General features: G+C 47.5%; 2 protein-coding genes across 2 annotated transcripts; both read left to right on the top strand.

Moving 5' to 3' along the window:
- Positions 1–27,533: 27,533 nt before the first annotated feature.
- VPS53 (VPS53 subunit of GARP complex) lies at positions 27,534–84,519 on the top strand. The gene is made up of 22 exons (XM_056865093.1): positions 27,534–27,636; positions 31,464–31,544; positions 37,576–37,625; positions 39,170–39,236; positions 53,841–53,927; positions 55,667–55,782; positions 57,517–57,636; positions 59,356–59,434; positions 60,703–60,846; positions 62,859–63,001; positions 64,064–64,205; positions 65,010–65,108; positions 67,224–67,318; positions 68,394–68,636; positions 70,715–70,862; positions 72,766–72,848; positions 74,459–74,537; positions 77,598–77,746; positions 78,285–78,354; positions 80,707–80,844; positions 83,092–83,196; positions 84,342–84,519. The coding sequence occupies exons 1-22, from the start codon at positions 27,553–27,555 to the stop codon at positions 84,510–84,512; spliced, it is 2,493 nt and encodes an 830-aa protein (XP_056721071.1). The 5' UTR covers positions 27,534–27,552; the 3' UTR covers positions 84,513–84,519.
- Positions 84,520–98,103: 13,584 nt separating this feature from the next.
- On the top strand, positions 98,104–109,028 carry RFLNB (refilin B). Its single transcript, XM_056865398.1, has 3 exons — positions 98,104–98,280; positions 104,440–104,546; positions 108,688–109,028. The coding sequence occupies exons 1-3, from the start codon at positions 98,104–98,106 to the stop codon at positions 109,016–109,018; spliced, it is 615 nt and encodes a 204-aa protein (XP_056721376.1). The 3' UTR covers positions 109,019–109,028.
- The last annotated feature ends 34,266 nt before the right edge of the window (positions 109,029–143,294 follow it).

Raw genomic sequence — 143,294 nt, 5'->3', positions numbered from 1 at the left:
TTGTCTAAACTGAAAAGTCCCGGACTCAACTTTTCTTCGAAAGAAAGGGGCTCCAATCTATTAATCATCTTGGTTGCCCGCTTCTGTGCTTTTTCTAGCTCTGCAGTGTCTTTTTTGAGATATGGCTACCAGAACAGTATTCCAAATAAAGATAACACCATAGATCTATAAGGTAAAGGTCCCCTGTGCAAGCACAGGGTCATTCCTGACCCATGGGGTGATGTCACATCCCGCAATATTTCCTAGGCAGACTTTGTTTACAGGGTGGTTTGCCAGTACCTTTCCCAGTCATCTTCCCTTTACCCCCAGCAAGCTGGGTACTCATTTTACCGACCTCGTAAGGATGGAAGGCTGAGTCAACCTTGAGCCGGCTACCTGAAACCGACTTCCGTCAGGATTGAACTCAAGTTGTGAGCAGAGCTTGGACTGCAGTTTACCACTCTGTGCCATGGGGCTCCTAGATAGATAGATGTATACTGGCATATAATACAGGCTGTTTTATTTTCACTCCCTTCCTAATAATTCCCAGCAAGAGGTTTGCTTTTTTCACCACTGCTGCATACCGAGATGCTGTTTTGATAGCGCTGTCCATTATACCCTAGGATCTCTTTGCTCTCATCTTTGCTAGTGCAAACCCCCACCAACATGAATGGAAAAATCAGGATTGGTTTTTACCAGCATGAATAATTTGGTATCATCTGCAAACTTGGCTTCTGTACTGCAGACCCCCAATTCCAGATCATTTATGGACAAATTAAATAACGCCATACCCAATATTGATTCTTGTGGGTACCCACTGACAACTTCCCTTCATTGTGGAAACTGTCCACCTAATACTACTCTTTCTTGTTGTTCAACCAGTTATTAATCCATAAGAGAACCTGTCTTGTTATTCTATGATTGCTATATTTCCTCAGGAGTCTTTGATGTCAAAAGCCTTTTGGAATCCAGAATATATAATACCTGTTGGATCACCCTCATCTCCATGTTTGTTAACTCTCTCAAAGAACTCCAAACTTTTGGTGAGGCGGGTCTTCCCTCAGCAGTGCTTAATAATCCTAACTTTAATAATAATTTCTGCCAGTTTATACAAAATGGATATTAGGCTAACTGACAATAATTTCATGGATCCCCTCTCTGTATGTGTGGACCATCAAGTCACAGCTGTCTTATGGCAACGTTGTAAGGTTTTCAAGGCAATCCCCTCCAGACCCCTTTATATATACCGATTGGACCAGGGGTGTCAAACATAAGGCCCACGGGCCAAATCCGGCCCCTTGAGAGCTTTTATCTGGCCCGCAAGCCAGCCAAGGCAGCCACCTCCCCCCAGTCCCGATCTGGGCTGGCGACGCGTGGACTGGCCTGACCAAGTGACATTTAAGTCATATCCGGCCCTTGTAACAATTGAGTTCGACACCCCTGGGTTAGACGATCAACAGTTTCACATTTGAGTTGCATAAGAAATTGTGTTGCATAGTTAAATTGTGGAACTCCCTGCCCCAGGATGTGGTGATGGCTGCCAAATTGAAAGGCTTTAAGAGGGGAGTGGACATGTTCATGGAGGAGAGGGCTATTCATGGCTACTAGTCAAAATGGATACTAGTCATGCTGCATACCTATTCTCTCCAGGATCAGAGGAGCATGCCTAATAGATTAGGTGCTTTGGAACACAGCCAGGATAATGCTGCTGCCGTCGTCTTGTTTGGGGGCTTCCTAGAGGCACCTGGTTGACCACTGTGTGAACAGACTGCTGGACTTGATGGACCTTGGTCTGATCCAGCATGGCCTTTCTTTTGTTCTTAAGAACCCTTGGGTGTATACCATCTGGACCTGGAGACTTATTTTATTTTAATTTGACTAGTAGCCCTAGAATTTGGACTAATTTCTCCTGACATCCTTCCCAAAAACACCTGTGGTTTGGGTGTCTCACATTTTCCACAATGAAAATGGATGCAAAGAATTTGTTCAGTTATTTGTAAGCAGAATCATAGCTCAAAAGAGCTCTATAGTAACCACACACAGACTCCGAGCACTAATCTGCCCACCTAATGATATTTCTCAAAATTAATTTTAACTTGTGGCATGACAGCTTCCATTTAAAGAATTGAGAGGAGGGTTTTAAAATAGAAAAATAGGTGATTAAAACCAACAACAATCTCCAAAGTAATTTTGCTCCAAACATCCACCTGACTGGTTCAGCTCTGCCTATACAAAATTCATCTTGGCTCAGGGTAGGGTTTTGAAGGTTGTCATGCTTCAGTCATCCTGAAACAGATCTCCTTTTAGATATTTGAACTATGAGCAAGGCAGAGCACTTTAAGGTGGAAAACGGTAATTGTTTTTGTAACTGAAGATATTTTTAGTGAAGAAAGGTGCTTATTAGAATTAGACAGGGACTTGGCTCAGCCGGAGAGCATCTGCTTGGCATGCAGAGGGTCCCAGGTTCCATCCCTGGCATCTCCAATTAAAGGGACCAGGCAAGTAGGTGGTATGAAAGACCCCAGCCTGAGCCCCTGGAGAGCTGCTGCGGGTTTGAGTAGACAATACTGATTTTGATGGACCAAGGGTCTGATTCAGTATAAGGCAGCTTCATGTGTAGACAGCAACTGCCTTTTAAATAACAAAGCTAAATTAATAAAGGGACAAAAAAAACCAACCTATTCTTTTTCATCTAGGATTTTTAATGTTAACAATTCATAGACATGAACTTTAAATGTTTATTTGTTTAACATATATGCCAGCTCTCTGGAGACTTACTCAAGGCTTACTTGTAGATTGTTACAGAGCTTGAAGCTGCACCCTTTGCCATTGAAGCTATCCAAGGCACACAAGCAGAACCATTATCTTAGTCCCAAATAGGTGAGGGGACAGTCTTGTCACACTGTTAAATGGCACTACATGGCATGGAGGAGACCTAGGGTTGCCAACTTCCAGGTGGAGGCTGGTGATCTCCTGCTATTACAACTGATCTCCAGCCGATAGAGATCAGTTCACCTGGAGAAAATGGCCGCTTCTGCAATTGGACTCTATGGCATTGAAGTCCTTCCCCTCCCAAACCCCACCCTCCCCAAAAACCTCCCGCCGGTGGCAAAGAGGGATCTGGCAACCCTAAGGAGACCTGTGCCAACAGCTGTGCCAGGATCCAGCAGCACCTCCAAGCTACGAACCAGCTTCTTCAGACAATTGGACTTGGCAAGATTGTTATAACAGTTTCAGTTGATTCTCAGGGAACCACTGGTTTTCACTTTCTGTAAAAAAAATAAAGCCTTGCCTGGTAATACAACAGCCCCATCTAGTGAGGCTATGACTCTGCTGTGTTAAAAGCTCTGGCAGTGATTGGCTGAGTTGCTGTGATGTCAGAGAAAGGCAGTAGAAGCCTCTCTACTTCTGTTTGGAATTGCTTGGGTCCTAGAGAGAGAAGCAAAGAGGACCAAAATCCTTGAAAAGATGGGATGGAAGCAGCAGAAGGAGGCATTGTGCAGGGAGAGGAGGTGAGAAAGTGGAAAGTCAAGAGAAGGAGTCTGAGGGACTAAAACTAATTGGGAAAGAGAGTAGGCAGAGAGGTGAGATGCATGTGGCTGGTGTCTGCAGAAGTTAAGAGCCACATTTTGATTCGAACGAAGCCAGTTTTGCCCCCCTTAATGTAACTTATAAATGTCATACATGTATTGAAACAATATCTTAAAACCAAGATGACCCTGGGCAAGCCTTGTACTGTAATTTCCTAATGATGTTACAGATGAAGTCTCGGTGCATTTATAACACCTCCTTGCAAACTCAAATTACTGGTCCCTAAGATCTATTTCCTAACCTACTGCCCACACATGTTAGTAATTTGGAGCCTGACAGAGGAGAGGAGAACCAACTTTTGCAACTCTTTCTTGTTTCTTTGCCTGGAGGTGCTCCTCTTAACCACAGGTAGCTAGGTGCTACTCCTACTACTACTACTACTACAAATTTAACTGCCCACTTTAACAGCTTGCAACAGCAGGCAGAAATTCACAGGAGAACCTTTTCCTTGCATAGAGGGGCACTGTAGTATTAGAAAAACTCTTTTTACCTGTGGATTTCTGCTTGTCATACAATTAAAGCAGGGGTTTTTTTTCATACTTCTACTAACAGAAGTTGTCTTATTTTCAGAAAGAACACTCTAGGTATGCTTTGTTCTCACCCCACTCCCCCAAATTGTTTTTTAAGAGTATGCAGGAGTAACAATTACGTGCCCTTCACAGAGCTTGTTCCTGTGTTGCTGTGTACGTCACCAAACTGGGCATGCCTCCTGAATGGAAGGAAGAGCGATTGAGTGTTCAACAGGCAATCCTGTGTGAGCAGGTGAAATATGCTGTGTCTTTGCCTCAGGGAGAACAAGCTACTTTGGGTTCATGGGAGCCTTTAATTCTAATTTCTTGATTCCTTTCCTTTCCCTTTTATCCCTTAGAAGCTCCTTGATCAATTGATCTTGAGCAGCACATATCTAGTGTTGGAGGGATATAAGGACTGAAACAAATCTTGCCACTGACAATGGAGCCTTGGGGTCCCTATCGCTTAGTAAAAAAGGCATTATGTCAGTCACAGAGGCATTGGATTTGTATATTAAAAGGGGGGAAATATAGTGCGATCGAAGTTCCTCGTAAAAGCGGCATTACAAAAGGGCATGGGCTAATGAGTCAATAGAGCCAGAAGAGCAAGGGCAGATCCTGTCTGAGTATGGTATATTCAGAATTCTGCCCTGCATTACCATAGAAGGGTTAGCATTCAATCTAGCCAAGCGAAAAGCTCTACAGAGACGAGGAGTTGTCAGATAATATGTACAGGCAGGCAGACCACGTGGAGGGGGTATTCCGAAGAACTGGGATGAACAGACGCGACGAGCACGAAAAGTAGTGCTGTTATAACCGAGCTCTTTAATGCGCTTTTTAATTTTGGCAAAAGCTTCAGTTTTCCCAAGATCTGATAACATATCCTGCGAGAAGCCCAACAACGCCAGTTTCTCATCTAAGATTTTTTGCCATGAGGATTTAAAAGGGTCATGCTTCAGAGAAGCTAGGAACCCCTCAGTGCTAAAGCACAGTTTAAGGTGTAGTTTAAAGGCGGCCAACCACGCCCTAGCTTCAAGTGACATTTGGCCAAACTCGGAACGAAGAGTAACGCCAGCAACACATCGAGGGGCATTTAGGAGTTTTCGTAAGAACTGAAGCAGTAGACGATCTATAGATTCATTGATGACTGTAATCCAAATGGCAACACCAAAGAGGATAATTGGGGTAATTTTCAGGTTACTTTTCAGGTAATTTTCTAGTAAACACCTCCTTGTCCCTGTGGTCTCCTTCCTGTTGTTCTCCTCACATGCTTTGAAGCGATCTATACAAAGATAAAATGTTATAATTAGCCAAGGCCCTGATTAAAATGCTACTGGGAACACAAACAAGGTGTTCTGAATATTTGGCATATCAGTGCTGATCCAATCTCACCTAGATCTGACTTTATAAGGTTGCCAACCTACAGGTGGGCCCTGGGGATCTCCCAGAATTACAGTAATTATTTATTATGGTCCTAGACCAGAATGCTGTTATATCCATAGAATTAAAAGAGTAACATAGGTTATAGATATAAATATCATATCATCAATCAGACTCCATATGATTGATCATCGTCACCACTCAAATATAGAATAAATACTAAAACAAATGAAAATGAGTAGAAGAGGATATATAATGAGGATATAAGAGGATATAAATATCATATCATCAATCAGACTCCATATGATCGATAATCATTAATCACCACTAAAATAGAGAATAAAATAATGTGTGTGTGTTAAGTGCCGTCAAGTCGCTTCCGACTCATGGCGACCCTATGAATGAAAGTCCTCCAAAATGTCCTATCTTTGACAGCCTTGCTCAGATCTTGCAAATTGAAGGCTGTGGCTTCCTTTATTGAGTCAATCCATCTCTTGTTGGGTCTTCCTCTTTTCCTGCTGCCCTCAACTTTTCCTATCATGACTGTCTTTTCCAGTGACTCTTGTCGTCTCATGACGTGACCAAAATACGACAGCCTCAGTTTAGTCATTTTAGCTTCTAGGGTCAGTTCAGGCTTGATTTGATCTATAACCCACTGACTTGTTTTTTTGTCGGTCCAGGGTATCCGTAACCCTCTCCTCCAACACCACATTTCAGAGGAATCTATTTTCTTCCTATCAGCTTTCTTCAGTGTCCAGCTTTCACACCCATACATAGTAATAGGGAATATGATGGCATGAATTAATCTAGTCTTGGTGGCCAGAGTCGCATCCTTACACTTCAAAATCTTTTCTAGCTCCTTCATGGCTGCCCTTCCCAGTCTCAATCTCCTTCTGATTTCTTGGCTGCAGTCTCCCTTTTGGTTGATGGTGGAGCCAAGGAATAGAAAGTCTTGAACAATTTCAATTTCCTCATTGTCAACCTTAAAGTAAAAATAAAATAATACTAAAATAAATTAAAATGAGTAAAAGAGGATCTATAATAATAACTAGTTATGATCCTTCCTTGCTTATGATCCTTTCCTGATCTTTAAGACCAGCCAGCCAAATTTTGCCACCTAGATCTTTGCCACGAGATTTTTGGTCGCTGTTTCCAGAAGTGGCAAAGTGGGTTTGTCCGTTGCCATTCTTCGAGGGAGGCGGTTGCTGTTGTGGCATTGACTTGCCAAACCGATTATAACGAGGTCCTCCTGCCCTCCCTGGCTCAAGAGGCCTGTGATGGAAGCCTTCTTGGAAGCCTCCTCTTTCTCTTCGTGCCATTCTCAATTGTGTTGGGCTGAATTTCCCCCCGCTACATTTTTGCAGTTGCTGACATATTTTTTGCATGAGTGACATAAAAATTGTACCAAACATGGTCATTCTTTAATGATAGGGTTGCCAATCTCCAGGTATTAGCTGGAGATCTCCTGCTATTACAACTGATCTCCAGCCGATAGAGATCAGTTCACCTGGAGAAAATGGCCACTTTGGCAATTGGACTCTATGGCATTGAAGTCCCTCCCCTCCCCAAACCCCGCCCTCCTCAGCCTCCGGCCCAAAAAACTCCTGCCGGTGGCGAAGAGGGACCTTGCAAGTGGCAACCCTATTTCATGATGAAGTTGCATTTGTCACTGGAGTTTAGTTTCTCCTTTTGTTTCCCAAAATAAAAATTGTGTTTTTCGTAATATGAAAAAAAAATTCAAATGAAACAAAAATTAGCCAAACTACAAAGCTCACAACAGCAACATCTGAAAACAAGAAGAAATTTAAAAGGGGCTGTTCTAATGAAGCCTAAAAATGTTTCTCTGCATAAGCTTGCAGCCCTCTTACATTAACTTTGCCTCTCCCTCCCTTCCCTTACTAACTAATTTAAATTATAAGCTCCTTGGTGCATAGATTGGCCTGTTTTTGCTTATGGCACTCTGTAAAACTTGAAGTATGCTTATCGTAGTCTGCCAAAGTGCTCCTTTTCCCTGGAATTAAAACTGAAAGCAAGCTTCATTTCTAGACCTGAAAAAGTTTGTGTGGAGTATGCGAGGTAAGAATTATACATACTCAGAAGAGTGTCTGCATCCCTTTGAGTGGACCTCCTGTTGAACAGTGACTCATGCAGAGATGCAACGAGGATCCTCCTCTGTAGGTCCATTATTTTCTTATGCACTGGGAGTCGTTCTCTGCATTGGGAGCGATCGGCCTGTAACCTACTAGTCTGCTCAACAAAGTGAAGCTTTCCTTCAATTTCCTCTGGCAGAAGATCACTTAAACTAGAGAAAGGCTGAGCAGAGTGCGAGGATACACTGAACATATCATACTTGAAGCAGAAATGTGACAATTCCCCCACCTGAGGCATAGTAGAGCATGGACTCTTGCAGTGATGCAGAAGGCAGCCTCCTATGAGAGTGATTGCTTTCTATTAGAAAATTAAATGAAGTCCTTGGAAATGAACGGAAAGCAGGTTTCTTTTTCTGGGGTTGTCTGTCCCCCCACCCCCCAGCTTTGGCATCTCTCCTCCACCCTGAGCTCCTTGGAGGAAGTGCAGGATAAAAACATGATTGACAGGTCAGACCCCCCATGGAGCTCAAGGCAGCATGTATATGCAAACATTCAGATTTTTTCCCCTCTTCTTTTTAAATTTTCAAAGTTGATCCAGTGTGGTATAGTGGTTAAGAGTGGTGGTTTGGAGCGGATCGGCGGAGGCTAATCTGGTGAACCGGGTTGGTTTCCCCACTCCCACACATTAAGCCAGCTGGGTGACTTTGGGCTAGTCACAGTACTCTCAGAACTCTCTCAGCCCCACCTACCCCTGACAGGGTGTCTGTTGTGGGGAGGGGAAGGATATTGTAAGCCGTTTTGATTCTTCCTTAAGTGGTAGAGAAAGTTGGCATATAAAAACCAACTCTTCTTCCTCCTCTTCTTCCTCTGCCCTATGAGGGCTGTTTAGCTTAGAAAGAAGGCGGCTAAGGGGAAAAATGATAGAGGTCTATAAAATTATGCATGGTTTGGAGAGCATGGACAGGGAGAAGCTTTTCTCCCTCTCTCATAATACTAGAACGCGGGGTCATCTGATGAAGCTGGAGGGAGAGAGATTCAAAACTGACAAAAGGAAGTATTTCTTCACTCAACACATAGTTAAATTGTGGAACTCCCTGCCCCATGATGTGGTGATGGCTACCAACTTGGAAGGCTTTAAGAGGAAAGTGGACATGTTCATGGAGGAGAGGGGTATTCATGGCTACTAGTCAAAATGGCTACTAGCCATGATGCATACCTATTCTCTCCAGGATCAGAGGAGCATGCCTATTATATTAGGTGCTTTGGAACACAGGCAGGATGGTGCTGCTGCAGTCATCTTGCTTGTGGGCTTCCTGGAGGCACCTGGTTGGCCATTGTGTGAACAGACTGCTGGACTCGATGGGCCTTGGTCTGATCCAGCAGGGCCTTTCTTATGTTCTTCTTTCCTGTGCGCCTTAGGAACTACCCAATGGTGCTGCAACTCCTCTCTGAGGGTGGCCCCATTTCTCTGCCCTGCCGACACACGTGGGAAGGTGCCTGTAAATAAAACAACAGAACAATGATCATTAGGGATTAACAACAGCACCCACCACTGCCCTGGGGTTCCTCTGTGCATTGCTGGAGGGCACCTGACACATCCCTGGCCATGTGACGATGGATTTATGGCTCCCTCGGAACTCATCTTGAGGACCAAAGGGTGACTCCGGGTTGCTTTGAGGCTTGATAGCGATCTGCTTAGCTCAGCCAGAAATTCCATGTTGCAATTTGGACAGAAAATTCCAAGCCGACTCTGTCATTCTAACCCAGCAACAGGCTCAGGGCATGTCCACGAAGGAACACATCCTACACAAACGAAACCTTCTTCCCTTACCTCTCTGCCCTTAAATCCTGACTGTTGGCCAAATTGCTCGGTTATGAATATTTATATGGGGAAGTTCGCGAGTCAGTAACCGGCAATGGGCATAACCTGCAGGATCTAATCTATGTTTACGGGAGTCCAAACCATGATTCAAATAATAAAGCGGAGTCAATGGATTTAGTTTCAACGGTTTACTTATTAAAGATGTGTGCACGACCACTCAAATCACATGTACACAACAACACAGAGATCCTAGGAAATAAAGATTGGCAACCCGTTTAGTTACATGACACAGCTCTGACCTTCCCTTCTCCAATTCAGCCATCCGAAGGTCTTCTGCTTCCTCAAATGACTTCATGTTTTCTCCCTTGCTGCCCTCAACACCTGGAACTAAGGTTGCCAGGTCCCTCTTCGCCATTGGTGGGAGGTTTTGGGGGCGGAGCCTGAGGAGGGTGGGGTTTGGGGAGGGGAGGGACTTCAGTGCCATAGAAGCCAATTGCCAAAGCGGCCCTTTTCTCCAGGTGAACTGATCTCTATCAACTGGAGATTAGTTGTAATAGCAGGAGATCTCCAGCTATTACCTGGAGGTTGGCAACCCTACCTGGAACACCCTCTCAAAATGCCTGTCCAGCACTACCTCTTTCTCTTATTTCAGATCCTTCCTCAATTGCAGCTCTTAGATGTAGTCTTTGGCTTACCCATCACTTTCCTGCAGGCTCATTAAAAAAAAAAAAACATTCAGTGATCAAACCTGGAAGTCTTTTTTTCTTTTTTGGTGCCATTTTATGATTTCTTGTGCCAAATCTTTCCCCATTAAAATTAACACATTTTTCAGTGTTAGTTTTTGCATTGGTGGCATAAAAAATGGCATAAAGGTCTCTTAAGTAGGTAGCACCTCAGAACCCACCCCCCATGAAGGGGGCATTGGCTTAGCTATAGGCAGCAGTAGTTAAGAGCACCAAGGCTAGGGTTGTCAACCTCCAGGTGGTGGCTGGAGACCTCCCGCTATTACAACTGATCTCCAGCCGATAGAGATCAGTTCCTTTGGAGAAAATGGCCGCTTTGGCAATTGGACTCTACGGTATTGAAGCCCCTCCCCAAACCCCCTCCCTTCTCTGGCTCCACCCCTCGAATCTCCAAGTATTTCCCAACACGGCTGCTGCAAATTACACAGTGAAGATCCTTGTGCTGTGGCCATTGCTGCCAAAGCAACATTTAAAAAAAGCTGCACAGCCAATCAAATCTACAACGGCCAACCAGAAGCCTTGCTAGGCAAAGCCCCACCTGACTCTACCCAGGAAAGGTGTCAGTGAGCACCATGGGCCCCACGTTGATTGGGTTGCCAGCTCTGGGTTGGGAATCACCTGGAGATTCTGGGAATGGAGCCTGAGTAGGGTGGGGTTTGGGGACTAGGGTTGCCAACCTCCAGGTACTGGCTGGAGATCTCCTGCTATTACAACTGATCTCCAGCCGATAGAGATCAGTTAACCTGGAGAAAATGGCCGCTTTGGCAATTGGATTCTATGGCATTGAAGTCCCTCCCCTCCCTCAACCCCGCCCTCCTCAGGCTCCACCCCAAAAACCTCCCTCTGATGGCAAAGAGGGACCTGGCAACCCTCGTCCAAGCCAAGCCTCCATTTGCCCAGGGGCAAGGCTTGGACCTGGCCGGTAGCTGTTCAGGAGCTGGGTACCCAAGGTTGGGTAGAAATACACACACACACACACACACACACACACACACACACACACACACACACAATATATGTATATATACATACACACACATATATATACATACGTGTGTGTATATATATATATGTATATAGTGTATATATTGTATATATATGATATATATAATATATATATATTATTGTGTGTGTGTGTATAATGAAAATATGATTTATTAGAAGCGCTATGTCAAGTTTTAAATTATTTAAAAACAGTTTAAATCAAACCAGCAACATTGCTTTACTAGGTTGATAACTACACACATCGTATATGGGAGACATATGTAAACCAGTATTACAACTAGAGTCAATCTTACCAGATGTTTGAGTAATTGGTAATATAGTACACAACCTATATACATGCCTGGTTTGATTTAAACTGTTTGTATATGTATATATTTTTGTAAATGTGTGCAGGTTTTACATGGGTTTCAATTGACCACTGATGAAGGCCACATAGGCCGAAACGCGTCTGGCATGGGGTTATAGATATCAACCACAGGACATGCCATTGTGCTATTTTTACGTTTTTTATATCTTCCAGTACGGTAGCTGTTCAGGCTCAGGAGGTGGTGCTGGTTACCGCCCATGTTCCCTGCCATCTGGGAGTGAGCAGAACCTCTGCTTTGTCCCGCCCCAAGGAGTCATTTCGGTTGTTGGGCCACCAGCTGCAAAAAGAACATTTGTCCTACTACAGGCCAAATATCAACACAACTGGCCAACTTCTTGTGTTTATGGGGCGTCTCCAGACCCCGCCCTTCCTCCTCCTCCAGGGGTGAGAAAAGTTTTCTTCTGAGTAGGCAGCTGTTATTTGCTCCAGACTGTTTCTCCTGCTCACACCTATCTGCAAGCTGTCCTCCTTTTAAGGATACCTGAGCAAATGACAGCACATTCCTTTTTTATGAATGGGAGCTCTCCTGATGGGATGTGTCTGGTGTGTGACCCAGATCTTTCTCTCTCTTTGCTGGGAGGGAGGCTCTTATTCCCAGTTGCCGCCCCAAGGCCTTGAATTGCCTCCCAGAACTCCTGCAGAAGGTCACCTCTCTCACGGCCTTCCGATCCCTGCCCTGGGATGTGGGGATAGCTGCCAACTTGGAAGGCTTTAAGAAGGGAGTGGACAGGTTCATGGAGGATACGGCTATCCATGGCTATTAGTCAAAATGAATACTAGTAATGATGCATACCTATTCTCTACAGTCTCAGAGGAGCATGCCTATTATATTAGGTGCTTTGGCAATTGGACTCTATGGCATTGAAGTCTCTCCCCTTTCCAAACCCCACCCTCCTCAGGCTCCATCCCCCAAATATCCAGGTATTTCCAGACCTGCAGCTTGCCACGCTATTGGTAGAGCAAGGGGGAGATATTTCATGCATCTTCTGCCACAATCCTATGCACCATAAAACTCCTTTTATATCTTACTGAATCTAAGTACATGGGGTAGCAGCCCCGACTAGCTTGACGTTAGACTTTGGAAGCTAAGGAGGGCTGGTACTTGAATGGGAGCCCAAGTGAGGCTGGGGCTGCTATGCAGAGGAAGGCAAACCATCTCTGCTCATCTCTTGCCATGGAAACCCCAGAAGGTGGGACTTCAAGGGGTCCCCATGAATCCGTTGTGACTTGATGGCACACATTACCTTTAAATACACTGGGGCTGAATGGAACTGAATGGCACATGCACAGATGCCCCAACTAGGATTGCCAACCTCCAGGTGCTAGCTGGAGATCTCCTGCTATTACAACTGATCTCCAGCCGATAGAGATCAATTCACCTGGAGAAAATGGCCACCTTGTCGACTGGACTCTACGGCATTTAAGTCCCTCCCCTCCCCAAACTCCACCCTCCTCAGGCTCCGCCCCAAAAAACTCCCGGCGGTGGTGAAGAGGGACCTGGCAGCCCTAGCCCCAACTTTCCTGTTGCATCCACTTTCTTCCTGTTTCTATTTCTTGACTCCCAAGTTTCCAAGTTTACATTGTAAACTTGGGGTGGGGGGAGGTTTTTTGTTGTTGTTGCCTTGTAAAGCATCATGCTTGTTAATAATAATAACATAAATAACAAATAATAAGACCAAGAACAAGCCATAGGCTTGGATAGTTAGGATGTTCTTAGAGGATGTCTCAATACCTGCTTTGCCAGTGGGTGGCCCAGCGCTGAATTTTTTCATTGTGAGAACGTGGGACAGGCCTTCTGTTATTAGAAGCAGCAAAGAGAACCACAACAAATAATAATGGCACCGTGTGGCCGGACACCTCTCACATGCGCGAAATGGGTCACAGGCACTCCTTGGAATGTGGCTAGGGTTGCCAACCTCCAGGCAGTAGCTGGAGATCTCCCGCTATTACAACTGATCTCCAGCTAGGGTTGCCATGTCCCTCTTCTCAACCGGCGACAATAGAGATCATTTCACCTGGAGAAAATGGCCACTTTGGCAATTGGACTCTATGGCATTGGAGTCCCTCCCCTCCCCAAACCCCGCCCTCCTCAGGCTCCACCCCAAAAACCTCCAGGTATTTCCCAACAGAGCTGGCAACCCTAAATGTGGCGAATCCCAATGCTGTCATGGTGGCGGTGGGGGTTGGGGTGGGCAATTGGACCTTTATGATACAGCTCCTTTACAGAAGCAAAGCAGGGCCGAGGCTGACAAGTGACCTCCCAGGAAGCCTTCCATGTAACCAACCCAGATCTCCACAATGGAAGAAACATGGGAGGTAAATTACATTAATTAAAAGTGTAGATCATTCGGGTGTCAAAACTTGGGTTGCCAACCTCCAGGTAGTAGCTAGAGATCTGCTATTACAACTGATCTCCTGCCGATAGAGATGAGTTCACTTGGAGAAAATGGCTGTTTTGGCAATTGGACTCTATGGCATTGAAGTCCCCTCCCCTCTCCAAACCCCACCCTCCTCAGGCTTCGCCCCCAAAACTCCTGTCGGTGGCAAAGTGGGACCTGGCAACCCTAGTCAAAACTGTATCCAAAACATGGTCTCTCTATCACACCTCTCTCTACAGAAAACTCTGAATTGAATTAGGGTTGCCAGCTCCAGGTCGGGAAATACCTGGAGATTTCTGGGGTGGAGCCTGACGAGGGCTGGGTTTGTGGAGGAGAAGGACTTCATTGCAATACAGTCCATTTGCCAAAGCGGCCATATTCTCCAGGTGATCCCTATTGGCTGGAGATCAGTCGTAATAACAGGAGTTCTCCAGCTAGTACCTGGAAGTTGGCATTCCTAATTTTAATGTAGCATGACATCTGTCTTCCCAAAGGAATTCTGGGTGCTGCACTCCTTTCAGATGGCCCAGAAACTGGCACCTGGAACTTCCTGCCCCAGGATGTGGTGATGGCTGCCAACTTCATCCAATCCTCCTCTTTGAGCCAGGAATCACTACATCCTGGGGGAAGTGAGTTCCACAGGTTGATTTGTGCACTGAGTGAAGAAGTACCTTCCTTTTTGTTGTTGTTGCGAATCAATTTCCCATCAGCTTCATTAGGCTGGCCTAGGGAGAAAAGGTTCTGTCTATATATCCTATGCATAATTTTAGATGTCTCTCCCACGCTCTCCTGGCCTTGACATCTTTGTTCTCAACTGACAGGCCCCAAGCTGTTTACTTTTAACTTGGGGGAAACGTGCTCCAACTCTTGGATCATCCAAATGGCCCTTTTCTGGATCTACAGTATTATTTTGGAGACAGGGCGACCCAGAACCATACATGTTAGTCCTTTTTCTCCAAAACTGTGCCAATGGTTAGTGGTGAGAGCACAACAGGTGGGTAGAAAGTCCATGTCCTTCCCACAATTCATAGTTAAATTGTGGAACTCCCTGCCCCAGGATGTGGTGATGGCTGCTAACTTGGAAGGCTTTAAGAGGGGAATGGACATGTTCATGGAGGAGAGGGCTATTCATGGCTACTAGTCAAAATGGCTACTAGTCATGATGCATGCCTATTTTCTCCAGCCTCAGAGGAGCATGCCTATTATATTAGGTGCTGTGAAACACAGGCAGGTTACTGCTGTAGTTGTCTTGCTTGTGGGCTTCCTAGAGGCACCTGGTTGGCCACTGTGTGAACAGACTGCTAGACCTGATGGGCCTCGGTCTGATCCAGCATGGCTTTTCTTGTGTTCTTATGCTTTTATGACCCTACCAGTGCACAGATTTGAAGGCTCTGCTAATACTGAAGCCAGATTGGAAAGCACAGGAAAGTTTGCATGGGAGAAAATGCTTCTGAAGGTACAGCAATGTTTCGGATGTTTTATTGTGGGGCTTGCAATGACATGCCCAGGTACATGGGAGTGTTTGAAAAACCCCAGAGCAATCTACAGCACGTGGAGTTTTCTAAACAAGAGCCAATTAAATGCCAGAACAAGCCGTCGGGAGCCAGTCTGGCCCAGCACTAGGGCAGATCTGGGTTTCAATTGCCTCTTGGCTATGCTGTTCACAGAGCAGCCTTCAGCATCCCCTTCCCTCTCTAGCTATCCTACCCCACAGAGTTGTTTTTATTGACAGTGCTGAAATTTGTAACCATCTATTTTGTTATATGCATCTGTTCCACTCATAAAACTATGTCACAAATTAAGTGTAATTTCCCCTGGTACATTCGTCTCCTTCTCAGAATGTGAAATCTACTTAGAGAGGCGCATCCAGAATTTTCACGCTCAACTATCTAATTTATTGAGATTAACTAGGTAATCAGACCAACCGATCGGACAGGATTTTGTTCAGGAAGTACCTTCTGCATTTGGGTTAATTGTTGTTCCCCTTGCATGTAAGGTATGTGGTCTTGGTCACCCATCCAGACTTAAAATCCTTCCTTATGACTGGGTGTGATTTTTGTAGAGGGGTAGTGGTATTGCTCTACCATAGCAAAACAAAACAAAAGTCCAGCGGCATCTTTAAAAATAACATTTATTTCATCATGAGCTCTCGTGAATTGCAGCTGACTTCTTTTTGGGCAGCTGATTTCCCGGCTTGCTCTTTCTCGTGGTTGGTAGTGTGGGGTGAGTGCAGAGTGGAGGAAACCCAGCTGCAGTCCAAAGAGGGTACTACAATGATGTGCCCGAGTACAGCACCATCAGAGCGCATGAGCAGAGTCTATAAGCCAGGAGAATTTCAAACACACGTTTTGAGAGTTATTGCTTTACTGGGCCCAAGTAACATCACAAAACAGCGTGCAAGCTTTCATGTTTCCGGGAACTTTTCATCAGGCCAGATGTTCATTACAAAACAGCAAAGTGGGTGACAGAGGAAGAGAAAATGATGCTTCAGGGCATGATGGAGGAGCCCCCAGCCTGCTGCTGGCAGAGTTTTCAAGCAGAATACAGGGTGTGTTGCAGGCAAAATTGGATTACATAAAGCTTGGAGCAAACAGATGCACCAAAAGCTGCTGGGACAGAGCAAGGGGGGCGGGGGAAACACACTCCAGCTGCTAATCAGATGCCTCTCTGGCAAGAAACAGAGCCCTTGTAAGGTGAGAGCAAAGAAACATGTGGTAGCACAAGGTATGTAAAGCAAGGAGAGAATTCTTGGAGAACAGATGAGATTTTTCTGAATGCTCACCAAGAAAGCTCCTAAATGCTGAGCCAATTCTGGGGTGAATAGTGGGGAGTTCTCCCACCACTGGTTGTTATGAGGATAAAATGGGACAACTTCCATGTACAGATGGGGCTGGATTAAGACATGCTGAGGTCCAAATCTGCCCCACAGCATTACCAAAAATGGGCAATTGGGGGGGGGGCTCAAAACCTGAGGCTCTAAAAACTGTCACTTATTTAGTTGGTGCATAAATGTGTGTACAACGCCCTGGGCTACTAACTGTCTTGCAGGCAGAGAATATATATGCTCCTAAATTTGGCTGTGAAAGAACTTCTGCGCTATTATATGCAGATGATATAATTATCTAATTCACAAAGGTTGGACTAAAGCGAGCCAGTGTGGATATGATTTAGGTAATGTTCTGAAAATAAAATGTCTATAAATATCGATAAAACAACAATAATTTCCTTTTGAACTGCCTCTCACTGAATAGATGAGTGATAGAAGAATATAAAATTGAACACGTTAGGAGAATATAAAATTGAACACGTTCGGTCATATAGATATGTAGGGGTGTTTTTCCATGAAAAAAATTATATTGGAATTTTGCATATTGAATCAATTATAGCTGAGGACAAAAAGGAGGTTGGAGCAACTGTAAAAAATTTTTGACGGCAGGAATGTAGTCTATAGCTGCAGCACTCCTGTTATGTACCACTAAGATTACAAATCAGCTTCTATATGCTGCGGTGGTTTGGGTGCAGATGGTTACTCCTTCATTTGAATTAATACAATTTACATTTTTGAGAACAATCCTTAAAGTGTCTCGGTATGCACCTTCTATGGCTCTCAAATTAGAAACTGGTCTTATATAAATTTGGCCTGGCTAAGCAGCGTATAGATTCAGAACCTGACCATCAGTGATCAGAACAATTTTCTTTGTAGCATAGTGACTGAACTTTATACTCCAGTTTGGCTTAACCCCAGTAGAGAGCCAGCGTGGTGTAGTTGTTAAGAGTGGTAGACTCTAATCTGAAGAACCGGGTTTGATTCCCCACTCCTCCACATGAGTGGCAGAGGCTAATCTGGTGAACCGGGTTGGTTTCCCCACTCCTCCACATGAAGCCAACCGGGTGACCTTGGGCTAGTCACAGTTCTCTCTGAACTCTCTCAGCCTCACCTACCTCACAAGGTGTCTGTTTTGGGGAGAGGAAGGGAAGGTGATTGTAAGCAGGTCTGATTCTTCTTTAAGTGGTAGAGAAAGTTGGCATATAAAAACTGTTGTGCCTGAGTAATCATACCTGCATCACATTCAGGCATACACGCAAGCTACACGCATAAGCTGCTTGCAAGCAAAACCACAGAAGCCACTTCCCAATGGCCCCCCTTTCCTTTCTCTTGCATACACTTCAAGTCAGCACCAAGCACGCATGCACACACATTCCAATGTCTGATAAGGAACGCTCTGGTGTTTCCCCTCCTCCCCTTCAGTAACTTTTGCTTCGCTCTGCAAAAGGACACTGTGAGCTTTCTCAAGGAAACAGGCTCCATTCATTAATGTAGCAAGGCTCACGCAGGTGCCGTAGAAACTAATGACGTTGCATTGACAAGCTAAAATCGGATGTTAAGAAAATGTATCATTGTTGTATTGGAATGTCAAACGTCTATAAAACCTCTTGCATTTGCCCTGCCTCGGTGTGACAGGACCGCAGAGCTGTTTGTCTGTATCCTGGCTCACCCCAGTTATGACTTCTTGGCCAAAAAGGCAAGCGGTAATCAAACCAACCTCCTGCCCTCATTGCTCTCATTGGACTCTACGAGAATGGGGGGAGCACAGCAAAACCAACTCAGATTCTAACCCTTAAACTGTTAGATAGGATGGATGATGAATGCTGAGATTCTGGGCACTTTCAATCCACTTACAATGTACTTTAACGATAGTTTGTAAGTGGATTTTGCCATTTCACTCAGTAAAATCCATCTGCAAAGTGCATTGAAGGCAGATTGAAAGCGTATTCACCATGTGTGAAAGCACCTTCTGTGTAAATAATTAACTTTATAATAGTGGGTTTTTTCCTGCTTCTACATGGCTTGTGTGCCGTAATAAAGACTGACTGACTGACCAACTACCTCCGGGCCCATATCTGAGCTCCGACTCTATGGCAGATGCTTTGGAGGCTCTGGTCTCGACTCTGGCGACTGCATGGATCCCCAAGCCCCCTTGAATTCAGTGATGCCTCCTGCCAAGGGGCCTAAAAGTCAACCATGCGCTTCTCATAGGGTTGCCAGGTCTCTCTTCGCCACCAGTGGGAGATTTTTGGGGGGTGGAGCCTGAGGAGGGCGGGGTTTGGGGAGGGGAGGGACTTCAATGCCATAGAGTCCAATTGCCAAAGCGTCAATTTTTCTCCAGGTGATCGGATCTCTGTCGGCTGGAGATCAGTTGAATTAGCAGGAGATCTCCTGCTACTACCTGGCAGTTGGCAACCCTAGCTTCTCAACTCCAAAGTATGTCCCACTGTGTTCCCAGGCTGGCTAAACATATGACGGATTGCAAGCCTGTGAGGAGTTCCCAGACACCAGGATGTGAGTAAGGCGAGGGAGCAGTGCCAAAAATGGTAGCCACTCCCAGCACTACTGTCTTTGCGAGTCTGGGTTGCCAACTGACTTGGGAAAACAAAATTGGCCCTGGCACTTTACACGCCAGATGACTCTTCACGAATCAGCAGGTGAAACTCTACCAACTCTCCCTGCAAGGAAGGATTGAGCTGTTCTTAAAGTCCCAGTAGCAGGGGCTGGTAGAAAGCACTGGCAATCCCTATTGCCCACCACTGTTAAAAGCTGCAGATTATTCATGTATTTCATTTATAGCCCACCTATTACCCCAAAGGGGGCTCAAAGGGGCTTACATAATTCTCTTCCTTCTTATGCATACAACCCTGTGAGGTAGGTTAGTCTGAGACTGTGTGACTGCCACCCAGCAAGCTCCCACGGCAGAGCAGGGATTCGAACCTGCATCTCCCAGATCTTAGTTTGACACACTAACCACTTTAGGAAAACAAGAGGGCTCCACCAGTCGCCAAGAAGAAAGAAAGAAAGCAAGGCCAAATGACGGTGGTGTAGCGGGACAGTGAACATGTATTACGGTATATGGATACTAATAAAAACCTTGTGCAGACCTGTTTTATATTTTCTGTGAATTCAGCAGCTGTTGGAAAAACACTGGAGATAAACATATTTGGAGATTCCCTGATGAAGCTGCATGTGAAATGTGTGTGGGCTTTTTAAAACTATCTATAAATATTCACTTTAACCACTGCTCCATGCCTAGGCTTGCCAACTTCCAGGTACTAAACAAAATACCAAGCAAGCACTGATGGCTGTAACAGAATTATATTATTTCAATTATAATTGCCATTTGAAAAGATTCCCGACGGACAAAGTTTCGGCAAAATGGGAAGTTATACTGGAATCCTATCTCAGGTTATAAAGTATTACTGAGGGGACTTTAACCCCAATAGGCGAAAGAATAAAGACCTGGCTTTAACTACTGAGGCCCATATTTTTAAAATTGTTAAACAGCGTTTCTTGGATATGGAGCGTCAGACGTTACTCCCCACTCAACCCTTGGTCTGCTCCCCAGCAATGTTGGGTCTCAAGAATTTAACCAACAATATTCTCCATTATTTTCACACTCTGGACATCCCACCCCTCCGCAGAGCCTTCTCTCTCGCGAGGGTTAATGCCTTTCCTTCAAGGATGCTATATGGAAGGTATCAACAAATACCGATCCAGGAAAGGACTTGTCCCTGTGATACCTATTCCCTGGACTCAATTGATCATATTCTGTTGGTCTGCCCTCTATATGAAACACCCCGTGGGAAATGGTTAAAAAATTGGCTTCTTTCCAAATATCACCTATCTACCCAAGCAAAATGTCAATTTTTATTAAATGATTCCGATCCGGAGGTTACTGCAGATGTTGCCAATTTTCTAGTGGATGTGATAAAAGTTCAAAAAGCCCAAAGTTTGTAATTTCTACTTTTGGGATTTACTGGCCTGTTTGTATCTTAATGACTGCATATTTTATGTACCTTCTGTAACAATTGTAATATTACTTATGCCATTAAAGGTTTTTCATTCATTCATTCATAGGAGAAAGAATCAGCCTGTATAAATATCAGGGGCTTTAAGAAATAGTCCGTACAGCTGTCAGCCTGAATATCGGCTCACGGCTTCAAGAAATAATCCGCACGGCTTTCAGCCTGAATATCGGCTCGCGGCTTTTTAGCCTTACAACCTACGAGCATCGGATCAGCTCGCCGCTCTTTTAGCCTTGCAACCTACGAGCATCGGGGCACAATTCTCTCCCGGTTTCAATCTTCCTTGAATTTGTTTCGGGACTTATGCAATGAGAGTTATGTTGAATGATCCAGTGAATGTTAACTGGTTTATAAGTGAATTATAATTGAAATAATATAATTCCGTTACAGCCATCAGTGCTTGCTTGGTATTTTGGTTAACACTGTTAATTAAGCACAAGGTAATGTTTTGAACTTTCAGGTACTAGCTGGAGATCTCCTGTTATTACAACTGATCTCCAGCCGATAGAGATCAGTTCACCTGGAGAAAACAGCCGCCTTGGCAATTGGACTCGATGGCGCTGAAGTCCCTCCCCAAACCCTGCACTCTTCAGGCTCCGCCCCCAAAACCTCCCGCCGGTGGCGAAGAGGGACCTGGCAACCCCATCTATGCCTTGTCTCACGCTGGTTGCAGTGGAGCATTGATTCACTGGTTGCAGTGGAGCATTGATTCACTGTTGCAGCGCATCTGAGCACCATCAGCGAAACCCCAAGTATTCACCAGTGTTCTCGTTCCTGGCCTTCTCCGTGCACCTCGTCTCTCCTTCCCGCCCCCCTCTACCTGATCGGTTGCATGCTAAGCAACAGAGACTTCTCTGAGACGAGCCAGGGCGCCTGCCCTCGAACACAGCCAAGCCTGGTAGTTAAAGAGACAAGACGTGGCAAGAATCCATGGCCTGATGGGGTCAGGGGTGGAGCCTCCCTGCCTCAGGCTGGGGTTTCACAATGCAGCCATCATCTCATCAGGTATAATTAGGAATTACATTTTGATCCTATCATTCTTTATGGAATTCGGCGCTCTACATAGCGTTTCTGGGAGGGTCCCCCCCGGAGGAGGGTCCGCGTCTTAACATCTGCTTAGTATGGTCCCAGTTCCAATCCCTGGCATCTCCAGTTAAAGGGTCTTGGGTAGCAGGGGCTGAGAAATGCCCTTCTCTGTCCGAGACCCTGGAGAGCAGCTGCCGGGCAGACTGGGCAAATCAGATCCGTTCATTTGATCTGTAAGTTCAGCACTTGAGTAGATCCAGCGTTTAGCCAAGTGGCTGAGTCAGGTACACTTGGACTGTCCCCTGGGACCCAAGGGTCTAGCGCCCCCCTACCTTTCCTTAGAAACCCAGGGTGGTGTAGTGGTTAAGAGTGGTGGTTTGAAGCGGTGGACTCTAATCTGGAGAACTGGGTTGGTTTCTCCACTCCTGCACACAAGGCCAGCTGGGTGACCTTGGGCTAATCACAGCTCTCTTAGAGCTCTTTCAGCCCCACCTACCTCACAAGGTGTCTGTTGTGGGGAGAGGAAGGGAAGGTGATTGTAAGCGGGTTTCATTCTTCCTTAAGTGGTAGAGTAAGCCAGTATATAAAAACCAGCTCTTCTTCTTCTTCTTCTTCTCCCTTGTGATTTCTCTTCCTCATTATTAATCAGAAGCTTTGTACAATAAAACAAACCTTTGAACATTTATAGAACGACACTGCTCGAGGCGGGTGCTTTCCAAAGTTCGGTTCTCCCCCTCTAAAATTAAAGTGGGAGATTTACTGTGCTCTTACAGACAAAATGGGATACTTTTAGAGTAAAAGGATAACCCCCTCGGAGGAGTCCCTCTGCGCTCCTGGGTGAGTCGCAATGGGAAAGAAGTTGTCATGCGGAGCGGAGATACAACAGGCAGCCTCCTTCGAGAATAGCTTATCCTGCTGTCATGCAGATGGAGCATTCCGACTGCATCTGATGCAAAGCGGAGATGGATTCATCTGGCCCCAAAGGAAGAGGGGGGCTTGTGCAAGAGACGGTTTTAGAAAAGGGATCTGTGGCAAGCGGAGGAGCATGTGGAGATGCGGAAGTCCTTTAATTGTGTCAAAGTTCACACATTCCATGGAATCTGTGCGGGTGACTCATCTGCCAGGAGTGGGAGCAACAGGCTGTGCGGAACATAATGGGGAAACATAATGAGTTTCTAGAAGACCTGGGTTCCATTGGCCTGTCTAGCCAGCCAGGACAGCCCCCACCCCAACATGTTAAAAAAAAGAAAGCTGTTTCCTTTTCTTTACAACAAAACCTTTTCATTTTGATCAGGGCAAAAGCACTCGGCACGTGGTTAGAAGGGCACAGCCAAAAGGGACAGAACTCTGGGCAACAAACAAAGGCAATGCTAAAAGTAGGGTTGCCAACCTCCAGGTAACAGCAGAAGATCTCCTGCTATTACAACTGATCTCCAGCCGATAGAGATCAGTTCACCTGGAGAAAATGGCCGCTTTGGCCATTGGACTCTATGGCATTGAAGTCCCTCCCATCCCCAAACCCTGCCCTCCTCAGGCTCCACCCCAAAAACCAGTGGCGAAGAGGGACCTGGCAACCCTAGCTAAAAGGAAGGTCAGGCCCTCTAACATACATTGCTTGCACTTACCTACAAATGTCGGAATTATTTAATTAAGATTGTAGGAAGAAAACTACATGTTGTGGTTGCCAACTAGGATTGCCAGCTCCATTTTGGGAAATACCTGGAGATTTTGGGGGTGGAGCCTGAGGAGGGCAGGGTTTGGGGAGGGGAGGGACTTCAGCGGGGTATAATGCAATAGAGTCCACCTTCCAAAGCAATCATTTTCTCCAGGTGAACTCAACTCTATTGCCTGGAGATCACTTGTAATAGCAGGCGATCTCCAGCCACCTCCTGGAAGATGGCAACTCTGTTGCCAACCAACAAGTGAGGCCTGGAGATTTCCTGGAATTAGAACTATCTCCAGACCATAGAGATCACTTCCTCTGGAGGAAAGGCTTCTTTGGAGGATACCCTGCTGAGGTCCCTCCCCAAACCTCATGCTCCTAAGCCTCTGCCCCAGATCTCCAGGAATTTTCCAACCCGGTTAGCAACTCTGCTACATGTATGTGCACACATTTGTGCATACACACATACAGTAATAATAATGACATCTACATTTGCAAAATGCCATACAGTAGTAATACACACATACAGTAGTAATAATGACATATAACTTTGCAAAATGCCATATGTGCACGTGCTGCATTATGTATTTATTTCAAACTATTTACTTAAAACTTTTCTGCCCTGCTTGTCTGTCAAGGAGAGCCAGCATGGTGTAGTGGTTAAGAGTGGTGGGGTGGAGCCGTGGTCTCTGATCTGGAGAACCGGGTTTGATTCCCCACTCCACGAGCGGCGGACGCTAACCTGGTGAACCGGATTGGTTTCCCCGCTCCTCCACATGAAGCCAGCTGGGTGACCTTGGGCTAGTCACAGCTCTCTTAGAACTCTCTCAGCCCCACCTACCTCACAGGGTGTCTGTTGTGGGGAGGGGAAGGGAAGGTGACTGTAAGCCGGTTTGATTCTTCCTTAAGTGGTAGAGAAAGTCAGCATACAAAAAACAACTCTTCTTCTTCAACTCAAACTGGTTTTGTAATAAAGCATCGATGGCGCAAAACAAAACAAAACAATTCTAATTATAACGACAACCCAAAGAACAAATACCGAAAGTCTCCAGTATGGGACTGTGGAAAGGGGCGAGTCTTTGGAAAATGGGCCAGATTTGCACCCTTTCTGGAGGTTGCTTTCTCCACACTCCCCAGAAGAATGTCTGTTGCTAAGGTGCCTGTGCTGAAAGAAGCGTGTCCCCGGCTGCCCTTCGCCTCCCAAGGCACAGCAGTGGCATAAGCAGGGCTGGATGCCCGGACTTTATTTGGCACTGGGGTTCAGACACCAAGAAGAGGTTCCTTCTGGGATGTGGGTCACTCAGGCCATTGTTGGCTTGCAAAGTTAAAACTAACCCCTTGAATTGTACCTGGGGCAAACTGGTAGCCAAGGATGAAGACAGTAGTAGTAGTAGTAGTAGTACGAGTCGGTTTTTATATGCTGACTTTCTCTACCACGTAAGGATCAAACCAGCTTACAATCACCTTCCCTTCCTCTCCCCACAACAGACACTCTGTGAGGTAGGTGGGGCTGAGACAGAGTGACTAGCCCAAGGTCACCCAACTGGCTTCATGTGGAGGAGTGGGGAATCAAACCCGGTTCTCCAGATCAAAGTCTACCGCTCCAAACCACCGCTCTTAACCACTACACCACAAATGATACTTGGGTGTCAGACTTCAGTACCTCGTCGCATCTCAGTAATGATAAACTTCGCTCCAGACGTTGCAGAGAGTTTAAAAGTTTTATTAAGAAAGCAAACGGGTCAGTACATCTATACAGACTTAAGGTCGGAATAAAGGCGGGGAAACTGCAGGTCATCTTTATAGGGGACGCACACTAGAATTGATGACACGTAACGGCTTTGAAATGCAAAACATCGGAGTTCTTTTGAGCTTCAAGCAATAACACCTTGAGAACAGAGAGCAGATTTACAATAGGCAGGCTTGCTTTGAAGTAGAAGCATCCATGCCTCCGGCCTTAACACCTTCCTCCCAAACTGAAGAGACTTTCCTACGAGACCGGGAGGGGGGGGAAAGAACACGGAGCTTGCTACCCGGGGCTCGAGTGGGCGCCCTTGCTGACATTGGGGGAGTGGGGGGTCACGTTCTGCCTAGATACAGAGGGGAACTTCTGACGACTTAAACAACTGGTTCCCCAACTATTAGTTGACCTTTTGTTTGCTTGCTTCAACGAAAACCTGTCGGTTCATTATCATTCTGTGTATTCCAAAAGTAACTGTCCATAAAATCCATGCTTTACCCACAAACAAACTTGTGGGATGGTATAGCCTGGCTGACTGCAATGGGAAACTTAACTCACTATTAATTTTCTTCCCCCTAGAACAGTGGTTCCCAACCTTTTTTTGACCAGGGACCACAAGGACATTTTAGTTCGGTGCAGGGACCCCAAGGTTCAAAATAAAAATTCCGAGAATTCGAAAATAAACTTTAATCATAACTGTTAGTTAAACATTAAACTTAGAATAAGATTTGAATATATATATTTTTATAATAGAGAACTTTTAATTGAAAATATTAACTTATTATGGGTTTATAACTTTGTTTCGCGGACCTTAATTTAGCTCTCGCGGACCCCTGGGGGTCCACGGACCCCTGGTTGGGAACCAGTGCCCTAGAACAAATGGGACATTATAAGTTTTTCTGAGTGCTGGGGAAAGGGCACTTTTCCTATGCTCAGAGATACTCATAATGAAGGAAGGTAAGCTATACGCAGAGGCACCCACCCAAGTGGTGAGGGAAAGCAGGCTCAGAGGATACCCATCTCTCAGAGAAAGCCCTCTGCCTATGCTCAGAGACACCAATCTCCAGGTGAGGGCACTCTTCCCAGCTCAGTGGCACTCATAGTGGGGTGTACATGTAGGAACTCCATATACAGATGCACCCATCATGCCCGTGTGGTGGGGAAAAGGAGGCTCAGAAGATACCATACCCATCTCCAACAGAAATCCCTCCGCTAAGGTTGTCAGTACTGCAGTCCAAGCTCTGCTCACGACCTGAGTTGGATCCCAACGGAAGTCGGTTTCAGGTAGCCGTCTCAAGGTTGACTCAGCCTTCCATCCTTGCGAGGTTGGTGAAATGAGGACTTAGCTTGCTGGGGGTAAAGTGTAGACCACTGGGGAAGGCAATGGCAAACAACCCCTTAAACATAGTCTGCCTAGTAAACGTTGGAATGTGACGTCACCCCATGGGTCAGGAATGACCTGGTGCTTGCACAGGGGACTACCTTTACCTTTAAGGTTGCCAACCTCCAGGTGGTGGCTGGAGATTTCCTGCTATTACAACTGATCGTCAGCTGATCGAGATCAGTTCCCCTGGAGAAAATGGCAGCTTTGGCCATTGGACTCTATGGCATTGAAATCCCTCCCCTCCCCAAATCCCTCCCTCCTCAGGTTTCGCCCCAAAAACCTCCTGCCTGTGCTCAGAGGCACCTATCTCCAGGGGAAGGCACTCTGCCCTGCTCAGTGATAGTCATAGCATACGCATGTGTGTGTGTGTGTGTAGATACTCCATGCACAGAGGTACTCATCATTCCTGTGTATTGGGAAAAAAGAGGCTCAGAGGATACCCATTTCTCCGGGAAAGCACTTTGCCCACGCTCAGAGGCACGCTCTTCCAGCGAAGAGACCACACCTCCAGCTCCGCCTCTTCTCTCTCGTTCCTTTCGCCAGCCTCTGATAGCCCCGCCCCTCTCGCTAGCTGGGCGTGGCTTCGGAGGTTTTCCCGCCCCATTAGCTCCGCCCCTCTCGCCAGCTGGGCGTGGCCTCGGAGGTCCCCGCCCCATTAGCCCCGCCCCTCTCACGAGCTGGGCGTGGCCTCGGAGGTTTTCCCTGCTCCATTAGCCCCGCCCCTCTCGCCAGCTGGGCGTGGCCTCGGAGGTCTTCCCCGCTCCATTAGCCCCGCCCCTCTCGCGAGCTGGGCGTGGCCTCGGAGGTTTTCCCCGCTCCATTAGCCCCGCCCCTCTCGCGAGGTGGGCATGGCCTCGGAGGTCTTCCCCGCTCCATTAGCCCCGCCCCTCTCTCCAGCTGGGCGTGGCCTCGGAGGTCCCCCCCCGCTCCATTAGCCCCGTCCTCGAGTCCTCCAGGCTCCCAGAATGCCGCCGCCGCCGCTCCCGGAAGTGGAGCCCGGCGCGGGGCAGGCCGGGATGGAGGAGGAAGAGCTGGACTTGGCCTGCGAGCTGGAGGCGGCTTTGCAGCTGGCGCCGGAGGTGCAGCTGGCCATCGAGCAGGTGAGCGGGGCGGCGGGCAGGGCCTCGCCCGGGGGGGCCCCGGCGCGGAACCCGCGTCCCCTCCCCACAAGGCCGCTCGCTGCTCAAAAAACACCAGCCCAAGCGGGAAGCGAGGCGCGCTGCAAAAACGCCCCGCCGCCGCGACCGCAGGCAAAGAAGCCCAAGGCCCTTTTCAGTCGCAGCGGGCTGCACCCCGGGCCTCCTCTCCCGACAGGCCGGTCAGGCCTCAAAGTCTAGGGGGGCCTCGGGGTGGGGAATCATAACAATTGTTGGCGTAGCAATATTAGATGATATTGTGACAGTACCCCAGAGATCTCCCGGTAATAATTGGCTTCCAGACTGCCAGGGAAGGCGTTTCTGCCTAGCTACAAGCCTGCCCTGTGCGCTGGGTCACTGGGCTAAGAGTCATGGAGTGTCAGAGGGAACGATAAACAATGATTGGAGAAACTGGATGAAACTGCAACTGTCCTGAGTCGCCTTTCTGTCTGGAATACAATCAGTCCAGGAGCACCTAAAAGACTAACAAAAATATGTTCTGGTAGGGTATGAGCTTTCGTGAGCCACAGCTCACTTCTTCAGATACCAGTAGTAGAAAAGGGCAAGTGTCCAGGAGCACCTTCAAGACAAACAAGAATATTTTCTGGCAGGGTGTGAGCTTTCGTGAGCCACAGCTCTGAAGAAGTCAGCTGTGGCTCACGAAAGCTCCTACCCTACCAGAAAATATTCTTGTTAGTTGGTTCTTGTAGGTCATCCGGGCTGTGTAACCGTGGTCTTGGTATACCAAGACCACGGTTACACAGCCCGGATAACCTACAAGAACCAATGTACTCTGACCGTGAAAGCCTTCGACAATATTCTTGTTAGTCTTGAAGGTGCTACTGGACTCTTGCCCTTTTCTACTACTGGTATCTGAAGAAGTGAGCTGTGGCTCACGAAAGCTCCTACCCTGCCAGAAAATATTCTTGTTAGTCTTGAAGGTGCTACTGGACTCTTGCCCTTTTCTACTCCTGCAGACAGACTAACACGGCTACCCACTGTGTAATACAATCAGATATGCATAACTTGTTGATGTATCGTCATAACTTGAATTTGGATAAATATCTCTTCCCCAGTATAATCGGGACTCAGAGATTTCTGCCCATTAGGGCCTCTGAGTCAGCAGCTGCAAAGAAACTGTTTTCTTGATAACGATCTTGGGTCTCCCTCTCCCCCTGTTTTACTGCAATATTACATCCAAAGTATAGAAGGATACCAACGGATATGTGTGTATTAAGTGCCGTCAAGTCACTTCCAACTCATGGCAACCCTATGAATCAGAGTCCTCCAAAATGTCCTATCTTTGACAGCCTTGCTCAGATCTTGCAAATTGAGGGCTGTGGCTTCCTGTACTGAGTCAATCCATCTCTTGTTGGGTCTTCCTCTTTTCCTGCTGCCCTCCACTTTTCCTATCATGACTGTCTTTTCCAGTGACTCTTGTGGTCTCATGATGTGACCAAAATACGAGTATCATCAGCACATTAATGACAAACAAACCCAAAACTACAAATGATTTGTCCTAAGGGCTTTCCATAGAGTTTGAAAAGCATGGGGGGTAGAAGTGTGCCTTGTGGAATCCCACAAGATAGGTCCCACGCTGAGAAAACTGGTTTCCAGCGGCAACCCTTAGAGTCTGATCCATTAGGAATGATTTGAACCAGTTTGATGCACATTCCCTGATACCTCCTTCTGCCTCCCGATGCCTCAACAAGATGATTTGAAAGACATCTGCATCTGAAGCTCCCCTGCACTGCGTTTGTGTAACTCAGGATTGTCTGCTGTGCCTGACATCAGCAGATTTCTGGGGCAAGAAAGTGCCCGGGAACCTTTGAAGTCAGTGATGCTCACACAGTGGCTTGGCAGCCAGCTGTGGTTCTCCTGAGCACTGTGCCCCAGCATGGCAACCTGACCCATGTTCCAGGAAAGCAGGCCATTTCTTTCAAAATTGAAAATGTCATTGTTACTATGCTCCCAAAATAAAAAGTGTAATTTTTACATTGCAACACAATTTGCCTGTGATAATTATAGCAAGATTGTGTAGATGCAGGGGTTTTATGTTTGAGGCTTGGTCAACATGTACAGCTGAATAAGGTGGTGAATGCAGGGGCATAATGTTGTTGAATGCCAGCCCATGAAACAAAGCTCCCAGTAGAAGAAGAATTGGTTTTTATATGCCGACTTTCTCCACCACTTAAGGAAGAATCAAACCGGCTTACAATAATCTTCCCCTCCCCACAACAGGCACCCTGTGAAGTGGATGGGGCTGAGAGAGCTGTGACTAGCCTAAGGTCACCCAGCTGGCTTCATGTGTAGGAGTGGGGAAACCAACCCAGTTCACCAGATTAGCATCTGCCGCTCATGTGGAGGAGTGGGGAATCAAACCTGGTTCTCCAGATCGGAGTCCACCACTCCAAACCACAGCTCTTAACCACTACACTACTCTGGCTCTCAGTAGTGGGAGGAGAGACAACCTTAGTTGCTCAGAAGTACTCTGGCAATTGAAAGGGTTATCTTATATATCACTGATACTCAGTGTCTGCGAAGCCATACGTGGCTTTGCAGAGCACTGTTTCCCAATGGGCCACCTGCCCTACGTATCAGGACAGGGAGCAAGGCCCTTGCCCAATGGGACTTGTGGTTGGTGGGTGGGGTTTCACCTTGAACCAATTGCTACTGCAGCAACAGATAAGCTGAGAGCCTCCTTGAGGTGTAGGCCTCATGCCAGGAATGGGAGTAAGTGTGGCTCTTTTGGTCGATGAGAATTGGGGAAGTGGCTCTCTGCAAGCCATGGAGTGAGTAGTAGAAGAAGAGTTGGGTTTTATATGCTGACTTTCTCTTACCACTTAAGGAAGAATCAAACTGGCTTACCAGTCACCTTCCCCTCCCCACAACAGACATCCAGTGAGGTAGGTGGGGCTGAGAGAGCTCTAAGAAGACTGTGACTCGCCCAAGGTCACCCAGCTGGCTTCATGTGGAGGAGTGGGGAAACAAATCCAGTTCACCAGATTAGCCTCCACCACTCATGTGGAGGAGTGAGGAATGAAACCTGGTTCTCTGTAATTAACGTTTCCTTTATATACCTACTGGTCCTGGACTGTAATAATAAAGACTGACTGACTGAAACCCAGTTCTCCAGATCAGAGTCCACCGCTCCAAACCACCGCTCTTAACCTCTACACTATGCTGGGTCTCCATGATTTGCAGGTGTTAAGAGACTGAATGTGGGGTCTTCTGCATGCAGGCCAGGTGCTTGGCCTCTAGGCGGTGGTCCTCTTGTTGAAACTGGGAGCCTCCCTGTAGAAGAGCAGAAAAACGTGCCTCGTGCCAAGTGGTTTGACTAGCTCAGGGTCGGCTGTTCTAGTTGGCAGCAGCTCTCCAGGGTCTTGGGCCAAGAAAGGTCTTTCCAAGCATGGCTCCCAAGGTCCTTTAATCCACAATTCGAGGGGCTGAACGTGGGCTTTTTCACCATCCAAAGCTCTACCACTGAGCTGTGGTTCCTCCCCATGGTTGGATTGCTGATGCTCACGTGGAGTTTGTTTGCACATAGGTGCTAAAGATTGGATTAGTTGTGTTAATTGCTAAAAATCTGTTAAACAAATGGTATATTGTTAGCAAAACCATCCGCGAGGCTAAGGCTGATTGCCACTCCGCCTCGCTTCCTCCTTGGGTGTTAACAGAATTGCACCAACTGATTGGAAGTGGGGTGTGCTTCATGTGGCTTGATGTAACAGATGTTATGAGACATTACAGTCTGTAAACCTGTAACGCCCTCTTGTTTTCTTTGCCTGTAGGTTTTCCCTAGTCAAGATCCTCTTGACAGAGCTGATTTTAATGCTGTGGAATATATTAATACGCTCTTCCCGACAGAACAAGTGAGTAACGTTCTTGGTGTTTTGTGCATGGGCTAACATGCTCATAAATAAAGAAGATGACTTTTGAGCATGTGCAGAATTCTCTTTGCCCAGTCCCATGTCCATACCTGGAATGCAGGTTCACAAGCATTGGCACCTCTCTTTTAAAAAATAACTTGAAAAGCTTGCCGCAAAATGTCTTTCTGCCTCAAACTTTGCATAGCTGAAGGGTCATTAACTTGTGATTTGGAGATATAGTTTGATTTTATCTGTAATATTTATTCTGCCTTTTGCATAGAAACTCAAGGCCTATTACCCAATGTAAGTCAATGCAATCAGCAGGATGAGATATATGGCAGACGGTGTAATAGGACCCGGATTGCAGAAATCTGAAACAAAGCATATGTGTTAAATGTGACCCGTGAGAAAAGCAAAAAACGGTGTTACATAAGTAGAAACACAGTGCAGGGGAGGGTAAGATAATATGTTCAGCGACAGACAGTACGCACTGCACGCAGTATCTCTGCCACAGATGCTATGCATGTCTGCGGTCCTCTCTCTTTTCCAGAACCTTTACTTGATTCTGTGGGCTTGAAATCTTTTCAAGCTGTAGGGTGGAAGTTTATTTATGTTGTGATTTGTAGCCCGTCCTCCCCAGCCAAGGCCAACTCAGGGTGGGTTACATAATTTAAAATTTGTACCAACAGTATTAAAACTTATAGTAAAACCCAATTAATATCAAACTAAATCCAGAGATGGTGCAACAGTCCCGTCCTATTGGCCAAGCAGACAGGCAGGCATCCTTTCAGGTTGATCTTATATACACATGGAAGGAGGGAGGGGGAGTAGGGAAGAGTTAGAAACATAAGCCATTTATGCTTGATTACTTAGCCTCACAGGGCTTCGGGGCTTCCTTTGGATTATTCATTATTTTTCCAAACTTCAGAAGTAACTTCTTAGCTGCTGTGCACTTGTCCTTTTTTATCACAATTTAAAATGTCTCGATCCCAAGACGAAGCTGATTGAGGCAATATCTGTGAAGAGTCTTTGTGTTTCTCTTCCCCTGCCCTTGCTCGTTTGTCCCTTCCTCATCCAACCTCTCCCAGAGAAGCCATTTTGGTCGGTTTCGGCAGCAAATGTAAAGCTCTGGGAATGGAGCCTGCTGTCCCCCGCCCCCCTTAGGAGTCCTCTCTGGTCAGTTTCACAATTGTAATGATCTCTGAATGAAGCCCGCTGTCTCCCCCCTCCCTTCATAGGCTTCATCTCTGGTCAGTTTCAGCAGCATTTGTAATGCTCTCCAACTGAGTTGGCTGTGTCCCCCATCCCACCCACCCCCACACGCCTCATAGGCTCCCTCTCTGGTCAGTTTCAGTAGCGATTGTAATAATCCCCCCCCCCCCCCGCTTCATTTCTGTAAACTATTTTAGTGGGTTTTTTTCCCTAAAATAATGCTTTAAAACAACAACAACAAAAGTCTTTGGGGCAAAAAGCCCCCATGCATACAGCTTTGAAAATTCAGATCAGAAAACTGTGTCTGCAGAGCTACAAACCCAGCACAAATTTCCCCTGCGTAAACGGCCCTAAAGAGTTGCTTTTGTTTCCAAGAAGGGTCAACCAGATGCCCCTGGGAAGCTCAGAAGCATCGTGGAGCTGGCTTCCCGTATGTCTCTGGTAATATGAGGCATGCTGACTCTGTATCAAAGGTTTAGTCAGCGTCTGTCACGGCTAATGCACATATCCTCGGTACATTTGTCTAGTCCTTTTTGAAAGCTGTATAAGCTTCTTCCTCAAAAAAACCTCTGAAGTCAACTCATGAGATACGAGGATGGATCCTCTCATGAGTAAGTAGCAGGTTAAAGCAGAGGACACAGAAGGTAGGAGTGCCTAGACAGTTTTTGCAGTGGAGGGAAGTAAGCAGTGGGGTCCCACTGGATTGTTGTTATGTGCTGCTTAACATATTTATACGTAATCTGCATTCAGGGCTGAGTAGTGAAGCGTCCCAAGTTTGCAGATGGTATTGAAATTTTCAGGAGAACCGAAGCAGATTGTGAAGGGCTTACATGGCTACATGAAGCTGCCTTCTACTGAATCAGAGACTTGGTCCATCCAAGTTGTATTGTCTACTCAGACCGGCAGCAGCTCTCCAGGGTCTCAGGGAGAAGGTCTTTTAGATCACTTACTTGCGTAGTCCCTTTAACTGGAGATGCCGGGGATTGAACCTGGGACCTTCTGCATGCCAAGCAGACGCTCTACCACTGAGCCATGGCCCCTCCTAAAGGATCTCTCCAAGTTGGGAGTGTGTAGTAATGTGGCAAATGAGGTTAAGTTTGGGAACTGTTAAGCAATGCCTTGTAGAGACAAACAGTCCTCTTTGCTCAGCATATGGACTGATGGAGCCTCAACTGGCAGAGAAATCCAGTCTAGTAAAAATGTCAGTGTGCAGCAGCAGCAGTGAAAAAGGCAAATCTCGTGCTAGGGATTACTCGGAAGGAGATTAAGAATAAAACTGCCAACATCATAACGCCTGTATAGGAATTTGTGTTGTGGCGGAATTGGGAATATGGTTTATAATCCTGTTTGCCTCATCGCAAAACAGACATTGCATAATTGGATGGTGGAGAAAGACTAAAAAGTTCTTTTTCAGTTCAGGAAAAGATCTCTAAGGTGAGGCATGATAGAGGTTTATAACATTATGTGTGGGGTGGAGAAAGTTGGGAGACAGAAGGTTTTCTACCTCTTGCAAAATATGAAAACTCGGGGACAACCAGTGACATTGATGGGCAGGACAGATGACAGGAAGCGTGCATCTTCATGCCGTACATTATTAACTTGTGGAACTCACTGTCACAGCCTGTCACAAAAGGGGGTTCGACAAATTCGTGCAGTGGCCTATTGACGGTCTAAATGGAACCTCCATGTTCCAAGGCAGCCAACCTCTGAATATTAGTTGTCAGAGGGCAGCACAGATTTGTGCCCTGCTTGCTGTCCTCTTAGAAGCGTTTGATCGGCTGCTGCAGAAAACAAAACGGTGGAGTTGGTGGGCTTTGGGGCTGTTCAAGCTGAGCTGTTCTTATGTGGTAGTGACCACTATAAGCTTGTGCGTAGCGTAGTGTCAAAGAGGCTGCCAGTGTAACCCCTGGTTCAAATACCACCTCTGCCCTGACACAGCCTCCCTCCCCCTCCCGGCAGTATTGATATAAATGCAGCTTGTCTAGCAGGTTCCTAAAGACTTCTCAGATGTGCTGGACTGCCCATCTTGGCATGGGCCCAAATAGCTTTGGAGAAGGTACCCCATGGATCAGATCCTGCAAACATCCTAGCACAGGTACACAAAGGCATCTCTGCGTTTATTTATGTTAAAGATTTCCCCCCTTTTGTCTCTGAACTTCAAAATGGCATCCATGTTTCAGTTAAGCTGGCGTGGTGTAGTGATTGAGAGTGGTGGTTTGGAGCAGTGGACTCTAATCTGGAGAAGCGGGTTTGATTCCCCACTCCTTCACATGAAGTCTGCTGGGTGACCTTGGGCCAGTCACAGTTTTCTCAGAACTCCCTCAGCCCGCGCAGAGCCAGGGACAGGTGGAGTCGTCTTTCTGTCTGGCAGCGAAATGCAGAAAGCCTTCGCCTTTCTATGAAGCCAGCAGACGAAGGCTGGAAGAGCACTTTCTTGCAACTTTCTGTGAGATCTAATCAGCGAAGGTGTTTTATGCCATGGGGGTGGGGGAGCTGCCACCCTCACTGCGACCAGGAGGATCTTCAGGAAAGCCCCCCCCCCCTGACAGCAGCTGTTCGACTGAACAAAGCTGGTGGGCATTTGAGTATTGCTCAGTGTCCTGTCGAGGACGGCTGCGTTTTTGTGGTTTCTGTGTATCCAATATGTTCGCACACCCATGCTTCTTTTTTTTAAAGATATTTTATTAGAATTTTCAAAAAAAAGATAACAAACAAACATACATACACTTCCATCCATACAGTTTGCGCTTCCTCCTGGAGTCAATCTTAAGCATTACTCTATTATTATATTTACTTGATATATTCTATCTATAGTAGATATTTTGCTTTAAATTAAACATTATTTAATTTGTCTGTGATCATACTCTAGCTTTATCTTGATCTCTATCTTATTTATCTATCTCTCTTGATTATTAAACTGGATTTTCCATTTAGCATTTTCAAAACAACATCCCCGTTTCTTCTGTGAATCTTCAATCTTTCTTTCTTTCAACATGCACACCCATGCTTCCGTGTCACATTGAATGTGGGTGTTTGTGATGTTTTATGCTCCTCTATGCTTTTCACTGCTCCATCTTCGAGGTCTCCTTCCCCCCCCCCCCACTCACTCTGTGCAGTTTCCTCCGATTTCTGGGAACGGCGGGTTCAAGGTTTTGTGCTCAATGGCTTTTTGTAATGAAATTTCGCACTGCCTCATTCGCCCACCAGAGGTCACTGCTGCCCTCTGGCTGAGTGAATAATGGACCTCCCAAAAAGCTTCCTGTGCTTCAAATGCTGCCCAGAAAGCAAAACACCTCTATACCAAATATACAAGTCACAAAGTCAGTATAGATAAGCACACTAATACATCATATTCTTAAATAGAAATTTTATAATTCTCAAATACATACTCCAAAAGGTGTTAAATATCAATCATAGACATACTCGCAGTCCAAAGTCCCTACAACAAGTTCAAAAATAAAACTTACTGTTAACCCAGTGGTTGTTGACTTGACAGTAAATTCCACAAGCTCACGGTGGCCTTTTTCACTAGCATAATTATAGCTTCACAAAAGTTGTTCACAAGCACAGACGGTCATCTAGAGAATTCACCGTTTCATAAGTTATCTTCTTCAGTGTGCCATTAAAGAGCTTGTCACATAGCAAAACAAAAATAAATGCATGTCAATATATATCAAAAATATATCACTGTGTTAACAGCAAGTTTTATTTTTGAACTTGTAGGAACTTTGGACTGCATGTATGTCTATGATTGATATTTAACACCTTTTGGATTATGTATTTGAGGATTATAACATTTATATTGTCATTTAAGAATATGATGTATTAGTGTGGTTATCTGTACTGACTTTGTGACTCAAATGCTGCAAAGCCAGGCGTCCCAACAACCCATGACTTGGCAATCTGCAGCTTAAAGGGAGACCCGTGTTGAACACATGAAGCTGCCTTCTACTGAGTCAGACCCTTGGTCCATCCAAGTCAGTACTGTCTACTCAAGCCGGCAGCAGCTCTCCGGGGTCTCAGGCAGAGGTCTTCCACATCACCTACTTGCCTAGTCCCTTTAACTGAAGATGCCAGGGATTGAACCTGGGACCTTCTGCATGCCGAGCAGATGCTCTACCACTGAGCCATGGCCCCTCCCCAAGGTATCTTTCTTGGATACCCGAATCTCCAGAGTTGGGTAGGTTGCAGGATATGAAGATAAGAGGATTGTGCCCTGCCCGACTGAGCTTACAAAATAAATGTGGGCAGTTGGGTGGGGAGGGCAGCCAAGTTCAATGGGACTTATTGCTTTGTAAATGTGGTTTAAGATTGCTGCAATGTGCTGGTTTCATAATCTTTTCCTCTCCCGGGCGGCTGTAATTTTGCAAGGAAGCTTAGGAATCTGCAGCAGGGAAAGCCTGACATCCTGTCCAAACTACAGTGCCCAGGATTCCTTGGGAGGGGGTAAGGTTGCCCAGTCCCTCTTCACCACCAACGGGAGGTTTCTGGGGCGGAGCCTGACGAGGGCAGGGTTTGGGGAGGGGAGGGACTTCAATGCCATAGAGTCCAATTGCCAAAGCAGCCATTTTCTCCAGGTGAACTGATCTCTATCGGCTGGAGGAAGGGGTTGATGCAGAACACTTATGGTACCTTAAACCAAATCAGGTTTGCAACACAGATGCTTGCATTTGGGGAGTGAGGATTAAAGGGGCAACCACCCCTTCTTATTTTTCTATGGGCACTTCACACCACATCTGTTAAACTCTGGTGGATCTACTGAGCGCGTCTTCAGATTTTGCGTGGACAGTGAAACGATCGTGTCTCCCTTTTTGTCTTGCAGTCTTTGGCGAACATTGATGATGTGGTGAATAAAATCAAGCTGAAAATAAGGCAAGTGGCCGGTGGCTCTGCCCCGTCAGGCCGATGAGCACAGGAAGCCTTCTGCTGAGCCACATCTATTGCTCCATCTAACGCGAGGGCCTTAGAAGAGCCCTGCTGGGTCAGACCAACAGGCCATCGAGTCCAGTGCTCTGTTTCCCAATGCCCTGGAAGGACCCACAGAAAGGACACAGAGGCCTCTCTGAAGTACTCCCAGCAACTCATTTGTAGATAGACTGCCTCCAAACCTGGAGGCTCCAATTAACTGCCATGCCAGATAGCTATTCATAGAATCATTGAGTTGGAAAGGACCACCACGGTCATCTAGTCCAACCCCCTTCACAATGCAGGAAATTCCGAACTACCTCCCCCCCGCACACACACCCAGTGACCCCTACTCCATGCCCAGAAGATGGACAAGGTGCCCTCCCTCTCATGATCCGCCTAAGGTTATAGAATCAGCATTGCTGACAGATGGCCACCTAGCCTCTGCTTAAAAACCTCCAGGGAAGGAGAGCTCACCACCTCCCGAGGAAGCCTGTTCCACTGAGAAACCGCTCTAACTGTTAGAAAATTCTTCCTAATGTCTAGCTGGAAACTTTTGATTTAATTTCAACCCGTTGGTTCTCATCTGACCTTCTGAAGCAAACAGAAAACCACTCGGCACCCTCCTCTCTATGACAGCCCTTCAAGTGCTTGAGCATGGTTATCATATTCCCTCTCAGTCTTCTCCTCTTCAGGCTAAACATACCCAGCTCCTTCAACCTTTCCTCATAGAACTGTGTCATATTGACACAGCGGGCCTGGTGTTGTCTGCTGGAACTGGCAGCAGCTGTCCATGATCTTTTTTGCAGCCCTAGTATTTGAAGAGACCCAGCGTGGTGTAGCGGTTAAGGTGCCGTACTAGGACCTGGGAAACCCAGGTTCAAATCCCTATTGGTGCCATGGAAACTTGTAGGGTGGCCTTGGGCCAGTCACACACTCTCAGCCCTGACCCTGGCTGGTGTTTGGATGGGAGACCTTCAAGGAATACCAGGGGCGTGACGCAGAGGCAGGCAATGGCAAACCACCTCGGAACGTCTCTTGCCTTGAGAACCCTTTGGGGTTGCCATAAGTCAGCTGTGACTTGGTAGGAGAAAAAAAGTACATCTTAGACAGGGATAAGATGGAGAGACCATGGATTTAATTTGGAACTTTCTGTCCGCAAAGGGCTGTGCTCTTCTGATAAGTGAGGGGTTCTTTCCCTGGGGAGGGGTCAGCGTTTGGGCCCAGAACCCAAGGGAATTTACTACACCTCACCCACTGCATCATGCCAGCATGTCCAAATTTCAGTATCTGTTATAAAGATAATTGGATTCTTTCTGATATTTTTGGGAAAGTGGAAACAAGAATCTCCCTTTGCAGGTGAGATTGATTAAACTTTCCTTGTACACAGCAGTGGAACGTGGCTTAAATGGGGGCTGCTGTGGCTGGTCTTCGCTTTCCCAAAAGCATTCTGACTCAATGGCACATTTGATGCTGGTGTGGCCCATTACTGTCCCGTCTTTTCTTTGTAGGCGCTTGGACGATAACATCCGGACCGTGGTGAGAGGGCAGACCAACGTGGGACAAGATGGCCGGCAGGTAGGTTTTTCTCCTTTGGCCAAATAAAGACTGGGGGAAGGAGGCAATTTTTAAAATGGCATGTGTGCGTGTTTCGCTGATCCATCTCCTCCTCTGGGAAACTGTGTGGACTGTGCAAGACACCGGATTATTTTTCATTGGCAAGAGAGCAGCTGGCTTTGAGTCGTCAGAGAGTTTCTGCGCCGTATTGGCTTAGAAAGTAGAAAGTCCCCCGTTCGAATCATGCCCTTGATCTAAAACCACTTGCAGAGGCCACTTTGTCACCACATGTGTGGCTAGCTAGTGAGATGTGTGAGGGTAAATGTTTATCTGTTCCCAAATAGAGTGCTCTTCTCCAAGGCCAGATTAAATGCACTGCCGTTGGGCTTTGCTACGCCTGTGAGCGGTGAAGTCTTCGTCTTAGCCTGCTTGTCTTTGAATAAAGCGTTTTTCTTCCGACCACACGTGTTTGAGTGAGTCCTTTACATGGATCGAGAGGTGGACACCTGAGCTTGACAGGGAGTTAGCAGGCAGATTTCCAGGGGTCCCCTTTTCCAAGCGACTTTGTGATTGTGAATCAGGGAGTTTGGACACTGTTTGGCGTTTTTTTGTAGATTGTAAAAAGCATGATCTCACCAGAGACAAATGGTCACAATACACATTCAGAGGTTGGGACCTGCCCTAAAGCAAAATATAGTTGCAAATTTATTGGCTGATACTGATCCAAATGTTACCCTTGCTGTGGCAAAAATTTTATCTATGGTTTTTAATGATAACTGTACTTTTAACTGTACTGTTTATATATTATATTTTTGTATGTTTGGTTATTTATGTATTACAGAATGTATTGAATTTGTTTTGCTCATGACCTGTTGGTCCACGAGGATAAAGAATGGAATAAAGGAAATAAAGGAGGGTGCTATTAATCCAGTGGGGCAGCAGCAACAGCTGGTGGTCAGATATAGAATGTGGGTTGCTAGTATAGCATAAGAGCCCTGTGGCGCCGAGGGGTAAGCTGCAGTACTGCAGTCCAGGCTCTGCTCACAACCTGGGTTCGATCCTGACGGAAGTTGGTTTCAGGTAGCCGGCTCAAGGTTGGCTCCGCCTTCCATCCTTCCAAATTCAGTAAAATGAGTACCCAGCTTGCTGGGGGTAAAGTGTAGATCAGTGTTTCCCAAACTTTTTGAGTCATGGAGCATTTTCAGGAGAGAAATTCGTTATGGAGCACTAATTTTCAAATAGCGCTTATATACTCAACTGAATGACAGTAGTGTTTTTCTTTCCAATCTCTTCACGGAGCACTGGGAGATGTTTCGCAGAGCACCAAGTGTTCCTTGGAGCACAGTTTGGGAACCTCTGGTTTAGACGACTGGGGAAGGCACTGGCAAACCACCCCATAGACATAGTCTGCCTAGTAAACGTCGGGATGTGACATCACCCTATGGGTCATGAATGACCTGTTGCTTGCACAGGGGACCTTTACTTTTAGTATAGCATAGTATTAGAGAGGAGACAGACAGAAAAGCTTTCATGTAAAATGCTGTGTAAATTATACTTTGGAATTGTGGGCAGACTTTCTCTTGCATCTTTATCTCACCCTTTCTCCAAGGAGCTCAGGGTGGTGCGAATGAATCTCACCTCTTCATTTTATCCTCACAACGGCCTCGTGAGGTAGGTCAGTGACTGACCCGGCAAGCTTTGTGGCAGAGCAGGGATTCAGATCCAGGTCTCGTTGCTCTCTAACTGCTGTACCACGCAGGCTCTGGATGTTCACAAGGGATGTAGCAGTGTGACTCTGTCACATTTAAGCAAGGATTGAAAAGCTGCTTCCTGTTGGGCCGAGCTCTCTTAAGCTGGGTCATATACCCTTAACCTCTTCCGCCTTCTGAAACAAAATAAGCTGGGAGCACAGTGTAATTATCGTCAGAGTATTATGTACTTTGGTCCCAGCTTATTTTGTTTCTGGTGGGTGTAGCCATGTTAGTTAGTTAGTAGTAGAACAAAATTCAAGTCCAGCAGCACCTTAACATTTTAGTGAGTCAAAGCACACTGCGTCAGATATGCCATTAGATGTGATGAATCATAATGGGTAGCTGTGTTAGTCTGTCTGTAGCAGTAGAAAAGAGCAAGAGTCCAGTAGCACCTTGAAGACTAACATTTCTGGCAGGGTATGAGCTTTTGTGAGCTACAGCTCACTTTTTCAGATACAGCTAGAATGTGAGTCCATCTATCCTTAAGTAGAGAAGATTGAATTTATCCTTAAGTAGAGAAGAGTGAATTCATCTATCCTAAAGCAGAGAAGATTCAATTTCATCTATCCTGAATTCACTCTTCTCTACTTAAGGATAGTTGGGCTCATATTCTAGCTGTATCTGAGGAAGTGAGCTGTAGCTCACGAAAGCTCATACCCTGCCAGGAATTTTGTTAGTCTTTAAGGTGCTACTCTGGACTCTTGCTCTTTTCTAGGTCCGATGAAGTGAGCTTTGACTCATGACAGCTGTCAGTCTTAAAGCGCTGAAAACCCCAAAAGGGGTCGCCATAAGTCGGCTGTGACTTGACGGCACTTTACACACACAATCCTCGGGTAGCCCGGCTGCTTGCGGAGCGTGAGAGCTCGCTGTGAATAAAATGCTATCCTCTTGGTCATTTTGCGCGAACAAATCCCAGCAACCTATTTCTGCTTGCATGAAGATATTTATTAGTGCCGGTAATATTTGTGTTTGCTGTAACGTTAGCTTGCTGCGGCATGATAAAAGCATTGCTATAGAAATGCTAGGGGAGCTGAACCGGCTAATGCTTTGAAAGGCCTGTGTGTCATGGGGGGGGGGTCGGTGCAGCAGGGGTAGTTGTGGGGGTGGGCAGAGCCTTGACTCTCAGCTCTCCTCATCGCAGCTTCGTTGAAATGGAAGCCGTGTTTGTTAGCACAAAGCCAACAAAAATGTCAAGAATTTCTCAGCTTCAGCAGGTCAGAGTGCGGACGGCCAGAGCCGGTCAAATTACACAGGCGAGGCTGTTGAATAAGCGTTTCAGTCTGCGGTGGACGTATGCCCTCTTTTTCTCTCTCTCTCCAACCCCCCACAAGCCAGACGAAAAAGAAACATCACAAATGATCGCTATTCCTTTCTTTTCCTCGGTTGCTCTTACCTGGGGGAGAGGAGAGGCCAGATTGTCTGAGATAATAGCCTAATGAACATTTCTTGTAGGGCTGAAAGACACCCCCCCCCTTTCTCTGGCATACTTTGGCCTCCTGCTCCCCCCCTTTTGAACACCACTGTGCCTTCAGAAGAATGACAGTAACTTAGAAATCTTCTATAAGGGAAAGCAGACCTAAGGGGTTACCACATTATGTATTCCCAGCGATGTATTAAGAGTTTGAAAACGTTATAAAAAATACTGTTCGCACGTTGTTTGGCCCCTTTAGCTGTGAAGACGTCTTCCAACCATTTATAAGCCGTGGTATCCAAAAACCCTTTTAAAGCGATGTTTTTTATAACATTTTCAAACTCTTAATACATCGCTGGGAATACAAAGTGCGGTAACCCCCCTGTTTTATTTTCCTTTTCCGAAGGCCAAAAGGGAGACTTGAAAAGGCCTTTAGTGGGCCGCACGTTCGGATGGATTGCTTTGTATCTCTGCAAATATCGGCTTAGCCCAAGAATTTCTCTTGTCTGTCTGGATTTTGGTTTATTTCAAAGTTAAGGTCATGGAATTTATAATTGGGGGAGAGAGCGGGGATACAGTATCAGGGCAAACACAGAAGTCGCAGCTTAGTCTGTGTGGGCAGGCAGGCTCGTGATGCTTCCTTGAGGGCTAGTGACTTTCCGGCGGAGCCGGATTCCTGTTGGCAGCCCCAGGCTGACGGTATTCTTGCATACGGAAAGGTCATGTGAATTACCTTGGAACACCCCCACACACACATCTGGGACAAAAGATTCTTTAACTGTATTTACCCCTTGCCTTTGCGGTAACCATGGGGTACAGGAGCCAGCAGGGGTCCGACTATTCCTTTAGTGGGGAAGAGTTCTGCAGGGCCTGCAAGACAGAGCCATTCCGCCAGGCCCGGCAGAACTCTTCCCCACTAAAGGAATAGTCGGATCCCTGTTGAGGACAGCCGGGAATATCATCATCTGCTGGCCTCCCCGTCCCCCTCCCTCTGGGTCTACTATTGATGTCAACTGAGGGGTAACTTGCTGCGTATATTTGGCAACATGAGCAGTGTTTAGGCGCCATCCGTATTTTTGTATTTTGTAGTTTTAAGATTTTCATTTGGATTTTATTGTTTAAATTCAGTTTTTTGGCTAATTTTATTGTTGATTACATTATGGTATTTGTATGATGTTACCCGCCCTGAGCTAGCTTCGGCTGGGGAGGGCAGGCTATAAATCACAAAATAAATAAATAAAATACAATAAATAAAATGTAACCCCCTACCCCATGGCTTACAGTAACCTGCCTCACTATAAAGCATCCACCCCAACAGTTTAACAGGGGTGTCGAACTCAATTGTTACGGGGGCCAGAGATGACATAAATGTCTCTTGCTCGGGCTGAGCCATGGCTCGCCAGCCCAGATTTAGAGTGGTGGTGGGTGGGGATGGTCGCCTCAGCTGGCTCGCGGGCCGGATAAGAGCGCTCAAGGGGCCGGATCCGGCCCATGGGCCTTATGTTCGACACCACTAGTTTACTGCGAGCACATACAGAGTCCCAACGTATTTTAGCTTCCTTACTTTCTGGTAAGCTTGTGTTTTGTTTTGTTTTTAAATCTGTTTTGTCCCTTTTGTAACATTAGTAGACAGTGCTTTTAAAAAGCATGTTTTGTTGATGACCCTCTTGTGGAAGGGAAGGGGGGTGGCAGCGGAACATTCCTGGGCAGGGTGAAACACAAGTGTCACGACTCCCCCAGTCTCAGACATCGGTTATTTGCAGTGCCTTGGCAGAGACCTAGGAAGTGGATCTTGCTGCCACCGGCTTGCCCTGGTGTCTGCAGAGAGCTTTTGCTGCAGATGTTCTCCAACCCACCTGCCCCTCTCCTTACGTTTAGGGTTTCTCAGACTTGGCGTGGGGACGCTGTCGAGTTTGCGGAACGCTCAACATCTGGAAGACTGCCCTTCAGCAGAATTGGCGGGGTGGCTTCCTCGTCTCTCTGCTACTCTCCCCCTCCCGTGGCTTTTCTCAGAAGCCCAAAATAGACTATTGAAGCCTTTTAAAAATTATTTTTACCCCAGTTTTCCCACCCTATGTGGCCTTCAAGGCAGCATACAAAATCCATCTAAAAGTGACTAATAATATCCATCTGAAATCCATCTAAAAGTGGGTTAATAATGCATTCCCCCACAAAACTATAAAGCGGTGGTTCTCAACCTGAGGTACATGTATCCCCAGGGGTATGAACCAGGAAGTTTAGGGGTACACAAAAAAAATTGAATAATGGCGGGAAAAGGCATGTGCAATAACAGCAACGACATTAATTACAAACATTTTGGTAATATGAGATGTACAATGTATGGAAACGGGCTGCCAAGGGGTACACAGGTGAAAAAAGGTTGGCAACCACTGCTGTCAAGGTAGCCCCGGCCCTCAGTTTGCAAGACCTGAGCAAGGCTGTTAACAAGAGGACGTTTTGGAGGCCGTTGATTCATAGGGATGCCATAAGTCGGAATAGCCTTGATGGCACTTCACGCAGACATACACACCCCATACAGATATACCTGTGTTAGGCAACTTTGGCAAATGGAAAGCTTGGGGAGAGAGAAGGAACTGTTTCCCAATCACTAGTCATGATGCATACCTATTTTCTCCAGGATCAGGGGTCCACGCCCATCATATTAGGTGATGTGGAATGCAGGCAGGATGGTGCTGCTGCAGTCGTCTTGCTTGTGGGCTTCCTAGAGGCACCTGGTTGGCCACTGTGGGAACAGACTGCTAGACTTGATGGGCCTTGGTCCGATCCAGCGGGGCTTTTCTTGTGTTCTTATGTTCTAGTAATATTCCCCACATAACTCTATAAAGGAAGCTGCGGCTCTCAATCTGCAAAACCTGAGCAAGGCTGTTAATGATAGGAGGCTTTGGAGGACATTGATTCATAGGGTCGCCATGAGTCGGAGGCGACTTGACGGCACTTAACACAACACAGCTGGCAAGCAGATGTGGTCCGAGCATTTCCCTCCCCTTGCCTTTTCGAGGTTGTTCCACTTTGGTGTAAGCATACTGGCTGCCTATACTCCCGGACTGGACCTGGCAACCCGATATGCAGGCACACGACTACTGCTCCAGCCGCGCGCCCGCTCCAAATGCTACTGGACAGCCGCTGTGCGTTCCGTTGAAACTGACACGGCCGCTCCTGCGAGCTCCGTGCAGCCGGCAGCTAGGAAGCAGAAGCAAGGGCAACTTCCAGTGAACCTTAGAGACTCCATGTTCCTGTGCAAACTCTGTTCCTCCCGGATTGCAAAAGCCATTGGAATCAGCATAGATTTCCAAATTCTCACTACCCCACCCCGGCAGCCACAGATTAATCCTTTTGTCACCTGGGAACCTAGGAGGGGTAAATCCCCGCCCCCAGAAAAACGGTATATCTGGGGTGCCCCCTGCCCATAGTATTACCTTAGGTCTTTCCTGGCATCTTTGCCGTTACTCTGTTGGTTTGGTTTTGCGCAGCCTGACCATGCTCTCTCCCGCCTTGCTGGCCAAGTCTATGGGAACCCCTTGCCCCCGCCTTTGCTCTTAATTTCTTCTATATTAGTCTACGTGAACTTGGACAACTCCTCTTCAAGAACGGTAAATATCACCCCATCAATGATCCCTGCCACGTTGGCAACTGTGCTTGTACTACTCTCTTTGCATTTCTTAGATTTCTCTGTATGTGTGTATGCATCACTGATTTGAAAGAAAACAACATAAATTCTCTTAATTCGGAATCCTTTGCTTCTGTCTTTATTTAAAGGTCACAGTTACCGGCTGTGGTATACAAAGGTTGCTCTCGCTATATAAATATTGTAGTTTGCCATCTTGCTTGCTAATTCCCCAAGTAAAAGAGCAATTTGGCTAACATTGGGCCGTGGCAGCTATAAGGGGACCCCCACAAACACACCCATGTACCCAGGTGTATCAGTCTCTGCAGGGGTGGTGCTTCTTCCTCTGTGGTGCTCCCACTCTGTCGTAGTCCCCCTCTCCTCCTCAGTGGTAGCATTGGCCAGAGTGGTACCAATGGGCAGGTAATGTTGCTGCTGTGTGTTCTCCCCAGACTTCCAGCCCCTGTTTTTCAGAGCACACAAGAATGATCTTCAGTAACGATGCTGATTTCAGGCATGATATGGGCGGGGGTGCATGTCTGGCTGGTTCCTGCCCTCCCTCAAGTCCCACTGATGACAGGCAGAAACCCGGGGGGGGGGGCTGTCAAATGTGGCTATGGCTCAGCGGCAAAGCGTATGCAGAAGGCCCCAGGTTCAATCCCCCACTGTCATGGCCCAGACTTCAACAGGTGAAGCATCATCAGAGGAAGAGCCTGAGCAGGGAGAAATAACACCCATTGCACCTCAGGCAGCTGAGAATGCAGGGCAGGATGAAGGACAACAGGTAGGAGTAAACACCAGCCCTGCTGAGGAATTGGAAGTAAACGCAGAATCACCTCCTTCGACACAACCAGGTGCACCTGTAACTCCACAGAAGCAGGACCCACCCAGCTCACCTGAAGTCCCTCAACAACAGCACAGGCAAAAAGGAAGAATGGAGTTGTAAAGTAAAAGGAGAAGTGTGAGTTGTCTGAGGATGAGAACTAAGGCAAAGAGAAACAGCTTAAAACCAGGCTTGGAACAGACAAACGTTGCGAAAGCAATTGTTGCAAAAGGATCTCTGACTTTTGTTGCTGACGCTCCTAGACTTTGATAAACGGACTTCTGACCCTTGGACCGGACTTCTGACTTCGCCTCCCCACGCCGACTTTATTTTGGTTGCCAGCTCCTGGCGGGACTCACCCGGATTCCTGCATTCCTGAGATAACAGCCTGCTCTCAAGACCAGTAGCCGTCAGTAACCTGAGGCGACCTGGCCTAGTACACCCACACCTCTAGTGATGGGATTCTTAGAGGATGCTGAGAAAGACCCATTTTTGCAAGACACTCCTGGTCATAGTAGATGGTGCTGAGATGGATTGGTGAATCTGTATAAGGCAGCTTCAGATACATGCATTTGACTGTGTGATAACTAAATGGAACCTCCATATTCAGAGGCAGTGCACCTCTGAATACCATTTGCTGAGTGGGAGGCAATACAGAGTGTGGAGGCTCTGGCTTCCCGAGACCCATGGCTGGCTGCTGGGGACATGTGGTAGATTAGATAGACTTGTGGTGTCATTTGGCAATATTCTTCCGGTGTTCCTGTATTTTGGCAGAACCTGCGGGCTGCCTTGGGCCACATCTTTTGCCCTACCAAAAATGTCATCTGTGTATCTACCTGCAAAGTTGAAACCTGCTTTTAAAAAATCATTTGAGGATCCCACTGTGGCTATAGATATCTAAACAAACAAATTCATTACCACGCAGAAACAATAATGCTTTTTAACAATTCTGAAAGTATCGAGTCTGGGAGAGGGTAAAACACAAGCTCTCACTGAGGCCTGGACAAGTCTGTAGCTCTTGGCAATGGCAGCTCAGGGCTTTGATATTATAAAAGGAGCCCTCTTTGGCTGTTGACTCAGCTGTATTCCACTTTCCTGCATGCCCACCTGGGAATGAAATAGGGGGAATTGCTACCTCTTTTCCCTGGTCTCCTGGAGGCAACTGTGGTTCTCCAAGGGCGATCAGGCAAGCGGCTGTTTACAGGCCTGATGCAGTATACACACAGTATGGGGATTCTGAAGCATCCTTTAAACAAGATCAGGCAGTCCTCTCTCCCTCCCCTCTGCTTTTGTAAATCAAGAATAAGAAACAGCTGCCAAGCTAAATTTAACTGGAAATTTGGTTTTTTGCTTTAAATTATTATTCACTCAGTCTCCCCATCTGGTGAAAAGGAGCTGCTGGGCTTCTTTTTCCTCCCAGGCCTTCAACACAATAACTCCTTTCAGTTGAAAACATACTTATGGAGGGAGACCAAGCGCTGGAGCTGGACGCCATGCCAAGAAACAGCACTGGGGTGTGTTTGTTCTCTGGGACATTGTTTTTTTTAATGGCATATATGCAACTGCAGAAAAAGTTGGATTCTGCTCTGAAGGCCAAAGACTCCACGAGCCAGGATGTTGTTGTTGGCAGAGACCGAACTTTCAGGGTACCATGGATTTATGACAAGAGCGTAAACCGTTGGGTGGCAAAAACGTGTTGCCAGGCTTAATCAGAAGGGGCAGGGAAAGGGCGTTCCATAAAAGGCTGAACGTAGGAGGAAAGGGAGGCAGATCTGGCCTTAGCACATGATTTATACTATTTATTCTTGAAAAAAAGTGTCTTAGCTATACAGGTAGAGTATCCCTTGTCCGGACATCCCATATCCGGACTGATCTGAAAACGGGACCCTTCGAGCCGACATCCATGCTGCCTGCTTCCTCTCTCCTAAAAAAAATAAAATACAATGTACCCTGCATTGGAAAAGACAGTCATGCTAGGAAAAGTTGAGGGCAGCAGGAAAAGAGGAAGACCCAACAAGAGATGGATTGACTCAATAAAGGAAGCCACAGCCTTCAGTTTGCAAGATCTGAGCAAGGCTGTCAAAGATAGGACATTTTGGAGGACTTTCATTCATAGGGTCGCCATAAGTCGGAAGCGACTTAACGGCACTTAACACACACACCCTGCATTGTAGGTGGAGATCTAACTTCCTCATAAAAACGGCATTCTAGAAGGGCATGAGCTAATGAATCAATAGAGCCAGAAGAGCAAGGTCCTGTCTGGGTATGGTATATTAAAAATCCTGCCCTGCATAACCATAGAGGGGTTAGCATTCAGTCTAGCTAAACAGAAGGCCCTAGAAAGACGAGGAGTTGTCAAATAATAAGCATAAGCGGGCAAACTGCTTGGTGGTGGTATTCCAAAAAACTGAGATGAACAAACTTGGCGAGCACAAATCTTCAAAGATCCTGCCCACTTTGGGGCCATTTTTCATTCCATCAACTCCTTGCAGCCGCGGTTTTCCCTACCATAGTACCAGGCAGCTTTTGGAGGCCTTTAAAACTGGCCATCACTATTTTGCTATAGCACAATAACTTTACAGCAACCTATCAGTGGTTGCTGTTCCATAGAATTCCCGGTTGGTTTGTTTTTTAAGACGCTGGTTTTTTTCTGTTGCGGAGATCTGTAAAGAAAAGGGCTGCATCTTTTGGGGTTTTTTAAATGAAAGCCAGGAGTTCAAGAGAACCAGAAGATTGTGATAGTAGAGTTTCTGATGTTATTATGCCACAGCCCAGTAGTGATTGCAAGTTTTTAAAAAGCCCTTTGGTGGCAGACTGCAGGGAAAATAGCACCTGGCGGAAGAAAGCGCAGGTAAAACTCCTGTGTGGAAGCGCTCTTGCTAGCGTGAATGCCTCTGCATTCATGGCACTGATAACAGGGGAAGTGGAGAATCCTCACTGAGTGGATGCAGCCAGAAAAGGGCTTTCTCCCTCGAGCCCCTCCTCTTTGGAACTCCCTGCTCAATGAGGTCTGCCTGGTTTATCCCTGTTTCTTATTGTGGATTTTGGACACATTTAGATACATTTGCCCATTCAGGGCATTTAAAGCTGGTTTGTTAGGGTTATTGTTATGCTGTTATTGTTATGTTTTCAGTAACCTTGTTTGAATTTGTTATTATTACATTTATCAGAGAATAGCCAGCGTGCTGTTGTGTTTTGCAGCGGTTTATGCGAACGGGCACAGGATTTTTACATCCCAGGACCATCCCTGGATACTGATGCCGGGAAGAATTTGTGCCTGGTGTGACGAGGGTGAATTTGTACAAGGGAGGGGGAGACAACTAGCAATTTGCAGGAGGCCAGGCGCGTCAGTGGGGAGCACTCCTTGCGCCTTTATTGAGGACATGTTTGCCGAGTGGGACAAACGCCAGACACTGCCCCTTTGGCAGCGTCACCTGACAGAATGACCTGTTGTAGTGTGACTGAAGTAGCATCAGGCTACGAGAACAGGCTGTGATTTGGCAGGAACCTGCCTCGCAGGGCCCAAGGGCCCCATCGGCCAGAGGGTCTCCTCGATCCTCTTGCCTGGGCCCCCACGCTCTCCCTGGGCAGGTCACCCAGGGCCCCCAAATTCAACATCCTGGCTGTGTGCAGATCTTGGCCCCAAAATGATAGCGGCAAATCAAAATATTGTTTTCAGCCTTGCCTGCCCAGTGGCTTGGGGGGGACGGGACTCTCAAAGGCAGCAGAGCAAACCTCCGACTGGCCGCGTCCCTGAGGAGCATGGTCTCGCTTTGGGGCGGGGTCCAGTGGCATTTCAGAAAGATGCCGAGGCATTGCTGACAACTTGGGCTTGGAGATGGCAGACCAAAGGATCGTGGGCCATTCCATGCTTTGGAGATGTTGTCATGCCCCCATCTCGAGTTTCTTGCAATACACTTAGTGAAGGCACCCCTTTTTGGGCACCGCAGCCCTACGTGGGGCAGGAGGGCAAAGAAGCTATTTAAATATAAACCAGCTTAATCTTTCAGCTCCTCTCTCAACTGGGCAACCAGATCGGGGGCGCTACAGATGACAGGGAGCCAGCGTGGTGTAGTTGTTAAGAGTGGTGGTTTGGAGCGGTGGACTCTAATCTGGAGAACTGGGTTTGATTCCCCACTCCTCCACATGAGCGGCGGAGGCTAATCTGGTGAACTGGATTCGTTTCCCCACTCCTACACACGAAGCCAGCTGGGTGACCTTGGGCAAGTCACTCTCAGCCCCACCTACCTCACATGGTGTCTGTTGTGGGGAGGGGAAGGGAAGGTGATTGTAAGCCGGTTTGATTCTTCCTTAAGTGGTAGAGAAAGTCGGCATCTAAAAACCAACTCTTCTTCTTCATGCCCACCTTTTCCCAAGTTCTGTTTCCTACTCTGTGTTCAGTTTGCCTTGTGAATCTAGCAAGCGAAAGGCAGTTTGTGCTGCGGCCAAACAGAAGGAATTGCGGCGGGTGATTCTACTTGGTGGGAAGGCTTTGGGTCAACTTCTTCGCTGGACCATTCCACGGCTTGACGTCTACAACAGCTTTACTTTGGCTATTTTCAGCTTGAATAACTGTCAAGTGACACATAGCAGCTGCCATAGGCTGCGGTTGGATAAACTGGAGACAGGCGTCCTGGGCCCAATTAATTGTGTATGCAAGAGAGAGAAGCCTCTGGAACAGAATATATAGTTTGTTTTGTTTAAAGGGGTTGGCTATGACTGCCAAGGCCTTCGCCCTCCCGTGAGAAGATAAATTTTAGCAGAAAAGAAAGGAATCACCATTAATCTGTAATGGAAAATCTCTCTGGTTTGGGCTTTATTTTCACTGGCAACGGGAAGCAAAAGTCCCCTGTTGATAGAGGCTGCTACTATTTCTTCTGGTATCTGACTCTGCAGTCCTACACACCTCAGGAGGGGGTTGGAATTGCACCGGGAGATCTGGGTTCGAGCCCCTACATGGTCATGAAACTTGGGCCAGTTGGCTCCCTTCTCCTCCCAGTCAAGCTACCACAGAAGACTATTTGCTGGGGTTGAATAATGGAAACAAGTATCGCTCTGCCTGGTGAGGTTTGTTTGCTGTGGACCCAGAATCTCACCTGTATCATAAGCTTTTGCTCAGTGGCTTTAGACAAGCCTCCAGCTCAGTTCAGACATCACGCAAAACCCTGGTTTGGTTAAAACTTGCTATGGTTTTTAAAGAACAACAACAATTTTTTATTAACAAAAAAGAAAGGAAGAAAATACAAAACACAACATTCTTACATACCCACACATACAATACAACAATCCTTCCAAAAGGTACAGTCTATTAACAGCCTTCATATCAGCTAGGCAAAACCTATATCAGTCTTGAAAAACTTCTGTAAAGTCCCTGAATTGGAGTATAATGTAGTGCCTAATAATTTATAAAAATTGATCCGTCTTGTTTCGCTGCAGCTCATCTAATCTGCCATTTACTTTAGATAACCAACTATCATCCTTAACATATTAGGCTACTTATTAAATCTTGATTATTGCTATATAACCATCTACCATGCATATAAAATTGGTCAAATTATATATTGCTGATTCCTGCTTCTAATACACCACCTATATAGTCTGCTACATTATTCTTGCTATGGTTTTGTGTGATTATTTGAGTGCAGATCGCTCTTGATGGTTAGGCCAAATCAAGCCAGGACTGAAAGTGGCGACACGAAACCACAGTTAGTCTTGACTGTGGTTTTTGCATGGTGTAGAGATGGGGCATCCTGGCTGAATCCCTGCTTGTTTCCTGATTTGTTTATTGGATTTTTGGGCCTCTTTTCCAGACAAGGTCCAGCTCAGAGCGGCTTCCAGCTATTTAAAACAGTTAAAACAGTCATCGTTACAATAAAATTATCAGCAGCAATAAAACCGTGCACCTTCAATTTTGGCAGCAGTGGTAACGTACTACCAAACGGTAGAACAGCAACAATATAAGACAATACTGTGGCGGGAGGCACAGCAGCGGCGGATAGGAGGAGAAGGGGGGAAGGCCGGCCAGATGGAAACCATCGCGGTTCTCAACCATATGCCTGTCGGAACAGCTCATTTTTTTTACAGGCCCTGCAGAACTGTTTCAAATCCTGCAGGGCCTGAACCTTGCTGGGCATAGCATTTCACCAGGCTGGGGCCAGAGCCAAAAAGGCCCTGGCCGTAGTCGAGGTCAGCCTCCGTCTCCATGGTGTGGGCTGAGATTTCAGGGGGCCTCTGTGAGGGAGGCGATGGAAAGAGGGGAGGCGATAAAAACCAGCGTCTGCGTGAGTGTGAGCCATGCCCTGGTTTTCCAAATGAAGAAACGTAATCTTGCGTTATGTCTGAACTGAGTTGCTGAAAAAAAAGAAGGGGGAGAAACCTCTGAAAGAAGACAGGAAAAAAATGTGCAAAGCACCAGAGGTTACAAGGCATTTATCTAATAACTTGTAGCTACTCCAAAAATTTACGGAATAGTAGTAACAACGAAGGTTCAAATGAATTGCAAAACATGTATTACAGTATATGAATAATGAGCAAATGCAAAAATAATATAACACAGAACCACAACAGTGACAGGTCTGCTGGCTAGTATCCCATTTTGATATCCTTTTTTGGACTGTAACCTTGAAATTCAACAACAAGCAGAAGTATAACTGATAGAAATATCACACAATAATTACATATAACTTGTGAATTGAGCTGCTCCCAGTCTGCAATTTGGAGGTTGTTAATCTACCTCACAGGGTTGTTGTAAAGGCTGCGAGGTGCTTTGAACACTTGAAAGCACTACTTAACTGGGGGGTGGTTATAATGCCTCGAGTTCCAGTTGTTGTGAGAAGAACACCTCTTCCCTTGGGCTTATTTTCGGTCTAGGAAATGCTTTGTCCTCTACGAGGACTAGATGCCTGTTGATTCAGAAAAGGCTGGAGTTCATATCACTTCGTTTTGTTCCTTGAAAAGGAAAGAGAAATTAGTCACAGTGGGAAGCCAATTTAGTCTTCTTTTCTCCTTGCTGTAGGCTCTCGAGGAGGCCCAGAAAGCCATTCAGCAGCTCTTTGGTAAGATTAAGGACATCAAGGATAAAGCTGAAAAATCCGAGCAGATGGTGAGTGATGAGTTTTCTCATTTTCCTCCTGGTGCTTTAAAAAGTACTCTTTTATTTTATTGTATTTTATTTTGGCTTGCTGGGTTGTTTGCATGGCCTGAAGCAAGGACACCAACTGCCAGCTCAGTGTGGTCCCCGAAGTGACTTACCTAACTCATGGTAGGCCTGGCCTGCCAAATGCTTGGCATTTTTTTTAACTTGTAAGGGAAAGAAGCCACGAGGTGTGTTTTGCATCTGTCTGCCTCTTCGAGGAAGAAGAAGAGTTGGTTTTTATATGCCAACTTTCTCTATCACCTAAGAAAGAATCAAACCTGCTTACAATCACCTTCCCTTCCCCTCCCCACAACAGACACCCTGTGAGGTAGGTGGGGCTGAGAGCTGTGACTAGCCCAAGGTCACCCAGCTGGCTTCATGTGGAGGAGTGGGGAAACCAACCCAGTTCACCAGATTAGAGTCCGCAGCTCATGTGAAGGAGTGGGGAATAGAATCCGGTTCTCCAGATCAGAGTCCACCGCTCCAAACCACAGCTCTTAACCACTACACCACACTAGGTCCACGAGAGAAGCACAGAGGCTGAAAGCCTCCCCGTTGCTGCTCAGCAACAGAAGTGCATGCTGCCTCTGAACCGGGTTGGATTCCCCTCCACATGAGCGGCAGAGGCTAATCTGGTGATTGTTTCCCCACTCCTCCACTTGAAGCCAGCTGGGTGACCTTGGGCAAGTGACAGCTCTGTTAGAGCTCTCTCAGTCCCGCCTACCTCACAGGGTGTCTGCTTGGAGAGGGGAAGGGAAGGTGATTGTAAGCCGGTTTGAGTCTTCCTTAAGTGGCAGAGGAAATTGGCATATAAAAACCAACTCTTCCTCCTCCTTGTCTGGGCATCTGGCTGGATGCTGGACAGTTGTATGATTAAACAGGGAGCTTCTGATATTGTTTTCACTTGGCTTCCCTTTCCTGCTAGGTGATGGCAGCCTCCTTACAGAGTCCTCAGGGGGGTCAGGTTGAACTAGCAACCAGTGAAGGCTGTGGACCCTGATAGTAACAGGGCCTGGGTACCACCCCTCCAGGGTCTCAGGCAGAGAAAGGTCTTCCCCAGCACCTGAGATTTCTTAACTGGAGATACTGGGACTGAACTCAGGACCTTTGGCACACCACTGGCACTCTGCTGCTGAACCATGGCCCCTGTTATAAGTAATAAATTATTTTTATTAAATGTTGTGCCCAGTTGTATTTAAAAACACAAGGGCTAAAATACAGGCTTCCTGACCAGATGCATTTCAACCTTTTACAGGCCTTCCTCAGTGGTCATACACAATTTTACAATACACATCCTGACATATACACAAACGTTGCACAAGGTAAAAAAAAATAATAAAAGCCTCTTATTCTGTGTGGCTTTATGTTAAAATAGTTAGTCCCTGTGCCTTAAAACATGGCTCACAGCTCACACCCTGTATACGGTGTCCAGCATTTCCAGATGTGCACAAACAACAAACTTGAATGCCGAAACGCATCTGGTCAGATTCTGATCATTTTATGTACTAACATCAACTCTTACATGTTGGTAATATTTGTAACTATGTTTATGCTTTTCAGGAAGCCTGCATCAGTTGTTATATTAGGTAGTGTTTAGCTCAACCCCTTTGGTGTCCCCTGACTTTTAGGCTGAATTTCTATGTTCCCCTTTTTCTTCAGTTGTGCCCCTGTTACAAGTACGCATGTCTCTTGATTGAACCCAACAGGTTAAAGAAATTACCCGTGATATCAAGCAGTTGGATCACGCCAAGCGCCACTTGACCACCTCCATTACGACGCTGAACCATCTCCACATGCTGGCTGGCGGGGTGGATTCCCTTGAGTAAGCCTTGCATTGGGTGGAGTGGATTGCTGTGATTTGCAGGAATCTTGCTGAAGTAGACAATGAGGTTACGGTGCTGAATTCAACGTCCTGAGAAGCTTGGGGGAAGCTCCTAAGTCCCTACGGCTCTGAAGATGTGTTTGCAAGTCTTGCTCAAACCTCAGAAGCCAGAGAGGGGGCTGCGGAAAATTTCCAGTAACTAGGGAAGGGGCTTCAATGTCTTTACCCCTCCCCATAACCAACCAAACCAGAATAAAATGCACATTTGGTTAAGGTGCATAATTCTAGCTGGAGAATTCAGCTTTTGAGTTCACTTGCATGCAAAATTTTAATGCTCTTATGCAAAATGGGCACTGCCCTGACAATATACAATTATTTTAGTAGGTTTGAAACTAAAATACTTCTTGATGGGTATGAAAAGAATTCTAGTTCTAGAAGTCTCTGCAATGGTTTTCCTGTTTTCCTTTGTCCTGCCCAAGCATTATTAGGCATTTGCTGATTGTGTTTGCTTAAGCAAAAAGCTAAATTAAATAGTTCCCTGGTAGAATGTAAATTACTGGCCTCCCACACCCATTTTTAAGGGTTCTGAGAGCCAGTGTGGTGTAGTGGTTAAGGTGTAGGACTGGGATATGGGAAGGCCGAGTTCAAATCCCCACACTGCCGGGAAGCTTGCTGGGTGACCTTGGGCAAGTCACACACGCTCAGCCCCGACCATGGCTAGTATTTGGATGGGAGACCTCCAAGTAATGCCAGGGTCATGATGCTGAGTCAGGCAATGGCAAACCACCTCGAAAGGTCTCTTGCCTTGAAAACCTTTCGGGGTTGCCATAAGTCAGCTGTGGCTTAGAGGAGGGCAGGGAGCTGTTCCTATTGGCAGCAGAGGATAGGACTTGCAATAATGGGTTTAAATTGTGGGCGGAAAAGTACCGGCTGGATATTAAGGAAAAAAATTAACAGTAAGAGTTGCAGCTGCCTTGGGCGATGGTGAGTTCCCCCTCATTCTGGCACACTTTAAGCAAAGGCTGGACAAACACTTCTCAGGGATGCAGTAGGCTGATCCTGCGTTGAGCAGGGGGTTGGACTAGATGGCCTGTCTGGCCCCTTCCAACTCTATGATTCTTTGACTTGTCAGCCAAAAAAAAAGTTTAAGAACAAGAAACAAACACAGACTCTTGGGAAATTCTCTGGCTCCAACCAGCCCTTGTTCTTGTGGAGAGGGGCTGTGGCTCAGTGGTAGAGCATCTGCTTGGCATGCAGAAGGTTCCAGGTTCAATTCCCGGCATCTCCAGTTAAAGGGACCAGGCAAGTAGGTGATGTGAAAGTCATCTGCCTGAGACCCTGGAAAGCCGCTACCGGTCTGAGTAGACAATACTGACTTTGATGGACCAAGGGTCTGATTCAGTATAAGGCAGCTTCATGCGTTCCAGGCAACAGAGATCAATTCCCCTGGAGAAAATGGCCGCTTTGGCAATTGGACTCTATGGCATTGTTCATGTGTTCATTTTCAAAAGCCGTTTTGTGCCAGAAAAATTCCTGGTGCATTGTGCCAGTTGTCAGTTAAGGAGAGGTCAGTTAAAGGGGGTCCCTTTTGGTGGTGGGGCTGGATTTCCTTTAACTGGCTGGAGGGTTCTCTTAAAGCAGATTGCCTTGCAGGCCAATGGCCACCTTGCTGTGTCCCCTGGAACTTGCCTCATTGTCTCCCCCACCCCAACCTGTTCCCCGCTTCTCTTGCAGGGCCATGACCCGGAGGAGGCAGTATGGAGAGGTGGCCAATCTCCTCCAAGGCGTTGTGAACGTGCTGGAGCACTTCAGCAAGTACACAGGGATCCCGCAGATCCGGCAGCTTTCTGAAAGGTAATGAGGGGCGCCTCTGCCACTGAGGGTCTCCCTATTCATCTGCGAACCTCACTGGGCTGGGCTTTGTAATTGTAATTTATTGTTACAGCCATTGGCCAGCATAAAATAACAAAGCAGTACAAGTACCTATATAACATTAAATAAAAATAAAAGGAAAAATGGAAAGTAAAGTAACATAGCCTAAAATAAACTGACCAAATACATTATCAGCATAATAGAGTACCAAATAAACATTGCACATTACTTCACCCGTCACTCATCATCTGATGTATCACTAATAATATAACCCCTTTTATTTTGAACACATTCCTTTTAGTAATGGCCTTCCAGCAAAATTTAGCTACATCATAGGAAATAGCAGGGGTTTTTTAATCTTCAAGCAGAAATTGGATAATTGAACTTTCTTCAATTATAGATTGATGCAAATGACCAAATCGTTGTAACCAAGGATCAATTGCAGATCTTCTAAATTCCGCATAAAATTCACAGTATAATAGAATGTGTGACAAAGACTCCTGAAAGGTAACTGGGTGACGCCTCTGCCGCTGAGGGTCTCCCCGTTCATCTGCGGGCCTCACTGGGGTGGGCTTTTCTCTGCCTAACCTACTACACCCTGGGGAGTTGTAAGAATAGACTGGAGGAGGGCAGATGGTGGGCGCTGCTCTAAGCCCCTCCGAGTAAACTGGCGGTTCAGATGCGATAGACAGAATGCGCCAGCAAAGAAGAACCGTGATGTGTCAGTCATTTGTTAATACAGCACATAGGCAGTCATATACAAAAGAATAAAGTAGTATAGTAGTCGTTTATTGCTCATTAACAAAGTCATAAGCATATACATATAACACATAGATGCCTAAAATGTATAAAATACATGAAGTGGATAAAGCTTATAATAAAGTTATACATGTTCAACAAAATCTCTTAGGCCAAATGCCAGCGTCATTTACTGGGGTAGTTTTAAAACCGTTACCTGGGTTAATTATTTGTCAACCTGATGGATTTTCTCGCTATCCACCTCTAAATCTGATAGGAGAAAGGGAACTACAAAAGAATAGAATCATCAACAGTTGACTGAAATCCCATCAATGTTAAAACCAGAAATTCCAAATATAAAAATATAAAACACATAAATACAAGTATAAAAAGTATAAAATACATAAAATCCTAATAGGGCTCTACTATGTACATAAGTAGTAAGACGTGTCATCCCAGCAATTTGTGCTTAATTTTGGATATGGCAGCACAAAATTTAGCAGTGTTTATGGTAACCCTTGGATTTTCATCCAAGAGGAACCTTGATGTGTGACGGAACAAATGTGACAAGACCTGTACTGGCACCACTGGAGCCGGTTCAGTTATCCACGAGAAGCTAGACTAGAAAGGTAGAGAGCATCCTGCTTGCGTTTTTCCTTGTATTTAGAAAGCAAGCACACTAAGGGAAAGGCTTTTCTCTGACAGGCTAAACTTCCACATGCAGGGAACTTTTTTTTAAAAAAAAATCATTGACACAGGATTAACTCCATGAGAGCTTTCTGTGATCCTGAGCTCACTGCAGCAGGATTTTCTCCAGCACTTTGCCTTTAGTCAAGCTCTGCCCAAGCTGCTTCTGCAGTTTAGGACTAGAAACTTGGCAGGTTTAAAATGGGGCAGCGTCAAGACCTGGTATATCTGCTCCCTGCCTGGCCTGGCCTCGAATGCTTGCTTGTCCTTTGGCAGGGTGAAGGCAGCCCAGAACGAGTTGGGGCAGCAGATCCTGGCGGACTTTGAAGAAGCTTTTCCATCTCAAAACACGAAGGTAAAAAAAACCCCTGCTTGCCTTCACAATCAGTAGGCCTCGTTTCTTCCCTTCTTCCCTTGTGGCAGAACCACGAGCTCAGTGGCCCGGCTTGGGATGCCTAGGTTGTGTTCACAGGGAAAACGGGCAAAAGCAGTGGCGGCCAGAGGGAGCGGTGTTTGCAAAAGAGGAACGGCAGGGGAAGGGGGAGAGCTTCCCCCTCCTCCCCGCCCACACCAGCTTTTCCTGGAAAACCCTGACTTGGGGGTACCATGTGGCAGCTGGAAAGAGTTAGAGAGGGAAATTGGCAGTTGGGGGAGCTAGCTATATATAGGGGTTTTTTTTACCCTTACAATAAATGTTTTATTATTGGTCACAATACACTGCTCTTGCTGGAAAAGACTTCATTGTTTAAGCACTAGGGTTGCCAACCTCCAGGTACTAGCTGGAGATCTCCTGCTATTACAACTCATCTCCAGCCGATAGAGATCAGCTCACCTGGAGAAAATGGCCGTTTCGGCAATTGGACTCTATGTCATTGAAGACCCACCCCTCCCCAAATCCCGCCCTCCTCAGGCTCTGCCCCAAAAACCTCCCACCGGTGGCAAAGAGGAATCTGGCAACCCTATTAAGCACTAGAAACCTTCAGTGGATTGGATCTCTGCTCTTCCCACTGCCAGTCAGGGGCTGCCTGTGTTCTTTTGCTGCATTTGGTCTCAGTGACACTTCCTCCAGCTGTCATGCTTTAGCTGTTATGCTTAACATGATTGTAGCTCCAGGTATATCACCACATAGGTTGTAAGTATCGTCGCAGTACCCCCCAATGCCACCTTTTTTCAAACCAAAGTACTTGTTGTAAAATTGGCTGGTACCTCATCGGTGAGCTCTAACAACCCCCACAGGGCTGTAATCTGGTGCTGCCAACCATGCCAGGAGCTGACCCAGTTTCACATCCAGAAGCCTCAAGTCTTTAACAGGAACCAGTCCGCCATTTTGCCGCTTGCCTGATTGTTTTATATTTTCACCTTTCAGACAGAACGTTTGATTCTGGATCAGCATCCCTCTCTGTGCATTCTTGTCTGTGTATGTTTGGGGTGGGGGGGGGTTCCCCTTGATAGAAGAGCGGCAGCTTGAATGGGGAGGGGCAGTTTTAAAAAACCCTGTTTCCTGCTATATTTGTGAATGTTTTCTTCCTGTTTTTTCTGTAAAGATCTGGCATTCTACAATTGTCTTTTTAAAAAAAGGGACCAGAAAGTTGCAAAATCTTCCCTTTTTTTCTTTCTCAACAGAGGGCTGGAGGACCCAGCAACGTCCTGCGGGATGCATGTCTGGTTGCCAATGTATTGGATCCCAGGATCAAGCAGGAGATCATCAAGAAGTTTATCAAGCAGCACCTCTCTGAATACCTTTTGCTCTTCCAGGAGAACCAAGATGTAAGCGGGGAATCTTAGCCTGTGTGTGTCGGTCTTGTGGAGGCTCTGGGCGGTGTGCCTCGAAGGCCGACACATGTGTCAACTTCCTCTCTCTTCTGGTTTGAGAGCCAGTGCTGTGTTGTGGTTAAGAGCAGTGGTTTGGAGCAGTGGATTCTGATCTGGAGAACTGGGTTTGATTCCCCACTCCTCCACATGAGTGGCGGAGGCTAATCTGTTGAACTGGATTTGTTTCCCCACTCCTACATATAAAGCCAACTGGGTGACCTTGGGGTAGTCACAGTTCTCTCTGAACTCTCTTAGCTCCACCTACCTCGCAGGGTGTCTGTTGTGGGGAGGGGAAGGGAAGGTGATTGTAAGCCGGTTTGATTCTTAAGTGGTAGAGAAAGTTGGCATATAAAAGCCAACTCTTCTTCTTCGTATCCCACCCTTCTTCCAAGGATCTCAGGATAGCGTGTATTCTTAAATTAGCTCCATGTATACCCTGCTTTTCTCTTGAACAAGGACCGAAAGTGGTTTGCGTCATTCTCCTTCCCTCCGTTTTATCCTCACGACAACCCAGTGAAGTAGGTTAGGCTGGTTGTGTGTGACTAGCCCAAGGTCACCTTGAATGCTTCCATGGCAGAGCAGGATTTGAACCCAGTTCTCCCAGGTCCCGGTCCAGCGCTCTACCCACTACACCACCCTGGCCCTCATGTGCATCGAAAAGAGAAGAGTCTGCTTGGACCATTTCCCCTCGTTTGGTGTAAAGCCTTGTTCAAGCCAGGCTGTGAGCCCATGGGATGCTCCCCCATCAGGAAAGAGCTAAGACGTGTGAGAGCCAGCGTGGTGTAGTGGTTAAGGGTGTCAGACTAGGATCTGGGCGACCCAGGTTTGAATCCCCACTCATGCCATGGAAGCTCTCTGGGTGACCTTGGGCCAATCACACCCTCTCAGCCTAACCAACCTCACAAGGTTTTTGTGAGGATAAAATGGAGGAGAATGATGTAAGCCGCTTTGGGTTCCCTGTCGGGAAGAAAAGCAGGGTGTAAATGAATTAAATAACTCAATAATACTTAAATAAATAAGACGTGGCTGGATTCATCCAGCACGCCGGCAGGTACCTGGGCTGTGTTGACTGTGGCATCAGGAAGAGCACTTAGGGAAGGCAGATGTTGATCTGACCGGCCAGATCTCAAGTGAACTCCATTTCTTCATGTGGGATGTAATAGCTGCCCAAGGGGAGGGGGAAGTAGAGCTTACTCTGGCTGTGTGAGAAGGCACATGTGGGGAAAAAGCCAGCTGCACTGTACTGCATGGTTAGGAAGGAATACAGTAGAATCATAGATTTGGAAGGGGCCATGCAGGCCATCTAGTCCAACCCCCTGCTCAATGCAGGATCAACCTAGGGCACCCCTGACAAGTGCTTGTCCAGCCTCTGCTTAAAGACTGCCGGTGAGGGGGAGCTCGCCAACTACCACGGTAGCTGATTCCACTGTCGAACAGCTCTTACTGTAAATAATTTTTCCTAATATCCAGCCGGTACCTCCCCGCCCGAAATTAAAACCCATTATTGCGAGTCTTGTCCTCTGCTGCCAACAGGAACAGCTCCCTGCCCTCCTCTAAGTGACAGCCCTTCAAATACTTCAAGAGATCAATCATGTCCACCCTCAATCTACTCTTTTCCAGACAGAACATTCCCAACTCCCTCAGCCTTTCCTCGTAGGGCTTGGTCTCCAGGCCCCCGATCATCCTCGTCGCTCTCCTCTGCACCCTCAGAAGCAGCCTGTCGGGCAGCCACAAACAAACAGTAGAAAAGAGCAAGACTCCAGTAGCACCTTAAAAACAAACAACATTGATAAGCTTTTGTGAGCCATAGCGCTCTTCTTCAGGCAACAAACAGTTAAACTCATTATTGAAAAATCAGCGCCTTGTTTGCAGCCGTCGAACAGGATGCGAACTCAGCTAGTGGCTGTTCGAAGATCCCTAGTTAGGAAAAAGCCACCAGTCAACGCTCTCATTTCTTCCCCCCGCAGGTTGCCTGGCTGGATAAAATAGACAGGCGCTACGCTTGGATAAAACGCCAGCTGGTGGACTACGAGGAGAAGTACGGCCGCATGTTCCCTCTGGAGTGGTGCATGACGGAACGGATCGCTGTGGACTTCTGTCACATTACAAGGTGGGATAAAATGCGCTCTCTCTGGGAAGCCCAAAGAGTGCTTAATTTTATGCATGGAGCTGTTCTGTCGGTAACCATTAGACTCTACTGCCCAATAGACTGAGAGACATTGATTGGCCCAAGACCACCCAGTGGACTTTAGCTGGGTAGGAGTTTGAACCCAGGTTTCCCAGTCATGGCCCAGTGCTCAAACTACTGTATTGTCTTGACTGTTTTTCTTTCAGAATTTGCATTTTACTCCTCAGGTGTAGGGAGGCTGTTCCCTATGAACCAAAAATAATTTGGAAAAGTTTGAGGATAGAAGATACCCAACGTGGCTTCTGCAGCACAAGCCGTGGGTGTCCTGTAATTAATGTGCAGCAAATGGCCCTGAATATTCTTCAGCTCTGGTTCTTCAGAACTGTGTGTTAAGTTCTGTCAAGTTGCTTTCGACTCATGGCGACCCTATGAATCAATGACCTCCAAAACCTCTATGGTTAACAGCCTTGCACAGGTCATGCAAACTGAGGGCCGAGGCTTCCTTTATAGTCAATCCATCTCATCTTGGATCTTCCTCTTTTCCCCTTTTCCTAGCATTATTGTCTTTTCCAGTGACTCTTGTCTTCTCATAATGTGACCAAAATATAACAGCCTAAGTATAGTCGTTTTAGCTTCTATGGAGAGTTCAGGTTTGATTTGAACTAGAACCCACTGATTTGTCTTTTTGGCAGTCCACGGTATCTGTAAAACTCTCCTCCAACCCACATTTCAAAGGAATCTGCTTTCTTCCTGTCAGCTTTCTTCATTGTCCAACCTTCACACCCATACATAATAATAACAACTTGATCTTGGTCGCTAGCGACACATCCTTACACTTGAGAATCTTTTCTCGCTCCTTCATGGCTGCCCTTCCCAGTCTCAACCTCCTTCTGATTTCTTGGTTGCAGTCTCTCTTTTGGTTGATGATGGAGCCAAGGAATAGATAGTCTTAAACAATTTAAGTTTCTGTAAATGTTTTTTTTTCCTTTGGGGCCTGCACTAGATTTAATACTTGCTCCCCCTGCCCCCCGATTTTCCCATCAGGACGGAGTTGGCAAAGATCATGCGCACAAGAGCCAAGGAGATAGAGGTGAAGCTGCTTCTGTTTGCCATCCAGAGGACCACCAATTTTGAGGGGCTGCTGGCCAAGCGCTTCTCGGGCAGCACCTTGTCTGACGTGGTGGTGGTAAGGGGGATTTCTTGCCACTCAGCTCGTCCTTGATCTCTTGCTTCCAAGTCTGTGAAAGGACTCCACTCAGGAGTGTAGCGTTTGAGGTGATGTAAACGCTCAGCCTGGGGCTTTAAAGCTGTGACAGCCAGTTCAGACACAACCAAATCACTCTTGGGTGAGGATGGTACATGTAGGAATTGCCCTGCGTGCATACGCTCACGCCCAAAGGAAAGGTTGTTTGAAGGCCTCTCTCCGAACAGATGACAATGTTGTGGGTGGAAGTAGTATTCAGTAGTATCCAGTTCAGAAGCTGTGGTCACAAAAAGCTGCACAGCGGGGCCAACAAAAGGCAGGATTTAGGTCTCTGCAAACTCTGGAGTTTAAGAAGCTTTGCTCTAGGACAGGGGTGTCAAACAAGGCCCGGCGTCCGGATCCAACCCCTTGAGGGCTCTTATCCAGACCGCGAGCCAGCCAAGGCAAACCCCCCTCCAGTCCTGATTTGGTCTGGCCAGCCCACTGTGATTCTGACAGCCCCTGGGGAGGGGTTGTGGTTCAGGTTCCTCGCTGTCCCTTGGGGTGGGCAGGCAGAATCCAACTACCGGTGGACTAGGGCTAAATTCTGATGTGCTGGCCTGACCCAGCGTTCCTGCTATTCGATGTGCGAAGATCAGTCCACAGGACTTTGGTCTGAGCTCGTTGGAACCGTGAGGCAGCAAACACGGAGCACCGTCAGTAGCCCAGAAGAGGGGCTCGCAGATGCACGGGCTTGCTTTCACCACCGCTTCTTCCTTTGGTGAGCTCTCATTCGTTCCTTAACAGAAGAAGGTGGAACCACCACCCTCCACCAACCCCTTCCTGGAGGATGAAACTACGCCGGAGATGGAAGAAGCCCCGATGGAAAAGAGTGACATTGAGAAAGTAAGCCTCCGGGTTTCCTGGCGCAGTCCAAGATGCTGGACATTCCTAGGCCTCCTTAGTTTCAAATGTATTAGTGAGCAGAGGGCGAGGGGTTGGGTTTCCTCGTCCCTGCACTTTACAGTGTGGTCACCAAAAGGAACCTTTCCCAAGGACAGGGCAGATGGGTGTTGTAGTCCTTGCGATGTCAGCTTGAGAGCCAGCGTGATGTAGTGGACTCTAATCTGGAGAACTGGGTTGGTTTCCCCACTCCTGTACATGAGCGGCGGGAGACCGTGGGCTAGTCACAGTTCTCTTAGAGCTCTCTCAGCCCCACCTACCTCACAAGATGTCTGTTGTGGGGAGGGGAAGGGAAGCAGATTGTAAGCCAAGTTGATTCTCCTTAAAAGGTAGAGAGAATCGGCATATAAAAACCAACTCCTCCTTCTTTAAAAAAAGCTAAACCTGTAAAGTGGCAGTTGTGAAAGAACTGAAATGATTTAGTCCTTGGGTTAGAAATAAGCTGATTTTACCTGTGTTGAGCAGACATTTTAGGAATGTTAGCCATTCAGATGATTTTATTGTTAAATTTTTACGATAAAGATGCTTTTACCTCTTACTCAGTGGCACATAAAGTTCTGTTATGTGACCAGTAAGATATGGAGATCCTCAGTTGGGGTCTCAAAATTGTAATTTTGTACTGATATTTGCTGGTCAAACGACTGTAAATAAACCAGAATTTTTTTTTGTCCTTGGGCTCTGGACTATGAAGCCTCTTCTAAAAACTGGGATTCGGGGCGAAAGTGGAATAATTTGGGAGAAGCAACAGGAAGGGCTCTTTTACCACCTACTGTTATCCAGACTTGGAGGTTGCTGGTTGTAAAAGCCGTGAAACTGGAGCTTGGGATCTTTACTTTTATTGTTATTATGGTCATTGACCAGAAAATACATATTCACATATATAAAGTATTCAAGACAAAAGCAGTTTTTGATAGGACAGCACCAAAGGATTCATGATAATAGCAAAACCGTTTAGCCGCTTATATAATTCTAATGACAATAGAGTCAATAAATAAATCTGTAAAAGCTAAAATAAAAAATAAAATACAGTAAAAATATGAATGTGAAATTTAAAGTTTAAATTCACTTAGCATTTTTATCATTATACCTGCGGCACACTTTATATACAAAAACACAGAATTAAGCGACATTATTTGTGGGTTTTCATCAGAGAGGAGTTTTTTGAGTTGAGTTTTTTCAAAACGACCTGGGATTATCTTCAATAAAGGGTAAATAATCTTAATTGACATTCCGTTGTGAAAAGGGCAACGAAAAAACACATGTTCTCTACTTCCCCAGGTATACATAAACACTTTCTCAAGAGCATGAGATCCTTTTTCCCTCTGCACAGCACCACCACCGAAGGGAGCGGTTGCGGCGTTTGCAGCACGGGCCTTCCATTTTGAAAGCACCTCCAGGGGACAGAGAGTCCAAACTAGACACAAGCTTCAAAAAGGATCATCCCTAGCCTCTTAAAATTTTCACAGCTGTGTTGGATGCCCGAAGCTGCCTTAATTCTTCCCTTGGCCACCAGCCTGGGAGATATGAAATTCTGTGCCTGGACAGTCCAAAGGCTAACTGTGTGCCAAATAACAGTGGTTTTGCATAATTATTGTTGGTATTTTTAGTCTTTTTCCATAGCTTAATCCAGCCTGTACAGGTCAGGTGGGAAGGGGAGAAGCTCGACAGAGCAGCAGCTTTCAGCCCTCGTTCTTGGGGGGAGTCTTGTTCCCCCAGGTCTTCTAGGACAAAAGCAGGCACTTCCCATGGGCTACTTCCAAGCTACCTTTTGTGGTCTTGAGGTTTGTTCTTGTCATCTCCTTCAGATGCAGCAGGAAGGTGGGCGTAAGTGGGTAGAAAGCTCCAGTGCCCCCCCCCTTTTCAGAGAGGCTCCCAGACCAGGAGTTCTGGGGATCATACTTTTTGCTTCCAGTGGTTTGAAATTATCGACTTTCCTTCCACAGGTTGGCCAAATGCAAGGGGCCACTACGAAGAAGGCACTTTCCTAGTAAGGGAGGAGGGGGAGGGAGATTCATTTTTATCCGAATTCAGAGTTTCAACCGCCTCTTCCTCTTTCAGCCCAAGAGGCCAAAGGTCCCGGATAATCCGTTCCACGGCATCATTTCCAAGTGCTTCGAGCCCCACCTTTATGTCTACATCGAATCCCAAGACAAGTGAGTAACGAAGGTATCCGCTTTGGATAAGCTGCCACCGTGACTGTGCTTTCGCACAAATGCCTCTTTGGGCCCAATCCACCACGGGAGTCTCAGCCCACTGCAACGCCATCACATGGTGCGCAATCATTTCTGGACGTCTTGTAAGGGCCTTGCAGCCCTTGCTCTTAATTGGCGGCAGGGTAGAGACACCCGCTGCAAGGTCTCCTTCCTTCTCTTCCTCCCTCCCTCCTTCTCTTGGGGTGCTGAGAATGTGCAACAGCATCGTATTAGGCTCAAGGAGCCCTGGGAAGCATAGTTCTCCAGGGCTTTGGAGTTGTTCTGTAAGACTCCGGGGTTTCAGTGAAACATCTTTCTCAGGGCTCATTATTATTATTATTATGCGCGGTGGACTCTGATCTGGTGATTCCCCACTCCTTCACATGAGCGGTGAACGCTAATCTGGTGAACCGGGTTGGTTTCCCCACTCCTACACACAAAGCCTGCTGGATGACCTTGGGCTAGTCACAGTTCTCTCTGAACTCTCTCAGCCCCACCTACCTCACAAGGTGTCTATTGTGGGGAGAGGAAGGGAAGGTGATTGTAAGCTGGTTTGGTTCTTCCTTAAGTGGTAGAAAAAGTCGGCGTATAAAAACCAACTCTTCTTCTATGATGATGATGATGACTTATATCCCGCCCTCTATCCCAGCTGAAGCCAGGCTCAGGGCAGCTAGTGTCAAGTAAAACACCATAAGGTATCATGTTCTACATGCCTGCCTTTCCAAAGCAGGGGTCACCTGGGGACCAAGCAGATGTTTTCTCCAGGGCTATTTGTGCCTCCTCTGCAATGCTGTTGTTGGAGATTCTAGGCCCACCGACAGAAGAGGGCAGAGAAGTCTGTGATTGTCTCGATGCCAGGAATGTTTTGAAGAAGAGAAGGGGGGGCTGCCCCTGGGGGTTGGCCTCGGTGTGACCCAAAGCTTGAATTCGGGGTAGCAATTTGGAACTGTAGCCATCATCCCTAGGTGTGTATATACTGCTTAGATTTACATTGATTAATGAGAAGTGTTTTTTTTAATTTCCTGTTTGACTTCAGAAACCTCAGCGAGCTGATCGACAGATTTGTGGGCGATTTCAAGGCCCAGGGGCCCCCCAAGCCGAATGTGGACGAGGGCGGTGCTGTGCTGCCCAGCTGTGCCGACCTCTTTGTGTATTACAAGAAGTGCATGGTTCAGTGTTCGCAGCTGAGCACCGGGGAGCCAATGATTGCCTTGACCACCATCTTCCAGAAGTACCTCCGGGAGTATGCTCGGAAGATCCTTTCGGGGAACTTGCCCAAGTGAGTTTGGGTACCCTCACACCGGGGTGTCCAGTGGCCCCACTGCAGGACTGAGAATCTAGCATGGCTGTGTGTGTTAAAGAGGGCTGGCAGAAGGAAGCGGGAAATGGAGACCAGCCCACAGGAACAATTTTTAAAGTTTATTTATTTTAGAATCATACCCCGCCCTTCTCCTGGGTCACAGGGCTTGGAGCAGCTCCCAACAGTCAATAAACAATCTATCAATAGAGATAAGACATGGTTAAAAGGTAAAGGTAAAGGTCCCCTGTGCAAGCACCAGGTCATTCCTGACCCATGGGGAGATGTCATATCCCGACGTTTTCTAGGCAGACTTTGTTTGCGGGGTGGTTTGTCAGTGCCTTCCCCAGTCATCTTCCCTTTACCCCCAGCAGGCTGGGTCCTCATTTGACCGACCTTGGAAGGATGGAAGGCTGAGTCAACCTTGAGCCGGCTACCTGAAACCGACTTCCGTCGGGATCGAACTCAGGTCGTGAGCAGAGCTTTTTGACTGCAGTACTGCAGCTTAATACTCTGCGCCACGGGGCTCCAAGACATGGTTACAAGATCTTAAAATACAATCCATAAAATAACATCCTAGCTCAGGCATCAGAATAAAAATGTGATCATTCGGCACCCAACAACCAAGATCCCAGACTGCTGTCAAAAACAGGCAGCGTTCCTAATAGGTGACAGAGAACTGGCGTCGGCCATCCTCAATGGAACGGCTGGCAGGACAGCTCCATCTTACAGGCCCTGCAGAATCTAGAACGATCGCGCAGGGCCCAGATGTCATGTGGCAGGGAGTTCCACCAGGCAGGGGCCGCTATCGAAAAAGCTCTCACCCTCGTCGAGGACAGCCGAGCCACCTGCAGGCTGGGCACCCCCAGCAGACCACGTGATGAAGAACGAAGCGTTCTTGGGGGGACATATAGGGAGAGGCGGCCCCATAGGCATGAAAGATATCTGAACGGATTTGGGAGGCCCATAAGTCATCTGGGGGGGGGAACACTTAGCCCCTGCTAAGAGTACTCTGAGCCAAATCTTCCCCCTCCATCAATCAATCTTTATTAAAACAGTCAGAACAGCACAGCTCTTCACAATTTACCACTGGAACCATTAGTATTACACTAGCCACAGGTTTATACAAATTGTAAAATAGTTATTTGCGCAATTATTATTAACTGTTTATGCTACCCATTAAAATTATTGGAATACGAAGTTCTCAGCAGCATCTGACGGATTCTGCAGGCCACTGCGCAAAATGTTGCCATTCCTCCTGTAACCTGTGGGTTTTTTTCTATAAGCAACATTTTAGTATACCCCGGAACTGAATGGCCAGGATGCCTACTAAGCCAGGGGGTGATAAACTTAGAACGAACCTCTTGGTATAGTGGACAGCTCAGCAGAACTTGCTCCATTGTTTCGATTTTTCTTAAAGCACAGGGACATACCCTATCCTCCAAGGGAATCTTTCTATATCTCCCATCCAAAACCACTGATGGAAGAGCTTGACATCTAGCAAGGGTGAATGCTTTCCTGTATCTGAAGAGCTCTAATTGGGAGGCGTAGGCGGCAGGAGGGGCTACATATCTGGACTGTTCTGCAGATAGAAAAGTCAGTGCCTTCTCTAGATCTTTTTGGCGCTCCACTCTTCCCCCTCCAGAATTCTGTAATCCCTCGGGGGGCTTGAGCAGATGAATTTTTCCCTTTAAACGACTCTCAGCTGCTCTCAGCACCCCAAGCCTCTCCCCCCCGTTTTGGTCCATTGATTTTTTTTTCTCTCTGCATGCCTAGGGAGGTTCTCTCTGGCACATAAAAACCCCAGCCTTGACTGTGGGCGATCCTCTTGCGATTCTTTTGCGACTCAGCGCACGCCTCCCGATTTACTCTCAGATATGGTCAGTAGCCAGGAAGGGTGGGAAGGATCAGCCTGCGCCCCTCCCACCCAGATTATCATTGCGTTCTCATCCTGGTGGTGGTGGGGGTCCTAGTGGGTTTCTGGGAGCAAGGGCAGGGCCAGCGAACGGGGCTTTCCGGTGAATCGGTGTGTCCCTTAACACCCTCCCCACACACAACAGGATGACCAGCGGCGGCGGTGGGCTGACCATCACCAGCCTTCTGAAAGAGAAGGAGGGCTCTGAAGTGGCCAAGTTCACCCTGGAAGAGCTCTGTCTGATCTGCAGCATCCTGAGCACTGCTGAATATTGCTTGGCCACAACCCAGCAGGTAAAGGGGGGCGGGGGGGATTGCCTGCGAGGGCAAGGAGATCTGTCTGGGTGCAAGCCATCTCAGGGGCTTCGACCTTCGCGATGGCTTTTAGCATTGGGAGCTGGTGCTTTGTGCATACGCTGTGCCAGGTTCCATCCCTGGCATTTTAAAAATTTTTAAGCGCTGAGCTTCTGCAGAAATGCTACCAGTTGGAGCAGACAAAGCCCTGGTGACTCAGCAACCTGTATGGCAGATTCTGTATGGCAGCTCCTCCATTCCAGGTTTTGAGTCTTAGAACACATGGACCCAGGAAGCTGCTTTATACTGAAGAGGAGGCTGAGGGGAGACATGATTACCCTCTTTAAGTATTTGAAGGGCTGTCGCTTAAGAAGAAGAAGAGTTGGTTTTTATATGCTGACTTTCTCTACCACTTAAGGGAGAATCAAACCGGCTTACAATCACCTTCCTTTCCCCACAACAGACACCCTGTGAGGTAGGTGGGGCTGAGAGAGTGTGACGAGCCCAAGGTCACCCAGCTGTCTCCGTGTGGAGGAGAGGGGAAACCAACCTGGTTCACCAGATTAGCATCTGCTGCTTATGTGGAGGAGTGGGGAATCAAACCTGGTTCTTCAGATTAAAGTCCACTGCTCCAAACTACTGCTCTTAACCACCACACCACACTGGATCTCTCAGGAAGGCAGGGAGCTATTCCTGTTGGCAGCTGAGGATAGGAATCACAATAATGGATTTAAATTGTGGGCAGAAAGCTACCCCAGCTGAATATGAGGAAAACATTTTTTACAGTAAGAGCTGTTCAACAGTGGAATCAGCTACCTCCGGAGGTGGTGAGCTCCCCCTCACTGGCAGTCTTTAAGCAGAGGCTGGACAAGCACTTATCAGGAATGCTCTAGGCTGATCCTGCATTAAGCAGGGGGTTGGACTCGATGGCCTGTATGGCCCCTTCCAACTCTGTTATTTTGTGAATTAGACCCTTGGTCCATCATGGTCAGTCTTGTCTACTCAGACTGGCAGCAGCTCTCCAGGGTTTCAAGCAGAGGTCTTTCACATCACCTACTGCTTGGTTATTTTTACTGGAGATGCCAGGGATTGAACCTGGGACCTCCTGCATGCCAAGCGGATGTTCTGCCACTGAGCCACAGCCCCTCCCCAAGAAGCTTGTACAGCAACACTAAGAATATCAGCCTTTCCTTAAAATGCACCAAGTTTCTGGTCCTCACAGCTGCAGAAGAGAGAGAACCCAAAAATATGCTAACCAATAGGATTCTGGTGACACATTAAAGATGAACATGCTTCTCCAAACCCAAGCACTAACCCAGCTTAGCTTCCAAGTTGGCGCAGTTGTGGAAACATTGATATGTAATTGACATGCTGTAATTATACAAAACAGGGACAAAGGCTTTCATGGTAAGGGAAAAGATTGATGTCTTCTTCCACTTAGGCCCTTGGTTGTTGAGAGCCAGTGGGGTGTAGTGGTTAAGAACAGAGGACTCTAGTCTGGAGAACCGAGTTCAGTCCCCACTCCTCCGCATGAAGTCTGCTGGGTGAGCTTGGGCCAGTCAAAGTTCTCTCCGAACTCTCTCAGTCCCATCTTCCTCACAAAGCGGGAGAAGAAGGGATTGTGCTTTTAATCTGCTTTGAGGCTCCTTAAAGTATAAAAACCAACTCTTCTTCTTTTCTTGTTGCCTCCCCATCTTTGGAGATTAAAGCAAAGAGACTCTTTGTTTCCATGTGTCTGTTTTAAAGGGGATGCTTCCTGCATGGGGGTTAAACCATTGCAGTTCAGGGACTATTTACTGTAGTGCTGGTTTGTGCTGCATGGAAGTGAAAGTCTTACAGGACGGTTTGTTACCCAGGTAAATTTTGTACAAGAGATTCTGTATCGTTTTCCTTTCCCCAACAGCTGGAAGAAAAGCTCAAAGAGAAAGTGGACATCAGCCTGATGGAAAGGATCAACCTGATGGGGGAAATGGACACTTTCAGCTTGTAAGTTCGATGGGGCTCATCTCGTTCTGGGGCTGGTTTGTGCTTTTGTGCTTTTCTGCAGGTCTTGGGCAGGCTGGTGGGTGAAAGAGCCAGTGCCGGCCACGAGATGAAAACGGAGGAGCCAGCAGGTTTACCCTCCCACCAAAAGACCCAGTTCACCTATCGTGTCTTTAGATGTATGCCGTAGAATAAAGAAACGACAATGAAACTGTTAAATGCACACTTTAAAATGTGTGGATGAGGCCGCTTTGGGAAACACTGGTATGAACACACGGCACAAGGAGAACATTTGTGTGTGTGAATGCATGGTTAGGCACAGGAACACACATGAAGCTGCCTTCTACTGAATCAGACCCTTAGTCCATCAAAGTCAGTATTGTCTACTCAGACCGGCAGTGGCTTTCCAGGGTCTCAGGCAGGGGTCTTTCATACCACCTACTTGCCTGGTCCCTTTAACTGGAGTTGCTGGGGATTGAACCGGGGACCTTCTGCATGTCAAGCAGATGCTCTACCTATGAGCCACAGCCCCTCCCCTTCTGTTTTAAAGATGATCTGATCCCCTTCTCAGCCAGCACTTCTCTGGCTCGCTTTTGACAGCTGTCGGCTGAGTTAACGTTGAGCCGCACGGAAAGAAAATTGAAGGAGACGAGGAGTGATGTTTCCATTAAGGATGATGTTCTGCGTGAGACTTTGACGGGTCGTGAGAGCGGTTGTGGCAGACATGTTGAAAAGAGGCGGGGGGCAGCATAGCTGTAGGTCGGTGGCTCTGTCAGAAGTGATTTTGGCAGTTCTATAGGGATGGTTGACATCCTTAATTAGAAAATAAAAGAGTCGATCATGCCTGCGTGTAAGTTTTCTTTTCCCTCCACGTTGAGCGATTTGTGAGGTGGGCAGCTGACTGGATTGGGTGACAGCGCTTTCTGCCCCTGCCTGTCAGCCAAAATTCACAGTCTGTACTGTGACAGGAGTTTATGTGTACTACAGCGCCTTCCTTCACTGAGAGCCAGTGTGGTGTAGTGGTTAAGAGCGGTGGTTTGGAGCAGTGGACTCTGATCTGGAGAACTGGGTTTGATTCCCCGCTCCTCCACATGAGTAGCGGAGGCTAATCTGGTAGACCGGGTTGGTTTCCCCACTCCTCCACTTGATGCCAGCTGGCGACCTTGGGCTAGTCACAGTTCTCTTAGAGCTCTCTCAGCCCCACCTACCTCACAGGGTCTCTGTTGTGGGGAGAGGAAGGAAAAGTGATTGTAAGCCAGTTTGAGTCTTCTTTAAGTGGTAGAGAAAGTGGGCATATAAAAACCAACTCTTCTTCTTAAATGTCTTGCATGGTTTTAAAGGGGGCAGTTGCAGTAATATCCATGAAGGAGGAGGAAGTGGTCAAAGCCACGAAGGGTGACAGTGTTACCTAGACCATAGACCCCCATCTTTGTGTCCCCCCCCCCAGCCTCAGCCGGTGGTCTGACTCGCGTTCGCAGGAGCATGAGGTGGCTGAAGGGACTGCGCCACTTGGGATGGCGGTGTGGGGGGGGGGATCCCAGCTCTGAGAGGCTGAAGGCCGCAGCCCCCTCCCTGCCTAAAACAAGACTCTCTCCCTTCTTGTTTCCCTTCAGGGTGATCTCCAACAGCATCCAACTTCTGGTGCAGGACTTGGATGCGGCCTGCGATCCAGCTCTCACAGCCATGAGCAAGGTGGAGTCTCAAGCTCAGGGGTGGGGGCGTTCTCAGGAAAGCCACCAGAGATATTTGCTTGACTACGTTTATATCCTTCCATCCCGGAAGTCAAAGCATCATCTATCAGGGGAGGGGGGTTTTGCCCTCAGCATCTGATAGTCACAGATAGGCTGCCTTTGTATGTGGAGGTTCCTTGTTAGCTGTCTTGGATAATAGCCACTGATGGAACTGTCTTCCATGAATCTGTTGAAGCTCTTTTTTGGAAAATGCTGTGATCAGACTGCTTCTTGAGGCAGCAAACGGTATATGTTGCATTGCTATACATTGTTTGAAGTCCTGGACTTCCCTACGGATCAGCTTGCCTAAGGGACCCTGGATTCCACTTTTCTGAGGAGAAAAAGGCCTTCCTTCTCACTCCCCATGCCATCCAGAATTTTACAAGCTGCGCCCCCCTACTGCCACACACAAATTAGCCTTTCCCCCCCCTCCCCCGAGCTGACAATCCCCTCACCAAAGTTTTGGCCATGTTTCTAAGGAAAATCCCCCAATCCTTTCTCTGTCCAAAAGTTCTCCTTGCGACCCTCTTCCCATTTGGCTCACCTGGTTTGCAAGGAGACCCTGGGAACGCGTGGATCATTTTTTTAATGCATTGAAGAAAACCAGACCTCTTCGGGTTTTGAAATAGTGAAAGATGGCTTTGAGGCAAATCCTCAATGTTCACTAAACTGGTGAACCTGCCTGCCTGAGGAAGTTGCTTATTGCTTTTGGGAAGGGGATATGTTTCTTGATAGCCAACTGTGCTGATTTGGGGTTTATGTCTGGTATTTCAGCACTGGTTGGTTGTATTGCTTTTTGGGAAGGGGATGCCAGGGACTTCGGGAGCCCCAGCTGCATGCAGGGGACAGTTCTCATGACTTGCCCTCGAGGGCTTCAGAACAGGCCTCTCTCAGCCCTGTGGTTGAAGACGTGGGATCTCACTTGCTGACTTTTCCTCCTTGCGTTTTCTCTCGCCATGTCTCACACAGACTTCTCGTAGAAATGAGCAAGAGTCCAGTAGCACCTTAAAGACTAACAAAATTTCTGGCAGGGTGTGAGCTTTCGTGAGTCACAGCTCACTTCTTCAGATTCCTGAAGAAAGATACCCGAAGAAGTGAGCTGTTACTCACGAAGGCTCACACCCTGCCAGAAATGTTGTTAGTCTTTAAGGTGCTACCGGACTCTTGCTCTTTTCTACCACTACAGACAGACTAATACAGCTACCCATCATAAACAAACTTCCTGTGCGCAGTTGTTTTCTTTTGGGCTGTCAAAAGATTACCTTGAAAATTTCCCAACACAAATTACCTAAGGGGCAGTAAAAAAACAATAATCCCTGTCCCAAGCCCCAAGGACTCCAAAAGAAAATCTTTGCACAAGGACGTAGGTTCATATTTCCGTTGATCTCTTTTCAGTGTGGGTCTTCTGTCATCCCCCCCTCCATGACCACAGTAGATAGGAGCTGCCTTTTCTGCTCCTTCCCTCAGCCTGTCCTCTTTAACCTGACTTCTATGTCAGTGAGAAATCTAGCAGACACAAAAGCTACTTTTCTGTGGTGTATGGACTGGAGCAGGGACATCGAACTCAATTGTTACGAGGGCTGGATATGACATAAACGTCACATGGTTGGGCTGGGCCATGCCTCGCCAGCCCAGATCGAGAGTGTGTGGGGGGGTGGCTGCCTTGGCTAGCTCATGGGCCAGATAAGTGCTCTCAAGGGGCCAGATCTAGTCCACGGGCCTTACGTTTGACACCCCTGGACTAGAGTGTTGGAGATAGGTTGGAGAGCCCTGGGTTCAGATCCTTGCTCGACCACTGGATGACTTTGGGCCAGTTACTATTTCTCGGCCTCAGCTGGTTGAGGTTCTCAGCCAACAACCAGATTTATTGTGAGGATAAAGTGGGGGAGGACTTTGTGCCCCTCAGGTACCCAAGACTGTCAGTTAAATCAACTGTTTCTTCCTTTGCTGGCTCATATCAGAAATCTTAAATGGAAGATACCCCATTTTCAGTTCAGCAAAATTACCTGAGGAATAATAATAATAAAAAAAATATATCTGGGAAATATCTTGAAAGTCCAGCTGGGTGGGTGGGCTGCTCTCCTGCTGTGGTCTCATTGACCTGAAGACGCTCGGTTACTGTTGTTAGTAACTAAATCTATAGGATGTATACCTCGCTGGAGGGTATGTTTCCTTGGTAGAAATAGTTACCCAAAGCAATGAGGCAATCTTATTGAATTAGCTAGATTCTTTTTAATGCTAACTTCAGAAATATAAGTAACGAGTCTCAAAGAATAAGAAGAGTATAACAGAATATATCAATATAGGCAAAGCCACAACAGGCTAATTTACACAATTTGCACAGAGTTCACAGATCATACAGAGCAAAGTTTCTATACATACCAACCCACCGCCCGGGAAGTCTGAGAAAGACCTCCAAATTTTACAATTTTCAGCCCCTTAGATACTTTTCTCCATGGGAATCTTAATCTGTGGTTATGCATCATAATCTATACATTAAATCTCTTCAAGTGTCTGAAACTATCCCAAAACAAAATTTATCCTTCAAATCTAGCAAGGTTCCTTAGCAAGGTTCTTAGCAAGGTTAACTGATATAGATATACATAGATAGATAATCAGATTTTCAGTGTCAGGCTAATTGATTATAATATGGTGAGAAAGTCACAAAAAGGATGCTATTGTACATAGAATAAGGCATCCCTATGAATTCAGATTACCCCCACTCCAGAATTCAAAGAGACGAACAATTTTCCGTTCTAATCTATGTTTACGTTTAGCGATCGCTTTGGCTGAGAGCCTGGAATCATTATGCTGCCGTCTAACTGCTAGCCAGCAATGAAGCTAAAGCATGGCATTATCATACATGCCAGTCTCCTGGCAGGAGATTAACTTTAATTAACATATATTGCAAGAATTTATATATTTTTAAGGCTATATGTGCCTAACACTTTTACAGACCGTTGCTTGAGCTTCAGGCACATGCCACTGATTCTGTGCTTAATTTCTTCCTTCATCCCTGCAGATGCAGTGGCAGAACGTGGAGCACGTGGGTGACCAGAGCCCATACGTCACCTCCGTGATCCTGCACATCAAGCAGAATGTCCCCATCATCCGAGACAACCTGGCCTCCACTCGCAAGTACTTCACACAGTTCTGCATCAAATTTGCCAAGTGAGTGGCGCTCTGTTCGCAAAGCCTTCTGGGAAATGTCATCTCTGTGTCTGAACATGTCGAACCCGAAGGTGGATTCAGGACCGGCATGAGAGAGAGCCAATGCACGTAATGTGTAATTAACCCGTGGAACTTCAGTGTCCTCAGGATGTAGTGATGTGATGGTCATAAGCTTCGATAAGCTTTAGAAAGGGAGAAGGCCTTGTTATAAAAGAAGGTTAAGTCCGACACTGGCTAATGGAGCTTCCATGTTCAGAGGCAACATACCTTTGCATGCCAGTTGCTGGGGCAAAAACAAGAGCACAGTGAACCCGCTGAGGGAGCCAGTGGCCTCACGATCGTTGCCGCGGCCCGGGTCCAAGCCAAGCTGCTTCTGCAGCACTGCCTATGCCTCGGGATGGGTGGCTCGGCTCGTTCCAGGACTGTGCTGGTATCCCACTCTGCCCCAACAATGCTTAGGAGGGGGTCCCTCCAGGGGTCTGCAGCCCTTTTGGTCTTCTAGCTTCCATGCTATTAATTTTTGTATTCTTCCCTGCAGCGTTTTTATTCCCAAGTTCATCAACCACCTCTTCAAGTGCAAGCCAATCAGCATGGTGGGGGCGGAACAGGTGAGACGCCAAAAGGAACTTGGTGTGGAGGTGGGTGGGTGAGAAGGGGCTAGCAGCAGAGCACCCTGAGCAAAAGCCAGCTGGGTCAGGCTTGAGGGAGGAGATGTCCAGGCTAAGCTCTGCCCTCATGCCGTGGGTTTTAGGGTGTGTATGTGTTAAGTGCCATCGAGCCAACTTCACATCTGTGAAATGAAATGCAATTGCTCTCTTTCTCTTTTTTTTAATGGGGGGACAACACAAATTCCAACTCTTCTTGGCATTTGGTTTTGATTAGCCAGAGCGCCGCTCCCCCTTGGCGTGTGGAGCAAATTTCATTGGTGTCTGAGGGTCCGCGCTGAACATTTCCTACCTAACCGAGCACTTTTAAAGCCGCTAACCAGAACATTCCTAGCACTTTAAAAAGATGACTGGATTGGAGTGGTCTCTCTCTCTCTCTTTTCTTTGTCCTTCAACACAAGTTTGGCAGTCATTCTCCCATCCTAAACTTTCTAAGCCGAGAGGTGGCTGTGTGCGCTGTCTCTGTGAGTGAGTATGTGGAAGAGAAAGAAACTGCAATCTCTTCCACTCTTCTCTTTTGGTGAGGCTGATGAATTTGGCCTTCCTGTGAATCTTGGTCTGACAATGCCAGAGAAGCATCTGGTATAGTGGTTAAGAGTGGTGGACTCTGATCTGGAGAACCGGGTTCGATTCCCCACTCCTCCACATGAAGCTAGCTGGGTGACCTTGGGCCAATCACAGTTTTCTCCGAACTCACAGTCCCACCTACCTTAGACGGTGTCTGTTGTGGAGAAGAGAAGGCGATTGTAAACTGCTTTGAGACTCCTTAAAAGTAGAGAAAATTGGGGTATAACAACCAACTCTTCTTCTCCTCCTGGAATCCAGTGAAGGAACAGATTCCAAGCACAGCTAAATGGGGTTCTCATGGGCTGGGGTGGGACTCAGTTTTCTGCCTACCTTGAACCCGGACTCCATTTCAGTCTCCAATGGCCCGTGGTGTTCTAGATGCTGTACCAGACCAAGAACAGCTAACAGATATAAAATATTAACATTAAAATATTAAACTATTATAATATGTATCTTGCACCATCCCACTAATAAAACACCCCAAACGTGTGGATTACCCTCCAAAGGCCAACCTAAACAATTCGGCCTTGCATGCCCTGCGGAAACTAAACAAGTCCGGCAGGGCACAGGTGTTAGCGGAGAGTGCTTTCCACACAGTAGGGGCCACGACTGAGAAGGCCCTTCTCCTGGTGAAAGCTAACCGAGCCATCCTGGGGCCGGGCGCCTGCAAGAGGCCCCTAGAGGATGACCGGAGGGAGTGCGGGGGAAGGGAGAGGCGGTCCTGTAGGTATGAGGGTCCGAGACTGTTAAGGGCTTTAAAGGTTGACACCAACACCTTGAATTGGATCCAGAGACTAATTTTGTTGTTGCATGCATCCCTTGATTATTATTTATGTATTATTTATTACATCAGTCTTATAACCTCCTCTACCCCAGCAAGCCAAGCTCAGAGCGGCCCACACAAACCTTGAAATATATAGTAAAAGCCATAAAGTCACATACAACGGTGAATTAAAACCGCCCTAATCAATTAAAATAATAATTTCTGATGGCGCTTAACGTTGCGATACAAGGCCACAGCATGGCCTGCAAGCAGTTGTTTGGCAGCGGCGGGTAAAGCCAGTGTGGTGTAGTGGTTAAGAGCAGTGGTTTGGAGCAGTGGACTCTAAACTGGAGAACCAGGTTTGATTCCTCACTCCTCCACGTGAGCGGCAGAGGCTAATCTGGTGAACTGGATTTGTTTCCCCACTCATCCACATGAAGCCAGCTGGGTGACCTTGGGCTAGTCACACTCAGCCCCACCTACCTCACAAGGTGTTTGTTCTGGGGAGGGGAAGGGAAGGTGATTGTAAGCCGGTTTGAGTTTTCCTTAAGTGGTAGAGAAAGTTGGCATATAAAAAGCAACTCTTCTTATAAAGTAGGGAGGCCAGTATTTATGGTAGGAACTGTAGCTGGCTTCAACCATATGCCTGGTGGAACAGTTCTGTTTTACAGATGTTCCTGTAAGGATGTTCCTGTGAGGAGTTAAGAGCAGCTTTTCCTTGATTCCCACAGGGTCTCCCTTCATACACTTCTCAGCCCTGCCTCCCCCAGTCAGCTGAACCACATTGTAAGCCTCTGGATCTGAAGAGGCAAGGTGTCTTGGCCCCAGAATACTTACAGGTCTATTCTAGATGGAGATGCCACCCTAGGCGGGATTGACCAGGAGCACGGCAGGGGGGGTAGTGAGTGCCTTCTCAGCAAGGTGAGACAGGGTGTCCTTCAACCCACCCCTTCCCTCTGGCACAGCTGCTGCTGGACACCCACTCTCTGAAGATGGTCCTTCTCGACCTGCCGTCCATCGGGTCCCAGGTGGTGAGGAAGGCCCCCGCCAGCTACACCAAGATCGTGGTGAAGGGCATGACCCGTGCTGAAATGATCCTCAAGGTAACTCAGCCGCTTCTCAAACGGAATGGGTTTTTGGGGGGGATCCTCAAGGTAACTCAGCCGCTTCTCAAACGGAATGAGGTTTTTTGTGCGTATTGGTGGCCACGATGCTCTGAGCACTCCCCTTCAGAACAGTGGACAGCAGAGTCCTGAGCCAGACAGTGGTGGGTTGGCTGAAACAAGCTGGCTGACAGTGGTGGGGTTTGAGGATGGCTCTTGTGTACAGGAAGCTGACCCATTTATGGAATCTGCTGTTGGAACTCCAGGAAGGGAGGCCAAGGAACAGTTGCATTGTGGAACTCCTTGCCCCAGGATGTGGTGATGGCTGCCACCTTGGAAGGCTTTAAGAGGGGAATGAACATGTTCATGGAGGAGAGGGCTATCCATGGCTGCTAGTCATGATGCATACCTATTCTCTCCAGGTTCAGAGGAGGATGCCTATTATATTAGGTGCTGTGGAACACAAGCAGGATAATGCTGCTGCAGTTGTCTTGCTTGTGGGCTTCCTGGAGGCACCTGGTTGTCCACTGTGTGAACAGACTGCTGGACTTGATGGGCCTTGGTCTGATCCAGCTTGGCTTTTCTTATGTTTTTATGTTAACCGTTGAGCCCTTTCATGGCTGTGGTTGGGAGAGGCTGGGGGACACAGGTATACGTGTACCCCTAATCTCTGAAGTCAGTCTCATTGTTTTGGCCCCAAGGCCTACAGGGATCCAATGGCAGTGGTGGCGGCCTATACATTTTACAAACGAGTGTTGCTGAGAGCACCCTCGTGCCTCAAACCCGTTTGGAAGCATCGAGCCGCCTTGGGCCTCCCGTGCATTAGTCGAGAGAGAGGCTTTTTTCAGACAGCAGCCATTGGGGGGGGGGCTGTCTAATGGATACTTTGCTGAGAGGTGGTGGTGAGCTCCCCCTCGCTGGCAATCTTCAAGCAGCGGCTGGATGAACGCTTGAGGTTGATCCTCCATTGTGGAGAGGGCTGGAGTTGATGGCCTGTGTGGCCCCTTCCGACTCCTTGATTCTATGAGATGTCTCTTTATACCCCCTTTGGTTTGATTACACATACCATTGCTTTGGTGGTTGCCCCCTAACACACACCCTTGGCTTTAGCAAAAAGCGGCTCATTCCCTCAGCATTCCCTCCCCTGCCCGGGTGGTTTGTGTGCGTGAAGAGCCACTGCAGGGTTTTCATAACAGCTGCAACAATTCCCTCCCCTTTCCCCTAGCTGCTCTGCACAGCTCCTTCTCAGATTTCTTTTTTTTAATAGAATTTTTATTGACAGAAAAAGAAAACATTTTTTTAAAATAAAAAATTACAGAAAAAATTGAAAGAAAAAGGATTTTAAGCAAAGTTAAAACAAGTTAACAGAAAAAAACAAAATAATAATATGGAATTAAAAGTAAAAGTCCCCTTCCCTCCCTCGTGTTATGTGCCCACCCACCCCCCATTGTGACTTCCGGAGATGTATCCCTTAACTTTATATCATCCACTATATATTTAGTTTCCCTTTACTACAATATTTTATTTACAACTCTTTCACAATCTTCATGAAATCAGTCTTTGCCGTGTTAGCCCAGTGTACAAAGGCCTTATGCCAGTCTCTTTTAAACTCTTCTACATCATTTCCATGTAGACTATTAGTTAATTTGGCCATTTGTACAAAATATAATACTTTATCTCTCCAATCCTGTAAAAGAGCTCCTTCTCAGATTTCTGTCCCAATGTTTGGACTCCTCTCTGAGGGATATTCCTCTGAACTTCCACTGGCCACATCTTGGTTTTGCGTGGCTCTCGTCTGTGGACTAGGGCTGTGGGAGGGGAGCAGAGTGCTCGCCGGAGAGAGCAATGTCTTTGCGCTGGCAAAGTTCTCTATAAGCAGAGAAACTCTTCCCCAAATGTTTAGGGAGAACTGTTTGCATATGCTAAGAAGGTCCGACCAGCCATTTTTCCCCAGAGCTTTTGAGCAATGCAAATGCATGCTTGAATCACCACTATATACAGTGTTCTCAGTGGACTGTACATACTTTGTCTCACCTACTGCCAGGGGTGGGGTGGGGTGGGGTCAGATGACTCCTTGGATTTCCCCCTGGGGTTCCTCCCTAATTTCTCAGTTCTCAATCTTTGGGTACAAGGGGATTTTTCAGAGTTCTGCCCTGGTGCCCAAAACTAAAGGAGACCCTTTCTGGCCTTGGCTGCCGTCCTTCCCATAGGCGTTCGCTTGTGACATTTCACTGTCTGTCCCTGCAGGTTGTGATGGCACCACACGAGCCCCTGTTGGTGTTTGTGGACAACTACATCAAACTCTTGGCTGACTTCAGCACAGACACCTTTCAGAAGATCCTGGATATGAAGGTCAGGAGAAGACCGGGTGCTTGGCTTTACCACTGGGGCGCCCCTCCTGGACGTGAGGGAAGAGGGAATGGAGAGGGGGGAAGCTCAGTGGCCGGGCACATACTTTGCATGGGGGAGGTCCTGGAGTTCAGTCCCCGGCCTGTTTCCGCTAAAAGGGTATTAATGAGCAAGGTTGCTTGAGCCCTTGGCAAGTCGGCCATGTTGCCCAAGATGGGCCTCCTCCGGCAACTTTGGGTGTTCAGTCCATTGCCCGAAGCCTCCTTCAGAAGGTGGGATTTCCCTTCCATATACATAAGGCCTTGGCCTGCTGTGGGAGCGTGCCGACTTCCTGTGTGAATCATAGAATCATAGAGTTGGAAGGGACCACCAGGGCCATCAAGTCCAACCCTCTGCACAATGCAGGAAATTCACAACTACCTCCCCCCTCCACACCCCTAATGACCAGAAGATGGCCAAGATGCCCTCCCTCTCATCATCTGCCTAAGGTCACAGAATCAGCATTGCCGACAGATGGCCATCTAACCTCTTCTTAAAAACCTCCAGGGAAGGAGAGCTTACCACCTCCCGAGGAAGCCTGTTCCACTGAGGAACCGCTCTAACTGTTAGAAAATTCTTCCTAATGTCTAGACGGAAACTCTTTTGATTTAATTTCAACCCGTTGGTTCTGGTCCGACCTTCTTGAGCAACAGAAAACAACTCGGCACCCTCCTCTATGTGGTGTAGTGGTTAAGAACAGCGGGCTCCGATCTGGAGAGCCGGGTTCGATTCCCCACTCCTCCACATGAAGCCTGCTGGGGGCCCTTGAGTTCTCTCAGAATTCTCTCAGCCCCACCTACCTGACAAGGCATCTGTTGTGGGGTCCTTGTGGCCCCTGTGGATCTCGGCTGCTGAGAGCTCTGCTTCCAGGTTGCGCCCTGATGTCCCACAGTGGGGCCCCGCATGCTCTTTGGCGCATTCATAAAGAAGGAGGGAGCAAGGGAGGCTGGTGTGGATGTGTCCAGCCTCAGGTCTCCATTAAGGGGGTGCCCCAGAGACTGCAGAAAAGCGCCTCCCTTTCTGCTGGAGCGCAGGCTGACACCGGCGTTTCCAGGCTGACCCCGTCCCTGTCGTTAACTGTCCCTTCCCTGGCTGTCTTCTTCTGGCAGGGTCTCAAGCGGAGTGAGCAGAGCAGCATGCTGGATCTCTTCCGCCAGAGGCTCCCCACCCCTCCCTCCGGAGGGGAGAGCACAGCCTCCATCTCGCTGGCAGCCCCCACGCCCGAACAGGAGTCTTCCCGCATCCGCAAGCTGGAGAAGCTCATCAAGAAGAGGCTCTGAAGACGGCGGGGGCTGCTTCGCCACCCTTTGCCGTGCTGGGGGCTCCTCCGTCCTGCCCCCAGTCTGAGCTTGAACTCCTTGTACCGATAATGACAGCGCCGGGTCCGTTCCCTCCCTCTACTTGCTCCTTCGGGCCGGGGTCCCCTTGTTTTAGGGACAACTCTGATACATTCCCGGCATCAAAACCCACAATCGAGAGAGTCTCATGATGGTGGTCTTGCCAGCCTGTTCCGCTTTGGGTAGCCAGCAACAGATTATATTCTCTTGAACCTTCCCCAGACAAAGGTCTCTCCGAGCCGGGAGCCTTTTCTTCCTGCTTGCTCCCAGTCTGCTCTTCCTTCGTACAGCCAAGAGCATCCCAGTACCTGACCAAAATCCTCCTGTATGAAAGGGCAAGAGTTGCACAGTGTTATCCTCAGCCCCCCCCCCCCACTCAGCTTCTGAGACAGGTCTCCCCAGGCCCCTCCTCTTCCTCTTCCATTGCCATGCCCCCTTTCCCCACACGCCAGCATTCAGTGCTAGGAGGGCATTATCATTTGCATGTGGGTGGGCTGTTATAGGAACAGCGCACATGCATGACCCCATAAGAGAATGCCAAAACCAAGTCCAGGTTGCGGGGAGCAGGTATACTGGGGCAGATGGGGGTGGGCGCTGGGGCTGGCTTGGCCAGCGAGCAGAGGAGCATTCTGGGGCTCCCAGTTTCAGTCAGTTGAGGCAGCCACACTTGGTCTTTCAAAGAGAAAGTACATCTCCTAACATTCAAAGCCGATCAGTTTCATTTCTACTCCCCTCTTCCCTTTAGTGTGGACTTCCTCCTGCCCCTTCCCTTATTTCCACCCGGCTTCCTCGTTCTCAGTTGCTCCAAAGGATCAGGGAGGAGAGGCCCGTTTCAAGAAACCGGGGCTTGCCCCCAGGAAGCCCCATGGGGAGCTCTTCTCCCTCCCCCTCCCCAGTAGTGCCTAGTACATCTTATCTGTCATGACAGAACTTATGCTGAAATTATGGCACGGCTCAGGGTAAGATGTATGAGATATTACCCCGTGCGCACGTGTGCTTGTGTGTGTGTTTAGTGCTGGGGCAGCAACCTGGCCTTTCTGCACGTGTGGCTGCCCTCACCCAGCTCTTCCTTGCGATCCTGATCTCTTCTTTGCCCTCCTCCACTGTGAGCCCTCGGAGCCCTTATGGCCAAGGCTGCTAGGAGAGGGCAGAGGTTGGTTCAGAGCAGCATGTCACTTCGACACGTTCAAAAACACAAGCCAGCTTAGTTAGCATCGATGTAAGAGATCTTTTATTTCAAACTCCACAGGAGCGCTGCTTTGGGCTCTGCCCAGAGGCAAAGCAGGGTTTGATAGCCGGCCTTACCCAGGTTGTGTTTGCTTTCTTGCGAAACGATCCCCAGTTCCCACCCCTTGTTTCCTATACCCTTCGCTGACTGTTCCTCCTTATTTCCTGACTAAAGATTCCTGAACAAGATAATCTTTTCCTGGCCCTAGGCGTTCCCAGCTTCCTGGGGTGTCATTCTCTGGAGGTGAGTGGGGCTACTTAAAAAAAAATGGCTCACATAATTTTCCTTGACTTCCCTTCTGCTGGGAACCAGCCCATTCTACAGGGCACTGTTTTGGAACAGCTGAGTCCTCCAGGCCAGACTTCTGGAGGGGGCCCCTTGCTGACTCATCCCAGTCCCTGACAACTGGTAAGCCTGGATGGAACTGTCAAGGGGCCAGGCCTGCTTCTGGCATGTTGGAAGGGGGATTCTAACAACAGAAATGTTGAGGATACTCTAGGTGCTGGGTGACTTCATTGAACTTAAATTTCAAAGTTTGGGACACCTTTTTATGTTTATTTTTTGCAAACTGGGAAACGGTTGCAGGCCAAAATTTCTGCCTTTCAAACCACCCTCACCCCTCTCCTTGGGATTGGAGATGTAGAGAGCCAGGCGGTCTCTCACAGGGGGCTGCCAGCAGCAAAGCCGCCGCCCTCCTCCCCAGGAGTCCTGCGTTCCACTCCCTTGGCCCTTTGTCCCATTTGATTGTGATCCAGGCCACACCATGTTTACTCTCAGCGCAGTTCTCCTGGCAAAAAGGGAGCTGAACGGAGGCGGGTGTGACTTGTACCTCTAGGTTTTATGGATGTCCTTCCCTCAAGAGCAAACAGCATAATTGCCGTGTCCCCTACCCGTCCACCCACACTCCAAATTCCAGAATCAATAAAGGTCAAAAAAGGTGAAGGGAAAAAGCAACATTGCCACTTTTGTTCCTTACTCCTGGCACTGAAAACTTTTTCTCCAAGCAGTTGACTTAAAATCCAGCGTGGGGGAGGGCATCAAGAAAACCTTCAGATGGCCAGCCCCCCTCCGTTTAAATCATTACATCTGCATCCCTCCCCGCCGCCTCCTTTTCCACTAACTTGAAAATCTCTTTTCTGTATTTATTAGACCACAATGTTTGTGGGTGGTGCATTAGGTGTCTTTTGTTGTACATATTCTATTAATAAAGAGAATTGGGGCGCCTTTTTAGAAACCCTGACTGTCTGAAATATTTTTGTTTGCTTGTTTGTAATGAGCACAGCTGGAGCCCAAGGTGGGTAACAACCAAACTCTGTAATTAAATGCATGCACATTTAAATATATAAATACACATGCATTTAATTACATAATTTAATATAATACGTTTATAACATATATAGTATGATATATATATCTATATATATTATAATATATAATTTACTATAATGAATTACAGAATTATATGAATGAATATATATATATATATATGAATGAATGAATGAATGATGCAGGGGCAGTAACAGGATAAGCCATTAATGTAAATGGGTTGAGCATTCAAGGCAGCACGGATGTTCAACAGGTGTTGCTCAGTGCAGGGAGGGTGCTAGTCCATGCCAAGACTGCCTCATTCTACTTCACATCTGGAAGAGTCCAATCAATTTTTTCACCCTTGAAATGTCCCCGCAGTGATGGCGGCCGTCCAAACCCAGTGGGAACTCTGTGCTCCAAAGCCCATGAAGGTTGCAGCTCAGAAAAGGCAAATCACTTGCTATTCTTGGTTTTAATGACAAATGTTTCAGCCTGGGGCCTTTTTGCAAGATTGTTCTGGACAGTACCCGATAGATGCTTTGCAGATTCAAGAGAGCACATTGGGGTGACTGTACTTTGCGTTGAAGCGAACCTTGGAGGTCATTCTAATAAAGCTTCCCTTTCCTGTAGAGGAAATGAAATATTTTATAGAAGGCCACATGTATTCTGGCCTTTAAAAAGCAAACACAAAACCTGGGCATTCAGCATCCCTCATCCTGTATTGAGAGGAACTGTTTTTTGCATATTTGCATACATTTTGCATGTTTTTGCAAGACCGGCATGAGGTCGGGAAGTTTGCAGGGCTCCAAAGTCCCGCTCCGTTCTAGAATTGCAGACAAGTTCCTTTATTCCTTCAGCGTGGTGAAGAGCCAGTGTGGTGCGGTGGACAGAGTGGCAGATTAAGATTCTGGGAGAGCCGGGTTTGAATCCCCACTTTTGCCATGGAAGTTCACTGGGTGAACCTGGGCCCATCACAAACTCTCAGCCTGGCCTACCTCACAGGGTGATGGTTGTGAGAAAATGGAGCAGGGGAGACCAATGTTCGAAAAGCCACTTTGAGTCTGAAATGGGGAGGAAAGTGGGAGATGAATGAATAAATGCAAATGTTATCAGACATGGCTCACAATCTACGAAAAGGGCTAGAAATGTGAAGAGTGCTTTTTGTGTGATAAACGAGCAAGAAGCTGCTGGTTTCAGGGTGCAGAATTCAGTACCCAGCCTGGCTTTTCTCCTCCTTTGCAGGTACCCCATGATTCTGCCCAGGTTCAGCTGCAGCGACCCACTCTGGCTGTTGCTTGGATGAGAAGACATGGGGTAGAGGTTAAGAGCGGCAGACTCTAACCTGGAGAACCGGGTTTGATTCCCTGCTCCTCCACATGCAGCCTGCTGGGTGACCTTGGGACAGTCACAGTTCTCTCAGCACTCTCTCAGCCCACCTACCTCACAGGGTGTCTGTTGGTGGGGAGAGGAAGGGAAGGCGATTGTAAGCCTCTTTGAGGCTCCTGAAAGGTAGAGAAAAAGTGGGGAATAAAAAACAACTCTCCTTCTACAAGCCGGTTGACACTCTTCAGTTCTGCTTGGGCTATGTGCCTTGGCTGTGCATAGGCTGTTTTAGGCCTGCTGGAGGGGGTCCATCTTCCTCCTCTCTCTTCTGGCCTCAGTTCTGGTCAGGAAAAGAGACCACGGCAGCTTTGCCTTGAGCTAGCAGAACATGTGAAAAAAACTGGAGTCTGCAACTCAAAAGAATGGCCATTAAATTCTGTAGCATCCCTAGTCTAAAGACAGGTGTTTCAGTGCCTTACTAGTTCAATACCTAAACTAAGGAAAAGCCCCTCAGGTCGGCCACATAAGCCAGTTTCCAAGAGGGGCAGACCAGAAGCCAGTAACAAGAATCGGTTTTATGCCGATTTTCTCTACCTTTTAAGGAGACTCAAACTGGCTTACAATCGCCTTCCCTTCCTCTTCCCACAACAGACACCTTGTGATGTAGGTGGGGCTGAGAGAGTTCAGAGAGAGCTGTGACTAGCCCAAGGATACCCAGCTGGCTTCATGTGGCGGAGTGGGGAAACAAATCCAGATTAACGTCCGCCACTCGAGGAGTGGTAATCAAACCCGGTTCTTCTCCAGATTAATGTCCACCGCTCCTAACCACCGCTCTTAACCACTACACCACGCTGGCTACACCATGCAGGGTAGGGAGGCGGGTGGAGGGTGTGCCCCAATGCATGCCCTTCCCCCGCTCCCCTGCAGCTGTGCCGTGCAGGCCCGGAGCGGGTGGGTGAGCCATTGTCCTACAAGGCTTATCCCGGGAACAGCCTTTGACACACACACATGCGCGCATACCTCAGTGGAGCATGCAAAGAATTTACCAGTGTGTGTGTGTGTGGGGGGGGGGTGTCCACACCCCAAGGCCCCCTCTCTGCAGCAGTTACTCTCGTTTTGCATTTTGCTCACCATCGCGTTGGGTGCCCTTGTCTGTGCCACCCAGGACCGCATCCAGCCCGGGAAGAGCACCCAAGGTCCCTTTTCAAGAATCGGATGGAAGAAGGAAGGGGAAGGACCCTGGTCTCATTAGAGCAGTGGTTCCCAACCTTTTTTTGACCAGGGACCACTAGGACTTTTTTGTTCGGTGCAGGGACCCCAAGGTCCAAAATAAAAATTCAGAGAATTTGAAAGTAAACTTTAATCATAGCTGTTAGTTAAACATTAAACTTAGAATAAAATGTGAATATATATTTTTATAATAGAGAACTTTTAATTGAAAATATTAATGTATTATGGGTTTATAACTTTGTTTCGCGGACCTTAATTTAGTTCTCGCGGACCCCTGGGGTTCCACGGACCCCTGGTTGGGAACCAGTGCATTAGAGAGAGAGAGTACCGCCAGTACCGCTCTTAACCACTCCACCACGCTGGCTCTCAACATGTTCTGGGTTCCAAGGGTCGCTTCTGTTCAGCGCAACCCAGCCAGTCTCGGGCTAAAGGGCTTTCAGGTTCGAGGCTGTGCCCCCCAAAGGGGCCTGGCCCCCAGCCCCTCTCTCTCCTGGCCCTTCCCCTCCAAGGGCCATCCCTTCTCTTTCTCCTTCCCTCCGCCTGCCTCTTGAGCACCGACTCAGCCGGGCCTCAGTGTTTCCTAGATCCAGTTACAGCCAGACGCCCATCGGGAGAAGAATGTGGCATTCCTGGAGGAAGCTGCCTGCGTTCCCACCAAAGCGCATAGCTGCAAGCCACAGACACCGCCGCTGGCTGCTGCGCGAGGAGGGGCCGAGGAATGTCTCTGACGGATCGGGTTCGCTAGCTGGGGCTGGCAGGCCCAGACGCTTGCCGAGGGCGTGCTTGGGCCCAGGGGACCAGTTTTCTTTCTTCCCTGCCCGTCGCTGCCAGGAGTCTTTCCCCAGCAGCCGGGCTGGGAAGCTTTTACAGCTGCACCGTAACCTTTCCTAGCAGAAAAGGAATACCAAGAGCCTAGAGTGCGGGGTGGGGCTGCGCGTGGCATCCAGGCCTCTGGCTCAAAGGGTCCACTTTCCCACTCCCCACCCACCAATTTATGCTCCTTCCTTGACCATCAACTGGTGTGAGTTAAAGGCACATGCCACTGTTGCTGTATGGAAGGGGCACATCTCTGCTTGTGCTAAATGAACACTAACACGACAGCAACAGCGTGGTGTAGAGGTTAAGAGCGGTGGTTTGGAGGAGTGGATGCTGATCGGGAGAAACGGGTTTGATTCCCCACGCCTCCACATGAGCGGCAGATGCTAATCTGGTGAACTGGATTTGTTTTGGGGAGGGGAAGGTGACTCTAAGCCAGTTTGATTCTCCCTTAAGTGGTAGAGAAAGTTGGCATATAAAAGCCAACTCTTCTTCTTCATCATCATCATCTAGCTGTTCTTGGGGAGATCTAAGCGCTTCCCCTGGTAGCAGCCGGACCCCTTTGTCATGTACTCCCAACATTTTAACAGTGGGAAATAGGGACATGCTGTAAACACTCCCCAACCCCTGATGGATAATCAGAATTACTTTGCCATTTCTGCCTAGTCCACAATTGAACATCCAAGGCTGTTTGCCACCTGCAGAATTGATTTCCTCCACAGGACCTGCCTGACGCATTTAAAAGCCAAGCGGTTGCTCATTCTTTGGGGAAAAGCTTTGCTTGAAAAAAAAAATACTATGGGACTAGGACCTGTTCTCAAGGGTTTGCACGGTGCCACAGCAGCTGCAGGGGGGACAGTGCGACCGAGTGCCGAATGCTACCTTAGTGTGCATGTGTACGTTTATAGGGATGTGTGCTCAAGATTAAACACGCTCACCTAGCCAGCTCAAAAGATTTGCCAGAGGGAGCCCCTGGCAAGGAGCTGAATCCCAAAAGCTGCCAATGCTAACCAATCCCCAAAAGGCAAAAAGAGGGTCCAGCAGTTAAGGCAGGGGTGGGGAACCTTTTTTCTGCCAAGGGCCATTTGGATATTTATAACATCATTCGTGGGCCGTACAAAATTATCAACTTAAAAATTAGCCGACCAAGCCCCAAGCAGGCAGCTGCCCCAGATGACCCCCCTGCTTGCGGCAAGCAGGCAGGCATCCAACCAGTGGCACAGGATGGTCTGTTGCACCAGCCGGGTGTAGCCGTCCAGCTGCATGCTGGAGTTGCTCCTGCTCCGCATGGTTGGGGCTGGATTCTACAGCCGGCTCCTGCTACCTCTGCCTGCAGGGATGCAATGAGGACACACTGGCTAAGAACTTGTCTCCCCCCCCCCCCGTGTATTCTGGGCCTGCCCCCTTTAACCCCTTCATTGTCACCACTTCCGCCCCCAGCCCTCTTGTAGTACAGAGGGAATACGTTTCTCCATGGCCTGGGTGGGAAAGGGTTAACACAGTTTCTTGGGCGGTCTTAGCAGCTCCACAGCTAGCGATTCTTCTGCAAGGGCGGGAAAAGGTTCCTTTTCTCAGCAAAACAAATTCACATCTGCCTTGAACAGAGGCTATTCCTGTCCGCGGGAGGGGGCGGATCACCAGTCTTAGATCCTTCTGAGCTAGAGATCTGCCAGGATCCGCATAGGGCCAGACCAAATGATTTTGCAGGCCTTAAACGGCCCCCGGGCCTGATGTTCTCCAACCCTGAGTTAAGGACTGTCCCTGGTCAGTTGGGACACCTGGAGAGCATAGTTTGTGCTTCCCCCCACCCCGTCCATGAGGGCAGCACATAAGTCCTGGGACATACTTGGGCATGCAAAGTAAAAATCCACCCTTGCGTGATGCACATGAGCAATTTCACTCCAGACAGCCCCCCCTCTGGCTACACCTCTGGTTTATCGCCTTGGCAAATGATTGCAAACATAGCAGCAATCCTTTGGCCAAGTCACTTCAAACCCATGGCAGAAGAGGCGCACCTCTGTTTACTAAAGACTAGTGGGTGGGAGGCACATAGGGCGAATGAATCTGCACAGTCACCAAATTATCTTTGATCAGAAGCCAGTGAGGTGTTGTCACCGAAACAGGAGGCCGCATCCCACAGCGGCGTGGCGTGCGTGTCAGGCGCAGGGTCTACCTCAGAGGTGCATTGACCTCCAAGGCTACTTTTCTAGCGATAAACAATTTGTGTTAACTTCCTGGAAGGCAAATCTTTCCCGAGTAGAAAAGAAACCGTAGTCAGTGCAGCCGCTCAGGCATTTTATATGGAAGATGGGCCATAATGGCTAAATGGAGCCTCCGTGTACATAGGCAATCTACCTCTGAATGCCTGTTGCTGTGAGACAACAACAGGAGGCAGCCTTGGCCTCTGCGGCCATATTTGGGAGTACAGTTGCCAACCTCCAGGTACTAGCTGGAGGTCAGCAATGCTGATTCTGTGACCTTAGGCAGATGATGAGAGGGAGGGCATCTTGGCCATCTTCTGGTCACTAGGGGTGTGTGGGGGGGAGGTAGTTGTGAATTTCCTGCATTGTGCAGGGGGTTGGACTTGATGGCCCTGGTGGTCCCTTCCAACTCTATGATCCTATCTCCTGCTATTACAACTGATCTCCAGCTGATAGAGATCAGTTCACCTGGAGAAAATAGCTGCTTTGGCAATTAGACTCTATGGCATTGAAGTCCCTCCCCTCCCCATACCCCGCCCTCCTCAGGGTCTGCCCCAAAAACCTCCCACTGATGGCGAAGCGGGACCTGGCAACCCTACTTGGGGGCTGTCCAGGTACATCTGGTTGGCCACTGTTGGAAAGAGGATGGACTGGACAGCCATCTGCTCTGATCCAGCAGGGCTCACCGTTCTATAAGATATACATCCCAGTTCATGAAAGAGCTCATGAGATGACTGGCGTGTAAAATTAAACTGTTTTAGTCCTTACATCTGTACTGTTCCCCTAAAGGACTTATGAAAACCTACTTACTACCTTAAGAATCAGAGAGAAAACCTGAAAAATTACCTTGGCTAGACTGGATCCAAAGCCTGCCTAGGCCAGGGGTGTTGATCTCAATTATTACGAGGGCCAGATATGACATAAATGTCACTTGGTTGGGCTGGGCCATGCCTCGCCAGTCCAGATTGAGTGTGTGTGTGTGTGTGGGGGGGTGCTGCCCCGGCTGGCTCGCGGGCCGGATAAGAGCTCTCAAGGGGCCGGATCCAGCCCTTGGGCCTTATGTTTGACACCCCTGGTCTAGGCTTTCCAAATGCTTCTGGAAAGCAAACAAGTAGAGCGGGGTGACGGAGTATATTGCAATCCCACAATAGTTGCCTCCCAAAGCCGCTCACCCGAGTCACAGTGAGTCACCTGAGCCCGCACCTCCGCCCCCCCAGTCCTCAAGCTTAAAAAATAAAAAGACATAGAGCCACAAAATAAGGAGGATAAAGGGGAAAGGGTAGATAAAGGGGGTCAGTCTGCCATTGCCAGGTGGTAGCTGGAGATTTCCACTGCCGGGTTCTGCGCAGTAGCGATTAAAATCCGTCAATCTAAGAGTATTCCTAAGGAGTGAAGGATCAACCTCAAAAGGGCGTCCATTGGCTATGTAGTTACAGTATGTTTTCAGACTATTTAGGACTGAGTTCCCAGAAAGAAGGATTATGTTGTAACAGCATATAGTATGTGTATGAGTATATTTGCCCGTTGAACTAACTATACGTATTTTTCTGGCAAGGCCTTAATAAAGTATTTGTTTGTTTGGTAGCTGGAGATCTCCCGCTATTACAACTGATCTCCAGCGGATGGGCCCCAAATTCTAGCAGCCGAAGAGATTGGAGAGGTTGAATAAGAGAGTTTGGAAACGGCAATGAAGTTTTAAATCTGGGGCAGCAGAAAGCACCTGCTAACCATCCGGCTTGCTTTCTCGGACTGTCTAGCTGAGGACTGGCGACTCTCCCCGACAGTGGCTTTCTTGAGCCTTTCCCACCTTCGCTACTCAAGCTTCTTTTTAAACCGAAACGGTGGTGGTCGAACTTTTGGTCTGCAAAGCAGACTCTGTCCACCTCTGAGCACCAGCCCGCTCAACGGGCTCGCGGTTCTTCTGGCGCCCACTTCCCAAGAGGAGCTCTGCTGTAGCAAACTGCTGTAGCGGCGGACTTTAATCTGGAGAACCGGGTTGGTTTCCCCACTCCTCCACATGAAGCCAGCTGGGTGGGCTAGTCACAGTTCATTTGGAGCTCTCTCAGCCCCACCTAACTCTCAGGGTGTCTGTTGTGGGGAAGGGAAGGTGATTGCAAACTGGTTTGATTCTCCTTTAAGTGGTAGAGAAAGTCAGCATATAAAAACCAACTCTTCTTCTTCGGCTGAGACCTGAAGCCCCCCTTTTAGCCGGTGCGGTGTGAAAAATGAGCCGGTGGTTCAGCAGCGGGTTGCCTCTGCTGGGCAGGCCCTTTCCTCTCACTCCGGACCTATAAATAGCTCAGGAAAACTAGATCAGAGCTTGGAGGGCTCTCTGTTCTCTCAGCTGGATGGAAAACGCGCTCCCCCTCCCCACCCCCATGAATAAGCACCACATTCCTCGAAAAGCGGTTTGATCTTTACAAAAAAATCTCTATCCCAGACGGGGCTGCTGGGTTGCGTGGATTGTGATTCACCCCCAAAGTGTGAATTTCCAGCAGCCCCCGCCCCCAGTGTGGTTTGGCAGGCCTGGTGTTCATTTCCAAATGCTCCCAACTGCTTCCATTCATGCAAATGTCACTCTGGGAGCGGCGCAGAAAGAGACGAGACGATTTTTCTCTCCGAAGGCTTTTAAAGAATGAGACTTCGGGGCAAGGCAAGAGTTGCCAGAAGGACGGGAATTCTGAACTCTTGATCTCAGAGCACGCACTGACATGCTGTAATAGTTAAGAGTGTTAGAGCAGGGAGGCGTGGGTTCAGATCCCCCACTCGGCCATGAAAGGTGATCATGGGCTAGTTTCATACCTACCTTGCGGGGTTGTTGTGAGGATAAAAATGGAGAAGGGTGGAACCATGTACGCTCCCCTGAGCTCCTGGGGGGAGGGGTCAAAGAAAAATATGATAGGCGCTAGCATGTTGCAAGAGGATTTCCGCAAGAAATAAAAGAGAATAGTTGAAGGCCAAAGGAGCCAGCCACAAGGAGGGTGCCTGCCATGTCTCTGTATGATGATGGTTTCTATATGGGGTTGTTAATTCTACCATGTCTCTGCTTCCAGTGTGATTGGCTAGGCCAGGAGAATTATCCTATCTGTTGCATCTCTGCGTGAGTCTCAGGTCATGCGATGGGGTCTTTTAAGGGATGGGTAACTAACTTATTCCTGGTCCTACAGTAAACCTTTTGGGGTGTGAAAAGAAATTGCACTCAGGAAAATGCATGCTCTGCTTTGGAAAAATGTACAGGAAACAGTGTCCTTAGCAAGAGGGAGTGTTCATAGGAACCGGGTTTAATTCCCCACACCTCTACGCGAGCGGCGGAGGCTAATCTGGTGAAATTGATTTGTTTCCCCACTCCTACACACACGAAGCCAGCTGGGTGACCTTGGGCAAGTCACAGTTCTCTCAGCCCCACCTACCTCACAGGGTGTTGTGTTGTGGGGAGGGGAAGGTGATTGTAAGCTGGTTTGAGTTGGCATTTAAAAACCAACTTTTTTTCTTCTTCTTTGTCGTCGTCGTCATCATCATCCTGAAAAATGATGTCCCCGCTTGATAAAAGGCAATATTCGGTGGCAGAACCAACAAACCCAAAACCCAGGAACATGTCTAGTCTGAAGCCGAGGCAGAAGAGGCAGTGGGATCGCCCACCTCCAAAGGAGGCTGCCTTCCACCCCTCTGCATGTGCTGGGTTCCACAGCCCCTGCCCCATTCAGCTCTAGCTTAATGAAGGGGGTAGGGCAATGCAAGAGTCTGCCTGGCAAGCGGGCCTCGCCTTGGCACGAGGATCCTGCCCCCAGTGCACCCCTGGCCTAAAATTAGGAGAGAGTGGACAGGGAGACGTTTTTCTCCCTCTCCCATAATACTAGAACACGGGGTCATCGGCTAAAGCTGGAGGGTGAGAGATTCAAGACAGATAAAAGGAAGTATTTTTTTCTCACAACGCATAGTTAAATTGTGGAACTCCCTGCCCCAGGATGTGGTGATGGCTGCCAGCTTGGAGGGCTTTAAGAGGGGAGTGGACATATTCATGGAGGAGAGGGCTATTCATGGCTGTTAGAATGGATACTAGTCATGCTGCATACCTATTCTCTCTAGTATCAGAGGAGCATGCCTATTATTTTGGGTGCGGTGGAACACAGGCAGGACGGTGCTGCTGCAGTAGTCTTGTTTGTGGGCTTCCTGGAGGCACCTGGTCGGCCCCTGTGTGAACGGACTGCTGGACTTGATGGGCCTCGGTCTGATCCAGCAGGGCTTTTCTTATGTTCTCATGTAAGGCTTTAAGAGGGGAGTGGATGTGTTTATGGAGGAGAGGGCTATCCATGGCTACTAGCTGAAATGGATACTAGTCATGATGAATACCTCTTCTCTCCAGGATCAGAGGAGCACCCCCATTATATTAGGTGCTTTGGAACACAGGCAGGACAATGCTGCTGCAGTTGTCTTGTTTGGGGGCTTCCTAGAGGCACCCGGTTGGCCACTGTGTGAACAGACTGCTGGACTTGATGGGCCTCGGTCTGATCCACCAGGACTTTTCTTATGTTCTTATGTAAGGCTTTAAGAGGGGAGTGGACATGTTCATGGAGGAGAGGGCTATCCATGGCTACTAGCCGAAATGAATACTAGTCATGATGCACACCTATTTTCTGCAGCATCAGAGGAGCATGCCGAATATATTAGGTGCTGTGGAACCCAGGCAGGATGTTGCTGCTGCAGTCAAAGTCTTGTTTGTGGGCTTCCTGGAGGCACCTGGTTGGCCACTGGGTGAACAGACTGCTGGACTTGATGGGCCTCGGTCTGATCCAGCAGGGCTCTTCTTATGTTCTTATGTAAGGCTTGAAGAGGGGAGTGGACGTGTTCACGGAGGAAAGCGCTATCCATGGCTATTAGTCAATATGGATACTAGTCATGCTGCATACCTATTCTCTCTAGCATCAGAGGAGCATGCCTATTATTTTGGGTGCTGGGGAACCCAGGCAGGATGGTGCTGCTGCAGTCAAAGTCTTGTTTGGGGGCTTCCTGGAGGCGCCTGGTTGGCCACTGTGGGAACAGACTGCTGGACTTGATGGGCCGGGGTCTGATCCAGCAGGGCTTTTCTTATGAATAACAGTCATGATGCATGCCTATTCTCTCTAGTATCAGAGGAGCATGCCTATGATATTAGGTGCTGTGGAACACAGGCAGGATGGTGCTGCTGCAGTCAAAGTCTTGTTTGTGGGCTTCCTGGAGGCCCCTGGTTGGCCACAGTGTGAACAGACTGCTGGACTTGATGGGCCTGGGTCTGATCCAGCAGGGCCTGCCTGATGTTCTTATGCCCCCAGCGGCCGGGCTCCGGAGGGCGATCCCAAGGCGGGGCGAGACGGCCCAAGCGGGCGGGGCCGGGCCGGGCCGGGCGGGCAGGCTGGCAGAGGCGCGGCGGCTTCTCCCCGGGGCGCGCGCGATGGTGGGTCGGCTGAGCCTGCCGGAGGCGCCGGATCTGCCCGACGCCAAGCGGCGCGGCGAGCGGCCGCTGGACAGCCCCGACTCCGGCCTGCCGCCCAGCCCCAGCCCGCCCAGCTGGCTGCCCGGCGGGCTGCAGGAGGCGGAGGCGGCCGGAGCGCCCCGGCCTCCGGCCAGGGTAAGTCGGGCGCTCCGCAGGTGCGCGCCGCTGCTCCGGGTGCGCGGCGGACAACTGGCACATGGGGGGCGAAGGCAGCCCGGGCCGAGAGAGCGCCTGCCTGCCTGCCTCGTGGGACCCCCCCCCTCCTTTCTCCTGCCCAGACCTAGTTTCTATTTATTTATTTGTTTTATATCCATTTCTATTCCAATCCAAGGATACCGTATGCAGGACGGTGATGCCCCTGCTCTGATGGGTGTGCTGAGTCCTGAGACCCTTGAGCACGTTGGGTTTGAATGCAAAATCTACAACAAGATGCGAGATTCCTTCTGTGTGATCGGACCTCCCAGGGCGATCCGGAGCTTTTAGGCTTTCTAACACGGTCTCAGGCAAGGATAGGGAGATCACTTTTAAAGTGGCCCAATTTGGGTGGCGAGCGATGAGGGTCAGGGTCGAACTTAATGGCTGAGCGATTTTATATTTATATTTATACTAATTCCAAACATGTAATATTTTTTAATTAAGCGCTTAACGGCTTTTATGAGTGAGAGATTGTAAGATGTTATAGGGGCTCACACTCAATGCACTTTTATATGTGTTATGTATGTATCTCTGGTATGTTTTTATGCTGGTCTTGGACCGTATTAAACTCTCTTTGCCTTTATTGGCCAGCAGGGTGTGGCGGTTAAGAGCGGTGGACTCTGATCTGGAGAACTGAAGCCAGCTGGATGAACTTGGGCTAGTCACAGTTCTCTCAGCTCCACCTACCTCTCAGGGTGTCTGCTGTGGGGAGGGGGAGGGAAGGTGATTCTAAGCCGGATTGATTCTTCCTTAAGTGGAAGAGAAAGCTGGCCTATAACAACCAACTCTTCTTCTCCCTCTTCTTCTTCCTCTTCTTCTTCCTCCTTCTCCTCCTCCTCCTCCTCGGATTTGTATGCTGCCCAGTCCTGACTAGGTCAGGGTCTGAGCAGCTCACAACAAGAATACAATACAATAAAAATACCATATATTAAGAGGCGGATGGTCTGCGGGTCCACCAAGGGGAGGCTGGGGCCTCACTTGCCCCAGGCGTCTGCCTCAGGATAGGGCGAGCCCTGTCTTGACAGGTGAGTGGCAGGCAGAGATTCAACAGGAGCAGCCTTTCAGCTGTGCCCTGCTGGGGAATGGGCTGCCTCTGGCATCTTAATGCCATGCAGACTCATAAGAAGTAAAATTAGAAGAAGTTGGTTTTTATATGCTGAATTTCTCTACCTAAGGAGAATCAAACCGGCTTCCAATCCCCTTCCCTTCCCCTCCTCACAACAGACACCCTGTGAGGTAGGTGGTGCTGAGAGAGTTCAGAGAGAAATGTGACTAGCCCAAGGTCACCCAGGCTTGCTCAGGTAGAATAAGAAGAGTTGGTTTTTATATGCCGACTTTCTCTACCACTTAAGGAAGAATCAAACCAGCTTCCAATCCCCTTCCCTTCCCCTCAACAGACACCTTGTGGAGAAGGTGGGACTGAGAGAGCTGTGACTAGCTCAAGGTCACTCAGCTGGCTTCATGTGTAGGAGTGGGGAAATCAACCCGGTTCTCCAGATTAGAGTCCGCTACTCTTAACCTCTACACCACACTGGCTCTCTAGCAGTTCTACAGAGAGCTTCTAAATGCTCCCCATACCTACGATCCTTTACAAACAGCCCTGTAAGATAGGCCAGAATGACAGCTTTGCAGGTGGTGAAGCTGAGGGTGCCTTGCCAACAAGTGAGTGTGGCAGAGATGGGATTTGAACCCGGGACTTGAAAATTTGCGCTGCTGGACTCTAATGCAATGCTAGTTCTCATCTTGAGATAGTTACTTCCAGCTGCTGTTTTGCCAAACCTTGTAGCGCTCGGCATGGGGGGGGGGGCTGGGCCTGGCAGCTCCCTATGCTTCAGCCAGGCACCCTTTCCCTAAAAAAAGGGGGATTCTTGCCTAACCCTTCTAAGCGTCAGACAGGGAGGGGTCAGGTGCTGCCTGCACTTTTTCCTTCCCAAAGGACATCTCGTGAACGTTACTTATTTAGAATATTTTTATGCTGCCTCTTCAGAGTCCTGCTTGAGACGGCTAACAATTAAAGCCACATTATTAAAACACATTCTTTTGGACATGAGCAGCATAAAAACTATCCATAAAACAAGCAGATCATTAAAAAGCTGGTAAAATTTTTAAAAACCCAATAAAAGCCTGGCTGCAAAGATGCGTTTCAGCCTGGCGCCTAAAAGAAAGTAAAATAAGTGCCGGGCAAAGGTGTTCCAAAGTCCAGGTGCCACCAGAGGAATTTCCTTATCCCACCTCATCTCTGAAGGAGAGCAGGGCTTGAGAGACTGAAGGGGGGGAAATTCCTGCACCCTGTGGGGGGACAGTGTGGGGGGACCTTCAGTCACCCTGGCCCCAAGCCTTTTTGGGCCTTCAAGGTAAGTGCCAGCGCTTTGAACCGTGCCTGGAAACAGATGGGTAGGCAGGGCAGATCGCGATGGGTAGCCATGTTACTCTGTCAATAGCAGTAGAAAAGAGCAAGAGTCCAGTTGCACCTTAAAGACGAACAACGTTTCTGGCAGGGTATGAGCTGTCGTGAGCCACAGCTCTGAAGAAGCGAGCTGTGGCTCACAAAAGCTCATGCCCTGCCGGAAATGTTGTTTGTCTTTAAGGTGCAACTGGACTCTTGCTCTTTTCCAGCACAGGAGTGATACGATCCTTATAGCCAACCTGACAGTAGCCTCCCTGCTGCATTTTGGACCAACTGAAGTTTCCAAACTGTTTTCAAAGGCAGCCCCGTGAAGGCATAGCCTTCATCTCCAAAGCAGTGGTTCCCAAAGTGGGCAGTACCACCCCCTAGGGGGTGGTGGGATTACCTAGGGGGGCAATAAGAGGCAAGGGGGCAGCAGGGGGCGCTACAGGTGGGCCCCTTCAACTGTGTTGTTCACTAATTTACAACAGATCAGGCTATAGCACCTTGCTGGCAAATTTGGTGGAAGCTTATCAGAATTTTTCCCACACTTTGAAGAGCTGGTACTACTGGATCAAGTTCATCAGTTCTGTTGAATAAATTTCAGCTAAAAAGTTTCAATTTGATTTTGAATAAATGTGCAATTAATTGTTACTGTTTTGAAATTTTATTGTTTTATTGTTCTTATCTTCTTTAGTGTGTCATGCAAACCCCTATTTTGAATAATGCTTTTTATAGGATAGGGTAGGGGGCGCTGGGGTTGAGTTTGTGGAACAAAGGGGGCGGTGGCCCGAAAAGTTTGGGAACCACTGCTCCAAAGGAAAGGGCATGAGCTTGTAGGTACAGCCCTCCCCAATCCCCAAAGGAAAGGGCATGCTCTTGGGGATGGACACTTGCTGCCTATTTTTCTGGAACTGTGTGGGGCCTGGTTGCATGCCAAGATATGTCTGTTGTTTCCATCTTGAATGCTTTCCTGGGATTTGGGGCCCAGCAGGGCTTGCTGCAGCTCCTCAGCCCTGTTGTGCCCTCTTAGCAGCTTCTCATGCTGGCTGTTGCTGTGGTTTTCAGGGTCACATTTGCTGGACATGTCCTAGGGTTGCCAACCTCCAGGTAGTAGCTGGAGATCTGCTATTACAACTGATCTCCAGCAGATAGAGATCAGTTCACCTGGAGAAATTGGCCGCTTTGGCAACTGGACTCTAGGGCATTGAAGTCCCTCCCCTCCCCTCATGTGAACAATGTTTCTACTAACTGTAAGACAACATTATATTAAGAACCTCCATGTTTGTCATAAAGTGTAGTTTTTTTTAGGGGTTCGTCTTACATTCAGGGTTGTATTCCTTTTGAGTAAATTCAGTAGAGTAGGACAGTCCGTGAGCCTTTATCTCTGTTTTGGCTCTGTTGTCTAACCGATGCTCATTACAGATGAGTGTACAGATTTTGCTAAATAATACATTAATGAATCAGGAGCCCCAGAGCGCAGAGTGGTAAACTGCAGTACTGCAGTCAAAAAGCTCTGCACACGACCTGAGTTCGATCCCGACGGAAGACGGTTTCAGGTAGCCGGCTCAAGGTTGACTCAGCCTTCCACCCTTCTGAGGTCGGTGAAATGAGTACCCAGCTTGCTGGGGGTAAAGGGACGATGACTGGGGAAGGCACTGGCAAACCACCCAGCAAACAAAGTCTGCCTTGGAAACGTCAGGATGTGATGTCACCCCATGGGTCAGGAATGACCCGGTGCTTGCACAGGGGACCTTTACCTTTAGTAGCTGCCGTCATCTGGATATCACAAGGTGTGGGAGAATCTCATGGTGACTGGCATTGGTCAAAGGGCTTTAAGCGGAATCTCTGTACCCACTTTGGTGATCTTGAATTTCTCCCAGTCCCCAGCCACCCATCAAACTCTGTGAAGGCAAAGAAGGGGAAACAACAAAACAGAACAAAAACCTTTTTGCTTACTCGTAATATAGAGGAAAAAGATTTCTTGCTTTGCAAAGCGAATTGCTGTTTGTCCTTTATTTCCCTCCCTCCTCCAGTGCTGACCCTGAGCTTGCGTTCCGGCCCCCACCCCAAACCTTCGGAGGCCAACAGCTGCTAAAAATACCTTGACCCACATTTGTTGGTGACGATGTCCATCAGGGAGTTGGGTGGTCCCCAGTCAACGACTGCTTGTAGCGTTGGGCAGGCTGGAGAGAGCAGAGGGGGACAGCTGTGACCCCCCTAAGGGACGCTGCTGTTAAGGACCCCGGGCCCCAAGATGGAGCTTGCCCTTGAAATGCAAGGCAACAGGTGGAGCGGATGGACAGGGTGTGTGTGACGGGAAGCAGCAAGGGTTGGCTAATCCGCCAGCTGTTCCATTTAAGTCGAGTGTTTCAGGGATGGAATTGCAGGTTTTCATGGTTGGGCTTTAGATGGGCATTAGAGCGATGTTCTCTCCTCCCCCCCTCCCCCCCCAAGACATCACTGACTCTTTGGTTGCAGCAGGAACGGAGACGAAAGGTGGTTCCCAGGCAACTTGAAGACTGGTTTGGGTTTAAGGGTTGGGGGGGAATCCCAAATTTGTTCCAATCCTCTTATCATGCCAGGACAGGAGCTGCTACTGCTGCATCTCTTTGTGGGATTGGCTGTCAAAAAAGTTAAATATGAGTTCATGCTTCTGTTCTGGCACAGTCTCGCTTGGTGGCTTTCAGCAAATTGCTATTTTACAAAAACCCAGCCTCTAAAAGTAAGAGTGCTCGTGACCTGCCCTACAGGGTAGGCTGAAGTGCCAGTGCATGAGGTGTATAAGGTCTTTGTTAAAACGATGATTAAAGTAAGATCCATTGAAATTGGTGTCCATTGGGCAATTTCAAGCATCCTTTCTGATGGTGCGTCCATCACGGGACTGATGCATGTCACACGGAGATGCTCTGCAGGCATGTGGAACTGGCCACAGCACAGGGGCCGTGGCTCAGTAGTAGAGCCTCTGCTTGGCATGCAGAAGGTCCCAGGTTCAATCCCTGGCATCTCCAGTTAAAGGGACTAGGCAAGGAGGTGATGTGAAAGACCTCTGCCTGAGACCCTGGAGAGCTGCTGCCTGTCTGAGTAGGCAATACTGACTTTGATGGACCAAGGGATAAGGCAGCTTCATGTGTTCGTGTGTTCACTTTGAGTGTTTCCTCATTTGCAAGTTCAGTGTGAAATTACCCACAACCTCTGAGCAAACATGACTAGAAACACCCTTATATTCTGCTAAAGCCACTAACTGGAGTAGCCTTTGCAACTGTGAGATTGCTTGTGTACCGTTTAAGTGATCTGGCTCTCCTTCCATTTCTGCCAGAATGGTGTAGTGGTTAAGAGTGGTGGTTTGGAGTGGTGGACTCTGATCTGGAGAACCGGCTTTGATTCCCCACTCTTCCACATGAGCGGCGGAGGCTAATCTGGTGAACCGGGTTGGTTTCCCCACTCCTACACACGAAGCCAGCTGGGTGACCTTGGGCCAGTCACAGCCCTCTCAGCCCCACCTAACTCACAGGGTGTCTATTGTGGGGAGGGGAAGGGAAGGTGATTGTAAGCCGGTTTGAGTCTCCCTTTAGTGGTAGTAAAGTCGGCACATAAAAACCAACTCTTCTTCTCCCCCCCCCCACCAATCCCCTTCACATGTTGTCTGTTTCATGATGGGTGGTACTTTGTCTTCAGTGATCCAATTGTTCTTTGTTTTTGGGCTTTTGCAGAACTCTCCCTCTCCTAACCCTCTGCTTCCTGGCAGTGCGTCACGTTTGTGCCTTCTGTCATTTGGCGAAGGAGTGGAGTTTGACCCTTTACCTCCCAAGGATGTAAGGTAAAAATTTTGGTTTTACAGTTGCTGGTGTTCTCCAGTTGAGTGTGAGGGACCAGTAGAGCTTCCCAAGACTGGATGTTTGCTGGAGCAGCGTATTTGCTGGAGCAGCGTATTTAATAGTCTTTCACAGAACAGCAGATTAAAGATTATTCTGATGCCTCCACAAAGATATTTTCCTCTAACCGGGGTACCAATTTCATGAAGGTTTGCACCGCTGTGAGAACAGCCATTTCTGGGCATGGGGTGTGTGTGTGTGTCTAGAAACTGGCCACGGCCCCAAGTTAGATTAGCAGCCCACAAAGGTGGATCGGCAGTCTCTTTTTCCTGGACCTTGGCTTGCTACCCCCTTGTCAGGAACTCTGAAACCATTCGAGAGTAAAAGAGAGAATTGGACCTCCAGAGCTAAGATCCTTTCCTTTATCCCCTAGAAGCTCCTTGATCCATTGATCTTGAGCAGCATAATTTTAGATCTAATGTTTGAGGGATATGAGGACTGAAATAAATCTTGCCACTGACAATGTAGACTTGGGATCCCTGTCACTTAATAAAAAAGGCATTATGCCAGACACAGAGGCATTACATTTATATGTTAAAAGGGGAAAGATATGTGATCAGAGTTCCTCACTGGAAAAGACAGTCATGCCAGGAAAAGCTGAGGGCAGCAGGAAAAGAGGAAGACCCAACAAGAGATGTATTGACTCAATAAAGGAAGCCACAGCCTTCAATTTGCAAGATCTGAGCAAGGCTGTCAAAGATAGGACATTTTGGAGGACATTGATTCATGAGTCGGACATTGATTCATGAGTCGGACATTGGTTCATGAGTCGGGAACGACTTGATGGCACTTAACACACATACAAGTTCCTCATAAAAGCGGCATTCCAAGAGGGCATGAGCTAGTGAATCAATAGAGCCAGAAGAGCAAGGACAGGTCCTGTCTGGGAATGGTATATTCAACATTCTGCCCTGCATAACCATAGCGGGGTTAGCATTCAGTCTAGCTAAACAGAAGGCTCTAGAAAGACGAGGAGTTGTCAAATAATAAGTTTAAGCAGGCAAACTGCGTGGTGGTGGTATTCCAAAAAACAGATGAACAAAAGCGGCAAGCACGAAAAGTAGTGCTGTTATAATCAAGCTCTTCAATGCGCTTTTAAATTTTGGCTTCAGTTTTCCCAAGATCTAATAGCATATCAGAGCTAAGATCCGCCTACTTTTGAAACTCCCACCAGTTTCCCATTCAGTTCCTTATCCAATGTGGGGGTGGCCCACTGTTTGAGAAATAAGAACATAAGAAAAGCCCGGCTGGATCAGACCAAGGCCCATCAAGTCCAGCAGTCTGTTCACACAGCGGCCAACCAGGTGCCTCTAGGAAGCCCACAAGCAAGACAACCGCAGCAGCATTATCCTGCCTGTGTTCCACAGCACCTAATATCATAGGCATGCTCCTCTGATCCTGGAGAGAATAGGTATATATCATGACTATTATTCATAAGAAAAGCCCTGCTGGATCAGACCCCGGCCCATCAAGTCCAGCAGTCTGTTCACACAGTGACCAACCAGGTGCCTCCAGGAAGCCCACAAACAAGACAACGGCAGCAGCATTATCCTGCCTGTGTTCCACAGCACCTAATATATTAGGCATGCTCCTCTGATCCTGGAGAGAATAAGTATGCATCATCCATTTTTACTAGTAGCCATGGATAGCCCTCTCCTCCATGAACATGTCCATTCCCCTCTTAAAGCCTTAAGAACATAAGAAAGGCCATGCTGGATCAGACCGAGGGCCATCAAGTCCAGCAGTCTGTTCACACAGATGCCAACCAGGTGCCTCTAGGAAGCCCACAAACAAGACAACTGCAGCAGCACCATCCTGCCTGTGTCCCACAACACCTAATAGAAGTTCAAAGTTTCGTTTGGCATTTATAATCGGTCTCACACAGTTTGCATGAGAGTAATAGGCCCAATCCAAGATTCTGCGCGTCTCTCTTAAAGTTTTATTGCATCCGGCTTTTATGGAGCTCTTTCTCCTTTTATTCTGACAATAATCCTGTGAAGATGGGTTAAGCAGAAAGAGTGTGATTGGCCCAAGGTCACCCAGTGAGCTTCCATAGCAGAGTGAGGATTTGCCCCCCAGGTCTGCCAGATCCTAGTTCAACACACTTCACCACGACATGACACCGGCTCTCAATTCCCAAGACTCAGTGGCGTGCGCAGCCTGAAGTAACTGCCTAGGATTTCACTGTAAAGCTCAAACCATTGCCCAAGGAACTTCTCAGTGCTCAGGAGAATCGGGGAGCATATAACATTATTACGCAAGTGTCTCTCCCATGTAAATGCAAATATGCACAAGTTAAATCACTGCCTTTTAAAACATATAGTTGATTGGATACAGTTGTGTGTTCAGCATGTACAATCACCAGTCGGCTGAAGTGCGTATAAAACTGATGGTAAAGAAGAAGAGAGACAGTGTGGTACAGTGGTTAAGAGCGGCGGACTCTAATCTGGAATAACCTGGTTCGATTCCCCACTCCTGCACATGAAGCCTGCCCACCATAGTTCCACAATGCGTGCCCGGAGGGTATGTTCAACTCAGTTCTTTGACATTCCTCCCCCTTTGATAGCTCCACTATACGTTTACAACCTGACCGTCCTTTCCTTCTGAAGAGCCTTTATGCTCACCCGTTTAAATGCGGCACCCTCAGCAGTATTAAATGGAAGATACAGAAATCTACCATACTCTGACAGATTTTGCTCATGCAATTCAAAGAAAATTGACAAATTATCTCATAAGATGATGGAATGCCCCCTCTTTAAACACCACCAAGATAAATGGATCACTTCCATATTGGCGAGAATTCCTGCCCCCATAATAAGAGACAAAATAGTCCCCTTTTTGCTGATGGATAGAGATCCAAATATGACATTGGCTGTGGCCAAATATCTCTCCGTCATATTTTCCTCTAAGAAATCTGCTTAGGATCTATGGGTCATAGTAGCAAAGAAGGAAAGGACATGAAGCCTGCTGGGTGACCCTGGGCCAGTCACAGTTCTCTCAGAACTCTCTTAGCCCACACAGAAGCAGGCAATGACAAACCACCTCTGAACGTCTCTTGAAAACACTACAGGGTCATGATAAGCCAGCTGTGACTTGATGGCACGTTTCACCACCACCAAAGAAGGAGAACTGTTTCCCAAAAGAAATGGGTTTTAAGTTATAGATTCAAATCCGTGTTAAAACAGACGTCCGTGACGTAAGAAGGTAGAGTGGTTATTGGGGACTGTACAAAGCATTCCTTGATCTAAACTGTAGGTTGAAGAAGAGTTGGTTTTTATATTCCGACTTTCTCCCCCACTTAAGGAACAATCGGACCGGCTTACAATCACCTTCCCTCCCCCTCCCCACAACAGACACCCTGTGAGGTAGGTGGGACTGAGAAAGTGTGACTAGCCCAAGGTCACCCAGCTGGCTTTATGTGCAGGAGTGGGGAAACAAATCGAGTTCACCAGATTAGTGTCTGCCGCTCATGTGGAGGAGTGGGGAATCAAACCTGGTTCACCAGATCAGACTCCACCGCTCCAACCCACCGCTCTTAACCACTTCATAAACATTAATTCTGCCTGTGTAGGAGTAAGTTGGAGATGGGATAGAATCGTGGAGCTGGAACTGAACAGGCCATAAGACTAAAGCCAGCGTTGTGTAGTTCTTAAGAGCAGTGGTTTGGAGTGGCGGACTCTGATCTGGAGAACCGGGTTTGATTCCCCGCTCCTCCACATGAGCGGAGGAGGCTAATGTGGTGAACTGGATTTGTTTCCCCACTCCTCCGCATGAAGCCAGCTGGGTGACCTTGGGCTAGTCACAGCTCTCTCAGCCCCACCAACCTCATAAGGTGTCTGTTATGGAGAGGGGAAGGGAAGGTGATTGTAGGCCGGTTTGATTCTCCCTTAAGTGGGAGAGAAAGTCGGCATATAAAAGCAAACTTTTCTTCTAAAGTGATCTTCTTAAATCAATAGTGGAAGTTGGAGGAGAAATGTTTTGAGAGTAGCTATGAGTTCCAAAGCTAAGATTTTCCTGACAGGCGTCGCCTTCAGCAGTAAATGATGCTAACCGCCTTTCAACCTACCTCTCATCGCCCCCACATAGGTACACCTCTTCGGTGAAATATGACTCGGAGAAGCACTTCATTAATAACGTCTACATGCCGATGGGGCTCGGGATGTCCTCTTGCAGCCAGACGGTCGTCTGCGTCCCCGACAGCACCTGGCGTAGCTACAAAGCCGAGCTGCACTTCGAGCCCCGCCCCAAGGCCAGGCACTTTGCCAGCACCGCCATTGTCTACCCCAAGCACACCAAGACTGTCTACACCACCACGCTGGATTACAATTGCAAGAAGGTCGTGCGGCGGTTTTTGTCCAGCGTGGAGCTCGAGTCCACGGAGTGCTCCGGCAGGGATTGCTACCCTGAAGATTGCTGACCGCTCTCTGTAAGCCCGCCCATTCCGATGCACCATCCTGGATGAAAAGGGGTGGCAGCTCTTTGACTGACCTGCCGCTCGAACGAATTTCGTCTGTAGCTACCTCTGCCCCAGTGCCTACCTTCGGCCGGAAGGATCCTGTTGGCCTGCACTTAATTCTCGTTTATAGGAATGTAATTTCCCCCCCAAGGAAACTTTTCGCTCCCTCCTTTGGTGCCTCGGTTCTTATCACAGTCTTGCCTTGTATGCAGTGAAAAATAAGGGAATTTTTCTTTTCACAGAGAAAATTAATTTGCTTTCACAGAGTGGGACGTGGGATAGCAACCTTCAGTTGAAAAACAATCCTTGCATTGACTCTCTGAACTGTGGAAGCTCGTAGGTTGCTCTGGCATTAAAGATTCATTAAAAAAAAAACCCAAACTCTTGTTTAGACAACCAGAAGCCATAATTTATGTCACAGAATCTCACTCAGTATGTAAAAATATAAAATTCTTCGAGTTTGATGGGGCAGGCTGGTCAGGAGACAGGATGCCATTTTTGATGGATGTAGGTCTTTTAAACTTTTCCAGAAATCGCCTTTATGCCCCAGTTAGTTTGTTCTTTTGTTTAGTTCTCTTAACCTGGTACTTCTTGTACTTTATCTGTCTCCCCTGCCCAGTCAATGATGCAGGATTTCCCTCCTTTTCAGTGAATTTACTGGGAGCTTGCCCAACTGTTTGCTGTGGTTCGGTGTGCCAGAGGTTGTGTGTAGCAAGTCTTTTTATAAAACTAAACATTATCTTGGGAACATCAGGAATGCTGTTAAAAAAATGCACAATCTTGTGAAGATAGCTCTTCAGAACTGCCATGACTAGTTTGCAGCAGCACTTTAAGCACTGAGAGCAAGGGTGGGAGAATGTTAGACAATCTCCTCTTTGACCAAAGGGGAAAAAAATTAAATGTGTGTTCTCTAAATGTCGGCTGAAAGATGGGAGTGAGTTATGGGGACGTGTTCTATGGGGGTGAATAGAATTCAGTGTAGGCGTGAGCAGATTAGTCTAGGATTCTAGATATGTGTGGAACGTCCATTACTAGGCTTTGGGGAAGTTGGTTCTTGGAAGTGGTAAGTGTTGAGATGTATTTTAGGGTCTCCTTTGTGGAAGGGAGGGGGGTCAGAGTTGCTTCATTATGAGAAGGGGAAGTTATTTTTGTGTAATTTATTTGCTATCATCTCTGTTTTTTAAACTTTCGCTTCACCATATGAAGTTGGTTATACACACCTTAAGTTAACCTTGGAATGCTACTTCCACGATCAGAACAATGCTAGTTTCCTGAAGCCAGAAGTACAACATGTAAAAAAGCATTATGTTTTCCAATGCAAAGAAATTTCTCACTGACTTCCAAGTTACAGAGAGTTTGTTAACTAACCTGCATTTCATTGGGTTGGGAGGAAAATTTCTCTGCCAGTAAGCAAGTCATTCCTTGAAGAGTTATTTCTTTTAGGGGCTACCAAATAGTTACCAAAGATTTAAGAGTCTGATGAAGTCCTTTTGTCTTGGAATCTGGCAGCTCTTGGGAAGTGCTTAGAATGGAAGGGCTACACAAACGCTTGTGGTACAGTGGATCATACGGATATATGAAGTTGTCTCATACGAAGTCAGACCATCTAGCTGTTTTTTGTCTGCTCTGGGAGCAGTTCTCCAGAGTCCATGGTCAAGAAAGGTCTTCCTCAACCCATTCTACCGGAGGTCTTTAAGAGGGATGTGCCGGTTGAACCTGGGACCTCTGGCATGCAGAGTGTGTGCTCTACCACTGAGCCACAGCCCCTCCTAAGTGTTCCCTTTTAAAAATAATGTACAAAAGAATCTGCTTGGGAAATTGATGTGGGAGAGGAACAACTCTACAGCTATAACAAGCGGTGTGTGAGGATAGGAAAAGCATTTGATGTAAGAGCCGTAGGTTGCATGATGGAGGCGCAACTAGGCAAGCACGTTTATATTCCTGAACACCAAAGGGTTGTAGACGTGTTTTGTATTCTCTCTCTGTACCCCTGGTGTCATGTGTAGCAGAAACCAGATGAGGGTGAAGCTTTCACTGACTAGGAGTTTGGACTTGTTCATTCAGGTAGTTCCTTCCCCTTCATTGTTTTTCTTCTTCTTTCTTTCACATTTTGTCACCAACAAAAGAAAAAGGGGCTGCCGATGTCCAAAATGTGGCCAGAAGCTTCCTTCTGCGAGAGCAGTTAACCTTACAGATAGGTCCCATGTGCAGAATCTGCTCAGATTTCAGAGTTTTCTGCCCATGAGACTTGGATGGAGAATTCATTAAAGAAATCTCAAATCCACTGAGTACATAATGTGCCAAGTAATATTTTTAGAAGGAAGAATTTAGGGGATTTTTTAACCCCTTGATACAGCAGTTTTAAGAGCTTGTGATAGTACCACTTCACTGTAGTAATGCCTGGGCCAGCGCTCAGAGTATGCTTTTGTGTGGATTATTTTGCAGACATTTGAATGATCTCCATCTGTTTCTGGGTGATACTTTTGCTTGCAAGGAACAAGTAGAGAACTTATTAAAGAGAAGGGCTTCCGGGAGGCACCTGGCTGGCCATTGCTGGAAACAGGAAGCTGAACTAGACCAGTGGTGATCAGATTCATTTTGTTCTGAAAGGGACTTCTGTCATGCTGTACTGGACACCCGGAAGCTCCTTCTCTTGTAACGTATGTTTACATCTGAAGATGCCTCTACAACTTTTGACACACTTCCTGGCAACACAGCAGTGGTGATATTATTCTGGGATAGGCAGACCATGGGGTTCCTCTGGTCTTGCTTTTCTATGAACTCATTCATACAAGCCTCATACTTTTTAAAACCATCCTCGCCATTGCCTCTGTCTTTAAACATGATTGATCTTAAATGTATCCTTTTAAATAAAATATGTTTAAAAATTGTGTCAAGACATGATTTCAAAGTTAACTTATATTGCTGCGTACTTGAGGAAACCTGGTCATCACTCTGTAGATGCTGTGATGCAATTTTACCACCCCTGAGACTTTTTAATTTACTTTGATTTTCTCTTTTTAAACTAGCAATAAATTGTCCGAAGAACATAATTCTGGAGATGTGTGTTGTAATCATTGATACTTGTTGGTTGGTATGAGGAATGCCTCAGTTGTCTCTCCCATGGTCTTGGTTGTGGATGGAAATTACTGGCAAATGAATAAACATGAAAGGAACTGTGGACTGTGCTTATTTTTCTTGTCATTTTTTATATATTAGGTTTTATTTTATTATGTCTGCTAGATTCCTGGGCAAGCTACCTTATATATGAAATAGGATATGAACATAATATTGTAAAAGCTATCCAGTTCATGATTTAGGAAGGATTTATTTTAGAACATAAGAAAAGCCCTGCGGGATCAGACCAAGGCCCATCAAGTCCAGCAGTCTGTTCACACAGTGGCCAACCAGGTGCCTCTAGGAAGCCCACAAGCAAGACGACTGCAGCAGCATTATCCTGCTTGGGTTCCAAAGGATAACCTTGCATTTTTGTGTACCACTGTTTCATTTCTGGAACTGCTTAATTCTGAGGACCCTGGTTCAGATGTTTTCGTACAAATGCTACAAGAAGGAAAATTTTGAAAGTGAAGGCACTGGAAACTTACCGCTAAATCAACACTGAAAATGTCCCTGTGGTTGTAGACTTTTCAGGGATATGTTAATGCCCTGGTGAGCCATCTGTAGTTAGAAGAACCAGCATTATCTAGTGGTTAAGGTGCTACACTGAGATGGAGGAGGCCTACCTTTGGCTCTCCTTGGCCATGAAACCCACTGGGTAACCATGGGTCAACCACACTGTCTAAAACTACCTCACACGGCTCTGGGAGGGGGCAAAAAGGAGGAAGAGCAAACTACATACACTACCCTGAGCTCCTTGGAAGAAGGGTGTGACAAGAATAAATGTCTGTGTGTTTAAAGTGCCATCAAGTCACAGCTGAATTATGGTGACCCTGTTGAGTTTGCAAGGCAAGACACATTCAGAGGTGGTTTGCCATTGCCTGCCTCCGCTGAGAGAGTTCTGAGAGTACTGACTGGCCCAAGGTCACCCAGCAGGCTTCATGTGGAGGAGTGGGGAATCGAACCCAGATCTCCAGATCAGAGTCTACCGCTCTTAACCGCTACACTATGCTGGCTCCCAATAAATAAATAGATCTAAGCATTCCAGATGGCTGTAATGGAAAGTCTGAAGCTGAATACTATATGAGAGCAATCTAAATCAGGACTATCCAGAATCCTATTCAAGTTTATTCAGTGGGGCTTACTTCCAGGAAAGTGTTCTTAGGATGGCACCTCCCTACACAAAAGTAGGATCCTCTGTGCTTTCTCAAGCAACAGCAAGAGGAAACAGAATATGAGCTGGTTACTCGGGGACAAAGAAGAGAAGAATAGTGGTGATTAATTTTGTAGTGCAGTTGGCACAGAAGGAAGTTACTGTGCTGGTGTCGGAGATTTGAACGCATGCTTTAAAAAGAAAGTATGCCCTGCTTAGTAACTTGAATGATGGTGGATTTGACCAGAGCCATATCTGTTTAAATTGCATTCAGGCTGCAACAAATTCTCATAATACTGAAGATTCCTGAGAGCGTTTTTTTTTTTTTTTTAACATTTACGGAAGGGGAAGGTTAGGTGGATGTTCTCATACTGTTTATTTTCTAACCATCAGTGTAAGGTTTCCAAATTTTAAAAATAATAGTATGTAGAGTTGGGTAACTGATAAGTAATAATTCTATTAACTTTGAAGAAACAATTAACCTAGATGGATATTAAATTGTTGTCTGTTTAAAAACGAGAGAGAGAAGAAGAAGCAAAAACGAAAGAGGAGTTTGAGAGAGTTACACAGTTTCCTGGGAAATAACTAGCACCAGTGCAGCCTGCCTCTTTGACGCTTTGGTTATATCTTGGAATTCTGTGAAGGAGTGATGAGTTCTTTCTTGCAAAGCAAGTGGTCTCCATTCAGATGTGTAACTTTACAAAGTTGTGGTAGATGCTTGAGCGTGAGGGATGGCTCTGGAGGCAGGCTTTGCTGGATGTATGCGCCGTAGCGTTTCCTTCTGTTCAGTCTATACTGCCGCAGCCTCTCCTCTTCTGCGACTGGATCATCCAGAATCCCGTTCCATCGAAGGCTCTCATTCAACTGATCCGAGCTGCCTTCGGTTGACAACGAAACGTTGGATGTGGAGGAGAGGAGCTGATGCGTCGTCCTGCCTGCCATTTCTTTCGAGGCATCCTCTTCCCTTGTCGCATTGCTGTGTAGTTCAGATGAGGACAGAAACACAGGCTGCTTTTTGCTTTTGCTTGGTCGCTTTTCTGCTGTGAAAGAAGAATGGTGTTAGAAGAGTGCACTTGAGCAATTTTGAAAAATAAGCATAGCAGAGGCTGGGGTGGGGGGTCTGAGTCAAAACCGAACATGTTAAAATACCTGTGTAGGGAAGATGCATTAAGAGCTTTTAAAAAACAATATCAGCTGGGCTATCTGAAGCAATGTTTAACAGCCATGGGACAAAATATCTCAATATATTATTGAACCACTTCAGTTTCTCTCCACATCTTACTGCTGGAGAGAAACTTGATGGCGCTAGTCTCATGCCCCCTACTGTTTCAACAGGAGGCCAGCACATGCTTAAAATGAGACTGTTCCTTCTGTGGCCTCTGAGTCCAGTTTCACCAAGTATCTGTTCCGTCAAGGAAGCAGATTAGCACCATTACCCCTTCTGCTGGGAAAGATAGTTAAGTAAACCAAATACTCTGAATCCTTTAAGAAAGATGTAGACAAGCTGGAATAGTGTCCAGAGGAGGGCAACAAAGATGGTGAGGGGTCTGAAAACCAAGTCCTATGAAGAAAAGTTGAAGGAGCTGGGTATGTTTAGCCTGAAGAGGAGAAGACTGAGAGGGGATATGATAACCATCTTCAAGTACTTGAAGGGCTGTCATATAGAGGATGGTGCAGAGTTGTTTTCTGTTGCTCCAGAAGGTCAGACCAGAACCAACAGGTTGAAATTAAATCAAAAGAGTTTCCGTCTAGACATTAGGAAGAATTTTTTAACAGAGTGGTTCCTCAGTGGAACAGGCTTCCTCGGAAGGTGGTGGGCTCTCCTTCCCTGGAGGTTTTTAAGAGGCTAAATGGCCATCTGTCAGCAATGCTGATTCTATGACCTTAGGCAGATCATGAGAGGGAGGGCACCTTGGCCATCTTCTGTGCATGGAGTAGGGGTCATCTGGGGTGTGGGAGGAGGACGTAGTTTGGAATTTCCTGCATTGTGCAGGGGGCTGAACTAGATGACCCTGGCGGTCCCTTCCAACTCTATGTTTCTATGATTTCCATGTGAGAGCCAGCGTGGTGTAGTGGTTAAGAGTGGCGGACTCTAATCTGGTTGGTTTCCCCACTCCTACACGTGAAGCTAGTTGGGTGATCTTGGGCTAGTCACAGATTGCTCCAAACTCTTTCAGCTTTACCTACTTCACAAGGTGTGTGTCTGTTGTGGGGAGAGGAAGGGAAGGAGATCGTAAGCTGGTTTGATTCTCCTTTTAAAAAAGGTAGAGAAAATCGGCATATAAAAACCAACTTCTTCTCTTCTATGTGAGCAAAACATATTTAAGTTATGATTTAACTAAACACTATGCTCATCCTGATGAAATTTTTTAGCAGGGAGCCCTACAGTTGTTGCATGGCTGGCTTCTCTTTATAGTGAATATTCGAGTTAGCCAGCTGTGGTGAATTGCTAAAATGGCTGCAGGCTTTGCAGGTTACCTACCGTCTTCCTGTGTGCCCTTCTTTTTCTTCTTCTTCTTGGTTTTCTTCTTGCCCAAGGCCTGCTGTGAGGGTGAAGGCTCCTTTCCTTGAGCCTTGCTGAGCTTGGACCCCTCCCCATAAGGTAACAGGTCTTGCCCATATATATCCATCCTCCCAGCAACCTTCTGCTCCTGCGGGTGCTGCTGCTGAAGCCAAGCCTGAAGATACAGGACAGCAGATGAGGTAGAGCGTTTGGCTACTCGTGTAGGAGAAACTGGCACTAAACTTGTCCACCTCTGGAATTTCTGGAGAATCCTGGGTACCAGACCATGGAGATGATGCTGAGAATCCTAATAGAGAACAAAATAACATAAGAAAGGCCATGGTCCATCAAGTCCAACAGTCTGTTCACACAGTGGCCAACCAGGTTCCTCCAAGAAGCTCATAAGCAAGACAACTGCAGCACCATCCTGCCTGTGTTCCACAGCACCTAATACGCATGCTCCTCTGATACTGGAGAGAATAGGCATGAACATAAGAAAAACCATGCTGGATCAGACCAAGGTCCATCAAGTCCAGTAGTATGTTCACACAGTGGCCAACCAGGTGCCTCTAGGAAGCCCACAAACAAGACGACTGCGGCAGCACCATCCTGCCTGTGTTCCACGGCACCTAATATATCAGGCCTGCTCCTCTGATCCTGGAGATAATAGGTATGCATCATGACTAGCATCCACTTTTACTAGTTGCCAAGATCCCTATGCAACGACTGCCATCCTTTACTTCAGTAACCCCGCCCCCCATGAATGGTCCTTTCTCTGCCTTCCATTAATCACTCATTTTCTTCTTGGTATCCCCACCTTTCCCTGTTGCTTCTCCTTTAAAAAAAAAATCAATTGTCCCATGTCACCTCAGTAACTTTCCTCCTACAGGTTGCTCCATGTCAGTATCTCTGCCTTCTATTAAGATAGCTTCAGAGGGTTGCTGGGTTGATCTGCCAGTAGAACAGCTAGATTCGAGCCCAGTAGCATCTTGGAGACCAAGAAGATTTTTGCAGATATCTGACCAAGGGAGCTTTGACTCTTGAAAGTGATGCCTCTTTGGTCCCTAAGGTGCTACTGGGCTCCAATCTACCTGTTTGGCCTTCTACAGCCCACTCAGAATCCTCGTATCATTTGTCCCCTTTCCCCTCAGTAACTCACCACCTTTTGTTACTCTTCTATCTCCAGGAGTTGCCATCCCTGTCCTGAGTAGACCCACCCACAAGAGATGCTTTTTCCTTACAATGGAGGGCTTCTTCATCTCCCCCCTTTCCATTGCCCCTCTTCCTCTCCAAAAGCCTCCCATAAATCACTCTTTCTCCTCACTACAGAGTCTCACTCTCCTCACTAACACCCTTCCTATGTTGACCACCTTCCTTGCCCTCAATGTCCCTCTCCTCAGGTGCTCTCCTCCAGAACCCCAGAACTCCACGCCCATGAATGCCCCTTCTCTCCCTAACCTCCATCAATTGCCACCACCCCCTCGCAGCAACTTTGCTTCATTTCATTCTCTCTCCTCTCCCACCCGTCAAATCGCACATAGGGTTGCCAACAACCTGGAGAGGAAAAGTCTTCCACCTAAGGTTGCCAACTTCCAGATGAGGTCCAGGAATCTCCCAGAATTACAACTGATCTCCAGATGACAGAGATCACCCTCTCCCAGGAAGATGGCTGCTTTGGAGGGTGGTCTCTACGGCGTGACATCCTGCTGAGGTCCCGCTGCATCCCCAAATCTCCAGGATATTCCCATCCCAGATTTAGCAACCCAAAAATAAAGGCTTAATGTGGGGAAATCGGCAGTTGAAGCTTTCCACGGCATGGAAGTAAAACATATCAGCTGGTAAGTACGCCCCCACACACACGTCTCTATGAAGGGGGAAAGACATTTTTTCCTTCAGGTAGTTGGCGACCACCGTTGCATTTTCTCCACAGGAAGACCCTCCCTTCCAAAACCCTCTCAATAGCTGCTTTCCTTGGTTGCCAGCTCCAGATTGGGAAATACCAGGAGATTTGGGGGGGGTGGAGCCTGAGGAGGGCGGGGCTTGGGGAGGGGAAGGGCTACAATGGGTATAATGCCATAGAGTCCACCTTCCAAAGTGGCCATTTCCTCCAGGTGAGCTGATCTCTGTAACCTGGAGTAATCCCAGATCTCCAGCCACCACCTGGAGGTTGGACCGGAAGAAAAAAGGCTCTGTACTGTATAATATAGGAAAGAAACAGCAACAGCACAAATGATCAATGCAGTTATATATATTGGGTGCAAAAATATATATACAGTGACTTTATAAATAGCAAACAGTACATAAAAGGACAAAAGACAAAAAATCACAATAAAGGTAAGTACTAAACGTTATAACTATCACTGATATATCAATTTTCTTTTACAGAGCTTCCAGGTAAGTGCAAATGTCCCAAAGTATATTGCAGACAGGTAAACAGCGGGAAAGAAGATGAAGATGGACGTGCTGTCTAGATCATTGTCCACGAAGCCAAGGCTTCATCAGCTGATCACTCTCTCAGTAAGAATTCTTATACATATACATGACCATAATAGGTACAATTCCAGCTGTTTACTTGTCTGCAATATACTTTGGGACATTTGCACTTACCCGGAAGCTTGAACCCTGTAAAAGAAAACTGATATATCAGTGATAGTTATGACGTTTAGTACTTACCTTTATTAAGTGAATTTTTGTCTTTTGTCCTTTTATGTACTGTTTGCTATTTATGTAGTCACTGTATATATATTTTTGCACCCAATATATATATATATATATATATATATATATATATATATATATATATATATATATATATATATAGATAGATAGATAGATAGATAGATAGATAGATAGATAGATAGATAGATAGATATAGATAGATATAGATATAGATATAGATATATAACTGCATTGATAATTTGTGCTGTTGCTGTTTCTTTCCTACACCACCTGGAGGTTGGCAACCCTACCCCCCACTAACCACCTCCCCCCTTTCTTCTTAAGAACCGCACTGCCGTTCCTTGCCCCCTTCTCTCACTTGCCCCCATTCACGGCCCCCTCCCTCCAGGAGAGCCCCCCCCAATGCATTACAGGGGCGGGGGAGTGGGGGAGGGGATCCCTCCGCCCTCCCCCCTCCTTCTCTTCATCCAGCTGCTCCGCTCCCGGAACCGAGACCCTCCGCCCGCTCCGGTGCTCCGCCCCCCGCTCGAGGACGCGTCTCCCAGGCAACGTCGCAGCGCGCCTTTTGAGACTCGGCCGGACGAGTTCCGTCCACGCTTGGGACGAAGTAGTTCCCTCCCCAGAGAAGCGGGATTGGAAATAAAGTCCAAGCAAAATCGCCCCGCAAAAAAAAAAATAGTCTATAATTTTTGAGTCCAGCGGTAAACTTTATACCAGCGCTCCATACCGGGTCTCTTATTTTTAGATACTCCTGCTCATCTTCTAATGTGATTTATGCCATCGCATGCCAGCAATGCCCTTCCACAATCTACATTGGACAAACAGGTAGGCTCTTAGACAAAGATTAAATGGACATAAGTCTGACATCAGAAACCACAATATTCCAAAAACCAGTGGGAGAACATTTCAACCTTCCAGGACATTCTGTTGCAGATTTAAGAGTAGCAGTTCTCTTACAAAGGAATTTCAAAGGGAGATTTGAAAGAGAAAGTGCTGAATTACAATTGATATTCAAACTAAAGTCAATGCATTTACCTGGGCTGAATAAAGACCTTGCATTCGTGGCTCATTACCAATGCTGATTTCTCCACACCCATCTCTCCCCTGGACATCACAGACTCTTCTGCATACCACACCTAATCCCATCACGCCTGCTATTCACATTTACATACTGTTAACATTTACATACGAATGCTTGTCTGAATTCACTCTCCTCTACTTAAAGACAGATGGATTCACATTCTAGCTGTATCTGAAGAAGTGAGCTGTGGCTCACGAAAGCTCATACCCTACCAGAAAATATTTTTGTTAGTCTTTAAGGTGCTACTGGACTCTTGCCCTTTTCTACTACTGCAGACAGACTAACATGGCTACCCACTGTGAATTATCTTATTTTTAGGGTTGCCAACTGACCAGCAACATCCTGGTTCAGCCTTGCCGGCTGCCTCCACCAACATTTGATGGGCAGAAATCAACATGTGCAGTTTCCTCCGCCACACTGAGATCGACGTGATCTGCTGTCTACAGATCCCGTCCCCCTTAAAGACACAGGAGCAACGGGCAGGAAAAAGAAGTTGGCAACCCCAGCCCGCCCGACGGTATGGAGTGCGAGTTGGGAAGCGGGAGGCAGCCTTCCAGAACCCTGGGATGGATCAGCGGTAAAGTTTGAAAGCCAAAACCCGCAAATGCTTTTCTTTTACAAAATGCAAAAACTTTGGAACTCACTGCCACCAGATACTTTGCTTAACACTCAGCCAGAGGGAGAGTTCTGTGGACTCTGCAAGCTTGCTCAGTTGGCACAAGTTGAACCAGTGCGGGAAAACAGGTTGCTGGACTAAGATGGGTCGGATCCAGAAAAGCCCTTCTTTGTCAGTATGGCTTTTGCTGTTTCATCTTGTGGTGCTCTGGTCCTTTGGCCCACAAGTACCCTCACAATAATGAATACCGTAATTACATAAAGAATACTTAACAGGCCTGGCAAGATACCCGGCTCTCCAAAACAGTATTTATTGCTGCCATGATTAAAAATAAAAAATAACAATGATCAGCCCTCCGTTCTAATGAACAGACTTTGGGCCTGGCAGCTTTCAACGGCAAGTAATTTCCATTAGCGCGGAGCAGGGAAGATCACTACAATTATTTTATCATCGCATAAAAAGAATAATTGCAGCCTCCCTCTTATTGTGCTGCTGGGGCTCTGGCGCAGCAGCTGAAGAGCAGAGCCGAAGGATTTCTGCTCCCCTTCGCTTGAGCTCTGCTTTTCTTCTCCTGCATCATGGTAAAGTGCCCCCCACCCCACCCCCACCCCCATCCATTGTGATCACAAAAGCTACAGCCAAGATACATACTCAGGGGACGCTGCAGGTATGCAGGAGATAGTGTTGCCAACACTAAAGGGATTTGCTTTATGGAGCCGCTGGGAGTTGTGATAATCCTAAAGGGAGAAATGGGAAGGTCTAGGCAGATTTCCAGATTTGTTCCCTGTTCTCATGATTCCTTGCAGCCCCCTCCCAGATTGTGGCATATTATTTTAAAGTGGTGTGCTTAACAATGTCTTTAAAATGCACTTCATTGATATATAGGGTTGCCAACCTCCAGGTACTAGCTTTGGGCTGGGGACCGCTAGTAGGTTGGAATCTGCAGAGTGTAATGCTCTCCGGGGGGTGGGTATATTGGGAGAGACAGTCCCGCAGATACGAGGGTCCCAGACCGTTTAGGGCTTTAAAGGTTAACACCAGCACCTTGAACCCAATCCAATATTCCATCTGGAGCCAGTGCAGTTGTTGGAGCACTGGCTGAATGTGAGTGCTCAGTGGGGTCCCCGTAAGGACCCTCGCTGCTGCATTCTGAACCACCTGGAGCTTTCCCGATCAGTCTTGAGGGCAGCCCTACGTGGAGTGAGTAATGCAGCAATGTAGTCCAGTGTTACTGTATAGTTAGTAACATCCTGACCCACCCAACCCTGCCCCCTTCAGCAACAGTCTGCCTCAAACCGCTGATGATGCCGGAAGATCAGTGTTTACATGGGGGGCAGGTTGCAGTGGTAGGGTTGCCAGTCTCCAGGTATTAGCTGGAGATCTCCTGCTATTACAGCTGATCGCCAGCCGATAGAGATCAGTTCACCTGGAGAAAATGGCTACTTTGGCAATTGGACTCTAAGGCACTGAAGTCCCTCCCCTCCCCAAACCTCACCCTCCTCAGGCTCCACCCCCAAAATCTCCAGGTATTTCCCAACCTGGAGCTGGCAACCCTAAGCAGTGGTCCTCAGCGGGGTGATTTAACTCTTTCCTGGCAGGCCTTTTCTTTGATCAAAGGCAAGTCTTGTTCACACCCCAAGAACTTGTGCGGTTTTCTCCCTCCTGGATGCAAAAGGAAGTTATGGGCTACAGTTTTGTTTGCAAAAGAACTAAACACTCCTCCCTCCGGAAGAGCTGGTGCAGTTATCACCTTTGCAAACCCCCACCCCCCAGCATTTCACTTAATAAAGAGTGTTGGGAAATTCAGCCTCAGATGCAGTGGAAATTATACCCCCCTCTCCACATATCCCAGGATGCATCGATGGTAATTGTATATAGCCAAAAGTTCTGTTTTGTTAGATAGTAATCCCAGCCAATGCTCAGCTGAACCCGGAGGCTTTGTGGTCCAGTTGCTACCAAGCTGCGCTTTTACTCCTCCCAAAGGACAAAGTACAGGTTGAGTATCCCTTAACCAGACATCCGATATCTGGACTGATCCAAAAACTGGACCTTTCGAGCTGGCATGCAGGCAGATCTGCGCAACCAAGCCTCTCTTGACTTCTGAGAGGCCGGGGGGCACGGATCTGACTCACATCCATGCCGCTGACCAAATAGCATACGTAGGAAATAACTTCAGATTTTTAAGAATAAGTAATTGTATTTTGTTGGAAACTAGTAGTAGCTTAAAGGAGCCAGTGGTCCAGGAGGTTCAAATCTCTTCTTGACTACAAACTCATATAAGCCACCCTCTCCAAGCTGCAGCCCCCCACTTGTAATATGGCGATGATAATATTGGCCGACCTTATAAGGCTGTATTACAAAATCATGGTGATAATATATGAGCGATTTGCTGAATTGCCCCAGGACAGTGGCGTAGCGCCACCTGGTTCTTTCATTTTGCAAAAAAAAGCCAGTCAGGACAGATCCGTAAGGCTTCTTAAGTAAGTCTTATGACTACATACATGCTTAGACAAACGGGCCGCGTCTACTTCTGCATGTGTAAATAGTAATGCGGGGCCAGTTACAAACTGCACGTGACTTCGCCCATCCCTGAGGTGCCCTTTGCTGCCCAAGTGACCTTTATTCAGATTTAATTCCTGCATCTGCCACTAGTGGGCAGTGAAGAGGCACCAGGAAGAGCAAAAGCAAGGGAAAGGATAGTTTGTTTTATATGGCCTTTTATGCATGGCTGTTTCCCTAGAGGTCACCCCTCCGAAGACTTCGGGTCTTTGTTTTGATTATGCATGCTATTTCCAACCATTAGAGGACGCCTCATTCTCCCCCTGGGTTTCCCCTCGTTTTGTCCGCGTTTTCATATTCAAGATAAAACAGGTCTCTGAAAATGCGGGGAAATGCAGGGGGAGAGCGAAGTGACCTCTGGCGATTGGAAACGGCATGCATAATCAAAACAAAGACCCGAAGTCGTCGGAGAGGTGACTGCAAGGGAAACAGCCATGCATAAAAGGCCTCTATCTCTTGTATATGTATAAATTTTAAAAGGGAGCTTGAGTTATTCACTGCAGCCTCCAAAGTCATAACCAAGCAATGGTTAGAGAGCAGACTGTATATAAAAACAGTCACCTGCAGGCAAAAATAGAGCGGCATAAACTTGCTGGGATTAAAAATGGTTCACACAAACTTGCTTCTTCTACGTGCAAGGAGTTTAGTCTGTGGCAGTCAGAGACAATAAGAACATTCTGCTTCTGACGATTTCACACGTTCTGTTGGTTAGACCCTCATTCTCCCCAGCTGAGTTTTGTCTTCTCTGGTAGCGGCTTTGCAGGATCTGATGCCTTGACCCTTCTACGCAGGGGTCCCCGACCTGGTACCCATGGGTGCCACAGCACCTGCCAACACCTTTCTTGGGACCCATCAAGAGTTTTTAGAAAGTGGGTGGGGCCAGGTGGGTCTCTTGCCCAGCAGGCCTTCTGAGTGGCCACTGCTACGCAGAATAAAATAACGTTTTTCCATTGCTATGCAGATTAAATTAACATTTTTTTTCAGTGGCAGTGGCTACAACCATGTTTGCTTTATTCTCTCTCACCCCTCTTTCCCAGTGTATTTTTGAATTATCTCTCTACTTCCCAGCACTTGGGCTTCCTCTGTGTATTTGGCTCTGCCACCTGTGGCAGCCATTCTGCACCCCCCCGCCCTTTGTCTGAATTCCAGCTGTGCCCACAGGCTCCAAAAGGTTGGGGGACCATGCTCTCCAGCAGCACCTGCCTTCTGAATGCCTGGGATTCATCCTGGGACCTTCTGCAGGCAAAGCTTGTGATTAGGGTTGCCAGGTCCCTCTTTGCCACCGGTGGGAGTTTTTTGGAGCAGAGCCTGAGGAGAGTGGGGTTTGGGGAGGGACTTCAATGCCATAGAGTCCAATTGCCAAAGCAGCTATTTTCTCCATCCTCCAGGGGAACTGATCTCTATCGGCTGGAGATCAGTTGTAATAGCAGGAGATCTCCAGCTAGTACCTGGAGTTTGGCAACCCTACTTGTGACCTAGTCCACCCCTGCCTTTGGTACTTGTTTTTCACAGGTGCAAATGACTTGCTGTCCTAATTAAGTGAGGAAATGTGAATGCGGGAGCCATCCTGAAGGGTTGCGTTGGATGCTGTTCCCAAAGCTCAGGTGTATGGTTGCATGATGTCAGCAGTTCTAAGCCTGCGTCCTGGTAAGTTTTATTTATATTTATCATTTCAATGTATAGCCCGCCTTCCCCAGCCGAGACCAAGCTCAGGGCAGGTAACAATAATAAAATCAGCACATATTAAAATATAAATGCATCAATAAACAATTAAAATACTAAAAACATAACACAACACTCTTCTGGCTATTAAAACCGTAGATGGTGCGTAGGTTGTAAGCGGCAGGACCCCCTCAAGTCAATGCATATGCGGAGTCACTGATGAAGAAAGAAGGGGGGTGGTTAGGGAGGCTAGCATGGATAAGACCTGCGGCTGCCCTCAATTGTAGGCCTGGTGGAATAGCTCTGTCTTACAGACCCGGTGGAACTCTTTAGGGTCCCTCAAGGCCCTGGTGTTTAGGGTTGCCGGGTGTCTCTTCGCCACCAGCGGGAGGTTTTTTGGGCGCTCACCCATTCTGTTTGCAATTAGAAATGTTGCCTCTCTCTTTTGTGCCCCAGAAAGTGGGCAGGTCGCTCCTCTGTAGCTTAATCTTGGCATAAGATTCATCCGTTTGGGATGAACAGTCGTCTGCGGAATAGGTTTTTTATCTGCTGATTACCCCGGGTGCCTTTGCCTTATCTTGACAGGGAGACTCCAGAACGGGGCGTCACTGTTTGCTCAAAACATCTGCGTTGGTAACACTGCTGTGCGGTGCTACCGTGTTAGGGACGTGGAGCTCTTCGGAGGTGAAGGGTGCCATGGCAACCGGGAGTTCTGTCAGCGCTCAGCTGAATGCCACAGGCCCCGCACCTGTAGCTGTGGCTGGGCCATGCGCCCTCTTTCCCGGATGCAGCGTTATAACTTCCCTTCAACTGGAGATGGCCAGCGTGGTGTAGTGGTTAAGAGCGGTGGTTTGGAACGGGGGAGTCTGGTCCGGAGAACCGGGTTTGATTCCCCGCTCCTCCGCATGAGCGGCGGAGGCTAATCTGGGGAACTGGATTTGTTTCCCTGCTCCTCCACATGAAGCCAGCTGGGTGGCCTTGGGCTAGTCACAGTTCTCTTTGAGCTCTCTCAAGCCCACCTACCTCACAGGGTGCCTGTTGTGGGGAGGGGAGGGGAAGGGAAGGTGATTGTGAGCCGGTTGAGTCTCCCTTCAGTGGTAGAGAAAGTCAGCATATAAAAACCAACTCCTCCTCCTCCCTCCTCCTCCTCCCTCCTCCTCCCTCCTCCTCCTCCTCCTCCTCCTCCTCCTTCTTCTCCTCCTTCTCCTTCTCCTTCTCCTTCTCCTCCTTCTCCTTCTCCTTCTCCTTCTCCTTCTCCTCCTCCTCCTTCTCCTCCTTCTCCTTCTCCTTCTCCTTCTCCTTCTCCTTCTCCTCCTCCTTCTCCTCCTTCTCCTTCTCCTCCTTCTCCTCCTCCTCCTTCTCCTTCTCCTCCTCCTCCTCCTCCTCCTCCTTCTCCTCCTCCTCCTCCTCCTCCTTCTCCTTCTCCTTCTCCTTCTCCTTCTCCTTCTCCTTCTCCTTCTCCTTCTTCTTCCTCCTCCTCCTCCTCCTGTTCCCAGTTATGCGGGAAAAGATGCTGCAGCTGAAAATGAAAAGTTGGGAGATTTTGTAAACCTGCGTCGGAAGGGGGGAAGTAATCCATCCTTCAGGAAGTGAATGATGGCAGCTATTGGGCGGTTTTTTATCCAGACAATTGGGGAATAGAAAATCTCAACGTGATGTCTGGCTCACGTCTAGGGCTGTGCTGTTAGAGCCAGTATCTTCTTAAAAGCTGGATTTTGCCATTGGCTTCACTTTGGCTGTGTTTTGCTGCTCTCTAAGATTCTTCCCCCCTCTCGTGTGCCATTTTGACATAATTAATACTCAACCGACGACAAAAATAAAGAACGGTGCATTTAATGGGCCTGAGGAAAGGGAAATGGGTGTGTCACTTCAGACTCCCGGGTTCGTTTTGTGCAAGGCAGAAACAGAACAGAAACGGGGACCTTGGGATTGAACCAGACAATTCCTGACATGTGCTCCGTATCCACGAGGGAAGGGAGCAGGTAAGCAAGGGTGCAGGATGGACAGGCCCTTGAGCTGAGGAGGGGGCTCCTACCCTGGAGTAAGCTGCCTCCCCTTCCCCGTAGGGCTGGCTGCTTTGCTGGAGATGCTTAGCTCGGATCTGGCTGGCGGCAGAAGAAGTGGGCAGAGGCAAAATGGGCCAGCCCAAGGGGCCCTGCAAGGCTACACGCACTGCAGGAGCAGCGTGACTTGCTCCTGGGCTCTTGTAATGATCCTATTTGCCCCGGTGAGGGCAGCATCTTCCTCTGGTTTGCCCAGACCTTCTCTGTTTTGGTTTACATCTTTGGAGGAGTGAGGGTGAAGCCTGGGGTAAAAGTGAGATCCAGGAGTCTGTTAATTTGCTTGCTTACAGCTGGGAATCCTTACAGCTGAATTGATCCTCCTCAACCTTTGCATCCTATGTTTTCCCCATTATGTGTCTTGCTTCTTTTATGATTTGTTAGGTTTCCAGTACCAGGTATGAACTGACACAGTGCCGTTGTGGGGAGGGGCTGTGGGTCAGTGGCAGAGCATCTGCTTGGCATGCAGAAGGTCCCAGGTTCAATCCCCGGCATCTCCAGTTAAAGGGACTAGGCAGGTAGGTGATGTGAAAAGACCTCTGCCTGAGACCCTGGAGAGCCGCTGCCAGTCTGAGTAGACAATACTGACTTTGATGGACCAAGTGTCTGATTCAGTCGAAGGCAGCTTCATGCGTTCATGTGTCACATCTGACGGTTAGAAGGGGATGGATTGTGCTTGATGATCACACCTTCCTGCATCAATCCCCCCCCCCCATTCTAGTCTGCAATCCTGTAAGCAAAACTGGGGGTCGGGGGGTGGGGGCTTGCCAGTTTCATGGTTGCCTGGTGGGTGGTTCGGTGCATGTGGATGGCCTTGTGAATTTAACCACTTAAACTTTATTCTCTCTGGGGAACAGCAGTGTTGATCAGGGGTGGGTGGGAAGCAGCCAAAGGTTCTCCAGTCATCTGCCCCCATTCCAGCCTGCAGTAGAAATGATCTCAAATTTCTTCCCTCTGTATTCTGTATTCCCTGTTCTAGTTTTGCTTCTCCTTTGTGCAAATTGAAAATGTACTTTTATTTTTGTGTCACTTTCTGTCACCTCGCACAGCTATTTTGTTCGTCAGTGCACCAGCTTTTTACACAATATGGATGTCATCCTTACGAATGACATGCAGGGTCAGTATAAACACAGCTGCAGGTTACATATGCAATCTGTCCAGTGTGTGTCCACAAAAATTAATGAGTCTACCCCAGCCCAACTCCAAGATTACTAGCCAGGCACTTATTTGTCAAAGTAGTCCTTCCTGTCTGCCCTTTGCTGGGTTTTGGCCTTAGGATAAATAAGAAAGATCGACCATTCAATCGCAACAGAAAATTAATATGGGGGGAGAGTAAAAGTCACAGGAAGCTTTTGCTTGCAAAACGTGGGGCTCTCTGTGTTCCAAAGCTTTGCAGTACATACTGTCAGTTCCTGTTAGCAACAGCATTACGGAGCATATGTTCTGCACGCAACGGGCAATGTTTGTATGCAAACAAAATAGCCTTTTTCACACTGATGTGCTGCCGGCTGAGCATCAGTGCAGAGCCTGTGGAAGCCAAAGATATGTTAGGCAGCTTGATCATGCAAATCTGTGTTTAAATTAAATTTTTAAAGTAAGGGAACATAGGGAACGGTGTGGCTTGGCACCTGTATGTTTAGAGAAAATATTGGTGGATATTTAAAGCTGGAAGCGTGGTGCGCATCTCCCTTTCTCTGTGTGGAGCTTGTGGGCGAAGGACAGGAAATTGGGAGTGGTGAAGGGAGAAGGTTGGTAAACAAAGTCAGGAAATCTCCCTGTTTCCACTTCCGTTCACTCTAGAGGTCATGCAACTCCCCTCTGACCAACTCAACCAGTGGAAGCGCCCTGTGACAGTTCAAAGGATGTGCTGATCTCCCTGTACCTAGGGTTGCCAACCTCCAGGTAGTAGCTGGAGATCTCCCGCTATTACAACTATCCTGAATAGGGTTGCCACCAGCACGGTCACCTACATCTTTTAGACTTGTGCGCCACCATGTTAGGTTTTTTGGAATGTTATTGATGGTTTTATTATGGATTTTACTGTATATTTACATTGTATTTTGTTGTATTTTTAAAATGACGTTACCCGCCCTGAGCCGGCCTGCTGGGGAGGGCGGGTGATAAGTCTAATAAATAAATAAATAAATAAATAAATAAATAAATAACTACCCTAGGGTTGCCAGCTCCGGGTTAGGAAATACCTGGAGGTTTTGGGAGTGGAGCCTGAGGTGGGCAGGGTTTGGGTAAGGAAGGGGCTTCACGTGGGGGGGGGGGGAATGGAAGTTAATCCAGTCCCTTGTGTGGGGCAATATCCCGGCACTCACTTGTTGCAGGATATTCCACTTTGTAAATCAGCAAAGTTAAATACAGCCAAAAGCTATGTGGAGGGATATTAACAGCACGCGTACGTAAGATAAAGAAAACTGTATTTAATAGACGATTATAAGGTTCTGTAAATAAACAACATTTTCTCCTTAAGAGGTTTGTACTACTTTATATTAACTGAAACATTGTTACTTCCTCGTGAGTGTGAGGCAGAGAGCTAACACAGAATTACTTAGGGCGAAAACGCATGGTTGCTTTATCCTCCTTTAATCCCTGTTTTAGCCAGGATCGAACGCGCATTAAGTGAAAGGCATGTGTTCGATCCTGGCTGAATCCTGGCTGAAACAGGGATTAAAGGAGGATAAAGCGACCATGCATTTTCGCCCTTAGAGAGACTTCTAACAGGACCCTTCTTAGACTGAGTGCATCTTGAGTGCTGAGAGAGTCTGAGTGAATACTGAGCGAATGACAGTTGGAAACGTCCGTTAGAACTAACTGCCACCTGAAGGGAGGGGCCGACACCACAGGAGCACAGAGCCTCCTGCCAATCAAACTCGGCCCAGCGTTAAATCCAACACTTCAGTGCGGAACAAATGCCACAGAGTCCACCTTCCAAAGCGGCCATTTCCCCCAGTTCAACTGATCTCTGTCCCCTGGAGATGAGTGGTAATCCCAGGAGATCTCCAGCCACCACCTGGAGGTTAAACAGAAATGCACCACTGTGCCTGTACTGTGTGGGTTTGGAAATGTACTATCCTACTAAATATATACATATATACAAAGCATGTATGATGCAGACTCTATGCAAAGCACGTAATAGGTGTCCAATATAGTCCAAAAGAATGGACTATACCATTCATTGGATATTCTACATGAACTGTACTCTTCTATCACCCAGAAGAACACCTATTATGTGCTTTGCATAGAGTCTGCATCATACATGCTTTGTATATATGTATATATTTAGTAGGATAGTACATTCAGCATATGTTTGTTGTTACAATTTTGTATTTGCAATTGTCTACTCTGTTATAGTCATCACCTGGAGGTTGGCAACCCTACCCTACCCAGAGATGGACGACTCCGTCATATGGAACATGAAGGATCTCTCTTAAATGGGCCACAACCGGTGGATCAGTATCAGTAGAGAGAGCAGACCTCCCTACTGGAATCAATAGCGGGACAGTAGAAATCGCAGCCTCTTTGCTGTGGTCGGCAGCCATTTCGGATTGGGCCACGCTCTGGTTTTAACAGCTTTCTTTTCTGACCAAGATGGAAACCTTGAAGTACTACCTCTCTGCAAATGCAGTCAGAATTTCATGTGTCAATTTGTTTTCCCATTGCTAAAAGCTAAAAAAAAAAGCTCTTTGGAATGCAAGCGCTTCTAAGGCTGGTCACTCTGGCTTTACTGGAAGGAAGCAGGAAGAGACCGCTGGCATTGACCGCTTCCTTGACTTGCTTTCTGACTCTACTTTTCTTCTTCCTAGAGAGGGTTTTCAAATTTCTCATCCCTGTTGTTTTGACCCCAAACATCCCTGATCTGATTTTGCGTTGCCCTGGTGCGACCAAACTGGCAAGATTTTATTTTCACACCCTTTCTCATTTCCTTGCACCAAACCTCTCCTGTAGATCTTAAAAAGCTGTTTGTATGATAGTAAGTCAGCATGATAAGTAAAACTTGCCCATGGTGTATAAATGAACTGGTGTGCCTCTAGCAGAGGTGCTTTTCTCCGGCACAAGGTGAATGCTCTGTCTCTTGCCAGGGCTGGAGGAAAGTACCTCTTCCCTTCTGCCGGAGGAAAGTACCTCGGGTTGCCAGCTCTGGCTTGGAAAAATCCTGGAGATTTTGGGGTGGAGACTAAGGAGGGTGGGGTCTGGAGAGGGGGAGGGACCTTCACAAAGTGTAATGCCATAGAGTCTGACCTCCAAAGCAGCCATTTTTCTCCAGGGGAACTGATCTGTATATTCTGGAGATCAGTGTAATTACAGGAGATCTCCAGGTCCCACCTGAAGGCTGGCAACCCTGGAAGTATCTCCATTAGCGGACTGGGCCACAGGACCCTACCCATGCATTGTTAGAGTTGCCAACCTCCAGGTACTGAGAGAAAGTATAGTAAGGGCTCTATAAATGACATACAAACTCTTATTCTATAAGCCAGTGAATTTAGTGACAAAAGTGAAAAAATTACAAACAATCTAATAAAGGAAACTTATGAAAATAACTATGAGTACATGTGAGGCAATACAATACAAAAATACAAATATATATATTTTTTTGGCTTATCTCATTCAATTACTTATTAGTCTCTTAGAATTTTGTACTGTTCATATGCTTATTGTTCCCTCAGGAACCGGGAGAAAGATGACGGACGATAGGTGGAGAGGAACGCCGTCCGGATGCTTTGCGTTTTCACTACCCCGTGGGCAGCTTCATCAGCTCTCCTTTCAATTGGAGTCAAAGCTCCTTCAATAAGTTACCATATTCATATAATCTCTCTGAGCAGAGCAGAGCAGCCCAGTGGGCGCGTGAAACTTCTAACCTCAGAGAGATTATATGAATATGGTAACTTATTGAAGGAGCTTTGACTCCAATTGAAAGGAGAGCTGATGAAACTTTCTCTCACCTTGACTTTTATAGTAAACGTGGCTTTTTTTACTCCAACCTCCAGGTACTAGCTGGAGATCTCCTGCTATTTCATCACATCTCCAGCCAATAGAGATCATTTCCCCTGGAGAATATGGCTGCTTTGGCAGTTGGACTCTATGGCATTTAAGTTCCTCCCCTCCCCAACCCCGCCCTCCTCAGGCTCCACCCCAAAAACCTCCCTCTGGTGGCGAAGAGGTACCTGGCAACCCTATACATTGTAGGAAAGGAATGGGAGGAAGAGCTTTTGCCAGTTTTTTCAGATCTTTGCTGAGAATTCGCCTTTCTTTCCCTTCCTGTTTCAGCTCCTCCAGCATGGGTGCAGCTGCAACCGTGACCCAAAGGTCTCTTGACCCATGGGTTGCTGCCTGTGTCTTCAGACAAGCCCTCCAATGCAGTCCAGCCCAGCCCAGGATGTAGCTGCTGATTTTTTACTGCTTTATTTGTATAGGTTTTTTTTTCCTGTTGTGAGCTGATTTGGGTCCCTGTAGGGAGAAAAGCGGGGTATAAATACACAAGTGTTGCATCAATTACATATGAACATAAGAAAAGCCATGCTGGCTCAGACCAAGCCCATCAAGTCCAGCAGTCTGTTCACACAGTGGCCAACCAGGTGCCTCTAGGAAACCCACAAACAAGACAACTGCAGCAGCACCATCCTGCCTGTCTTCCACAGGACCTAAAGAATAGGCATGCTCCTCTGATACTGAAGAGAACAGGTATGCATCATGACTAATATTCATTTTGACTAGAAGCCATGGACAATCCTCTCTTCCATGAACATGTCCACTCCCCTCTTAAAGCCTTTCAAGTTGGCAGCCATCACCACATCCTGGGGCAGGGAGTTCCACAATTTAATTGTGCCTCAACACCGCACAGCAGCCCGATGCCAAAAAAGCGAGAGCGATGGTGAAAAGGGGAAAACTGACATTTTCATCAACATTAGGAAATGGAATGGGCAACCCTTGCTGCTGTCTAGCTGTGCCTTGCCTGTCCCCAGATATTCTGCCCACGGCCCAGTCCCAGCTCTCCCAGGGCGCTGAGCCTCTGCCTGTTCCTCTGGCAAGGAACCGATTTCTTTCTTTCCTCGCCTGTTGCTCTGTCCCTTGACTCTCAGCCGCAGTCGGCTTCCATAATCCAGGCCGAGGTTTTGCTCCAGCTCTGCGGCACGGTCCGCTGGCTGCTGACACCTTATTTATTTAAGGGCTGAGTAATGCCAGTTGTCTAGAGCACACCTCCGGGCAGCTGTGGCCAGCCCGGCTGTCTGACAGATGGGGGTCTCCCTCCTCTTTGGCGGGAGGGCAGAATCACCCGGAGGTTCCTGCTGCAGCTGCCCTCTGGACAGACGAGGTGAGCTGCTTTTCCCTTTCCTTTTCCTCTTTCCAAACTTTGCTTTGGGCCACCCCTCTCTGCCTTTTTCTTTTTTGCCCTTTTGAAAGAAAACGTGCACCACTCTCAGGATGATTTGTTTCAGGAAGCTGCCAGTCCTGAGCCTTTTTAAAAACCCAGTAAAATGGGTGGGGTGTTTTGTTTTTGGTTGTCTTTAAAAAAAAAAAATGCATTTGTCAAACTTGGAAAGTCACTTGTGTTCCGAAAACCCCGCTCTGTGTAACCTGCAAGTTGGTAGGAAAAGCAGCATGCCTCCTGTTTACGCAGGCGCCTTTGCTGACTGGCATTAGCAGTTGGATAACTGGGGGTTGTGATTTTAGTTTTTGCAGCAGGCTTATGAACCTGGGAAGGATCACGGTACAGGGCTGATTAGGTGATGGATGGGAAAGACCTCTGCCTGAGACCTTGGAGAGCGGTTTGAGTAGACAAGACTGACTTTGATGGACTGAGGGTCTGATTCAGTATGAGGCAGCTTCATGTGTTCATGTGAGTCCCGGACTCTGAACTGGAGTTGTGCACCTTTATTATTTTTTGAATTAAAATTGGTTGTACTCTCTACCATTGCAATTTGTTAAGAGTGTGACTTTTTTGTAAACCCTGTTTCCTCCCAGGAGCTCTGGCTGGCGCACAGTTCTCTCTTCTCCTATTTTATTCTACCATCAACCCTGTGAGGTAGGCCAAGCTGAGAGTGACTGGCCCAAGGCTTCCCAGTGAGCATCATGGCTGAGTGGGAATTTGAACCCGGGTCTTCTTGGCCTCCATTTTATTTTTATAACAACCCTGTGAAGTAGGTTATGCTGACACAGAGCTACAGGTAGGGTTTGCCATCTCTGGGTTGGGAAATGCCTGGAGGTTTTTGGGGCTGAGCCTGAGGAGGGCAGGGTTTGGGGAAGGGAGGGACTTCACATAGAGTCCAATTGCTAAAGCGGCCATTTTCTCCAGGTGAACTGATCTCTGTTGGCTCAGTTGTAACAGCTGGAGATCTCCAGCTAGTACCTGGAGGTTGGCAACCCTATCTACAGGCCTAGGGTAACCCAGTGCCTGAGAGTAAGTACTTGTGTGTGTGTGTGTGTGTGTGTGTGTGTGAGAGAGAGAGAGAGAGAGAGAGAGAGAAGCGGTGTCTTTAGAGGCATTCATCTTGTGTATGAGTTAATGTTCTGAATGGGGAGGGGTCATGTGCCATGCCTGCACATCATGAGCTATTAGATCATCCAGTTGTAAAGGTGTGGCAGAGTTGCCTTCCCCTACCAGAAGCTGATTGGAAGAAGCACAGTGACTCGTGCAGAGATGCAGCGGGCATCCTCCTCAGTCAGTGGGTCATGTGAAGCTGCAGGCGCCTTTTATTGTGTTTGTTCAAAATCGCACAGCATCGTGCCCCATCACCCTACTTCGCAGGGTTGTTATCACGATAAAATGGCGGCCAGGAGAAGTAGGCATTCTGACCTAAGCTCTGTGAAGGAAAGAGAGAAGAAAAATACGATCAGAATATTTTGCAAATTATTGTGGGGGTGTAATTAGCATATCAGATGGAGATCAGGAAGATCTGGGTTCAAATTCCCGCTCAGCCATGAAGCTCACTGGGAGGGCACACGGTTTTGGTTGGAGCGTGGAAGAATACTGTGTACAGTTCTGGTCACAACAATTAGATATTGCAGAGCTTGAGAAGGTGCAGAAAAGAGCAACGAAAACGATCAGGGGGCTAGAGCAACTGCCCTATGAGGAGCGGTTGAAACCCTTAGGGCTGTTTAGCTTGGAAAGAAGGCGGTTAAGGGGAGACGTCATAGAGGTCTGTAAAATTACGCATGGTATGGAGAGCGTGGACAGGCAGAAGCTTTTCTCCCTCTCTCATAATACCAGAACATCTGCTGAAGCTGGAAGGTGAAAGCTTCAAAACAGATAAAAGGAAGTATTTCTCCACACAACACATAGTTAAATTGTGGGACTCCCTGCCCCAGGATGTGGTGATGGCTGCCAACTTGGAAGGCTTGAAGAGGGGAGCGGACATGTTCATGGAGGAGAGGGGTATTCAGGGCTACCAGTCAAAATGGATACTAGTCCTGCTGCATACCTATTCTCTCTCGTATCAGAGGAGCATGTCTATTCTATTAGGTGCTGTGGAAAACAGGCAGGATGCTGCTGCTGCAGTTGTCTTGTTTGTTGGCTTCCTGGAGGCACCTGGTCGGCCACAGTGTGAACAGACCGCTGGCCTTGATGGGCCTCGGCCCGATCCAGCATGGCCTTTCTTATATTCTTATGTTCTAACCCACGTCAAAAACATGGGATTTTCAAATCAAACGTGTGTGGCCTCGAAATTCAGCTGTGTCCCCAGTGCCCCTCTCCCCCCTTACCCAGATTTCTCTAGGAATTCTGCTGCGAATGCATTGAGAACTGGGCGCGTTCTGTATAGCAGACACATTTACTGACGCTTACGGGATGGCCGGCTCAGTTGGCGTGTGGTTGGCCTTGCCTGTCTCCAGGCTGTGTTTGTTGAAGAAGCCAGACGAGGCCTTGCCCTAATCGGCTATCTTTGCTAATTGACTTTCTCCCTGACTTGACCTCCGTGGGCACCATCTGCTCTGTTATTTCTTTCTGAGCGCTTGACTGTAAGCAACCTCACTTCCCTGCTGGGGGTTGCATAGGATGAAGAGGCCTCTTGGTGAGGTCATGTTTTTGGGGCAAAATGGATGTCTAATTGCAATTCGAGGTTAGGAAAAACCTAAGTAAACATTGTTTGTTCTTCTTGTTCAACATCCCCTTTCACAAAACAGGTTTTGGAACAGCCCAGAGCTCTTTTTGAGGGGACAGGCTGGTTTGAAGGGGTGCAGAACAGTGTTTCCAAACTGGATAAAGCGTTTGGTGCCGCTCTGAAGCTTGCTGCCTAAGCAAAGCACTTGGCAATGTAAAAGCAGAATTAACTTGCAAAGCACAGGGTTCGAGGACATCATCACCATCACCTTTATTAGGCATTTACCACACCATAGTTATAAAACACGATTAACAAAAAACAAATAGTCTATAGAGGCATTAAAATAACATTGTTAGTAACATTATCCAGGGGCGCATACAAGCAGTTCCCGTATCCTTGATACGGCTAGCAGGTATCTGGCTACTTGTTGAGTGATAAAAGAACTTCTGTCTGATAAATGCTTCATATATCCCATGACAATGGAGCTTGCATCTTTCTTTCTCTTCATAAGGACAAGCGCGGGCGTTTGAACAGGCGTTGGCTAGAGAATCGGCACGTTCCATTGTGAACACTTGCACCAGATTTCATTCCGATATGTCACTGCTCAAGGGAGACACTGTATTGCAGGCCGACAAACCGAGAATGTCAGCAGTCTAATTAAGACGTAGGCCCGGTTCCCACATGCAGGGCCCTGAAGTGGGAGAGACTTGAGTTAGAAAATGGACTGCGCCATTTCAGATTGCAGGGAAAAAAGAAAATTGCCACAGCAAGTCAGCTCTGACCCTGTCTCCCTGCCGTTGCTAGCTTTCTGTTTGCTTGGACATTTGTTTCTTTTTTCTTTTTAAATAGTTTTATTAAAGAAAAAGAAACTACAAAAGAAAAAGAAATTACAAAATCAAACACAACATACTTACACAACATACATACAATGTGTCAAATCTTCCAAAATCTATTACCTGACATTTGTTTCTTAAGGAAGAAGAAGAGTTGGTTTTTATATGCCGACTTTCTCTACTAGTTGAGGAAGAATCAAACCGGCTTACAATCACCTTCCTTTCCCCTCCCCACAACAGACACCCTGTGAGGTAGGTGGGGCTGAGAGAGTTCCGAGAGAACTGTGACTAACCCAAGGTCATCCAGCTGGCTTCATGTGTAGGAGCGGGGAAACAAACCCAGTTCACCAGATTAGCTTCCGCCGCTCCTGTGGAGGAGTGGGGAATCAAACCCTGTTCTCCAGATCAGAGTCCACCGCTCCAAACCACCGCTCTTAGCCACTACGCTATTATTCAAAGCTGGAAATCCACTGCCTGCAGTCTAAAGTGGAACAGTCTGCTAGCCTGCTTCAGGATTTTGTCACCTCATCTCCCCTGCACGTGTGAAGGAGGCCCAAGTGTTGGAAACAGAGGGACCAAAGGCCAAAGTCAGTTGTATGCTGTCGGGCAAAGAGGCTGGTCTCTTGTGCTGCTATTGCAAACAGGTTAGTGTGGATAGCTCTTGTCATTACTTAAGGTGGGCACCATTCTGGTTATGCTCAGATGCACCTTATTAATTCTGAGTTTGTGAAATGTCATTGGAGTGTGTGCACGTGTCAAAAAGAATACTTTCCACACGGGTAGGATTGCCAACCTCCAGGCAAGGTCTGGAGATCTCCCAGAATTACAACTGATCTCCAGGTTACAGTTCTCCTGGAGAAAGTGGCTGCTTTGGAGGGTGGACTGTGTGGCTTTATACCCCACTGTGCTCCCTCTCCACTGAAACCATGCCCTCCCCAGGCTCCACCCCCGCACCCCCAGGAATTTTCCACCCCAGAGTGGGCAGCCCTACACAGGGGAGGTGCCCAAACCTTTGGGTGCACCTGACGTTCTGTAGCCTTTTACATCCTGGTTTATATTATGTTTTAAGATGTGTGTAATGTAGCAAATATGATTGGAGGAGAATGATGTAAGCTGCCTTGGGTGACCCTGGGGGAGAAAGGCAGGGTATAATGGAATAAAATAAATATGCTTCTGAAGCAGCTTCAAAATACACATGCAGAGCAGTTGCCAGTAGTAATTAAAACTGCTAGCATTCTTTTGCAGAGAACGATGACAACTCCAGCCAGTGCATGTGTTTAATGCGGGCTTTCTTAGGGCCAGGATAATGTGGACACCGCGGCAGCCCTGCGTGTGAGATTTTTTGTCTTCTCGGCAAATAGAGTGAGGAGACAACTGCATACAAGTTTGTCCTGGCTTCCTTTGGATGACCATACGGCTTCACTCAGGGTAAGAAGTGGTGGTCAGTTCTGCACCGGAAGGAATAGAGATGCTTCAAAACTTCACCACGATGTTTTTTCAGTGTGAAAATTCCCACTTGTGGCCTGGCTTTTCCTTGCTCGGGACGAAACTGCAAGGCATCTTTATTTTCCTGACCCTACTAACGCAACTAATTGCGGCTAAAACAGCAGCCAGTTTTTGCACGAAAAGGTATCAAACAAATTTCAAAGAGAAATTGGGCAACATTAGGGTTGCCTGGTCGCTCTTTGCCGTGGGAGGTTTTTGGGTGGAGCCTGAGGAGGGCAGGGCTTGGGGAGGGGACTTCAATGCCATAGAGTCCATTTGCCAAAGCGGGCATTTTCTCCAGGTGAAATTGATCTCTATCGGCTAGAGATCATCTGTAATAGCAGGAGATCTCCAGCTAGTACCTGGAGGTTGGCAACCCTAGGCAGCATGGAAACTCACAGCTGATATCTGTGAAAAGAAATGAGGGAAACGGTGCTTTCCTGAATCCCTAGCTATGAATGGGAGCTGCTGCACAAGACCATTTTATGTGCAGGAGAATTTCCTTCTGGGGTTTTGATATTAGGGGCCCACGCACCTCACTGAATCACTTAAGTACTGATCCAGGTTTGCCTTGGGCTGCAGATAGGGTGCTTCCCTCTCCCCCACCTTTGCCTTTGGCCTCTGCTTCCAAGGACGGAGAGAATCTTTCGGTGTCCCTTTCTGCTGCCTCCTCCTCGGCGGTTGCTTCCTTGTCATAGCAACTGAGTGGTTGTTTGTTCGGGTTGCTAAGGTTTCTCCTTCGGCATAATCGGGGCTGGCTTACGCAGCCGAAGGTAATTACACAGCACCGGGTGTTGGTGGAAGGAAAAGCAGGAAGGAGACTCCACCTGGCCCGAAGCGGGAGTCCTTTGGAGAGGTGGAAAACTGAGGGACCGAGGCAAGGCCTGTGGTTGCCGAGAGCAGCTTGGTTGGACAGTCACCTGACTGTGGGTCAGTGCTGGTGGAATATTAGGTTGGCTGAGTCCTCGAGTCACATAACACAGCAGAGTCTATCTGGGTTAACATAAGAGCATAAGAAAGGCCCTGCTGGATCAGACCAAAGTCCATCAAGTCCAGCAGTCTGTTCACACAGTGGCCAACCAGGTGCCACCAGGAAGCCCGCAAACAAGACGACTGCAGCAGCATTATCCTGCCTGTGTTCCATAGCACCTAATACAATAGGCATGCTTCTCTGATCCTGGAGAGAATAGGTATGCATCATGACTAGTATCCATTTTGACTAGTAGCCATGAATACCCCCTCTCCTCCACTCCCCTCTTCAAGCCTTCCAAGTTGGCAGCCCTCACCACATCCTGGGGCAGGGAGTTCCACAATTTAACTATGCGCTGTGTGAAGAAATACTTCCTTTTATCTGTTTTGAATCTCTCACCCTCCAGCTTCAGCAGATGACCCCGCGTTCTGGCATGAGAGAGGGAGAAAAGCTTCTCCCTATCCACGCTCTGTTATGTGTGCTGCTAGAAAACAAAGTTACACATGGAGCCTCTTCTTAGCCTTTGCACAACTAAGACGTAAGGAACTCCATTCTAGACAGGATAGAGTAGCGACAGGATTCTAACCTAGACTAGCTTGCGAGGATGGATAGAGATGCAGGAGGCATGCCCTGCCCTCATGGTGCCAGGGTGGAGAGTGGAGAGAAGGTGTCAGCTGGAACGAAGGAAGATTTATCAAAGAGCTAGATCAACAGCCTTCGTTTTTACTGCTCAGATGTTATCTCTATGGCCATTTTTGCATGGTCAATTGTGATGCTCGCTCAAAGCCCTTTTTAAAAATGCAACTTTAAAAATGCCTATTTACTGTCCTGATGCAAAAGGAGAAATTCCACCCCCACTTGCCTGCTCCTTCGTTCCTGTTTGCATAGTCATTAGCATGTGCATAGCTAATGTTCTTCTGTTGTTTTGCATAGTTCCTTGAGGGGGATTCTTTGCACCAAAAGTCGCGTTAAATGGGCTTTTTACTAATGCGAAGCAGGTATGCGCTGGCTTCACAGTCACTTTCAGAATGACAGTTCAGCATGCAAAATTCAAAAAAATATGCGGGGCAATTCAGCCTGGAACGCGCTGCTAATTGCCATGCAAAAATGACTCTCTGTAGTCCCCTTCCGAAGTCTGAGTTTAAGAGATGTGGCAAAGTCCTTCACTTCCAACAAAGGCAGGCTGTTGCATACTTGCCACTTTCTAGAGGTGTGTGACGTTCTGGGGGCAGCACTAACTAGAGATGCTACCGAATTTCCCACCCATGCCGTTTTCCAGTTTCCTTTCTCCCTTGTGCAGACTGAGCCTGAGTCTTTAATTATGCACTTTCCCATCTTGTTTTCCTCATGCCAACATTTCCCCTGTTCAACCTGCAGATTTCATTATCCCATTTTGTTATTTTCAGCATAGAAATGGTGTTAAAACTCCACATGTTTGGCTCCCTTCTCCTTCCTTGGGCGAAGCAAACCTGTGAGTATTCTTTTTTGCTTTACATTCTAGCTCTTTGCATTGAATTTTTCCTGAACAATTTGTGTAAATTTCAATATTATGTTATATCATGTGGATATAAAGAAGGAAAAAGTGGGTCTCATGATCACTATGTACACACAAAAAGTTAGAAACGGCATATTTGTTCATCCTTTGGGCTACCTGGGTTTTGTTCCTGAGGGATGAGTCTGTACTGGAGATTTATAGAGCAATTTTTGTAATATTTGCTTTATTCGTTTTTTAAAAAATTATTTATACCCTGATTTTATCCCCAGTCATGGCCCAAAGTGGCTTAAAATGTCATTCTCTTCACCTCTACTTATCCTCACAACAACCCTATGAGGTAGGTTAAGTTGAAAGTGTGTGACTGGCCCAGGGTCACCCACCAAACTTCCATGGCCATATGGGGATTCAAACCTGGGTCTCCCAGATCCTAGTCCAACACTCTTAACTATTGGCTCTTGATTTATTGCCACGCTTTTTGTATTATTTATAGATATTTATATGTAGAAGAGGGAGAGAGGTACTTTTGCAAGGCAGCAGATCTACTACCCCACATCTGATCCCCAGAGAGACTGAGACTGGGCACTCCACAAGTGCTCCATTTCCCACTAACTCATAGGTTGCACAGTCTCTGCCTCACACCCAAATCCCTGACTGCCATTCCCTCTCTTTCTCCCCACACAGCTCTGTTTCTGTCCCTCCAGCGCAGGTGTGCATCACTGTCTCCAAACTCTGATCAGTTCTTGAGGGAGAAAATGAAGAGAGTGGTCTGGAAAACAGGTCCTGACAACTAGCTCCCATTTCCTGACAATTAGCTCCTAATAAGAACACTTCAGCAGCCGGGTTTTTTTTTTGCCATAAAGTCACAGCTGACTTATGGTGACCCATAGGGTTTTCAAGGCAAGAGACCTTTGGAGGTGGTTTGCCATTGTCTGCCTCCATGCCATGACCCTGGTATTCCTTGGAGATCTCTCATCCAAATACTAGCCAGAGTCAGGGCAGAGAGTATGTGACTAGCCCAAGGTCACAAGTTTTAGAAAGAAAGTGTTTCTTAGCAATTCATGTCCATCCCCTATTATGGTTTTAAAAATTTCCTCCCCCAATTAATGCCAAATTTTGGCTTGATGTTTCCCAGATATCTGGGAGTAGTAAAGGCCTGCTCAAAAGATTTGCTTCCAAACTGGGAAAGAGCAAAAAACTTTGCTCCCAGAGAAGCCCCCATCCGGCATGTTTCTTCATGAGTCACTAATATGTGGGTGGGTGGAGGCACTCTTGGTTAAAAGAGGCAATTCTGGAGCAGTGACTCATGCAGAGCAGTGAAGGGCAGCCTCCTCTGTGGGTGAATGATTCTGCTAAATTTCTGCAATTGGTCAGGTATCAGATAACACTAGTTGATTGAAGGCTGTGTGGTATAATGGTTAGAATGCCAGGCTACAGCCAGCTGGAAATCCTCGCATTCATATTCAACCGTAAAGCTCCCTGGATGATCTTGGACCTCTCTCTCTCTCAGCCTAACCTTGTCAGGAATTTTGTTAGTCTTAAAGGTGCTACTGGACTTTTGCTCTTTTCAATTGCTATTGACAGACTAACACAATTACCCATCATGATCAACCTCACAGGGTTGTTGCAAGGATTAAACTGGAGCCATGAATGCTGTTGAGGAGCCACTTGGAGGAAGTCTGGAATAAAAATATTTTTAACAGAGAGAGAGGCTTTTGAGCAACGACTCATGCAGATATGCAGCAGGTAGCCTCCTCCTCCAGCTCTGGGTTCACAGGTGCCTCTAATGGAAACTTGCGCACAGTATATTAGTACACGTGATCTTCTGAATGGGCAAATAGCGCCTCCTGGGTCATTTCAGGTTTAGAAAATGGTGTGGGGAAGGCTTAAGACCCCTCTCCCCACATGCCATGGTCCTGATCCAAATCGACCCCTGTGTGCCAGGGCACTGAATTCTGAGCATGAAACTTGCACTGCACATCCCCAGGACTCAGGGAGGATGCAAGGGAAGCGTAACATGTACTTAAGCCCCAGGGATTGGAACCCAGGTCTTAATTGCACAATGCTGCTTCTCTACAACCTTTCAAAACCTACGAAACAATCTTTTTTTGGGGAAAGCAGAGGTTCTTAGGATGCCGAATACTGTGCCCAGTTCCCAGCCTTGGTGGTTACTCCCCAGTAGGCAGAAGAACTGTGAGAATTGGTGAGACTTGGGTCTTGACTTGAGCAAGTCCCCACTTCTTGGTTATGGGTTGGAAAGGCATGTGATGCAGCTGCCTTGCAGAAGCCAAGTGGGTTTAGCTCTGGGAAAGTACCCAGGGAAGCCTGCGGGGACACCGTCTCCATCTTGAGTGCCTGAGCCAGTGTGGTGTTGTGGTGAAGAGTGGAGTCTGATCTGGAGAACCGGGTTTGATTCCCCACTCCTCCACATGAGGGCAGAGGCTAATCTGGTGAACTGGATTTGTTCCCCCACTCCTACACACAAAGCCAGCTGCATTACCTTGGGCTAGTCACACTCTCTCAGCCCCACCTACCTCGCAGGGTGTCTGTTGTGGGGTGGGGAAGGGAAGGTAATTGTAAGCAGGTTTGATTCTGCCTTAAGTGGGAGAGAAAGTCAGCATATAAAAACCAACTCTTCTTCTGATGGAAGAAAGAAGGGCTCTGAAAGCAATTCATAAACCAAATTGAATTGCAATTGCATTTCAAAAAGCAAGCTTCTAGCCCTTAAGGGGTATGATGTGCTTGAAATTGGATGGGCCAGAAGGAAGCACAGAATCCAGCCTATTCGATCCAGGATGTGGGTGGGGGGTGGGAGAAGGACCCTCCTAAGAGCTCTAAGTTTGGTTAGCATCTGTGGGAGGGGGAGCTCCTAAGAAGACCATGTGCCCCACCACGCCTTCCAAAATAGAAAGGCAGCGTATTTATTTAACACTTGATTAAGTCAATTTAATCATTAAATTTCTTTGAGTATAATACAAAGAAA

The sequence above is a fragment of the Euleptes europaea genome, chromosome 19 (assembly GCF_029931775.1).
Source record: "Euleptes europaea isolate rEulEur1 chromosome 19, rEulEur1.hap1, whole genome shotgun sequence".
Classification (NCBI taxonomy): domain Eukaryota; kingdom Metazoa; phylum Chordata; class Lepidosauria; order Squamata; family Sphaerodactylidae; genus Euleptes; species Euleptes europaea.
Note: the sequence above shows the minus strand (reverse complement) of the source record. Positions and strands in the feature narration are given on the sequence as shown.

Bases quoted from the DNA above. Each gene is read 5' to 3' on its own strand.
- VPS53 (XM_056865093.1), top strand. From the start codon at position 27,553: ATGGAGGAGGAAGAGCTGGACTTGGCCTGCGAGCTGGAGGCGGCTTTG. The intron at 37,626-39,169 runs GCAAGTGGCCGG...TTTTCTTTGTAG, and splicing joins AAAATCAAGCTGAAAATAAG to GCGCTTGGACGATAACATCC. The intron at 55,783-57,516 runs GTAAGCCTTGCA...CTTCTCTTGCAG, and splicing joins GGCGGGGTGGATTCCCTTGA to GGCCATGACCCGGAGGAGGC.
- RFLNB (XM_056865398.1), top strand. From the start codon at position 98,104: ATGGTGGGTCGGCTGAGCCTGCCGGAGGCGCCGGATCTGCCCGACGCC. The intron at 98,281-104,439 runs GTAAGTCGGGCG...GGGCTTTTGCAG, and splicing joins CGCCCCGGCCTCCGGCCAGG to AACTCTCCCTCTCCTAACCC. The intron at 104,547-108,687 runs GTAAAAATTTTG...GCCCCCACATAG, and splicing joins TTACCTCCCAAGGATGTAAG to GTACACCTCTTCGGTGAAAT.